Source organism: Podarcis cretensis (genome assembly GCF_951804945.1).
Source record: "Podarcis cretensis genome assembly, chromosome: 5".
Lineage (NCBI taxonomy): Eukaryota > Metazoa > Chordata > Lepidosauria > Squamata > Lacertidae > Podarcis > Podarcis cretensis.
Genome location: NC_137174.1, coordinates 95,810,694 through 95,954,310, shown reverse-complemented (window position 1 = coordinate 95,954,310; position 143,617 = coordinate 95,810,694). Strand labels below are relative to the sequence as shown.

At 44.6% G+C, this 143,617-nt stretch overlaps 5 protein-coding genes across 11 annotated transcripts in view; 2 read left to right on the top strand and 3 right to left on the bottom strand.

Moving 5' to 3' along the window:
• LOC307217061 (cytochrome P450 2J5-like) overlaps nucleotides 1–5,555 on the bottom strand; it is a 12,946-nt gene extending 7,391 nt beyond the window's left edge. Inside the window, exons 1-4 of one of the 5 annotated variants that reach the window (XM_079978103.1) lie at nucleotides 5,288–5,555; nucleotides 1,926–1,995; nucleotides 436–585; nucleotides 1–70 (exon numbers count right to left, since the gene is read on the bottom strand). The exon at nucleotides 1–70 is cut by the window's left edge and continues 91 nt beyond it. In XM_079978103.1, the coding sequence (XP_079834229.1) occupies nucleotides 1–70; nucleotides 436–585; nucleotides 1,926–1,995; nucleotides 5,288–5,461 (464 nt within the window). In that variant the 5' untranslated portion in view covers nucleotides 5,462–5,555. The other 4 variants (XM_079978106.1, XM_079978105.1, XM_079978104.1 and 1 more) reach the window with 4 other exon arrangements.
• Nucleotides 5,556–44,243: 38,688 nt separating this feature from the next.
• LOC307217040 (cytochrome P450 2J4-like) lies at nucleotides 44,244–62,844 on the top strand. Of its 2 annotated transcripts, XM_079978052.1 has the most exons (9): nucleotides 44,244–44,873; nucleotides 51,003–51,165; nucleotides 52,965–53,114; nucleotides 53,949–54,109; nucleotides 54,636–54,809; nucleotides 56,682–56,823; nucleotides 59,962–60,149; nucleotides 60,596–60,737; nucleotides 62,591–62,844. In XM_079978052.1, the coding sequence occupies exons 1-9, from the start codon at nucleotides 44,703–44,705 to the stop codon at nucleotides 62,788–62,790; spliced, it is 1,491 nt and encodes a 496-aa protein (XP_079834178.1). In that variant the 5' UTR covers nucleotides 44,244–44,702; the 3' UTR covers nucleotides 62,791–62,844. The 2 variants fall into 2 exon arrangements, with proteins under 2 accessions (XP_079834178.1, XP_079834179.1); XM_079978053.1 differs by lacking the exon at nucleotides 51,003–51,165 and having other exon boundaries at nucleotides 44,743–44,873.
• Nucleotides 62,845–67,647: 4,803 nt separating this feature from the next.
• LOC307217047 (cytochrome P450 2J3-like) lies at nucleotides 67,648–86,250 on the top strand. The gene is made up of 9 exons (XM_079978060.1): nucleotides 67,648–71,015; nucleotides 74,125–74,287; nucleotides 79,270–79,419; nucleotides 79,624–79,784; nucleotides 80,171–80,347; nucleotides 80,643–80,784; nucleotides 81,412–81,599; nucleotides 82,146–82,287; nucleotides 84,863–86,250. Exons 1-9 carry the CDS (start codon nucleotides 70,848–70,850, stop codon nucleotides 85,048–85,050), a joined length of 1,479 nt encoding a protein of 492 aa, XP_079834186.1. The 5' UTR covers nucleotides 67,648–70,847; the 3' UTR covers nucleotides 85,051–86,250.
• A 3,133-nt stretch (nucleotides 86,251–89,383) lies between these two features.
• On the bottom strand, nucleotides 89,384–105,106 carry LOC307217013 (cytochrome P450 2J4-like). Of its 2 annotated transcripts, XM_079977999.1 has the most exons (9): nucleotides 104,806–105,106; nucleotides 100,530–100,692; nucleotides 99,133–99,282; nucleotides 98,612–98,772; nucleotides 96,343–96,516; nucleotides 95,146–95,287; nucleotides 92,846–93,033; nucleotides 91,914–92,055; nucleotides 89,384–89,721 (listed from the first exon to the last, which is right to left on the bottom strand). In XM_079977999.1, exons 1-9 carry the CDS (start codon nucleotides 105,094–105,096, stop codon nucleotides 89,522–89,524), a joined length of 1,611 nt encoding a protein of 536 aa, XP_079834125.1. In that variant the 5' UTR covers nucleotides 105,097–105,106; the 3' UTR covers nucleotides 89,384–89,521. The 2 variants fall into 2 exon arrangements, with proteins under 2 accessions (XP_079834125.1, XP_079834126.1); XM_079978000.1 differs by lacking the exon at nucleotides 91,914–92,055 and having other exon boundaries at nucleotides 89,468–89,721.
• Nucleotides 105,107–119,197: 14,091 nt separating this feature from the next.
• Nucleotides 119,198–135,701, bottom strand: LOC307217014 (cytochrome P450 2J4-like). The gene is made up of 9 exons (XM_079978001.1): nucleotides 135,401–135,701; nucleotides 131,145–131,307; nucleotides 129,747–129,896; nucleotides 129,225–129,385; nucleotides 127,007–127,180; nucleotides 125,807–125,948; nucleotides 123,407–123,594; nucleotides 122,475–122,616; nucleotides 119,198–120,663 (listed from the first exon to the last, which is right to left on the bottom strand). Exons 1-9 carry the CDS (start codon nucleotides 135,689–135,691, stop codon nucleotides 120,464–120,466), a joined length of 1,611 nt encoding a protein of 536 aa, XP_079834127.1. The 5' UTR covers nucleotides 135,692–135,701; the 3' UTR covers nucleotides 119,198–120,463.
• Between the last annotated feature and the right edge of the window lie 7,916 nt (nucleotides 135,702–143,617).

Here is a 143,617-nt window from a genome sequence, read left to right as displayed (position 1 = left end):
CCAAAAGCCATAGCGCATACCACATTGCACACTGAATTAGTGATGGGTAGCAAAGGGTCAAATGGCTGCCCTGAAAGTGAAGATTTTTGCAGCTATATGAAGTGAAGACATCAATCCTGTTCTCACGATAATACTAAGAGTAAAATTTCATAGTGGGACTAAAGAAGCAATTTTCTTAACATATTAAAAAGCAACTAAAATGCATCAAATTCTGCTCCAAAATATGCATAGATTGCAAAGGAAACAAAGCAAAACCTGGAGACTAAGATATCTGCCAGCATAATCATTTTTATGATTATTATAATCATGCTAGTCATTTTAATGGTGCTTTTAATGGTTTTATATTGCTGTACACTGCTCTGACACTTTTTGTGAGGGTGGTGTTAATATAAATACTCATATGAACAAATAAAATCATCTAGTAGTCTCACATACCTTTTACAAGGGAAAAAGTACCCACAAGCTGATGAGCCTCCTCTTTTATATAGTGCTCCAACCCTTGCTTCCTCATCGCCAGCTTCTTCATAACAGACTGCCCAATTTGTCTCTGTTGCTTCCAGATGCGTTCATTGGAAAATACAAGATCTGAACCATTAAAAGTATTGTTTGAAATGCCTCTTAGAGATACTATATTCAAGCCAACTACCGGTTATTCACGGAATATAAAGACCCAAAACTCTCTGTCATTTGTGGAGACTATGGTTAGCAAAGTTTATGGCATAAGGACTAGCTGTTCTAAACAAAGTAGATACAGTACTCAGCTGCACCTTTGAACACTTGGTTTCTGCTGTCAATGTCTACCACCAAGGCTATAACATTCACCTGTGGGGATTCACCTGGCTTTCGTTTTGAAATTATAATTTGGAAAGCATGCATCTGGTGATGACTGTGGCGTCACTTGCAGGATTCTCACCCTAGCTGGACTTGACTTGCAAGTTACGAAAGTAACTATTGGACCTTGTCTCGTCACTGGAAACCCAAGGATCTCAGGGGGCACAGTGTCTTCCCCCAGCCCTGGTTTGTTTGGCAGCTATAGATGTTCCTCAAACAAGACTAGCCACAGAAATGCATGCTCTGATAACCTCCTGTTTGGATCATTGCAGTGAGATCTGCTTGGAAATTGCAGCTACTGAAATAGGCAGCTTGGCTATGAGGCACTATATTAATAATTTTTTATAAATTATAATAAACTAGTCAGAGCCATGTTACATCTGTTGTGAAAGAATTGCATCGGCTACCAAAACATATCTGATCCAAAAACCAGGTGTTACGAATAATCTAGAAAGCATTGAATAATCTAGAGACCTTTCTCTGTATAGTCCTGCCCTTGAATTAAGACCTCCTGGGGAGCCATCCTCAGCATTCCACCCAAAGTTACGATACCTTTGGAAATAAGGCATGGGTGGGCTTTCTGTGTGTTGGCGCTCGAGATCCTCAGCTCCCTAGCCCATGAAATTCAACTCCCTTTTGTGTTGCTCTCACTCAGTAGAAAACATGGCTTTTTGTAAAGGCTTTTGGTAACTAATATTCAGCTGAGAAATGTTCGCGATTTTGGGCTGGGTGTTATTATTTTTGTTGTTTAATTGATATTGTAGCTGATTGTGACCTGCCCTGAGATCTTCTGATTATGGGTGGGATATAAACAAAACCAAAAAAAACCCTTCAGTTGTTAGGGATTCTATCACAGGACTGGCTTAAGGAAGCATTTCCCAACTTGTAGGTCATGACCCACTTTTGTATTTGGGTCATGCCCTTTACAAATGAACCCCAAATAATTACTTTACTTATACCTTGCAATTAAACCTCTTACAACCTTCAACAGAACACCAGAAAGGCTCAGGTATTACATTTTAACACTTGGGAACTGCTCTCTTAAGATGTCTCTGGAGAGAAGACCAGTAGACTTCTTCCTTGGAACAACTTACCCTTTTCATTTGCTACAGCTCTAAGGAAAGGCATCACAGGTCGCTCTGTGTTTCCATTTTGTTTTGTCCGCTGCCATTTGGAAAAAAGAGAGCAGAGACATTAGTCACACAGTTCTTTCAGGTTAATTTGTGAACTTCAGGTTCTCTCACCTAGTCTGTGTCTTCTGGTTATATCCAGTTCTCTTTATTCATGGCACCAAAGTAGGATACATAATGGTAATCTGATTTTTGATACCGTGCATATCCATGCATGCTTGTAGGCCTGTTCCATCATATGCTTGCAAGGTTATTGTCAGTTTCTGCATGGCTTTATTCAAAAAGCAAAGGCTCTTCCATGGACAACTGCCCCAAGTTTTCATATCCTTATTGTGTCTGCTAACCTGCTGGTCTGTTAAAGTGGGCTGCGTGTTTTTAACTGGAAGGCAGAATAAGATGGCACGATGGGAAAATTCATGTTTGGTGGTGGTTGTTTTTAACAAATTCAGATCATACCTTTCTAAAGCAGATTTGCCGCAAAGGTCAAAATATATGGCAACCATTTGTATTTGTTTAATTTGCACAAGTAGGCAAATAGTAGATTGGGAAGTGGAAATCAAATCAAATCAAACTGTGACCCAATCTAAATCTGGCACACTCCTATTAGTTTTAACAACAACAACAACACACTGATGATCCCAGTTCTGGATGTCCTGCCATCTCATCCAATGGAAATGGAAATAAAACCAGAAGGAAGAATGATTGCAGCAACATTCTGTTGGAAAACTTGCCCCTCGGAAGAGGCTGGCCCCCTCTCCCCGGCTCCCGGGGCTTGTTTACCGGTGATCTACCCTGGCTGGCTTCCCCGCAGTCCAGGAACATCTTGATAGGCAACATCTCCCTGCGTGGAAGATGCACACCCCTTTGATCCTTGCATACCAGCAGGAGAAAGAAGAAAGTCAGAAAGTCTGTTTCATCTACGGTTTATTTCTGTCTGTACAACTGTACAATTGTACAAAACATGAGTTCAGTCTCCTCCGAGCAACTGAGAGAGACTTCCTTCACAAAAACAACAGGAAGGTCTCATATTACACAAAGAACAAATCCCTGTGAACCGCCCTGTGAACTGCCTGGTACATCCTTTCCCAGGGCTAGCCACATCATGTGATGTAAACATCAAGCTGCTTGTTTGCAGCTGCGTAGTACTCATATTCCAACACATTCAGGGTTACAGCAAATTACAAGCTATTCCAGTTGGAGCTGCTCGCAAAGAATGTAGTTGCTCCCATAGCATTAAAAGACACAGCAAAATGAAGGGATATACCAGTAATCAATTCACTTCAGTTGTGCCCGGGCTTGAAATCTAACTTGGAATATGAGCATTGTCGCACTTGGCATGGAGTATCACCTCCAACTTCTCAATTCAGCTTCAGTCTGTTTGACCTCATCCCTTCACCCAGGGCTTCCAGAGATTGTTTGAGAACGAGGCAGCCACACCTAAGTGCTTCAAATCTGAAGGCAACATAGACAGCCACTCTTCTTTTTGCCTGGCCCCACTGGCCCCACTTTTGCCTGATCCATCCAGCCACTCCTATCACTACCTGTATACCTGGACTGCTAGTAAGCCGTGAAGTTGTCTGGCTGCTCTTTAAATAATTTGAATTTCCCCTCCATCCCTAATCATCACGTTCCCCTACTTTTGCTAACAAGACATTCCTCTGTGGGCTGCTGGCCATTTCCCCACATTTCCCCCTTCAAACCACTGTTTTGTACAAGCCTGGTATATCAGAAAACTATCTCAGGGGGGGGGCTGTCTGTGTACACACAGGTGAACAAATCCATGTGTACATGCCCACAATGGACCTCAGGTTTCCAGAACTGAAGGAGGGTGGGCTACTGGTGGGGCCAAGCAAGACACACACTGCTTTTTAGCATACTGTTTTGCGCAAGTCTGATATATCAGAAAACTTGCATCTCCTGCCCCCCCTTCATAAAAAAGGTCTGTGCACAGGTAATCAGCTACCTGCATACATGCCTAAAAGGGACCTCAGGTTTCTAGAATTCAGGGAGGGTGGGGAAGTACTAACTGAGGGGAGGGAACAACAACATACAGTGTGAATATATTCATTAAGAAGAGCTGGTGAGCTGTGCCAGAGGATCTGCTGAAAGGAGAAGTATGAAGACTTGGTTTGATGGCATAGCAGCATCTAGGGTATACTTTATCATGCATAAAGTGATGTTGCGAACAGATGGGACAGCACCCAGAGATGCCTCTGCTCTTTTTTTTATGCCACCTACTTTGGTAACACATTTGATGTTTCAGCCAGCTGTGTGGTAGGTTTCTAATGGGTGTGCCTGGTAACATCACTAACTGTTAATCCATCTCCCTTTGGGGCCAACTGCTAGCAGCTGCTTGAGTAATGCTGGTGCAGCAACATTTTGAAACAGATAAATGCATCAGCACATGTGTTTATGAGCTTATATGCCTCTTAGCTGGAAATTAAAGGGAACACATTGTTGTGGCTCCACTGGATATGCTTCTGAGTTGAAACAAACACACTGATCACTAGCTCCTGATAAATTGCTTAGCTTTTTTCTTCCCTCTTCTGAGTTTTCTGAGCCACTCTCATTGTACAACCTCATGTTTCAATCCTAGCATGCCTACATAGCTAACCTTTCCTGTACCTTTAAATTTTTTGAACAAGAGGGGGTTTGCCCATTTGGCATTGGTCATTCATACTGTGAATCGGATTTTAAAGTACCGGTATTTGCGCATTTCACTTTTTATCTGGGCAGCTGAAAAAAGAAGAAGCCTATTTATTCTCCAGTCTGAACTAAGCTATCAGATTTTCTGTCCCTGAATCTACCCACAAGTGTGTGAGAGTGCACTGGCCTCTGAAGACACTTCAGAGGTCTTTCTGTAACTCAAAGATGCTAACAAGAAGTCAGTTCTTGAGTGTGCCAGACACTTTCAAAATGCCTTTCAGGTTAAATTCGTTAGAGTACCCAGCCCTGGCGAGATGCTTTTCTTTGATGACTTTCCAATGGGCAGAGTGTTGGACTGGGATTGGGGAGAAGCAGGTAGAAAGCACAATTCTGCCCCAAAGCTCACTGAGTGACCTTGGGCTAGTCTCTAGCTCTCAGCCCAACGGCAGGGTTGGTGTGAAAATAACATGAGTGCTTAAACTAACTGCCTTTGAACATCCGCCACGTCCTGGAAGACTGCACTCTTAGTCTCCTAGATATTACATACTGATTTCCCATGCACAATTCATGCCAGAAGATTTCACAAAGACCATAGTTAACCACAGTTACTACGAGAAGAAAATAATTCATGCTTCGCTTCATGAATTCTCCTTCCCAGCCAGTTATTTAGAAAGAAGTACCTTAGTGAATGTCTCTTGATAGAGCCTGATCGCAGTCCGCCACATGCTTCCAATGGCAGGAAGTGGAAGGGGTCCTGGAGGGAAGCGTCTGCGTGACCACCAGAGCTGTTTCAGGAAGTACAGAATCAAAAGACCCACCAGCAGAGCAATCAAAAATAATCGTATGCCCAACATTTCCCTGCCTTCTCTCTCTCACTCTGGCACTTGTCTCCGTCTAGCACTTCTGGCTGTGTAGGATGCTCCTTCTCTGTTGGCTTTTAATTTACATAGACATATACTTGCAACACCCTTTTATACAGGACAATAAGGCTAATGGTCTGAGACCATATAATAATAGTGTTGGAATTAAGCCTTCCAGGAATTAATTCAATGTGAACCATTTATTTTTATTGCACCACCAGTATGGTTAATTATAGTATGTGGAACTGTAATAATTGAAGGGAAGAGAATAACATGAAAGGCTGTCATCAGCCAACTGTGGTCTATCACAGGGCCAAATTTGTGCAGGAATATTCTGAAATTTTTATTATGTTTATAAAGTATACATGATGTTTCTATAAAGTATATATGAGGTCTTTGCATTCAACGTTATAAACTATATTCCAACTCACAGGTGTAAATTTCAGGGGGGGCTGCAAATCCACCCTTGAATTTCCCTCAGGGAGCTCAGCCCCACCCCCAGGCAGCAGCTACTAAGAAGCATACTACTAAGTGTGCACGAAAGCTCATACCAATAACAAACTTAGTTGGTTTCTCAGGTGCTACTGGAAGGAATTTTTTTATTTTGTTAAGAAGCATATTGTTAGACTCGCATAATGAACTTGGTTAGAACAGCGGCTGCAGCAGCACAGTACTAACCCATCTCTCTGTTGTGTTATACTACAATTTCCATGGTCATCCAGGGACACTGATCCTGCTTTCCAGTATTTGTTTATCTGTTTGTTTATTAAGAATTTATACTCTGCCTCACAAGATGGCTTGGCCCTTAAACTTGGCTCCAGGCCTGGCCCACCAATGAGGCAGAGTGGTGACACCGTCTTGGGCGTCGGAAGTCCCAGAGGCAAGGCAGTGTCCCCCTGCCCACCCTGCTGCCTCAATCACTGGTGAAGTGGCGGAAGCATTGGTGCTGATTTCTGGTGAGATCTCATGAGATTTTGTCAAGATGTTGCTGGAAATCTGCACCAATGCTGGCACTGCTTCTTCACCAGCAGGGGAGGCAGGTCAGGTGGTAAAGTGGCGACAGGGTGGGGCAGCTCGATCTGTTATGCCTCAAGCGGCAAAACCAGGTGTGCCAGCTCTGCCTGACTCCATCCCCTTTATGTGGAGAAACAGACTGCAAGGCCTCAGTAGGGCACAACAGACTGAAAACTGAAAAGCAGTCTGAACTAGGTAAGTCAAGAGCCTCCATAATATTATAGAATCATAGAATCTTAGAATTGGAAGGGACCCAAGGGCCACCCAGTCCAATCCCCTGTAATGCAGGAATGTCAACTACAGCATCCATGACAGATGGCCACCCAACCTCTGCTTAAAAAATACTTACCCGGCAGGGGAGACACCTTGATCATGAAGGAGGTTTTCCCAGGGTGAGGATCATCCATTGCACTGCGGGTGTGCTGACCCCTGCGATTTCCCCAAATGCGGGAAACGCGACTGCATAATTTGTGGTAGTGGGGGACTGCGTTCGCGCTTTCCCCTACACCAAATTTTTTTTTTAAAAAAAAAAAACCTCCAAGGAAGGAGAGCCCACAACCTCCCAAGGGAGTCTGTTCCACTGTCGAACAACTCTTACTATCAGAAACGTCTTCCTGATGTTTAGTCAGAATCTTCTTTCTTGTAACTTGAATCCATTAGTTTGAGTCCTACCCTCCAGAGCAGGAGAGAAAAAAGCTTGTTCCCTCTTCGATGTGACAGCCCTCAAGATATTTGAAGATAGCTATCATATCTGTTCTCACATTTTAAATATAAACAAAATATTTAACTTATTTCACAGGGACGATAACAATTTTATTACAGTTGAGGGCGTGGGTGTGTCTCAATCACTATGAAAAAAGCAGAGACTCTGTGATTTTAATAAAAAGATAAAAAAAATCCTTCCAGTAGCACCTTAAAGACCAACTAAGTTAGTTCTTGGTATGAGCTTTCGTGTGCATGCACACTTCTTCAGTGCATGCACATGAAAGCTCATACCAAGAACTAACTTAGTTGGTCTTTAAGGTGCTACTGGAAGGATTTTTTTTATTTTTTTTTTACTATGGCAGACCAACACGGCTACCTATCTGTAACTGTGATTTTAATGACTGTTTATATTACTAGAGTGGGGAGGGGTATTACTCAGAAGGGTGGTGGGAATGGGTGATTAGCTGATAGGTGTGGCAAACCTGTTGACCACTGTTAATGATTGCAATTTGGTCTAACAAGAAAAAGCAAGGGGTGAGATGGCTAAAAATAGCTTTATCATGTATAATGAGATAAGAATCCAATGTCACTATTCAGACCAGGTCTCTCCATGGTTTTAAGTTTGGTAAGAAGTCGCAATTCAGCAACTTCTCTTTCCAGTCTATTTCTGTTTTGGGGTTATTCATTTTAGTAATACGCCATGTTGAAGCTAAGCTCTTTTGAGCTTGTTCTTAGTGGCTTTAAGCTCTGTAATTGAACCTGACTCATGCATCTGAGGAAGTAGGTTCTGGATTATGAAAACTTTTACTTTAAAAAAGAAAAAAAGAATAAATACAGTTTGCCTTTAGAAGTGACACAGATTCCTTGTTTGTTTGTTTTCCTGATACCATGGACTAGGAATAATATTTGTTAGACTGATGCTTTCACTGGTGAAAGTACACCCACAACATCCTGCAGCAGAGACCTGAATGCAGACCTGAATGCAGCGCTAGGGGAAATCTGCTCACCTTATCTGGTAGGCAGTGTTGTGGCCCTACCACGGGCCCAGCAGTGATCCGGCAAATGGCAAGGGTTGCATGGCCTGCCTGCTTGCGACTGGACAGTGCCAGCAGGTTTTGGATGGGCTATCCCAGGGGTGGGCCCAGGCAGCCAATCAGCACCATCTGGGGGGTTAAATTGCAGCCAAGCCGGGCTCTCCTCACTATGCCTTCTTTCACCAGATCTCCCACCCTTTAATTTTGCTTCAGTTTACACTTTGACCTTGCTGTGGACCACATCGGCTGCCATATTCAGGGCCAGGCAGGAATTTTTCCACTTGGCAAATTGGCACTGGCCATTTAGTTTTCGCCTACCTTATAGCAATCATCACAACTTTGTGAGGTTAGGCATTGGGTAAGCCTTGGTCTTGGGTGGAGGGGAGGTTGTAGCCTCTGCCTGCTCCTCCAAGGTTAAAGGTATCCTCTTAAAGGGATCTGTGAGCGGGAGCTTCTATCTGACATCCAGGTGGGGGCTAGGGCCATACCATTCCTTCAGTGAGGACCCTTTGGGGGGTACCTCTGTTTGATGTAGGTCATAGGAGGCCCCTGTGTTGGTTTACCCTTAGATGTGTGGGATGTAAAACTTACAGCAGTCAAGTACAACATTCCTGCAGTGGACATGTTAGGAGATGCTTTGTACCTCTCAGGAAAAAACTTCCTGTTTCCTCCTGAGCTGGGACAGACTTCCACTAAATATGACTTGAAGAGGGAGTGGTCTGTTGTACTAGCATGGAGGAGCACACAACCTCCATGTTCTGATCAGTGTGTGTTCTCCATTTTGTATGTTGCTGTGTGTTTGGAGAAGACTAACTTCTTTATGGAATAGTTCTACTTGGTATGTAACCTAAGTGTTAAGTTGTGGGTTGACATAGCAGACGACACAGCGATTTCTCCAAGTAGCTCTTTATTTTGTAAGCTGGAATAGAACTGACTGCAAACAGCTCAGCCGGCCTGCTTTTATAGGCAGCCGGCTGTCAACATTGTAGCAACAACAGCCCAGCGTTTCCCGCCTAAAATTACTGACGTGGACCTGAGTGAAAACTATCTACAGACCTGAGTGAAAACTATATACAGTATCCCCCTGCTGGCCCAGGGTGAAACTTCACTACATAACACCCCTCCCCACCGAGATAAGGCGTTAGTTACAATCGTAATGGTTTCCTTATATACAGCACTACGCGTAATGGTTCAATTAGGCACAAAAGCATATCGGTTACATTTCCCATACTTAGACCAACAGTGATACATGTCCAACAACATAGTCCTTTAAATAAGTTGGGCGCTTGTAAACTCTGCCAGACCGCCGGGGACTGGTAGCCAAGTCCAGAGAGCCACACAGTTCTTGCTGAGGCTGTGGTGCGACCCTAGGTGGCGTTGGAACCAACTCCCCTGGATCCGCTGCTGTGGGTGGAGCCTCCGCAAGTGGAGTGGTCTGAGTCTGTGGTAAGTCTGGCAGACCCTCTGAAGCGGCTTGGTTCGGCTCCACGCTGGCAGTTTGCAAGGGAGGTGTAGGTGGGGCCTCGCCATCTGTACGTGTCTCTTCTTGAGCCGCAAGCGCAGTTGGGGCCACCACGGTAGTGTCCAAGTCCCCAACCCTGCGCCTAAGCTGGTCTATGTGCCGTCGCCACAAGCGTCCGTCTTCGAGTGCCACCTGGTACGAGCGAGGTCCAGTGACTCCCACTATTGTGGCTGGCACCCAAGGAATGTCCCCCACATAGTTCCGGGCAAAGACCTGGTTTCCTGGGACAAATGACCTGGCGCGTTGGCACAGCCTGGGGGTTCAGCCACGGCAAAGTCCGGGTGCAGCCGGTCGAGCGGTGACCTGAGGCGGCGGCCCATAAGCAGTTCAGCAGGACTCCGCCCTGTGGCCGCATGAGGGGTGATGTGTTGCACGAACAAGTATTCGGCGACCCGCTCATGCCAGTCTCCCCGGTCCAGGCGCGCCAGTGCCTCTTTTGCCGAGCGCACCATTCTCTCCGCTTGCCCGTTGCTGGATGGATGAAAGGGTGCCGTTAGGGCATGGCGGATGCCCAGTCCCAAAAGATACCGCTCAAACATGCCTGACGTGAACTGCAGTCCGTTGTCAGAGACAAGGACATCAGGACACCCATGCGTTGCAAACAGGCCTCGCAGCACCCGGATGACGGCTTCGGTAGTGGTGGAGGGCATCAGGGCGACCTCCAGCCATTTGGAATAGGCGTCCACCACTACCATAAAGGTCCGGCCGTGAAAGGGGCCAGCCAGATCGATGTGCACCCTCGACCAGGGTGTCTTTGGTGTCTCCCAGGTGTGTCCCTTAGCTGCCGGTGGTGCAGGCCTCGACTCTTGGCACGCTTGACAGGCGGACACCCAGGCAGTGATGGCATCGTCCATATTAGGCCACCAGACGTAACACCGAGCCAACGCCTTCATTTTGACAATTCCCGGGTGGCCAACGTGCAGAGCCTCCAGGACGCGCTGACGGAGTCCCTGGGGAATCACGACGCGGTCTCCCCACAGCAGACAGCCGCGATGAGCTGAGAGTTCATGTTGTCTGGTTGCGAAGGGCTGGAACTCCAATGCAAAAGGCCCTTGTGGCCACCCCCTCCACACCCAGTTGAGCACCCGGCTGATGGTGCGATCCTGGGCAGACGCGGAGGCCACAGTGGCAGCCAATACAGGCGCTGCCGGAAGATCCTCAATTAGAAGGAGCGATGAAGCTGGAGCCGGGTCTTCTACAAATGCTGGAAGAGGGCAACGGCTGAGGGCGTCGGCATGGCCCATCGATTTCCCGGGGCGATGGATGAGCCGGTAGTGGTAGGCAGCCAGGAAAACAGTCCATCGCAGCATGTGTGGCGAGAGGACCGGTGGAGTTGGACGATCACCGGCGAGGAGGCCCAGGAGTGGCTTGTGGTCAGTGATGAGGTCAAAAGTCCTGCCATAGAGGTATTCATGGAACCTCTTCACTCCAGCCACAAGTGCCAGTGCCACCTTGTCGAGCTGGCTGTAATTCCGTTCCGTCGGAGATAGCGTCCTGGAAAAGTAGGCGAGCGGTGCTTCTCTTCCGTCTGGAAAACGGTGACTAAGGACAGCACCGATGCCAAAAGGTGAGGCGTCGCAGGCAAGGACCAGCGGCCTGGATTCACTGTACTGTACCAGCACACTGTCTGATGAAAGGAGAGCCTTGACCGCGTTGAAGGCCGCCGTCTCCCGATGACCCCAGGCCCAAGGCGTCTTTGTGCTAAGGAGTCGGTGAAGAGGCTCAGCCACTGTGGCTTTGTGGGGCAGGAACATGTTATAAAAGTTCAGCAGCCCCAGGAACGCCTGCAACTCCGTCTTGTTCTTTGGGGTGGGGGCCTGCTGGATAGCGCGGATCTTGGATGTGGTCGGGTGAAGGCTGGAGGCGTCGATAAGATAGCCCAGGAACTCTACCTGTGGAACGGCGATCTGGCACTTTTCCCTCTTTACCTTGAGCCCAGCCTCTTGGAACCTGGTCAGCACGGCACGGAGGCGCTCGAACAGCTGCTGGTGTGAGTCTGCAGACACCAAGACGTCATCAAAATATGGTACCACGCCCGGAAGCCCTTGCAGGAGATGCTCCATAAGGCTTTGGAAGATGCCAGGAGCCACACTCACCCCGAACTGCAACCGGCGGCAACGGAATGCCCCCCGGTGGGTGACGATCGTCTGGGCTTCAGCAGTGGCATCATCGACGGGCAGTTGTTGATAGGCTTGGGCAAGGTCCAGCTTAGCGAAGACCTTACCCTCACCCAGGGAATGCAGCAGGTGTTGGACAACAGGAACCGGATAAGCGTGCTGCTGAAGTGCCTTGTTGATCGTGCACTTGTAGTCAGCGCAGATTCTCACTGACCCATCTGGCTTGACAGGCGTGACGATGGGGGTTTCCCACTTGGCGTGGTCAACCGGCTCCAAAACTCCTTGGGCGATCAGTTTGTCCAGTTGTTCGTCCACCTTCGTCTTGAGAGCAAAGGGAACCCGGCGTGGCTTTAGCTTGATGGGAGCGACTTATGGATCAAGGCTAAAGGAGATGGGCGTACCTGTATATTGCCCCAAGGTGCCGTCGAAAACCTCGGCAAAGTCTTTGACCAGACCCTCAGTCTCTGCGTTAGAGATGCAGTTGATGGCGGTGACTTCCAGGCTGAGGGCATCAAACCAGTCTAGCCCTAGGAGGCTTGGCCGCTGACCTTCGACCACCACCAACCGGAGCAGGCCCGAAAAATCCTTGAAGGCAATCCGGAACCGGCCAACGCCTACCACGGGAATGTCGTTTCCCTGGTAGTCTCTCAGGTGTACGCGGTGAGAGTCGAGTTGCCTTTTGGACACTCTGGGTACCAGTCTTTTGATGGTGCTCCATGACACGATGGACAGGGCAGACCCGGTGTCGGTCTCCATGTCACATGGAGCTCCTTCAATGAGCACCGTGACGTTCAGCTTGCGTCGCGTAGGCGAGTCGGTTTGGCCAATCGTGGTTCCAGACGGGCAGCGGCAGTTGGTGAGAGCAAAACAACTTTCCTTGGCAGACTGGAGTGAAGACTTGGAATTGCGAGTCGATGAAGGGGGGGTGTCAGACGGAGCCGATCGGCAGACCTTAGCGATGTGGCCCCTTCTGGAACACTTCCTACAGATGGCATCTCTGAATCGACACTTGGCACGGGAATGGTTGCCTCCGCAGCCGGCACATTCTGGTTGGCCCTTGGACTTCTGTTGGAACTTCCTGCGCTCCCGCTTTGTCTGGTGCACGTCATCGTCTTCACTGGAGGATGCCTCATCACTGCTGGCTTCTTCATGATGCACCGGAACTGGCTCCCTAGCAAGACGCGGACTGCTGGACTTGCGGATCTCCTGGGCGGAGCGTTCAGCAGCTTCTGAGGCCACAGCCTCCTCAATGGCTTTTTGTAGTGTGAGGTCTGGCTTGGCGAGGAGACGCCGTTGCAGATGGATGTCCCGGACCCCGCAGACGATTCGATCCATCAGGGCATCGTCTAAGTCTCGGAACTCACAGTGCATTGCAGCCTGTCGCAGGGCGGTGGTGTAGTTGTTGATTGACTCCCCCTCTGCCTGGTTCCGGTGGTAGAACGCATGGCGGGCAGCAATCTTGGACGGCTTTGGTGCGTAGTGGAGCTTCTCTTGGATCGTGTCCCATGGTGTTGCCTGGACTGCTTCAGGCGCAACCAATGCTCGGGCCGTCTCAAACACCTCAGGCCCACAGAGGCTGAGGAATAGGCCCCGCTTCCGATCCTTTGATACTGCTGTCAGCTCGTTGGCTTGGAGGTAGCAGTCGAACCGAGCGAGGTAGGAGTCCCATGATTCAGAGGCTGGCGCAAACGGCGGTAGAGGCACAAGTGAAGCCATGATTCCGATGCCGGCGTGAAGGGCAATGGATGGAACACAGTGCTCTTAGCCAGAACAGTCAGCTCTGAACTGGTTCTGTCCAGTGATTTCGCTCTGTGATTTCGCTCTGTGATTCAGCTCAGTGATTCAGCTCAGTTCAGAGGCTGGCCGCATCTGGCTGTGCTCTGATGTCCATCGATCCCACCTTCGTCGCCAGTGTTAAGTTGTGGGTTGACATAGCAGACGACACAGCGATTTCTCCAAGTAGCTCTTTATGTTGTAAGCTGGAATAGAACTGACTGCAAACAGCTCAGCCGGCCTGCTTTTATAGGCAGCCGGCTGTCAACATTGTAGCAACAACAGCCCAGCGTTTCCCACCTAAAATAACTGACGTGGACCTGAGTGAAAACTATCTACAGACCTGAGTGAAAACTATATACAGTATCCCCCTGCTGGCCCAGGGTGAAACTTCACTACATAACACTAAGCCTGCCTTCAGGGCTATGTCTGTGAACCTGAATGAATCTGTGAGTAAGCTACTTTTATATTAACGTTAATCAGATTCTTGTGTTTATTCTTTTGAAGAGGGATTAGAAGGGGTTTTACCAGGAAGGAATCTTTAATAGTAAGCCTAACATGAGTCAGCAACAAGCTGATCGCAGCGTAATTTTAAAAGGGGGGTGTTTGGAACTCTGCTAGAATATGGAACTTGCTAGCACAAGTTAGGAAAGATATCATTAAATATATCCTCTCTTGCCTCCCTAATCATCCTCACAAGATGTGGTGAAATCCCCACAAGCAGATGTGGTGAAATAATTTGGCTTCACCCAATGCCAATGTCAAACCATTCACATCTGTAACCAATAAAAGTTGTGGCCTATTCAAACCCACAAACCTATAGTTCATGCTGCGTGTCTTGTGTAATTATTCACTCCATAGGGAACTGCTGGGTCATGGGTTCTTGGCATGCAAATCTCTACTACTTATTCCATGGCAGGAAACTTAGCAAAGGGAGAGGGGGAGTCTTCAAAAACTATGGCTCCTGATGTGAAGGGAAAACCAGGACAACAGTACCAAGATATTTGTGGGGAAAGCTGTAAGTGGATCTTTAGTAATTTGGTAACAAAGCATACAGTGACATCTTTTGGTCTGCAGCAAATAGCATCTTCAAAACACTTCAAGAGACAAGGATGCATGCAAAACATATGTTCAAAATAGACATAAACAGATCTCTCAGAAAAATGATCTTAATGTTATAGCTAATGACCTTATTCAGAGAGCACCAATGAGAAAAAAAATCATTCAATGCAGAAGAAGTATATAAATATCTGTAAACTGGAAACATACTGGGTTTTGCAAACCCCGTGTGGCTTGTTTGCATTGTTACATTATACAGCGATCATGCATAACACAAGGTGAGTCAACGTAGTGAAATTACAGGTTTGCCACTAATCATGCAAATGAATGCTGCTTCTGGTGGAGGCGAGGTTAAGGGAAATTGGGAGGGATATGGGGAGGGGGGGGCAGATACAGATTTTTTCTGGATATGAGCGAGGAGGTGCTTGCAGGAGGAGAGGAAGGGGAAAGATAGGCTTGTTTGACAGTTTTTTGAGAATTTTCAAAAAAAATCGTTAGTGTTAATTAAAAGTGAACGGTTGTATTTCAGCTGCCTGTGTATCATTCATTAAAGCCAAATGTGTTTTACAAGTTGAATGTACACAGCAGAAACAAACACCACTGAGTTTGATTGTATTTACTTCCAGGTAACCATAAATGCCCATTCATGGTTGGGGAGCCCTAAGCGCAGAAGCAAAACATGTCTCTCCCCAAGCTCTCTCAGCATTTCTCCCTTCTGCCTGACAAGCATCTCCCCAGCCCACCTTGTCACCTGGGTGCAGCTAATTGCAACCTACCTCATCCCTTTGAAGTGATGCAACACAGCAAAGTGGCCATCTGATCATCATCAAGAACTCATCTGACTGGTGCCCCAACCTACCCCAAACTCATAACTGTGGAATGGGTTTTAATAGGCAAGAGAGAATAATTGCAATTTATCCCTCCAGGCACCCACCTGTGTGAGTTGAACAGAGTTTCAAAATCCCATTATTGGCAGCAAATTTTAAAGCATAGTCTGTGAGCCTTTGTTTTGAGCAGCTCCAGCTATGAAGTAAGTTGGCTCCCCTTTCTTACCCCACTTATTATTATTTTTTAAATTTCTTTTTTATTGATTTTAATTAGACAAACCAAAAACAAAGACAAACATAAATAAACAACATAAAATAATATAAATTTCCATTGCAATCCTTCTTTAGTTACATCATCTTGTTGATATCACCCCTACAAACGCATATTGACCTCCCTCCCTTCCGGTTTCGGGCTTCTTGATATATCTTCCTTTTTGCAGTTTCGTTGTTAATAATCTACACGTCGCAAGATTTATGTTAAACCTACTGTGGTTCTTAAACTTCTAAAATTTCCTTCAATATATGTTATAAATTTACTCCAATCACTAATAAACTTTGTACCTTTTTGGTATCTATTTTTTTGTGTCATTTTTGCTAGTTCCACATATTCAAATAATTTTATTTGCCAGCCTTTAACAGTTGGAATGTCTGGAGTCTTCCATTTTTGTGGTATCAATACCCTGGCAGCCGCTGTCGCATATTGAAATACTGTCTGGTCCTCTTTTTTAATTTCATCTCCAATTAATCCCAGTAAGAAGGCTTCTGGTTTTTTAGAAAAAGTATATCTAAATTTTTTTTTAATTCATTGTATATAAGTTCCCAGAACTTTTTGATTTCCTCACAAGTCCACCACATATGGTAGAAATTCCCTTCCTTGGTCTTACATTTCCAGCAAGCTTTATTTCCAGTTTTATACATTTTTTCCAATTTCACCGGTGTAATGTACCATTGGTACATCATTTTTTCCAAATTTTCTCTGAGTGTAACTCAGGCCATGAATTTCATTCCTTTGTTCCGTAGCTTCACCCACTTGTTGTATTCTATATTATATCCGAAATCCATTGCCCATTTTACCATTACCTCTTTTATCTCTTCATCTTTGGTATCCCATTCTAACAAAAGATTATACATTTTAGATAGGAGTTTAGTTTTACCTTCTAAGATTTCTGTCTGATATTTAGACTTTTTTTCATTCATCCCTATCTTTTTATCTTTGTTCCATAATGCGTTTATTTGGTGAAATTGCAGCCAGCCTGTTAATCTATCTTTTAGTTCTTCATATGTTCTAATTTTCCATCCTTTTTCTGTTCTTAACAGTAGATCTTCATAAGTCATTCTTTTCCCTTCCATATTTATTTTTTTAGTTTTTAAAATATCGATCGGTGATAACCACCAGGGGGTGTTTCGTTCCAAAAGTTTTTTATTTTTCTCCCAAACCTCGTACAACGGTCCTCTGATAATATGGTTCGAAAAACCTTTATGCACCTTTTCTTTGTTGAGCCACAGGTATGCGTGCCATCCAAATCTATTGTTAAAGCCTTCTAAATCCAGCAAGTCTGTGTTCTTTAAATTAATCCACTCCTTAATCCAACAAAGACAAAAGGCTTCAAAATATAATCTCAGATTTGGCACAGAGAATCCTCCCCTTTCTTTCCGGTCCGTAAGTAGTTTAAATTTGATTCTCGGCCTTTTCCCCTTTTGAAAGAATTTTTTGCCACTCCTTGAATATTGAGGTTCCCCTAATCACTGGAATATTTTGAAACAAGAACATTTTCATCTTAATTGCCACCATTCTTCCCGACCATGAAAGTTCTACCCTATTCCACGTGTCTAAATCCTTTTTTATCTCTTTCCAAGTTGTAATATAGTTATCACCAATTAAATTTATATTTTTCATAGTTAACCAAATTCCCAGATATTTTACCTTTTTTACCACTTTAATTCCATTTTGTAACTCTAATTGCTCTCTTATATTTTTCCCCATATTTTTAGTCATCATTTTGGTCTTTATTTTAACTTGAAACCAGATACTTTACCAAATTCCTCTAATAGTTCCAGGGCTTTACCAACACTTTTTTGCGGTTCTTCTAGCAATAACACCAAGTCTTCTGCGTACGCTTTCAGTTTGTATTCCTTAATACCAATTTTAATTCCTCGTATCTCTGATGTTGTTCTTATTTTATTTGCAATTACCTCCAACACCATTATAAATAGAAGAGAAGATAGAGGGCACCCCTGTCTCATTCCCTTCAATATTTTAAATGAGTCCATTAAATTATTGTTGATAATCAATTTGGCTGTTTGGTTCGAGTAAATCGCTCTTATTCCCTCCATAAATGTGCCCTCTAGCCCCGCCATCTCCATACATTTTAATAAAAACTGCCATGATACATTATCGAATGCTTTTTCAGCATCGATAAAAATTAGCGCCGCAGGTATTTCATTCTTAAGTTCCAGATACTCAATAATATTTATAATATGCCTTACGTTATCCTTAAGTTGTCTATTCGGGAGAAATCCTGCTTGATTGCTGTGTATAAGATTTGTTAAACATTTTTAAGTCTATTTGCCAATACTTCTGCAAAAATTTTGTAATCATTGTTTAGTAATGATATGGGTCTGTAATTTTTTATATTCAATCTATCAGTGTCGGGTTTGGGAATCATCGTAATATGTGCCTCCTTCCAAGTGTCTGGTATCTTCCCTCCTCGCAGAATGCTGTTCATAACCTCACACAACACCGGAGTTAGTTGCTCTTCTAAAATTTTATAATACTTGGCTGATAATCCGTCTGGTCCTGGGGATTTCCCTGGTTTCATATTCTTTATCGCCTCCTGAATCTCTTCTATCCTTATAGGTTTATTTAATTGGGTTCTTTCTTCCTCTGTTATGCGTTTCCCTCTGCAGTCTTCTAGATATTTTTCTATTTTAATTGTCTCTTCATTTTCTTTTTTGTATAATTTTTCATAAAATTTGAGAAAAAAATTCTTTATTTCTTTCGGGTCTTCTATCAGCCACTCTTCTATTTTTATCTTATTAATTACATTTTGTTTTTGTCTTCTTCGTAATTGCCACACCAGTAATTTTCCTGTTTTGTTGGGTGATTCAAAAATTTTTTGTTTCATTAACTTGATTCTCCATTCCACTTCTTGATTTACTAATATTGAATGCTGTGTTTGTAGCATTTTGGTTACTTGTTTGTTCTGTTCATCTTTAGGATTTGTCATTGATTTTTTCTCACATTCTCTTAATTGAGTAAGAATTTCCTCTTTCTTCTGTTCTCTCACTTTTTTCCTGTAACTATTTTGCTGAATTAAAAAACCTCTTAGAACCACCTTGCTGGCATCCCAAACTATATCAATACTTGTTTCTTTATTAAGGTTCAAACTAAAATAATCTTTCACAGTGACTTTAGCCTTTTCAATAACCTCTGCATTCTCAAATTCATTCATTCTCCATCTGTACACACCTTGTAATTCACATTTTATTTCAAAAACTATCGAGTTATGATCAGAGAAGGTTCTGGGTTGTATTTCACACTTCGAAGCTCTTGTGGTTAATTCTCTTGAAACCCAGATTTGATCTATCCTCCCCCAGCTCTGGTGTGGTTCCGAGAAAAAAGTGAATTGTTTTGTCATTGGGTATTTATGTCTCCAAATATCTATTAAATCTAAATTTTCCTCCAGGTTATTAAAAGATCTTGGTAATTTCCCTTGGTTAAGTTCCCTCGTTTTTGCATATCTATCTACTTCTGGTACCGGCACGCCATTAAAATCTCCCAATAGTATCATCTTGTGGTTCTCTAAATCTAACAATCTTTGTTCCAGTTTCTTGAAAAACTCTGCTTTATTTGTGTTTGGGGCATAGATAGTTACCACGTTAAATTTCCCCCCTGGTAGTTGATTTGTACCCCCCAATATTCTTCCTTCATCATCTTTACAGATTAGTTTGGGTTCCCATTTAGTTTGGGTTCCCATTGGGTTCTTACCCCACTTATTAAAGTAGCAGGCAACAACTTGGAAAGTAAGTTTTAAAGTATAATTGACGTATAATCTTGCACTGGTTCACAGCAATTGAGAACAGGCGGGGGTGGGACTGGCACGCACTCTGGGGGCATGGTGCGCCGCCCACAGGGTGTGGCATGAGTCCTGGGGGCATGGTGCACCACCTGTGGGGGTGTGGCGCCCAGCGCGGGGGGGGGGGTGAGGCTGCCATGGCACCCCACCAGGATCACGCTGCCAGGGGCAGTGCGCTCCCCCTGCACTCCTTCCTCCACTGGGTCTTCCAGTGGACCCAGGGCAGGGCTTGGCAGATTTTGTAAGGACTGCTGCTGCTGCTTTTTAAATTCTTTTTTTTAGTGTTTCAACTGTTTTTAACTGGGTTGTAAGGGCATTTGGTGGGATGTGCCTGGGAGGAGAGGACTGGGGGAGAGCCGGGGGAGGCCTAATTACAGTGGTTCTGGGTAGGGGGAGGGATGGCGTGGGAGGAGTGGCAGGCTGGGTAAGGGGCACACGGCACAGGCATTTAGTGACTGTGCCATATGCCAGCCCTTCCTCCAACCTGGGGAATTGTGGTTGTCATACCAGCCAGACCTCGGGTTTGGGGCTGTTGTTGTTGAATGCCAGGTCGGCCCAGAATGAAATCTCCCTCATCCATGACCTGATTATGAACGAGGGGGTGATCTGGGTGAACAGGGTGGAGTTGGTCTCACCCAGCTGTGCCCACCTGGGTACGCAGTGCAACATCAGACCAGACTCAAGAGTCGGGGAGGGGGAGTTGCTGTGGTCTATAGAGATTCACTATCTCCAGGCTCTCTGTTCCGTTGGGGGGGGGTGTTAGAAATTGGTCTTGATACCCTCAAAATAAAATCTGAACAAAATTGGTGAAGTAGCAAAGAGTTTATTAGTTACAAAATGTTCTTGCAAGACCAGGTGTATTAAGTAGGCACACCCAAAATTGACAAAGCATAACTTTATATTCCCTGTAACCGGAGCACAGGTTCCCTCCTTTGTCTCCCCATTGGCTGGGTACTACAAGGTTTACAGCCTATCACGACTGCCTAATTACTCTACTAACATTCCTGCCCCTGTTGACATCTCCCAGTACTCCGATTTTGATGCCCACCCCTCTTGTTTACCTTCGTCCTTATTTGGTCTATGTTCCTATGCATTTACATACTGAAGCAAGAGACAGAGTCACATCCTGACCACTAGTTGTCTCAGTTACAGGTGTAAACAAGTTCTATACCTGCTGAAGCCTATGAATAACCCATATTCCAGCTGCAAGCTGTCTTATTTATGAGCATCCTAACCACAAGCTGTTCTTACTGTGAGTGTAAGCAAGTCTATTTTTAAAAAAATAATATTTATTACTTTTAAAGCTTACAAAAAAGAAAAGGAAGAAAGAAGACAAAAGGAAAAAAAGAACAAAAAAGAGAAAAAACAATACAATACATAAACAATACAAAACACAACCTTAACACATTAAACTAACACTATAAACTAAACCAAACAAAACAAAAACAATTTAAAAACATACATCACCTTTTCCATATTCTATCTTTCATTCCCTTGTATCATTGACCTCCTCTCACCTCCCTCTTTGTATTCCACTTCCATTAATTGTTTCAGCAATTCCTTTCCATCTTTCTCTATTTTCTATCATATAAATGTCTTAACATATTTTTAATCTTATTTCCATTAAAATTAGTATACTTATTTAAGCTTAACTCCTTATAGTATTTCAGCTAAAGCCATAAAATACAGTCTTGGACTCTGCCAGCCACTTCCGTCAACTCCATAGGTAAAGGTAAAGGTAAAGGTACCCCTGCCCGTACGGGCCAGTCTTGACAGACTCTGGGGTTGTGCGCCCATCTCACTTAAGAGGCCAGGGGCCAGCGCTGTCCTGAGACACTTCCGGGTCACGTGGCCAGCGTGACATCGCTGCTCTGGCGAGCCAGAGCCGCACACGGAAACGCCGTTTACCTTCCCGCTGGTAAGCGGTCCCTATTTATCTACTTGCACCCGGAGGTGCTTTCGAACTGCTAGGTTGGCAGGCGCTGGGACCGAGCAGCGGGAGCGCACCCCGCCGCAGGGATTCGAACCGCCGACCTTTCGATCAGCAAGTCCTAGGCGCTGAGGCTTTAACCCACAGCGCCACCTGCGTCCCATACAGTCCACTAACCTGGAAATCTTATGTCCGAGGCTCTTAACTCTTTCCCACATCCCTTCTGCCAGTCTTCTTCATATTCTTTGATAGTAAAGAGCAGATCTTGGGGAAACTCCAATCCAACAATACTTTTATTCCTTCTCGACAGGTCAGCCAGATTTCCATAATTAAAGCTAGGATACATAAAGTATTTCAGGGCATGTTTCAAAATTCCTCCAAATCCAAAGGCCCCCAGAACTCCAATCTCCTCCTGACCCAAGTCCATATTCCAAAAGTCAGTTAATCCCTGCATAGAGGGATCTTTCCAACTTTCCTTTTCTAGTCCAGGCCAGGCTCCGATCTTCAAAATCTGACTTTTTCTAGTCTCAATCATAAAGGGCCTCAATTTGTAGTCCTCAATTTGCCTCTGTAAGGCTAAAGCTCCCCCTTGTGTTACTTTAGGTTTGACAACAGCAACTTTCTCCTTCTCCTTTTCAGCAATTTGTCCTGTTGAAATAGATTCCTGTGCCAAATCCTGAATAATTTCTGTATTGGTGCTCACTTTTGGTTCCAAAATGTCAATTTTAGTAGTCATAGCATCCATCTTTTTATGAAGCTGTTCCAACAGGTGGCTTATCTTAGAAAATGCAGTCCATAAGGCTTCTCCTGTCAACATTCTTGAATATCCAAGGTCAATGTCTAGTTCTCACAGTTCTTATCAAGCAGCTGGAGATTTCCCAGCTCCACTCTTGTAACAGTTTCAAAAGCTCCCTCTAGAGGGGAACAGTCTCCACTTGTATCAATCTTTTCCAACACAGATCAAAAAGTAAAGATAGTTTCAATTTTCAGATACTTTTCCTCCCTTTTAAACACAGAAGCGGACAATGGAAACAATATATTGTTGGGATTCAGAACTTACAGGGTTAAGTTGTTCTGAGTAGTGCCTCCCATTCTGACGTTTGGAAGGAGGGAGGAGCTCTACTTGTTGTTCTCTCTTTGTCTCTGAAGGAGACGGACGCCATGAATGCTAGCAGTCCAGGAGAATCTGAGAAATGCTGAGCTGTAAATATTTGCTGCAATAAAGAACTGATGAATTTGGACACACAGGTGCTTGGTGTGTTTGTCTGGATCTGAAGCAGACTGCAACGGTTTTTGTTCCGCTGTGTTTTTACTCTGCAAGGCGAAACCGGAGAGAAGCAGGTCTGCGCAGCTTGCTCTGCTGGGAAGTGTGCCGGACCGCAGTAAACTGAGGCTAATTGGGGCTATAAAGTAATTAGCCAACAGATCTTATCACAGGTTATGGGAGACCTAATTACCGCTTATAAAACTGTTGCTGAAAGTCTGCCGGTGCTTTGAAGTCAGCTTGAACAGCTGGGAAGACGCTACCGAAGCGGAGCGGAGGTCTGCGTTCTGTGTTTTGCCTGCTGCTAAGAGGCAAGAGTTGCTGAGAGCTGAGAGCTGAGAAAGCAGCTGAAGAATCGGGTGCCGGAGAGCTGACTGGTGATACGTGAGTACAGCAGCTGGGGCCCCGGGGAAGAGGAGAGAATGGCAGACAGCCAGGTCCTTGAGGACGTTCCGCTTGAAAAGCTCACTTTAAGAAGTTGGGCAACCTGGTCCAGAAGAGTAAGGGGTTGGTTTCTGGTTACTGGGCTTTGGGATGTAAGCCAGAAAGAGCCACTTCCCCTGAATCCAGGTCCTGAAGGGACAGACATTGCAGGCTTTGAGGCTGTGTTGCCTGAAGATAGCCAGCAGAGAATGCAAAGAGAGCTTGCTATGCTGAAAGCATGCGTACACGCATCACTCTTGCCCAGTTTGGAAGGCGTAAAGTCAGCAAGGGCTGCCTGGGAGGTGCTGAGAAGTTTGTGTGAAACTTCAGCAGGAGGCCAGGGCCCTGGAGAAGTCATGAAGAGCCTAGAAATGGCTGTAGCCCCAGTCCCTGAGGTGCAAGTCGGGGGGGCTGAGAATTCCAAAGGCAAGTTTCAAAAGTTTTCCACTGTGAGTGCTGAAGTGAAACGCAGTTTCAGCGAGGGCAGGGCTGGCACAGAGGGCTCTTCCGGAAGAAGGGGGGCCAGGCCAGCTGAAAGGAGCCCTGGGCAGTATTTTTCCACTGGGGATAGTCGTCAGCTAAAGTCTGGGAAGCGGCGGAGAGCTAGACGCTTCAAGGTCGGCCACCTGGACAAAGTGAAGATAAGGCCTAAAGAGTCGCGTGGGAACGCAGAGACCAGTCCGGTCTCCAAGGCAACGGAGGAGGCTACTTCTACGGTAGCTGCCAAGGTCCTGAGCAAGGGGGAGTTGGTTGCCAAGACAACCAGAGAGAACAGCTGCAGAAGCCCAAAGAGAGGGGGCAGCGAGACGTTTGTTGCCATGGCGTTGTTTGAGGACAGCTCTGAGAGAGGCACTGACTTTCGCTTTCTAATCGACTCAGGAGCTAACTGCAACCTGATTCCAGAGACCCCTGCAGTCGAGATGTGGAATTGCACGGCAATTCCGGCTGGGAAAACTGTTCAGTTTGCAAATGGGAAAAAGAAAAATGTGACTAATGTTGCAAATATATTTTTTTCTGTTTTGCAGGAGCAGATGGAAGTTTGCATTGTGCCAGGAGTGCAACACTGTATTTTATCTGTGCCTTATTTGTTGAAAAAGGGGTTTAAGGTTTGCTTTGAACACGATTTTTGTACAATCTCCAAAGGAGGGAAGCAACTGGTAAGAGTTGCAAAGGGGCAGAATGATCTCTTCATTCTTAAAACGTCTTTGGAGGGTGAGGGGAAGGTTGAGAAAGCACAAGCCCTGCGTGCTACAGTTCCCACTCATGTTTCATGTTCTTGTGCGTGGCATAAGAAGACAGCACATGCTTGTCTTGAAGAACTACAGGTGCTACCTGAGGTTAGCAAAGGCTGTAAAATTGAGGAATGTGCAAGAGTCCTAGATTGTCAGGCTTGCAGACAGGCAAAGGTAAGAGGGTGCAGTTACCCCAGGGTGGACAGGGTAACCACAAAACCTTTTGATCTTGTGCACATAGATCTGTTGGGTCCCATGAAGGAACCAAGTTTGGGAGGGGCCAGGTTTCTGCTGACGCTGCAGGATGATTTTTCGCAGAACACCTGGACACATGGTCTCAAATCCAAGGAAGATGCAGCACAGCTGATTAGTCGTTGGATTGAGGAGGTGGAACTAAGGTTCTCCACGAAAGTGCAGGAAATTGCTAGTGACAGAGGTTCACAGTTTACTGAGTCTGCTTTGCAGAAGTTCTTTCACAAGAAAGGGATAAGTCACACAGTGACTTCTCCTCAACAGAGGGGGGTGGCAGAGCTAAGAAGTGAGGCTCTGGTTAAGGCTGCACAGGTGATGCTGTCAGATTCTGGGTTATCTCCAAGGTTTTGGATGGAGTCAATTAAATATGTGAGCTTCACCTGGAATCGGTCCTACAATTCAGTGGTAGGAGACACACCGTTTTTCATGCTTCACGGGAGGAAACCTCAGGTTCACTTCCTCCGTGCGTTTGGATCAACGGCCTCGGTGCCGGTGCCTGAAGCTTTGCGAGGGCCAGGTGGACCCAAGTTCCAGAAAATGATCTTCTGTGGGTATGAGCCAGCGGCTCGTGCATGGAGGTTTGCGTACCCGTCAGGTGATCAGAGTAAGCTGCTGATCAGTAAACACGCTGAGTTCTATAAGCAGGAGGAAAGGTCAAAGGCCCCTGCCAGACGTGACATTCTTTCAGAATGTCTTTCTGATTCAGAGCAGGAAGGTTCTGATGAGGAGGAAGGAGAGCCAGGGGCTGAGTCTGCTGATGACGATCAGCTCACTGACCAAAGTCAGGAGCAGGATGGGGCATCTCCACAAGTTGTAAAAAGAGAGCCCAAGAGTGAGCCTAGTTCTCCTGTGAGGGTAACGCAAAGGATTCGAAGACGCGTTAAGTCAGAGGGGGAATCCCGGGATGCAGAGGACACACCTGCTGACCGCAGTGAGTCAGAGGAAGTGCCTGAGTTTGTGCCCAGGCGGTCCAGTCGCACAACGAAGGGAATTCCACCTGAGAGGTATCAGGCCACAGGTGCGTGGGTAAGTTTCGCACAGTGCGAATCTGAGAGTTGTGAGGATGTTCCACAGATGCCTGACAGGAACGCCAGGAGAGGGCGCAAGGCATTAGGGAAGGGATTGATCTCACAGAGGTCTGCAAAGGTACATCCACAGGTCTTGTCAGAATACTCGGCAAGAGGGGGTGTTGGGATTCAGAACTTACAGGGTTAAGTTGTTCTGAGTAGTGCCTCCCATTCTGACGTTTGGAAGGAGGGAGGAGCTCTACTTGTTGTTCTCTCTTTGTCTCTGAAGGAGACGGACGCCATGAATGCTAGCAGTCCAGGAGAATCTGAGAAATGCTGAGCTGTAAATATTTGCTGCAATAAAGAACTGATGAATTTGGACACACAGGTGCTTGGTGTGTTTGTCTGGATCTGAAGCAGACTGCAACGGTTTTTGTTCCGCTGTGTTTTTACTCTGCAAGGCGAAACCGGAGAGAAGCAGGTCTGCGCAGCTTGCTCTGCTGGGAAGTGTGCCGGACCGCAGTAAACTGAGGCTAATTGGGGCTATAAAGTAATTAGCCAACAGATCTTATCACATATATTTCTCTTATTTAACTGACTGTCAACATCCGTTCTCTTCGCTGTCAGTGAACTCTCCTGAAACGTCAATCACTGGGAGCCCGTTCCCAGGTTCAGAGCAGTGGTAATTTAATTTTACTCACTCTCTCCTGCAGGATACACAGTCCAAAATTTCCCCCCTCTTCTCCTGCTTCCAAGGGGGTCTAATAATTTCAATCGATGGAAGTTTAATCCTTTACATAAGACTTTCCAAGACCTTAACTTGTAAGCTCTTCGCTTCAGTCTATTTACAAAAGGGGAAGGCAGACTTCCTGTTTTGAACCTTCCCCGTTCGATGCCAAATTAAGATATTTAAAAATCCAATTTTCCTTTTTACTCACGGGTTGTTGTTTAAAATCCAATTGTCCACAAGAAAAAGTCAGCACTCTCCGGCAACAGCAATGCGGCTTCACTCCGTGAAAGAAGCGGTCGATTCAAAGCACCGCTTCGCTCACCCCATGTCGCTCCGGATCACCAAAACAGAGTTTCCCCGCGAGTAGGGGAGGCGCAAAAGGTGCCAGCCGAATCCCAGGTTCACAAGCTTCTTCCGCCTGTGATTTCAATGGGTCTCCACCTTCACTGTGGCGGTTCAGACCCAACTTTCCACGGAGCAAGTTCCTCCCGAACGGAGGAGCCCCGCCATTGCCGGAGGCACCAACCCGGAAGTCCATCAAGTGTAAGCAAGTCTAGACTGCAGCATTATTGCTTATGTGAAAAAGCAACATTATAATTTCTCACAGGAGGGAATCTAGAGTGTGTGTTCCTGGTGTGGCGTTCCCAAAGCAAAGGAAGCATTAGACTGATAATGAAAATACACACACAGGCTTGAACCAGCAAGACTCTGGGAGGAGTGCATATAATAATAATTCCTGTCCACCCTCCGGCCCAGGTTGTTTTATTCACAAAATAACTTTTTACACCGTGTTCGTAAGAACCAGTCAGATTTCCTCTGAGCATTTCAACAAACCCTACATGGGGACAAAGTTAAACTACAAAACCTAATTAAGCATGCATACTTCTGGAGTAAATAAAACAGAACTACAAAGGAGTGCATTTGGCAACCCCAGGAGGTGATAAACAAGCAATATACATGATAAGAAGGATGGCCAGGAGGACAGTGATCATTATCGCCTTCATGTGAAAATCTGTTTCCTGGCCCTAAGATTAACATCCTAAGATTAACATATCAGAAAAGCTACATCAAATAATAATTATAATAATAATAATAATAATTTATTATTTGTACCCCGCCCATCTGGCTGGGTTTCCCCAGCCACTCTGGGCAGCTTCCATAGAAACCAAAAATACACTAAAATATCACAGATTAAAAACTTCCCTGAACAGGGCTGCCTTAAGATGTCTTCTGAATGTCAGGTAGTTATTTATCGCTTTGACATCTGATGGGAGGGCGTTCCACAGGGCAGGCGCCGCTACCAAGAAGGCCCTCTGCCTGGTTCCCTGTAGCTTTGCTTCTCGCAATGAGGGAACCGCCAGAAGGCCCTCAGCGCTGGACCTCAGCGTCCGGGCAGAACGATGGAGGTGGAGACGCTCCTTCGGGTATACTGGGCCGAGGCCGTTTAGGGCTTTAAAGGTCAACACCAGCACTTTGAATTGTGCTCGGAAACGTACTGGGAGCCAATGTAGATCTTTCAAGACCGGTGTTATGTGGTCTCGGTGGCCGCCCCCAGTCACCAGTCAGGCTGCCGCATTCTGGATTAGTTGTAGTTTCCGAGTCACCTTCAAAGGTAGCACCATGTAGAGTGCATTGCAGTAGTCCAAGCGGGAGATAACTAGAGCATGCACCACTCTGGCAAGACAGTCCGCAGGCAGGTAGGGTCTCAGCCTGCGTACCAGGTGGAGTTGGTAAACAGCTGCCCTGGATACAGAATTGACCTGCGCCTCCATGGACAGCTGTGAGTCCAAAATGACTCCCAGGCTGCGCACCTGTTACCCTATTCAGTTACCCTATTCAGGACCAGGGAGTCCTCCACACCAGCCCACCCCCTGTCCCCCAAAAACAGTACTTCTGTCTTGTCAGGATTCAGCCTCAATCCATTAGCCGCCATCCATCCTCCAACCACCTCCAGACACTCACACAGGACCTTCACCGCCTTCACTGGTTCTGATTTGAAAGAGAGGTAGAGCTGGGTATCATCTGCATATTGATGGACACCCAGTCCAAACCCCCTGATGATCTCTCCCAGCGGCTTCATATAGATGTTAAAAAGCATGGGGGAGAGGACGGAACCCTGAGGCACCCCACAAGTGAGGGCCCAGGGGTCTGAACACTCATCCCCCACCACCACTTTCTGAACATGGCCCAGGAGGAAGGAGCGGAACCACTGTATAACAGTGCCCCCAGCTCCCAGCCCCTCTAGACGGTCCAGAAGGATGTTATGGTCAATTGTATCAAAGGCCGCTGAGAGATCCAGCAGAACTAGGAAACAACTCTCACCTTTGTCCCTAGCTCGCCGGAGATCGTCAACCAGCGCGACCAAGGCAGTTTCAGTCCCATGATGAGGCCTGAATCCCGATTGGAAGGGATCCAAATGGTCCGCATCCTTCAGGCGTGCCTGGAGTTGTTCAGCAACCACGCGCTCAATCACCTTGCCCAAGAATGGAAGATTTGAGACTGGGCAATAGTTGGCCATACTGGCCGGGTCTAAAGATGTTTTTTTAAGAAGCGGTTTAATGACCGCCTCTTTCAGCGGATCTGGGAATGTTCCCTCACAGAAGGAAGCATTCACCACCCCACAGAGCCCATTGCCCAGCTCTTCCCGGCTTGCTTTTATTAGCCAGGATGGGCAAGGATCAAGGAGACAGGTGGTTGGTTTCATGCGTCCAAGCAGCCTGTCCACATCCTCGGGGGTAACGGATTGAAATTGATTCCATGCAACTTGACCAGACAGAGCTCTAGCACTCTCCCGCCCCAACCCTGCTCCCACGGTGGAGTCTACTTCTTCCCGAATCTGAGCGATTTTATCTGCAAAAAACTTTGCAAAATCATTGCAGGAGATCTTGGGGTCTTTACAAGGCCCCGGTGGTAAAGGTGGTTCCGTTAAATTGCGAACCACCTGAAAGAGTCTCCTGCTACTATTTTCTGCAGATGCAATAGAGGCGGTGAAGAAAGTCTTCTTCACCGTCGCTATTGCCACTTGGTAGGCTCGACGTTGAGCTCTAACCTGTGTCCAGTCAGATTCGGAGTGAGTTTTTTGCCACCGACGCTCTAGCCATCTCAGCAATTGTTTCATCGCCCTCAGCTCCGAAGAAAACCACAGGGCTGTCCGGGCTCCATGCAATCGGAGAGGGCGCTTCGGAGCCAGACAGTCGATAGCATTCCAGCGGGCCACCAGGGAATCAGCTGAAAGGCCATCAACATGGGATAAAGCATCCCCTACCACTCTCTGGAAACCATTTGGATCCATTAAGTGGCAGGGGCGGACCATCCGAATTGGTCCCACCTCCCTGCAGAGGGGAAGGGTCGCGGAGAAGTCCAGTTGCACCAGGAAGTGATCTGACCATGGCACTTCTTTTGTTTCACTTTTACTTAGTGTCAGATCACCCACGTCACTAGAGGTGAATACCAGGTCTAAGGCATGTCCATGACTATGAGTTGGGCCAAACTTATTCAGGGACAGCCCCATGGAGGCCATGCTTTCCACGAAGTCCCGAGCGGCCCCTTGTAAGGTCGTGTCGGCATGGATGTTAAAATCCCCTAGGACAACCAAACTAGGTGTCTCCAGGAGAAAATCTGCCACAACCTGAAGCAGCTCAGACAGGGAATCCTTGGTGCAGTAGGGAGGTCGGTACACCAAAAGTAATCCTGTACTGCCCCTATTGCCCAACTTCCAGAACATGCACTCAGAAAACTAGATCTTCCCAGTAGGACACCTGGTGCAAGCTAGTGACTTCCTAAAAATCACTGCAACCCCCCCTCCCCGCCCACATGACCTGGGTTGCTGTGCGTAAGAGAAACCTGGTGGGCAAGCAGCGGCAAAGACAGGCCCATCTGCTTCCTCCAACCAGGTCTCTGTCACACATGCCAGGTCAAATCCTCCATCCACAATCAGGTCGTGGATGGCAGTGGTTTTATTCATCATTGACCTGGCATTACACAGCAACACCTTCAGGTCATGTAGGTTTCCCCTGTTGATTCCAGTATCCATCCGATCAAGGCCAGACCCGGAGGCAGGGATAGTCTTCAAACAACGACTAAACCTGCCTCCTCGGTAATGACATGGTCTGGTCTTAGCGTAACTGCGCCTCCTGCCCATGATCACCGAGATCGGATGTCCCAGTGCTTCCCCCCCTGTGGAACTTGTCCCAGCCATCGTGTTGGCTGGGGCCCCACTCCCAGGCAGCCCTGATCCCACCCCTTAAAAACAAAACACAAACTATACAGAACCAATAAAACAACAACAACAACAAAAAGGAACAGAACAATTATACTAAAATTAATCCCCAACCAAATATCCATCCCACCCACCCCCAACAAAGGAAAAAAGGAAAAAAAGAAACAAAAATTTAAATTGCCACCGACTGCTTGAGGACATTTTAAAGCACATTAACCACCTAGAACAGGGAAGCAATGGCAGAACACTTCCCACACTTCCCCAAGAGTTTGTTCCAAAAGTTTGTTCCTGGGCCACACACCCTGGGCCAGTTGGAGAAGGCAGTGGAAGGGAGCAGGCCCTGCAGTCCTCACCCAGCCAATGGTCCGAGGCCTCACTGCAGCAGGAGTCCCTTTATAGCTGGGAGAGAGGGCCTGGGCCACACCCCCTAGGCCAGTTGGAAAAGGCCCTGCAGTCCTCCCCACAGCCGATGGTCTGTCTGCTATCTTTTATGGCCCAAGATGCCTGCTATCTTTTATGGCCCAGGATGCATGCCTGGCGAAGCAACTGGCAACTGGGCTGTGTACGTGACTTGACAAACAAGAGAAATGGGCAGTAGAGGGAAAATGCCATAAATGTAGAAGTTTATGGGATTTAATCAGAAATTATTGTCAATACATCAGACCCAGTCAACACCATGCATTCATCGTGGACACAATGGCTTGATGTATATTTTATAATTCCTCATGGTAATCCCATCTGATCCCCACACTCTGGATATTTGCACTCCTACACCTGGCATTGAGCAATCGGACTTCACGGCCGGCATGACTACCATGGGGCTGTCCCAACATGTCACTGGCCCAGCACACATGGCAGGCCACACTCTGGACCTTGTTTTCTTGACTGGGCAGGAAGAGGGTGATTTGAAGGTAGGGGGCATTGACATCAGTCCCTTGTCATGGTCAGATCACTTCCTGTTGAGATTTAGGCTGTCAGCACCCTTTCCCTTCTGCAGAGGCAGGGGACCTATTAGGAAGGCTGATGGATCCAGTGGGATTCCAAATGGCTGATATGACTGGCGCCCCTGTTGAAGCCCGGGCCAATCTCTGGAACATCCAAATGGTTCTGGCTATTGAGGCGATCACCCCTGAGCACCCTCTCCCACTTTGTGGACCCTGATTGGCCTCCTGGTATACTCCAGAGCTTAGGGCAAGGAAACAAACTGGGAGACAGCTTGAACACAAGTAGAGGAAAGGTCCGAATGAATGCTACCAAACACTGACAAGGGCTCATTATTGAGCCTACCTAGTGGCAGTGAAGGCATCAAAAAAGGCATTCATTGCTGCCTTCTGTGATGGCCTGGGAAATAATAATAATAATAATAATAATAATAATAATAATAATAATAAATTTTATTTATATCCCGCCCTCCCCAGCCGAAGCCGGGCTCAGGGCGGCTAACAACATTAAAACAGTATGACATTATAAAACATTATAAAAATGAATTAAAATCAAAATTGATGGCAACCATAAACTAAAGCTTTGAAAAGATTGCCAGAGGAGGGGGTCAGGCTGCGCCCTGACCAAATGCCAGGTGGAACAGCTCTGTCTTGCAGGCCCTGCGGAAAGATGTCAAGTCCTGCAGGGCCCTTGTCTCTTGTGACAGAGCGTTCCACCAGGTTGGAGCCGCAGCTGAAAAAGCCCTGGCTCTAGTTGAGGCCAGCCTAACCTCTCTGAGGCCTGGGACCCTCAAGGTGTTTTTATTTGAAGATCGTAAGTTCCTCTGTGGGGCATACCAGGAGAGGCGGTCCCGTAGGTACGAGGGCCCTAGGCCGTATAGGGCTTTGAAGGTTAAAACCAGCACCTTAAACCTGATCCTGTACTCCACCGGGAGCCAGTGCAGCTGGTATAGCACCGGATGAATGTGATCTCTAAGCGAAGACCCCGTAAGGAGTCTCGCTGCGGCATTCTGCACCCGCTGGAGTTTCTGGGTCAGTCTCAAGGGCAGCCCCACGTAGAGCGAGTTACAATAATCCAGTCTGGAGGTGACCGTCGCGTGGATCACAGTGGCTAGGTCAGGGCGAGAGAGGTAAGGAGACAACTGCTTAGCTTGGCGGAGATGAAAAAATGCCGCCTTTGTTGTAGCTGCAATCTGCGCCTCCATGGAGAGGGAGGTATCGAAGATTACACCCAAACTCTTAACGGACGGTGCTGGCACTAATTGCACCCCCGCAAGAGATGGGAGTTGCCCCCTCAGTCCCATGTCGTCCCGTCCCAGCCAGAGGACCTCTGTCTTTGAAGGATTTAACTTCAGCCGGCTCCCACGTAACCATCCAGCCACAGCCTCCAAGCATCTGATCAGTGTGTCTGGGGCCGAGTCCGGGTGGCCGTCCATCAACAAATAGAGTTGGGTGTCATCAGCATACTGATGGCAGCCCAGCCCAGAACTCCGGACAAGCTGGGCGAGGGGGCGCATAAAGATGTTAAAAAGCATCGGGGAGAGTATTGCACCCTGAGGCACACCACACACCAAGGAGTGGCGGGATGACAATTCCCCCCCAAGCGCCACCCTCTGTCCCCGACCAGAGAGAAACGAGCGCAGCCATTGAAGGACTGTGCCCTGGATCCCCACGTCGGCAAGGCGGTGGTCCAGGAGTTCGTGATCGACCATGTCGAAGGCTGCTGACAGGTCTAGAAGAATCAGCAGCCCCGACCCGCCTCGATCCAGCTGCTTGCGGAGATCATCTGTTAGGGCGACCAGAGCCGTCTCGGTCCCATGACCAGCGCGGAAGCCGGACTGGAATGGATCCAGAGCTGATGTTTCATCCAGAAACCTACCAAGCTGTTCAGCAACCGCTCTCTCAATCACCTTACCCAGGAATGGAAGATTCGAAACCGGGCGGTAATTGGATAGATCTAAGGGATCTAATGATGTTTTCTTTAAGAGCGGGCGCACCACTGCCTCCTTCAGTTCCCCTGGGAATGTCCCGGTGCCAAGGGACAGATTGATGATATCCCCCAGGGGGCCCCGCACCTCTTCTGGACACGCTCTAATCAGCCAGGACGGGCACGGGTCGAGAGGACAGGTGGTGGGCTTTCCAGCTCGGAGGAATCTGTCTACATCAGCTGGGGATATCCAGTCAAAGTGGTCCAATACTGAACCCGAGGACAGTCGAGGGGCCTCCAGTTCCTTTATTGTATCCAAATTGGCAGGGAGGTCATGGCGGAGCAACAAGACCTTCTCCGCAAAAAAGCTCGCAAATGCCTCACAGCTATGTGTCAAATTGTTATTTAAATTTGGCTGTCCTTCGAGGGACGTTAAAGACCGAATTATACTAAATAATTGCGCCGGGCGAGAGCTAGCGGATGCAATGGAGGCCGAGAAGTAGGACTTTTTAGCGGCCTTCACTGCCATCTCATAGGTTTTCATAAAAACCCTATAAGATGTTCTTGAGGCTCCGTCACAGGCACCCCGCCATACTCGCTCTAGCTGTCTGAGGTCCCGCTTCATTTTCCGGAGCTCCTCGGTAAACCAGGGAGCCCGGTTTCTGCGGGGTCGCAGAGGGCGCTTAGGTGCGATCTCATTGATGGCTGCCAGGAGCTGGGTATTCCAGGCCTCAACAAGCTCAGTCAATGAGTCGCCAGGGGGAGAAAGGTCCCGCAAGGCTTGACGGAATCTATCAGGGTCCATCAGCCTCTGCGGGCGAGCCCAAATTGGCTCGCCACCCAAGCAGGGTGGGGGTGGAACGTCAATCCTGGCTTTCAGAGCATAGTGATCAGACCATGGCACCTTCATCGAAGGAAACATGATCACATCTATACCGACGCCAAAGATCAAATCTAGCGTGTGGCCTGCTTGATGTGTGGGGCCCGAAACAAACTGGGAGAGCCCTAGTGTCGCCATGGAAGACACCAGGTCCAGAGCCTGTGAGGAGGGAGTGGCATCAGCATGGATGTTGAAGTCCCCCAATACCAATAGGTTAGGGAACTCCAAGGCCCAGCCGGCCACCGCCTCCAGCAGGCCTGACAGGGTGGGTGCTGGTGCGCTAGGTGGCCGGTACACCAGCCAGACAGCCAAGCTCACCTCGGAGCCCCACACTAGGCCAACACATTCAATGCCGGGGATCGATGGCGATGGTAGAGCCCTGAAAGAACAATCTTCCCGGATTAATAACGCCACCCCTCCCCCCCGGCCCACAGTCCGCGACTGGTGAAGGACGGAGAAACCCGGGGGCGCCATCTCTCATAGGGTAACAGTATCCCCTTCGCGCACCCAGGTCTCAGTCACACATGCCAGGTCAACCCCCTGCGAGGTGAAGAAATCTCGCAGGGTGGCGGTTTTGTTGCCTATAGACCTGGCATTGCACAACACCAGTGACGGAGGTGAGTAATCCTTGCTCACCCTACCCTCGTCTCTCGGGATGGGGCGCAGATTGGAAGGGGTACGAGCATATCCGTATCTCGATCCCCTTCGCCTATGACATCTGCCCCCAACGCCATACCTCCCTCGCCCCTCCACAGTAGGAATCCCAAGCCTCATACTTGCCTCCATTTACAGAATATAAAAGCAAACAAACAAAAACAATTACATGAAAACAAAACCAGTCCCCACCCCACTCCCCAACCACCCCACCCCAACCCAAAATAAATCAAAACACAATAAAAGTACATGGATAAAAACCACCGCTTATGGTGGTACAACAAAGCAAAAAATAAAAACAGTTTAAAACATATAAGAACACTTCCAACAACCGCTGCAGCAGCACCAGTGTCCCCGAGGCTGCGTCGGTGGTGAGCGTGGGCCCCGCCCCCTGGCCTGGTGGAGAGTGGGCCTGCAGGGGGAAGAGCCCTCCCCACAAACGCACGGCAGAGTGGCAGCAGCGATGTTTCGAGGCCTCTGTGGAGCCTTATATGCTGAGGTGGAGTCTGGGGCCCGCCCCCAGGCCCAAGGTGGAGAATGGGCTTGCAGGGGGAGCGGTCCTCCCCAAGACTCACCGGCAAAGTGGCAGCAGCAGTGTCCCGGGCCTCCTTGGAGTCCTTCACGCTGAGGTGGAGTATGGGCCCGTCCCCAAGCCCAAGATGGAGAATGGGCTAGCAGGGGGAAGAGCCCTCCCCACAAACGCACGGCAAAACGGCAGCAGCGATGTTCCGAGGCCTCCGTGGAGCCTTATATGCTGAGGTGGAGTCTGGGGCCCGCCCCCAGGCCCAAGGTGGAGAATGGGCTTGCAGGGGGAGCGGTCCTCCCCAAGACTCACCGGCAAAGCGGCAGCAGCAGTGTCCCGGGCCTCCTTGGAGTCCTTCACGCTGAGGTGGAGTATGGGCCCGTCCCCAAGCCCAAGATGGAGAATGGGCTAGCAGGGGAAAGAGCCCTCCCCACAAACGCATGGCAAAGCGGCAGCAGCGATGTTCCGAGGCCTCCGTGGAGCCTTATATGCTGAGGTGGAGTCTGGGGCCCGCCCCCAGGCCCAAGGTGGAGAATGGGCTTGCAGGGGGAGCGGTCCTCCCCAAGACTCACCAGCAAAGCGGCAGCAGCAGTGTCCCGGGCCTCCTTGGAGTCCTTCACGCTGAGGTGGAGTCAGAGGCTGAACCGGAGGAATCCCAGCCTGCACAGGAGTCCCCACCTCCAGGGCCAGCAGAGCTGGGACAGGGCCTTGATTCTGAAGCGCCTGCACCTGTGCCGGATCCTCAGGAGCAGGCACCAGGTGAATCCACTCTGGCTCTGGAGGCGATTGAGGACACATTGCCTACAGGTGTGCCTCTCCCAGCCCTGTCAGGGGAAAGTGAGTCTCCCCCTGGGTCCAGTAACCCACCGGCCTCTCCTGAGCTGCAGAGGCTCAGGGCAGAGAGGCGGAGGGAACTGGTTTCTCCCAGGAGGAGTGCTCAAGGCAGAGAGGCAGGTCACCTGGGGGCCGGGACTGCCCCTGGCCTCAGAGAAGATAAAGGCCAGTCAGCCTGGTCCCAGGTTGTGGGAGCAACGTCGTTGAAGAGCTGTTTCGGCCAGCACCCAGTCCTGTTCCCCCAGAGTTCCTGTCCTTGCCCGGCTTCTTGCTGTGGACCCCGCTTCGCCTGTGGAGGACTGTCTGCCGACCCTCGACTCAGGTCCTGGACCTCGCCCCACGGTAACCTTCCCCCTGGACCAGCACAGTTTGCTCCCACCACACCCGCACTCCCCCTTCGTTGGGGTGTGTTCGGGAAGAGCCAGAGGCCATGGCTGACCAGGCAGCTGTGCTGGTGGCATTGGCCCAGGAGAACCAGGCCTTGACCCACACCGTTCAGCAGCTAAGCAATGTGGTTACGGCGCTTCAGCAGCTGTTGGACGCCCTACCAGCTCCTGGGGCCGACGCCCCAGCTCCAGGCAAGTACCCAGTCGCCTTGCCAGAGAAATTTGATGGGGACCTGGCCAGCTTTCCCATGTTCCTCGCCCAGGCCAAGTTGTATATTCAGGGGTGAGCCCGAAACTTCCCTGATGACCGCACCATGGTGCAACTTTTGGTCAGTTTGTTAAAGGACCAGGCGGCCAAGTGGGCTTTGCCACTGCTTCGGCAAGACTCTCCTTTGCTAACAGACTATGTGGGGTTTTGTAACCACTTATAGACTGCGTTTGGCAACCCTCTGAAGAGAGCCAAGCCAATCGGGCAATTCGTCGGTTGAGACAGGACAAGTCCACAGCCACCGCCTACGCCACAGAATTTCGGCTGTTGCCACAGGACTTGTCTTGGAATGACGCTGCACTTCGGGACCAGTATCTTGAGGGACTGTCGGACGAGATACTGGATCAGTTGGCCACGATGGATCATCCCACCATGCTGGACGCCCTCATTCAGCGGAGCCTGCAGATAGACGATCGGTTGGAGGACCGTCGCCAGGCCCGGGACCGCCAGCACTCCCGGCTCCTGGCTCCAGTCGTTCCCAGCAGGTCCACGGCCACAGCCGAGTTGCCGGACGAACTAACGCAGCTTGGGGCTGCGCGACCTCGCCTCTCCCCCTCGGAGAAGACTGTCAGAATTCAGGGTCGGTCAGAGGTATGTGCCTATCTCTCCAGGCACCGGCTGAATTCTTTCGACCTCCCTCCGGCGACTCCCGGTAGGAAAAACACACGAGGTCCGTTCCGGCGATTTTCCTCAGGCTGTGAGAAAAACACACCAACTGCTCTCCTCCTCCCTGCTCTCCAGCATATCCCCAGGGAGGGGAATCAGACTCAGACAGAAATGTATCTACATGTTTTATTCCTGTCTTCAGCAGTCAAACAGTAAAAGAGAAAACATGTCTGCTCTCTTCAACAAACAGAGAGAAACTCCAAACTCCACCCATGTACATCCTGTACAGGTCATATGACACACACACACACTGAGCTAACATCCGGTGCTCAGTACAGAATGGACTGCCCCTTTGTTTCCATGGCAACAGTCACATACTCCCTGTTTGGCTTTCCAGCCACAAGCAGCAGACTTGGCTGCTATAGCCTTTGCTTGCTGCTGCATTGCTGCTTTAGAATAACATACTCCCCCTAAAGTATCAATGCGTGCAGCGAGCAAAGCGTCATCCAGAGAAGAAAACAAACAGTTGTTATACTTATAACACTCCCCTGTTGTTTCAGTTCCACCCTTGGAACTACCCGCCACTGGTTTTACCAATGTACCTCTCTGGTTGTGTGACTTCCAAGGAATGAGTGCATCTGCATTACCTTGGTTAGCAACTCTCTGTTGTGCCTTTGTCTCTGACTCAGACACAGCTTCAATTTGACCTTGGTCATTTACAACAGCAACACATGCAATAGCTTGGTTGGCAAACTCTTTTGAATACCTCTTGGGTGGTACACCCTTCGTTGCTCTCTCAGACCTACGTAAGAGGTGCTGCTCTCCTCTGCTTTCTGGTTCAGCCTCTGAGCTCTCTGGAGAACCAGTACTAAGCTTAATCAGTGGTTCATCCTCCTCTTCTGAGGGTCTAGTCATTGTGTGAGATTTCCTCTCAATGACTGTGACAACTGAGCTGTCTGAGCTATCGCTGTCATCATCAGTACTACTGAACTCAATAAGATCAAACTCATCATCATCATCATCATCAGAATCATCATCATCTCCTGTGGGAAATGTGTGAACAACCACTCGCTCCTGTTCAGGAGCACTCTCTAGGAATTTTGTGAGAATCACCTGACCAGATTCAGACAAAATTACTCTGTAGAGACCCTTTTCATAACCCACAAAAATGCCTCTGGCATTCTTTACTCCACCTGGAGCTTCTGTCCTCACATGAGACCCAAAAACCTTGAAATGGGCAACAGAAGGTTTTCTGTGGAACAGTTTCTCAAAAGGAGAACTTCCCAATTCATTTGAAACCTTTCTCAACCACGTGTAACAAAATGACATTAGCGACTCAGCCCAGTACTCATGTGGCAGATGTGAACTAAGCAATTGCGCATGCATTCCCTTTTGCAATTCTTTGTTCACTCTAACACAGACACATCTGTTCCAAGCTTCTTCGGAAGCTGCAATTTTGTGTCTTATCCCTTTCTTCTTCAGGAACCTCTGGAAATCCTGTAAGAGAAAAATTGGCTTCTCATCTGTGCAAAGACAATCTATGTCAGCATCATGCATATTTTTAACCTTATCACAAAGCTCTTTAAACCTTTCTAAGGCTTCTTTCGGTCTCTCCAAAAAATAAATCCAGACAAAACCTGTAAAAGAATCAACACATATTAGGTAATACTTTGCATTGCCTCTAGATGGTGCTAAAGGACCAATCACATCAGCATACACCCGCTGAAATGCCTTGTCGACCCTCGAGGTGACCTGCTTGGTGTTCTTCTCGGCTACACCTGCAAAAGAAATCATGTTAGAATCACAAGAATTACATTCCATGTAATCACTTTGATCAAAAGTCAACAAATACAGTCCATCTTTCTCTTTGGCAGAAAGATACAACTCTCCATCTTTGTAGATCTCGCAGTGTTGATCATCATAGGACAGTTTTAGTCCCTTCTTGGCAATCTGCGAAACGCTGAGCAGATTGTACTTCAACTCTGGAACCAAATAAACATCGTTTATAGTCAAGTTCAGACTTTTAAGATACACAGTCCCAATTCCGGTGGCTTCCAGCTCTTGACCGTTGGCTTGTTGTACAACGAAGCTTTGCTTCTTAAACGACGAAAACAAATCCCTGCGATGGGTCATGTGAACCGTCGCTCCCGTGTCTAAAATGAAGGAATTCCCCACTTGTGGTGTGGCTTTTAGGGACATCAAAGCCTTTGCAGGCTTTGCCTGTGACTTGGCATGACTTCTGCCTGACGCCTCAGACTTCGTGGAGCTTCCCTTGGCTCCTTTGTTCTGACGTGGCTTCTTGCAGTACCGCTGAAGATGCCCAGTCTGTGCACAATTGTGGCATCGGACAACGTTCAAAGCTACAGCGTCTCCTCCAGTAGCTACAGCAGTGGGGGTGTCTGAACTCCGTTCTTGTCTCCCCCTGTCCTTTACTTCCAGGGCGGCAAGTCTGTCATGTTCGTTCAGAACCACGGCAAAGACCCTGTCCGCCGTTAGATCTTGCGCTGGGAGGGACCCCAGCTGACTGGCAACCGTTTTGTAAGTCCGATTCAGGCTGTTTATCACCATGAAGCAAAACACTTCCTCATCCAGACGGAAATTGCGTTCCACCATCTGCTGACGCAGAAATTTCATTTCCGTCAGGTGCGCTTGAACATCTCCATCAGGCGCAAGCCTCAGGTTAGTCAGCTTTTCAAAATACAGCAACGCTGAAGAACCTGCATCTCTCTGATGTGTCCTTCTCAGCGTGTCCCAAACATCTTTCGCGTGCTCTAAATCTTGTATATGAACAAGCTGAGAGTCTGACACGCACAGAATTATAGCGGTTCTGGCCTTCATATCCTGTGACTCCCAAAGACGCGTTGGTGCTGCAGGGATGGGGTTCTCAATCACCCCAAACAGTCTCTGATTCTGCAGCAAGGCCTTCATCTTAATAGACCAAGATGCATAATTGTCACTGGTCAAGAAGGGTGGAGAAGGCAGACCTCCCTTCTTGACATCCATTTTGAGTCCTTGCATTGACTCTCAAACACAAGCCTCTAAAATCCAATAGCTGGCTTGTTTACGCTCTGTGCACCTGGCAGCAATAACACTGGCTGCTTGGAAAGTCCCTTTCCAACAGTTCCTTTGTAAAGCCTAGTCAAAACACGACTTCCAGCCCTTATCTTGAAACTGGCCTGCGTTGCTAAGCAACCACATTCCTTTCCTTGGACAGGAAAAACCACAGGAATGTTTGGAATGCAGACTCTTCTCTCTCGGAGCTGTTTTTCCCAAACGTTGCTCCCATGAAGCAGAGAATTAATCAATCTGCATTCACACTTTTAAGCCCGAAAATCTCATACCTGGGCTCCGTAGCTTGGCTTTCAGCTTCTTCTGGTCAGCTTCTAGCTGCAGAGAATCAGCTTCCATCTCAGGCTTCCATGGAGAGGGATGAATACAGTCCCCTTGATGCAGACTCCCATGGATCGTAGCAACCGTCAACTGCTACCAATGTCAGAATTCAGGGTCGGTCAGAGGTATGTGCCTATCTCTCCAGGCACCGGCTGAATTCTTTCGACCTCCCTCCGGCGACTCCCGGTAGGAAAAACACACGAGGTCCGTTCCGGCGATTTTCCTCAGGCTGTGAGAAAAACACACCAACTGCTCTCCTCCTCCCTGCTCTCCAGCATATCCCCAGGGAGGGGAATCAGACTCAGACAGAAATGTATCTACATGTTTTATTCCTGTCTTCAGCAGTCAAACAGTAAAAGAGAAAACATGTCTGCTCTCTTCAACAAACAGAGAGAAACTCCAAACTCCACCCATGTACATCCTGTACAGGTCATATGACACACACACACACTGAGCTAACATCCGGTGCTCAGTACAGAATGGACTGCCCCTTTGTTTCCATGGCAACAGTCACATACTCCCTGTTTGGCTTTCCAGCCACAAGCAGCAGACTTGGCTGCTATAGCCTTTGCTTGCTGCTGCATTGCTGCTTTAGAATAACAAAGACATGGCGTCGGGAGGGGAACCTGTGTCTGTACTGTGGTGGGAGTGGACATTACACCCGGTCCAGTCCCGAGAAGATGCCAACCGCAGGGAAACCACCAACCTCGGTAGCTGAAGGGTCTGGCAACCTGGGGTCCCAAACCATGCAAGGGGCCCACACCAGTGGAATTGCGACATCTCATGGTTCTGGTGTGTCTTTACCCTCCAGGTGGGCCCTGGATTCTTACCCACGCTCTGGTAGATTCGGGGGCAACCCGCTCCTATGGACGCTGCCTTTGCTGCTCATCATCAGGTGCCACTTCAGAACAAGCTAGAACCGGTACAGGTAGAGGCAATTGATGGATGGCTCTTGCGTTCGGGTGCCGTCACTCGGGAGACCCAGCCCTTGGTCTTGTGTCTCCAGCAGCACAGGGAGGTACGAACTCTGGACATTGCCTCCATGCCCCGGTTCCCACTGGTGCTTGGGATGGACTGGCTGGAGGCTCACAATGTTCAGATTGACTGGGTCAATTGGACTGTGCATTTCCCAGACCCATGTCCCCATGCTCGGTCCGAGATGCTAGCAGCCGCGCCCACTGAGGAGGCTGCATCAACGCTCCCCACTGAGTACCAGGACTACCAAGACGTGTTCGAGGAACGGGGGCAGACCAGCTGCCGCTGCATCGGTCTTTTGACTGCAGAATAGACCTCCAGCCTGGAGCACCCCTGCCGGTGAGTCGCTTATACTCTCTTACGGAGCCAGAGCGCAAAGCGTTGCAGGACTTCCTGCGCAAGAACCTGGAGCATGGTTTCATTCGGCCTTCTACCTCGCCTACCACTGCGCTAGTGCTCTTTGTTAAGAAGAATTGTGTGGACCTTTGCCATGATTACCGGGCCCTGAACAAAATTACCATCCCAGACTGGTACCCCTTGCCCTTATTTTGGAGTTGCTGGAGTGGGTGCAAGGGGCGCAGGTGTTCACCAAGCTAGACCTCCGGGGGGCCTACAATTTAATTCGGATCCGAGCCGGGGATGAGTGGAAGACAGCATTTGGGATCCGGTATGGGCAGTTCGAATACCTGGTTATGCCCTTCGGATTGTGCAACGCGCCCGCGGTGTTCCAACGGTACATCAACCACGTGTTCCAGGACTTGCTAGACAAGTACGTGGTGGTGTACTTGGGTGACATTCTGGTTTTCTCCCGTGACCTGGCTCGCCACGAGGGTCATGTCCGGACCGTGCTGCACTGGCTACAAATTAGTTTCTGGGCCCAATTTTGACCCATAAAGCCTTAAATGGCTCAGGACCGCAATACCTCAAGGACCTCCTTTTTCCATATGACTCTACCCGGACCCTGAGATCATCTTTTTGAGGCCCTTCTTCGTGTGCCTCCTCCTCAAGAGGTCTCGAAGGCGGCAACACGAGAATGGGTCTTTTCTGCAGTGGCTCCCCATCTGTGGAATGCTCTCCCCAGGGAAATTCGCCTGGCGCCTTCATTATACAGGTTTAGGCGCCAGACAAAAACGTTCCTTTTTAACCAGGCCTTTGGTTGATTTGATTGACATCCTATGCCCTTTTAAAATGTGGTAATGTGGTTCTTTTTTCTTTCTTTTTTTTTTTTGAGGGGGGGTGTTAGTGGGTGGTTGTTTTTATTTTGATTATATATATTTTGCTTTTATATTTTGCTTTTGTTCTGTGAACTGCCAAGACCTCCAGGTATAGGGCGGTATATAAATTCAATAAATTAATAATAATAATAATAATAATAATAATAATAATAATAACAACAACAATAATAATAATAATAATATTTTTTAAAAGGAAGAATTTTCTGGTAGCAAGAGCTGTTCGACAGTAGAAAAGTCTTCCCCAGAAGGTGGTAGGCTCTGCTTCCTTGGATTTTAAAGCAGAAGTTAGATGGTCATCTGTCACGGATGCTTTGTTTGAGATTCTGCATTACAGGGGGATCTTTCCCAGCTCTACAGTTCTATGATTGCCTGCCTGCTTCTAGCCCAGCTCACACAACTAAGCTGTGGCTTTCATCTTTCTTAATAACCAGCCCATTCATTTGCCCTCTGGCTCAGAGCAGCGTCCTTTGACAGACTAACAACCACACTTGGTGGTAGCTATGACCATTCTCTCACAAAGGAATTTGCCTGGACAATTCAACAATGGAATCCTCCAATAGATTTTAACCTTTGCTGGATCCAGGACCACAGGGATTAGAAGGGACTCAGGCATTATGCAGACTAAACCCCACAAACTGACAACAACAATCATAGTCAATGTGCATATAAGGCTCAGATGAATTTCCTGTTTGTCAAAAGACGAACCTATCCAGACATGTAAGCCTACTCAGACATGTAAAAGCTGACATGAGTTTTTACTTCTTTTTAACTCATTGTTGAAAAGGCAACAACAAAGCGGCTGGACTGCCCTTGAGTCCCTGGAGCAAATGAAACAGAGTCGGGAGGATCCCAGTCTAGGGTGAGGTTTGTCTCAGACTCAGTGTTGGGAAAGCCCCAAGCTGTGGTGGTGCGGAGTTCCTGGAATGTGAGGTGCTGTGGGACTATGGTGTATGGGGTGGGGCAGGGAGATATTCCAGACAGGGGAGCCTTGATGCCAGTGCACTGGTTCTTTCCATGTCTGAGTGCAAATGAGGTTGTCATTGCAACAAGGAGGCACTGGCAGTGTTGGTATGGAAGCTGCTCCCCCCGCCTTGTAGCTCTGGGCTGGGTAAGGGTAGGGCATTGGCTTGGCATATTTATGCCTGCTGGGTAACTGGTGTGCAGGATTACTTTGAGCAAACAGGCTTTTCAACTATTTGGTTAAAATGTTATCAGGCTTAACTATCTTGACAGCAAACTATCACTAATTGAAGATGCTTCAATTAAATCTTGTCGCTTGCATCATTGGCTGAGGAGTATATAACATGCTGTTGATGAAGAAATAGCCGCATTTGGCAGCCGTCTCAAAAAGAAGCAACAAATCACAGGAGAAATCACAGTTAACTGACAGCTGTACGAGGAGGATACAAAGACAGAAAGAAGAAGCAAAGAAATGGCAGGGATCTGGGAACTTTTTATTGTTCTGTCCGCGAGTCTTCTGATTCTGCACTTCCTGAAACAGGTCTGGTCACGAAGACACTACCCTCCTGGTCCTCTTTCACTTCCTATCATTGGTGGTCTCTGGCGGATCGGGATCATGGCTACTCAAGAAACGCTCATTCAGGTACCTTTTCCTAATAATTAATCAGCTGGGTAAGAAGCTTAGCAAGAAGAACGGCAAATTATTTTCTTCCTATGGAACTGGGGATAAAAGTGTTTTGTTGGCAAAACCTTGTTTCTATATTAATCAATCCAGGGATTTTGGCTTGCTAACGATTCCACCCAATATTCTCTTCTTCTTGTTGACTTCTCCACGAAAAGTAATTTCAAAACCAAATCCTTTGAGGGGTGGTTGAAAGAATTGTGAAAGTATAGCCTGGAGAAGAGAAGATTAAGGGTGTGACATGACAAAAGTCTTCAAATAACTGAATGGCTATTATCCAGAAGATTGGAGCAGACTTGTTCTCTGTTGCTCAAGAGGGAAGGACTAGAACGGATGAATAGAAATGGCAAGAAAGTAAAAAAGGTAAAAGGTAAAGGTACCCCTGCCCGTACGGGCCAGTCTTGACAGACTCTGGGGTTGTGCGCCCATCTCACTTAAGAGGCCAGGGGCCAGCGCTGTCCGGAGACACTTCCGGGTCACGTGGCCAGCGTGACATCGCTGCTCTGGCCAGAGCCAGAGCCAGAGCCAGAGCCGCACATGGAAACGCCGTTTACCTTCCCGCTGGTAAGCGGTCCCTATTTATCTACTTGCACCCGGAGGTGCTTTCGAACTGCTAGGTTGGCAGGCGCTGGGACCGAGCAGCGGGAGCGCACCCCGCCGCAGGGATTCGAACCGCTGACCTTTCGATCGGCAAGCCCTAGGCGCTGTGTGACAAATGGCTTAAGAGAAACTTCAGAATTGTAAGAGCTGTTGAGTAATAGAACTGACTTCCTTAGGAGGTAGCGAGCTTTATAGTCTTATGCTAGGGATATTGTAGTAGTCAGTGCTATTATTCTAGAAAAAGAGGAGCACTCCATGAGCTTCTCCTGTGTTCTTTTAGAATGGCAATGGTGCCCACCTTAGAGGTCTCAGAGCTCGGCTCCTGTGAACTGGTGTGTGGGAAGCCCTGGTAGTAGTTGTAGCCTGCATTGCAGATCCTGTGCTGAGCAAATGTTAGAGCAGATCAGACACGTAAAACCGGTCGACTGCAATTAATAGGCTGATCATCGGGTAGTTCCTTATCAATCATGGTCGATCTGCATTCCCCGCCCCTGTCTGTATTTTCCTCCACCTCTGGCTGAAATCCCAAGGAATGCCTCCTGTCTTAGTGTTTCATTATGCATCATGATGTAGCCCCCTAAAAAAAGAAAGCAACTCTTGCAACTCCCCCTAAAAAAAGCTCAACAACCCTGGCAACTCTCCCCCCCCAAAAAAAAAAAAAATCTCAACAACTCTGGCAACTCTCCCCTAAAAGAAAGTTCATCAACTTTTGGCAATTCTCCCTAAAAATAGTTCAACGACTTTGGGCAATTCTACCCCCACCCCACCCCCTGCTTCCAGTTAGCCATCACCTTCCACCCACCCATCCCATACATGCTCCTCCTCCCTCCAATAACAATGGGTAGATCACTGCCAGTTTTTTTTTATACTGGGAGTAGTCTCTTGGGAGTTGGACGTGCCTGGAGTAGATTATCTTCAAGGCTCTCGCATGCCCTTCTGGCTTGCACTCTTTATAAATACTTGAGGAATGAGATTATCACCCCTCTTTTATTGTCCATTCCGGGTCACCCAACCACTGCCCCTGTGTCCTTTCTTTTGCAGATCAAGATGAGCAGGTGACAGCAAAGGTTGCAAGGTTTTTAGCTGGGGCAATCAGAATAAGATCCACTATTTGATTATTGATTCAAAACCCTAAAATGTATTTTATATAATTACTTTTTATTTCTATCTGTCAGATGCTGTGTGGTGGTTGCTCATAAGTAACCGGGCAGGACTCCGACCTGTCTTTTGCAGGTTTTATCGTGCAAACTATTTACAGTACAGATACACAAAGTTCATGTCCGTCGTAGTCACTTGCAGAATCCGGGAGAGGCCCCTTCCAGCTTCTCCCCCAACATAAGAAGTTCGGCACCCCAAGCCTCCGCCTCCCCTCCTTGCGTTTCACCCCTCTTCGCAAGGTGGGCGACGGAAGTGGCGTCCTGGCCAGCCTGGCTAGGTGAGGTGCTGGGGCTCTCAGCAGCATCCTCAAGCCCTTCCATCGCTTGGCTGGCCCCTTCCCTCTCTTCTCCACTGGAGGTGTGGCTTTCCCCACCGCTGGAAGAGGAACTGCTCCTCAGGATTTTCGGGGGCTCCCTGTATCCCAACGGCCCCCTTGCCTCCCTCCCCTGTTCCGATGGCAGTCCCCTGACACTATTCTTTCCATATTGTATTGTTGTTTTATTGCTATGGCCGATGGCTGACACAAATAAAGATTCATTCATTCATTCAAGCCTCTTTGCAATTCCATCACATGATGTTGTCTCCTATTGTACTAAAGTCCCACTTGTGATTTAATTTGGCACCTTCTAGCAAGCATCCTGCTTCTTGGGGAAAAGTCTCAAGCAATATGTGTCACACTGATGGAACAGGTTCTTCTGCATATGGTTACTTCTTGCCAACTGCTTTGAGGGTTTTTGACAATTAAGCTGTGTATACATTTTATAAAACTAAATGACTGTAAGAAAAAAACCTCAAAGCAGTTTACAAAAATATAAAACAGAAAAATGAAGAATCATTCACAACCCTGCTTTAAAACATACAAAAATTAAAAGATAAAAAAAATTAAAATCTTTGAGTTGGGGCATTGTTTAGCTGGTTTTGGTTTTGCTAGTATTGCTCCAATTGTCTAAAATGATTTAACTGTTCTTAACTTGTATGTTTTTAAATTTGGTGGTTTTGTGGTATGTGCCTGGGAAGAGAGGGTTGTCCCAGCATGTCACCAGCCCAACACATGTGGCAAGTTATACCCTGGACCTTGTTTTCTCAACTGGGCAGGAAGGGTGGTGATCTGAAAGTGGGAAATATTGAAATCAGCCCCTTGTCATAGTCAGATCACCTCCTGCTGAGATTTAGGCTTTCACCTTTTCCCTTGTGTGGATGGCCCGCCCTCGGAGGCTGATGCATCCAATGGGTTTCTAGACAGCTTTGGGGGATTTTCTGACTGATTTGACTGGTGCTCCTGACAAAGCCCTGGTCAGCCTCTGGAACATACAAGTGGCTCAGGCCACTGACACAATCGCTCCCTCTGAAGGAACAGGCATGCGGCTTAGGGGTACTTCTGAATCCTTTGCTGTCACTTGAGGCTCAGGTGGCCTCAGTGGCACAGAGTGCCTTTCATCAGTTTTGACTGGCAGCCCAGCTGCACCCCTATCTGGAACAAAATTATAAACGCAAACAAAAAAGCGGGGTCCCCAGCCAGTTTAGCCCTCTGAGGCTCAGGGCAAATATACCCAGCTGCCTCCCTTCCTCTGCATGGGTCTGGACTGAAGTGGTCAGTTTTCTGAAGTGCCAAACCAGGATCTGAACAGTTTTGTGGTCAGTGCACACCTCTACTAGTACACACACACACAAGGGTTTCAACTGCAAAATGATGTTGAAAACGAAATATCCAATGGAGATCTAACTTGCAATCTTCCCAAGTAATGACCAGTTAATAACCTGTTCCCCATAACTTCTGGTAGTGCTGATTTGGCATTTGGTTGCTGATTTGGCATTTCCCACGTAATCTAACAGATTACGCAAAAAGTTGTCTCAGAAGACCTTCTCAGTAGTGGCACCCACCCTGTGGAACACCTTCCTGTCAGATGTAAGACAAATAAACAACTATTTGACTTTTAGAAGACATCTGAAGGCAGATCTGTTCAGTGAAGTTTTTAATGGCTGATGTTTTGTTATATTTTTAATACTTTGTCGGGAGCCGCCTAGAGTAGTGACTCAGTCAGATAGGTGGCATATGAATAATACATTGTTGTTGTTGTTGTTGTTGTTGTTGTTGTTGTTGTTGTTACTACTATTGTAAACCTGGATTCTCATTAAGGAAGAAACTATATTGAAAACAATACGGCTTACCAAATGTTGTGGCCATTTACTTATGAAACACAATTCCACGCATAACTGCATTCTAATTGTAAGATGGAGATGTTGAAAGCAAAAGACCCAGTTCACAATCCACAAGTAGCTAAACATGCCCAAGGAAACATGTCTGGGGCTGTGTTATGCCAGAGGCGAAGCTAGCTGCTCTGGGACCCGGATCGGCTCACGGGGGCAGGGCTAGCCACCCACGGGGGTGCACCGGTGCGCATTTCAGGGGGTTGCACCAGTGGTGGGAGTGTCCCGGTTGGTGCCGCCCATGATGAGGTCAACCCCCTAGGGACGGCACCGCTCCCACCTTTCTCCACTACTATGTTATGCTCGCTCCACTTCTCCCAACAATGAGGATTCCCAGGGGTACACTGCTTATCAGGATCCAGTTTCTTTACGCCAGAGACTTATGTCATTTTGTAATATATGGATAGGTGTAAACAGTCAAATCCACTGATCCCATGCCAAATTTCCATCTAAATGTTGTTAGCTTACAGAGTGCAATGTCTGCTCTCTTCCTGTGCCTTTGGTCACACCCACACTAAATAATCCTTCCTTCCAAAGAATCCTGGGAACTTTTGAGAGTGCTGGAAATTATAGCTGTGGTTGACGCCTGCAAGAAGACAGGTGTTAGCTTTGGGCATTGACTCTACACTAGCATGTTAACGTTTGTATGAATGGGATTGCAGGATCATGAATGAACCATTGTGGAATAATGTTTGTGTTTTGTGTGATTTTGTGAACAGTTTCCATAGCATAGTAGACCCAGTAGGTGATAATGTGGTGGTGTTTTAGCACAGACCAACCGATACAGTTGCACTTACATTGACAGTACCAGGAACATTTTCATAACCTTAACAATACGTAACACTGCATTTATACAGAAAGATACGCTTAAAGAAGAAACATATACTTATAGACTGAAACAAAACATACGTATAGGAGAAACTTATATATTGAAACAACATACATTTGATACATTTTCAAAGAAGATTACATAGAATCAGTATTGAGAAGTAGTATTGAGATAGGTGTTTTCCTGAAATATCACAATGGTGTGCAGCTTTATTAATATAGTGGTGCCTCGCAAGACGAAATTAATTCGTTCCGCGAGTCTCTCCGTCTTGCGGTTTTTTCGTCTTGCAAAGCACGGCTATTAGCGGCTTAGCGGCTTAGCGCTATTAGTGGCTTAGCGGCTATTAGCAGTTTAGCAGCTTAGAAAAGGGGGGAGGGAAGGAAAAAAACTCGCAAGAACTCGCAAGACATTTCGTCTTGTGAAGCAAGCCCATAGGGAAATTCGTCTTGCGAAGCACCTCAAAAGACGGAAAACTCTTTCGTCTAGCGAGTTTTTCGTCTTGAGAGGCATTCGTCTTGCGGGGCACCACTGTACAAGAAATCATTTCTCATAACAAGAGCTATGTGGAGAGTTCCTGGGATTCTTTAAATGCAGAGAGTGGGGGTGAGCTAGAAAATGTAATCTACTATTCTACACTCCCAATATCTTACCCCTTTTCCACAGGCTAGTGGATGGTAATCAGGACAAGACATTTTCCCCAATAATCTCATAGCTTTCTTAAACTATTAACTTACTGTATTTACTCAAGCCTAATGCACCATCGAATCTAAGGTGCACCTTATTTTTTGCAGTGGTAATTTGGCCAAAAAGGGTGAGCATTAGATTCGAGTAAATAAGGTAGTTTCCGAAACAAAGGGTGTGTGGGGCTGCTCTGCCTATCAAGGAACATTTGCGATCATTCTGCTCCCATTAACCATCTCCTAGCTAAACTCCCAATTTCACTAATGGACTGTTTGTCACTTAATGCACTGTTTTTCTGGTTGTGAAGAACCTTGTCAATACCTCCTCCCCCCCCCCCACACACACCTGTACTGTTCTAATTCTATGCAAGAGCAAGGCAGGCAGGGACAGGAAGGGGGTGTTTGCTTCAAATGGGTGTTTGGAAGATGGAATGACCCAGAAGAACAAAGGGAAGGTGATAAGGCAAGCAATAGGAATCTGACAGGAAGAGAAAACTAGAGGAAAGCTGTGCACAGCCAGAAGCTGGAGTAGTGAGGAAGGCTGTAGTCAATGCATTAACTTGAACTGATCTGCTTGGTTTGAATGTGATATTTCTCTTTTGATCCAAATGGCAGATAGCAAAGCAATATGGAAATGTGTACTGTATATGGGCAGCATATGTACCAGCAGTAGTACTATCTGGATACCAAGCAGTGAAAGAAGGCCTTACAAACCATTTCGATGACCTGTTCGACCGACCAGTAACCCCATTCCTGAAAACTGCACTTAAAAAGAAGGGTAAGTTTTTGTGAAGAGTGATGGGTTTGAAAGACCTTTTCTCCAGAGAGATCACCAAGCAAAAGAGAATAATGCTCTGAATGTTTCCATCATCTGGAGTTTTCTCCAGCACATGAGTTCTTGAAAGTAACCATTGCACCACATTTGTCAGCAATGTCTTTAGGCACTGAGATTACCACATCATCCTTAGTTTATATAGTCTCTTACATAAAAGCCAGAAGTCTACAAAAGTGATGCAAATGTGGAAGACACAGATTATCAGGAGGTGCTCAAAGAGGAAGTTTTGCTTGCTTGAAAGGAAGAAGTGACTGATAAGGAGCAGAGTAATTGAATGTACATGAATCTGGGGGAAAACCTAAAAGAATCCAGAGTAGGTGGTTGTAAGGAGGATAAACGAATGGGACTTGTAACTTAAGTTATCCTTTGGGAAATGACTGTGGAACACTGAGTTCTTGAACCTGGCAAAGCCCTATAGTAAAATCTGCATACATCCTGAACAGTGTTGATCTGCCTGTTTGCCAACTTGGCAAGCCATCAAAGAAAACTGATGACGTTTGGGCCAAGTTGCCTCAAAATGTCAGCCAAAAGGTGCAGCTAGGAGCCTTGAGCTGAGTGACATCCATGTGCTCCTAAAACATGTGGCTCCTGGTACTTTTGGATAGAATCTATGGATGATAGGTCAAGTCCAGCTTGAAAACATGTTGATGGAGAAACACCTGTTGCCTTCAGTGGCCATGGCATGTGCTGCTAATTTAGAACAGAGGCACAAGATGTGCACAGGTCAACCCACTGATGGCTCTCTCTCCAGAACATATAAGGTTGTAGTCAATATTAGGCATACTCAGAGTAGACCCACTGAAATAAATGGGTGTGATGAACTTGGGTCTATTAATTTTAATGGGTCTGCTCTGAGAAACTGGATACAGCCAGTGTTTTTTCCCCCTGGAAAATTGCCAAGGTTGCAGGTTCGATCCTGCATGGGACAGCTGCATATTCCTGCATTGCAAGGGGTTGGACTAGACGATCCTCAAGATCCCTTCCAACTCTACAACTCTGTGATTCTGTGATGTCCATGAACAAGTGAAGGCAGTGGCCCAAGCAAACTGGAGTTAGTAGGCCCAGGGTCTTGGATGGCAGGCCAAGAGAACCAAGGTGCAGATGCAGGGCCACATTAACAACAACAACAACAATAATAATAATATTTCTACCCCGGCCATCTGGCTGGGTTTCCCCAGCCACTCTGGGTGGTTTCCAGAAAAGATTAAAAATACATGAAAACAAAAAAATACATGTAGACTATACAAATTGCTTCAGAGAAGCCTTTGAGCAACTGGTAGAACTTTCTTGTCAAGATGGGTGCCCTACCCCCTCAGTGCTGCATCTGGACAGCTATAAGGCTGCACCTCAGCATTAATAATAATAATAATAATAATAATAATAATAATAATAATAATAATAATGCTGCATTTATTATTAATACCCCGGCCATCTTGTTGCAGTCCCAGCCCACATAAAGCCCACATAAAGCATGTTTAGTTGCTGGCCTCACCTTAGTGTTGCTGGACCTGTCCCCAATGAGCATACATCAGGGGTAGGTCAGATGTCAATTACATATGTAGCAGTCCTTGTCAGTACAAACAGGAGGCCCAGAGTTCTGCTCAGCCCTGTCAGTGAGCAGCCCTCCAGTTCCTGCTAGGCAGCCGGCAGGGGTTAGGGGGACATGAGAGAGCAATGCCAGACAAAACACTTCTTTGTAACACTGTAAGTAATATTTTCTCATTGATTCTTGATTGTCTTAGGCATGGTATTTTCAAATGGTCACACCTGGAAGCAGCACAGACGTTTTGGCGTGATTACTATGCGGAAGCTGGGGCTGGGGAAGAAAGGTATGGAGCACCAAATAGAAGAGGAGGCCATTGAGCTTGTGAAGATCTTTGCGCAGGCAAAGGGTATGTGATACTGGATAATGACACTGGATAATGGTGATGGATTTTGTAAGAATCAAGCTTGATACCAAGCTCTGCCCTGTTTGCATGTTTATGAATGTTTGCAAGGTGATCAGCAATATTTAGCAGTACAGAATTTTTTTGCAGCAGACAAAAAATAGCAAACCAAATGACAAATTTTCAAACATCCATTAATTCTACAACTCAGCTCCTTGTCAGCTCTGAATTGTTTTATTGAGGTGCTAAGGGTGTCCATTAACATTCAGTGGAATTATTGGGGTGGGGGGTTGGTAGCTTCCCTTTTTCTTTCAGTAGCTGCTATCAGCTAGAAGGTAGAGAACAATAGATGGGAAGTTGAGGTGATGTTTGTAGGGGGGAAACTAAGTCTAAGCAGAACTGGTGTGTGCTATCACTAGTGGGGAGGGGAATAAGATGTGGGAGAATCACCTGAGGAAGGTTAAAGGGAAGGAGGAAACTGAGCAGCTACTATTAAGCTCCAGGTATGGTGGTGAGAAAGGGCTTTCAAAGACTCAGCAACAACCACCTCCAAGTCTTGCCAGCAGAGTCCCATACACATTTACTCAAAAGTAAGTTCAATTAGCCTTATTTCCAGATAAATTTGCACAGTATTGCACCCCAAGCACATTTTGGATAAGAGGCTAGCTGTTTCTTTTTTTCTTTTTTCTTTTTCTTTTTGCAAAATGCAAGAGCAAGCTGAGTTAATTAGCATTTTACAAGCTTCGTACAAAATGAGTTCATGCAAGGGCATTTCAAGAAAAAGAAAATGTGTGAATTAATGCAAGCCTCATTAATATCTGTAAATAACTTCATTTTCAGGACAGCCACTTGATCCATCACTGCCCATCACAAATGCAGTTTCCAATTTAATATGTGTTTTGGCTTTTGGGTACCGATTTTCCCTCGAAGACGAAAAGTTCCAAAAAATGATGGAAGCTGTTGATTTTTGCTTAAAACATGGAGGTTCCATAATTCATTGTGTGAGTATTTTTTTCCCCCTGATGGGTGTCAGAGAGGCCTTCACCGCCATAAGTATTCACAGAACTATTCTGGCACTACTCTTAGAGTAGTATGTCATAAAGGGATTCAAAGCAGACTTGCTAAGCACTGGACTAATAACCTCAATGCACACACTAGAAAAACACGCGTAAATAAGGAAAGTAGTGCGTATTAAGGGAAGTAGAAGTTAGTAGTTGCAGAAGCCTACTAAATAAGATTAACCAATTGATATGTTTGCCTTGGACTTCATCAGATTTTGCAATGTGGACCTAGGTAGGCAGGGAAAAAAATTCCCTGGCCCATTTTAGAGAGTTTGGCTTAGGACAATGGAGTGTTTTAATCTGTGCTCACTATCACACAAGTGTACCTACTTCTCAGGGTTGTTTTGAAAATAAAGTGGGCGAGGGAGATATATCACACTGAACCCCTTGGAGAAAATGTGAGATTAAAATGTATTGCTAGACCAAATCATGAGAGTGACAGGTTTTGTTTTCTTCTTCCCTGCAGCTGTATGAACTCTTCCCATGGTTGATGAAACATCTCCCAGGACCTCACAATAAGGCATTTTCTTCCATAGGGCTAGTGCATTCATTTGCAAAGGAAGAGGTAGAAAGGCATAGAAAGCAGCAAAAGGATGAGCCTCAGGATTTCATTGATTTCTATCTACTTCAAATTGAGAAAGTAAGTATCCAATAATAGCTCAAGACACTTTAGTGTATGAAACGAAGCAAGCTCAGGTGGATTTAGCAGAAGTCCAACACCTGGAACCGTCTTGCTGCACCATTTAGACACACATTCCTGGTCTCATCTATGAATTCTGAAGGCAGAATCAGAATTCAAAATGACCTTAACAGATTGAAAAACTGGACCCAAATTTGTTAGTTTCTGTTCTTATCACTGTGCAGCTGCGTGGAGTCACAGGACTCTGTTTACATTCCAGAGACCTTGCAGTCTCACGGGAAAGGGATACGGGATGTGACGTTAGTGGCTTCCTGTTTCCTTTGTTCCTTTGTTCAGTTGCTCTCTGCTTTCATAGAGAGAGGATGTCTTTTCTGTTCTGAGTAGTTTAGAAATAAAACTCTTTACAATGTAGCCAAACCTCTCCTCTCTTCCCTGTCCTGGGAACCCTGCTGGATAGAATGTGCTTGAGGCCTTATCAAAGGCTCAGGCGATTTCAAAGGCTCGGCTCGGAGGAAGATGAGGCCCTATCGGCTTGGCCGAGCGGAGCTCCAACAAAATTAACAAAGTGAATTTTAATAGGGACAAATGTAAGGTTCTGTGTGCTATGTGATCATGATTATGAAGCCCAGCTCCCATACGTCTGATGATTAGTGGCTATTCCATGCATGATTTTGTCCTACAACAATGGAAAAAGATATGTTACATGCCACCACAATCTCCACAGCAGTGCGAGAGTCCAGGGGTCTGGGACTTTACCCAGGGTCTGTGCATCCTTTGGAAATGTGGCACAGTGGAGACGGTGGTATCTTTATGATATATGGTTTACACATATATACAGCCTGAGCCTGCCTTGGAGAGGTTCAGAGCATTCACACCCTAAGAAGGCCTTGCTTCTCCCATAGATACAGTTCTGGATTCAAACAGAAATCAAACATGCTCCAAAACATCACTCTGCCCCCCTCTATAGCTTGCTGACTACCCAAGATTTTCCTCCCTCACATATCAGGCAAACTGCAGTCCTAAAAACTACCAGCAGCCTTTTGTCTTACTAACTAAAACCAGGGCCTAGAGAGAGGCTTTACCCATTTGAATTTCTGGCAGTGATTCTCCTAATGATCTCTCTACTTTTTCTTCAGTTCACAACTCACAACAGGCTTTGTTCCCCTAATGACCCACTATCACAAGGCAGGGGTTCAATGCATAGCACAGTTTAACCCCCAAATTGTGGTTAATTCAAACTTTTATTGGACCCAGGAATTTAGGATGTCTCGCACCCCACAAACTCATATCAGATCTATCTATCTATCATTTATATGCTGCCATGTAACATTATGTTCTTGGGGCAGAACTTAAAAGCAAGTCCTATCAAAATGAAAGATCCCCCCATCCCCACCCTTCACCCCATCACCTCTCATGCTGTGAGTGCTTCCCCAATCAGTTTGATTCCATTTTGGGGGTAGGAGAAGACTGGCTGATGTATGATTTTCGGACAACTGAGCTGCAGAGCTATTCAGAAGTGTAGGAAGTCCCAGATCTGCTTTGAGAAATGTTGTTAGTGGGGTGATTTGATTTGGAAACATGATAACTTTTCCCAGATCACCCCAGTTCACCTTGTAATTCTGGGTTTTCTTTTTATTACCTCTTATGGTACATGTCTTCAGAAGACACGATCATTTCCTGTACCTTTTACACTGTAATACTGTTTAAGATTACTACTCCAGTCCATGACTGTACAGATATCTCCCAGCACATTCACCTGCAAAACATATTATTAGGTGTTGCGATAGGAAGACACGCCCCCCCAAGGTCAGATAGATTTTGTGTGGCCTGTAATTAATTTCAACATTTCACCTTTTCCATTATCGTCAATAGAGCAAGGATGACCCCAACTCTACCTTTGATGAAGACAACCTGGCAGAGTGTGTTCTTGACCTCTTCATCGCAGGGACAGAGACGACTGCTGCTACTCTGCAATGGGGACTGCTGCTCATGGTGTCTTATCCAGATGTTCAAGGTGAGAGAGAACTTTGCAATGGAAGCAAGCACCTCTCTGGATCCCTGTAGGGAAGAGCTTAGATTTATTTGCTTTTTTAGTAGCAGGTTGTGATTCTTCCAAGGTTTCATAATGGGTGGATGACAAATATTCATTCATATCTAACAATCAACTAAAATGTATATATATGTATTTTTAGGTAAAGGTAAAGGTACCCCTGCCCGTTCGGGCCAGTCTTGCCAGACTCTAGGGTTGTGCGCTCATCTCACTCTATAGGCCGGGAGCCAGCGCTGTCTGCAGACACTTCCGGGTCACGTGGCCAGCGTGACAAGCTGCATCTGGCGAGCCAGCGCAGCACACGGAACGCCGTTTACCTTCCCGCTGGTAAGCGGTCCCTATTTATCTACTTGCACCCAGAGGTGCTTTCGAACTGCTAGGTTGGCAGGCGCTGGGACCGAACAACGGGAGCACACCCCACCGCGGGGATTCGAACCGCCGACCATGCGATCGGCAAGTCCTAGGCGCTGAGGTTTTACCCACACAAAACACTTCAGGCCTAATAACCTATCTTTGAAGTTTAAAAGTGGGACATGTTCCAAGGAAAAATTTTATGGCTGTTTTGGAAAGGCTCAGTGAACTGAACTGAAAATGTTTGATCTATATCTGATACGCAAATGTAGTTTCTCCTACACTTGGCTGTACATTAGAAGCGATCATCAAAGGCCTTCTCAACTGCAACAGCTTGGTACATTAAAATCAAATAGATAGAAGTTCAGTCTCCCCCTGGGCATCTAGCACTTTGAGGTATTTCTGCCTACTCCTCATTTATTTATGTGTTTATTTATTTATTTTATAACCCATCACTGACTGAACCAGTCCATACTTCACCCGTCATACCAATTTCCACTGAATGAATCAATTTGGGAAGCCGGAGTGGGAAAGGTGAGCCAGATGGATTTGGCAAAAATGGTGCTTGTTGTGTGTCAAGTAAGCTATGTGGGTGTATAATATGTATATTTAGCTGGCTGCAGATTAATACTACCTATTACAATACAGTGATACCTCAGGTTACATACGCTTCAGGTTACAGACTCCGCTAACCCAGAAATAGTGCTTCAGGTTAAGAACTTTGCTTCAGGATGAGAACAGAAATTGTACTCTTGCGGCACAGCGGCAGCAGGAGGCCCCATTAGCTAAAGTAGTGCTTCAGGTTAAGAATAGTTTCAGGTTAAGTACGGACCTCCAGAACGAATTAAGTACTTAACCAGAGGTTCCACTGTATATGGGAACAGAGATTCTATTCTGACTTGTCAACTGTACTAGATTAGTCTGCTGGGATAATCTTATTGCTTCTATGCAGAATGCTCAAAAAGGTGCTAAAATGCGTCACCACTTGGATAATGAACAACTCTCAGAGGAAATACACAGAGAAGGGCTTCAGGTGGCAAACTTAGAGCGTGAGTAGGTTTTATGGAGAAAGGCAGCCCCCAATGTACTGGGGTCCTGAGCCAAAGAAGTCTTGGTCTGTGTTCTAATGTCGGCTATTGTCATCAACAATGTAATTTTGTCAATATCCCCCCCCCCAGTTCATCGGATGGCTCACAGCTGCCACTCTGCCCTTTTTCCATTCTTGAACCTCATAAGGGAAAAGGAGGGGAGTTCTATGATCAGGATGGGGAAAGCACAGAGCTCTCACCACTGCCATTTTACCTTTTTACATGGAAAAAGGAGGGATAGCTGCTAAGGATAGGCCTCAGTCCTGCTGTTAGGCTGTTAGCCATCCTTTTCCCCTTTCCTGCCCTGTCTCTCTGAAGCACTGAGAGGAGTTACCAGGCCGCTGCTGGCAAAATTCCTGAGGTAAAAAAAAATGAGGAGAGGCCCCAGGGGACTCTGTGGGGCACCTTCACTCCTCCTTTAGTATCTGTGGGCTCTAAAAAGGTAAAGGTAAAGGTACCCCTGCCCGTACGGGCCAGTCTTGACAGACTCTGGGGTTGTGCGCCCATCTCACTTAAGAGGCCAGGGGCCAGCGCTGTCCGGAGACACTTCCGGGTCACGTGGCCAGCGTGACATCGCTGCTCTGGCAAGCCAGAGCTGCACACGGAAACGCCGTTTACCTTCCCGCTGGTAAGCGGTCCCTATTTATCTACTTGCACCCGGAGGTGCTTTCGAACTGCTAGGTTGGCAGGCGCTGGGACCAAGCAGCGGGAGCGCACCCCGCCGCAGGGATTCGAACCGCCGACCTTCCGATCGGCAAGCCCTAGGCGCTGAGGCTTTTGCCCACAGCGCCACCCGCGTCTGTGGGCTCTAGTTGTGGCCAAATGCCATTTTGCTGCTGCGGCAAGCTGCTTAATCCCTGCTACTCCTGCCACCTCCTTGGGTTTCTTTACATGGCGTCCCAAGATGGCAGCCGCAGGAGGGTTGGTTGGCCCTCAATGCGACTCAGGAGCGTCATCGCCAGCTCTCCTCCTCTGCAACGCGCTTGTGCCTGCTTTGCAGATTTCACCACAGAAGCATTCGCTGCAGCAGAAGGCCTTGGGGCATGGCTGAGCAGGGCACGGTGTGGGTCGCCACAGTGGCCAAGCAACCACTTTGCCCTACTCCTGGCCAGGAAGAAGACAGGGGGGAATGGGCAGCCATATAATTGTGCCAACTAGCCCCTTTTGTTTCCATGCCCTGGCTGCAATCCTGACTGACAGCAGCTCTCCAGGGTTTCAGAGAAGGAACACTCCCAGCCATTGATGTAGCCAGGATTTTTGTTAGTGGGGGCAGGCCTTTTGTTAGGAGGGGGCAGAACCTCAATTAGCTATTTATTTTTATTGCTATAGGGGGGCATCTGCCCCTCCCTGGTCCCCCTCCCTGGCCCCCCTTGGCTATGCCCATCCTCCCATCCCTGACTGGAGATACTGGGAACTGAAGCTGGCACCTTCTGCATACAAAGCAGATGTTCTACCTCAGAGCAATAGACCTTTTCCACATGCACCAGCATTTACTTAATTGTTAACTTCTTATTTTCAGGATGCTGCCAGCATATATCAATGAGCTTCACTTAATATATCAGGGTCTTTTCATCCCACCCTACACAGCTTGATTGTCAGAAGTTTCTCAGATTTAAACCAGGGTATTTTAAAATAAAGCTTCATTTCCCACTTTTTCCTGCAGATAAAGTCTACAAGGAGATGGAAGATGTTTTTGGTTCCTCCCTTCCCATATGTTATGAAGATCGAAAGAAACTGCCTTACACCAATGCAGTGATGCATGAAATTTTGCGTGCAAAATATCCCTTATTAGTTGGGATTCCCAGACGAAGTGCAAAGGATATGAAGATGCGTGGTTTTCACATTCCAAAGGTAGGAAACATCTGTATATTTTGAGAGAAAAGAGCATCTGATGGTGACACTTTGAATTAAGCTCCACATGTGCAATGCAGAGTCTGAGGAACTAGGGAAAAAAACCCTGAAGGTTAATAAACTGTTACGATATTTATAAGCCAGAGACTGATTGACGATATTTATAAGCCAGAGACTGTATCTGGATGAAGCCCAGATACTTAAGACATAACCAACTTTATCAAGATTAATAACTTCCCTTCACTAAATGATGACTTCAGAATCCAGTTTAATTATCTTTTTCAACTGAGTCCTGGTTGATATCACTGTGTTGCCTGGGGACAATGACGATACAGTCTTCCCATAAATCTACTTCGTGTGCCAGCCTGCCAGCTCCTAATTTTTCAAAACCATTCTGAAGTGTGCTGGTCCAGATGCATTCTGAGCCAACTGTTTCTTCTTTTTAGGGGACATTTGTTATTACAGATCTGAATTCTGTTCTTGTTGATCCCACACGATGGGAAACACCTGAAGAGTTCAACCCACACCACTTTTTGGACAAGGATGGAAATTTCAGGTCTAGAGAAGAATATCTCCCATTTGGAGCAGGTATGCACAGAAATTATTTACAGTTATATTTAGTAGCTTGCTTCAAAGAAACTGATGGTCAAATGTGTGTGAACAAATAAAAATATGCAGGCACCATTCTAACTAGTTGCTTTGTGGGTAATGAATCTGCTCCCACTTTTCACTATTTTTAGCTAAAGACTACTAGAGGGCCAGTGTACCTGCAGGAGCATCTCCACCCCTATCATTTAGCCTGAACACTGAGATCCAGCGCCAAGGGTCTTCTGGCGGTTCCCTCACTGTGAGAAGTGAGATTACAGGGAACCAGGCAGAGGGTCTTTTCGGTAGTGGCGCCCGCCCTGTGGAACGCCCTCCCATCGGATGTCAATGAAAAAAACCACTATCTGACTTAGCAGACATCTGAAGGCAGCTATGTATTGGGAAGTTTTTAATGTTTTATGTTTTATTTTGTTTTTAGTGTTCTGTTGAGAGCTGCCCAGAGTGGCTGGGTAAACCCAGCCAGATGTGCAGTGTATAAATATTATTATTATTAATAAAAATAATTAAATTTAGACAAACACACACAGAGTGGGATAGGCACCAAACAAAAACATTCCTCTTTACCCAGGCCTTTGGCCACTATAATGTATGGCCTGTTAAATGTGGGTGAGGGGAACTGATGTTATGATTATTTTATCATTTTGCTGTATATTATTTTGTTGTGTGTTGCGGTTTTTATTATGCTGCATAAATTATGTTCTTAATGTTATACACCAGTTTGCGATCTTAGGATAAAAGGTGGTATATAAATTGAATCTTGTTGTTGTTCTTTGATTAAACAGTGAGAGGGCCATGGAAGGATCGCATGTGGTTTAAAAATCAGGCTGGGGTCACAGTGCTGAGAGTGTGGGGATTTAACACTTTTCTTCCATGTCACTTTTCCAATGTGAATTCCCCTTCAAAACACTTTTTATGCCTTAGAGCAGGGATGGCCCTCCAGATGTTGGACTACAGTGTCCATCATCCATGACTCTTGGCCATGCTGCCTAGAGCTGGATAGTTCAAGAACCAGACGGAACCACATTGACTATCCCTCCCATGGAGCAACTGTCATCTCTTGAAGAGAAATTCAGTTTGGGGAAATGGTTTAGAAGTAAAGGGGTTAAATCCTCAGCTCCACCAGCCACACAGCTGCAGTAAGAATTGGGGCATTTGGTTCCTGTGCTTGGTTGTTTTATTTATTGGCAAAACAATATAGAAAAAAGAATGGATCAGTTAGAAACCGTAGCTCTGCTGTAAATTGCATGCACTTCCATGTACAGAATATTTTTCTCTGCATGGCTACTGCAGGAGCTGAGCCCAGAACAAATAGCTGCTCCAGCCTCTTTCTCTCTTTCCATCTCTTCATTTCTTCTTTTTGTTGTAGCTTCTGTTACCTCCATCACTGTTGGACTTGGTAGCTGCCACTATTGGCCACCAGGTGTCAGCTCTGAGATTCACACACAGGCAATGTGTGATTTAAATGCACTTTGATTTATTCCTTCTCTTATGTCCCTCTGGCAGTAGTTAGACCTGCTTTCCCAAAGTACTACATATAGTGATGCAACCATGACCTGTATGCTCCATATCCAAATTCTCACTCTGCTTTCAAGCTTAGTCTTCCTTTGGGAACTGCAGCCACTCAAGGTCAGCTTCCAGTATTTCTTGGAGCAAAGCCAGGATCCTTAGGATGTCAACCCAGAGGATTCAAGGGAGGTACTTTGGGAGTAGCTGTTTTCCAGCTTTTTGTTGCTGTTGTTATGGCTAAAACTACTGGCTGAGCAAACCAGATGAACTGAAGAATAGATGGAGTTGGTTATGTCTCACTTGCTGCTTCCCCCTTCTTTCCTCTGCAGGGGCTCGAGCCTGTGTGGGAGAGCAGATGGCCAGGATGGAGATATTCCTCTTCCTAACCACCCTGTTGAGGGCATTCCGCTTCCAGCTGCCAGAAGGAGTGAAAGAACTCAATAAAAAGCCTGTTTTGGGGCTGACATTGCATCCCCACCCTCACAAACTCTGTGCTATTCCCCGCTGCAGTGCATCAGGAAGCATATAAAAATAATTACCATGGTTTGTTTATTTATTGCCATAGATTTCTCCATTATTATTATTTTCCACTTTGACTAACATCCGTCCTTGGTTTACTTAGTTCTATTATCATTGGACCAATTAAAATATCCCTCATTTGCAGCAGGGGCAGAGTTTGGTAATCTTTGATAATATGGCATTCATATTATGCCAAAATTTGGCACCCCCAAACAGATCTTCTCAATGATGTGTCTAAAATATTCCACAAACAGGGTGCCACTGCAGAAAAGGCCTGTTCTCATGCTGCTGCACACTGGACTTGTACTGATTTGTATTTGAATTGGTATTGCTATTTGGTATTGGCAGTCACGAAATTAAAAGACGCCTGCTTCTTGGGAGAAATGCGATAATAAACCTAGACAGCATCTTAAAAAGCAGAGACATCACCTTGCTGACAGAGGTCCGTATAGTTAAAGCTATGGTTTTCCCAGTAGTGATGTATGGAAGTGAGAGCTGGACCATAAAGAACTTTTGAATTCTGGTGCTGGAGGAGACCCTTGAGAGTCTCATGAACTGCAAGAAGATCAAACCTCTCCATTCTGAAGGAAATCAGCCCTGAGTGCTCACTGGAAGGACAGATCCTGAAGCTGAGGCTCCAAGACTTTGGCCACCTCCTGAGAAGAGAAGACTCCCTGGAAAAGACCCTGATGTTGGGAAAGATGGAGGGCACAAGGAGAAGAGGACGACAGAGGACCAGGTGGTGGGACTCAGGTGGAAAAATCAAAATTGGAAACAGAATTGTTAGATCCTAAAACTAAGAATTTATCAAGAATGTATAACGTGCTGTTGAAATGGAATACACAAGATGAAACGGTTAAATCTGTTATGATTAAATGGGCACAAGATTTTGGACATAACATTATGATGGCTGACTGGGAAAAGTTATGGACCACAGGTATTAAGTTTACGGCTTGTAATGCCTTAAGAGAGAATTTAATGAAAATGATTTACAGGTGGTACCTAACCCCAGTCAAGCTGGCAAAAATTTACCATCTGCCCAATAATAAATGTTGGAAATGCAAAGAGATTGAGGGCACATTCTTTCACCTTTGGTGGACGTGTCCTAGGATTAAGGCCTTCTGGGAGATGATTTATAATGAAATGAAAAAGGTATTTAAATATACCTTCCAGAAGAAACCAGAGGCCTTTCTCCTGGGCATGGTCGGCCAATTGGTGCGAAGGGAGGATAGAACTTTTTTTATGTACGCTACAACAGCAGCAAGAATACTCATCGCAAAGTATTGGAAGACACAAGAATTACCCACCCGAGAAGAATGGCAGACGAAAGTGATGGACTATATGGAATTGGCTGAGATGACTGGCAGAATCCGGGACCAAGGAGAAGAGTCGGTGGAAGAAGATTGGAAAAAATTTAAAGTATATCTTCAAAAATATTGTAAAATTAAGGACTGTTAGAAAGATGTTGGAAAAAGAAAATTAGGTGGTTTTGGTTGAAATGACATAAAGGACTAAGTAAAGATGAGTTGATGAAATTGACGAAAGAGAGGACGTTAAATTGTAATATATTATATTAAATTACTTAAATGAAAATAAGGTTGGAAGGATTTGCTGAAAACGATTTGAATTAGAATACAAAATTGGGAGGTGAGAGGAGGTCAAGGAAATAAGTAAAGGAAGAAAGTTATTTAAAGGTTTAATCAGTTCTTTTTATTTTTTAAGTGGATGTATTTTTTCTTTTTTGGTGTTGTTATTTCTTTTTGTATTTTGTATTTTGTATTTTTCTTTTCTTCTTTTTGTTATTCTTAAATTTTGAATAAATATTTTATATATATATATATATATATATATATATATATATATATATATAAACAAGATGGTGGGACAGTGTTCTCGAAGAGACGAACATGAGGTTGACCAAACTGCAGCAGGCAGTGGATGACAGGAGTGCCAGACGTGCTCTGGTCCATAGGGTCACGAAGAGTCGGACACAACTAAAACACTAAACATGGTGTATATTGGACTTTTGTAATTGAAAATTAATTTAAAAATTATTTAACAATTATCTCAGGGTCCAGGTCAGTTCATATGGAGAGAGACAGTCCTTCATGTGTTGCGGTCCTGAGCCAATTATAGGTATAGCCAACATTTTGAATTGGGCCCAGAAACTAATCTGCAGCCAGTACAGTTGGGTCAGGATTGGCATTACAGTGGTACCTTTGGATACAAACGGGATTCATTCCAGAGCCCTGTTCGCATCCTGAAGTAAACGCAACCCGCTTCTGCGCATATGGCGATTCACTGCTTCCGCACATACGTGTGACGTCAATTTGACCATCTGCACATGCCTGAGCAGCGAAACCTGGAAGTAATGCGTTTCGCTACTTCCGGGTCGCCACGGAGCGCAACCCGAAAGTGCTCAACCTGAAGCAACTTCAATTCAAGGTATGACTGTATATGCTTGAACCGTCTTGCCCCGGTGTGCAACCTGGCTGCTGAATTCTGCACCAGCTGAAGTTTCTGAACAGTCTTCAGAGGCAGCTCCACTTATAACACATTGCAACAATCTAACCTACAGGTTACCAAAGCATAGATGACGGAAGTTAGGCTATTCTTGTCTTGATAGGTGTGCAGGTGGGCCACCAGCCAAAACTGGTGGGAGGCCCTGTGTGGCACTGAAGCCACCTGATCCTCAAGCAACAGCAATAGATCCAGAATTACCCTATTAACTTGTGTAGGAAAATTTTTAGGCGGGTTGTTTATACTTCTAGGATGTAAGAGTACAAATATATTGCCACAATAAATGCTGAGCCTTATAATTACTATCATTTAATTTGTTCTAACAGTTAACCTCCCATCCTTTATTCTTCACTTTCAACTGAGCCAAAAGTTATACAACCATAATAATATCAAAGCAATTATAAGAAAATATAGGTTAACTGTTAGAACAAATTAAATGATAGTAATTATAAGGCTCAGCATTTATTGTGGCAATATATTTGTACTCTTACATCCTAGAAGTATAAACAATCCGCCTAAAAAATTTCCTACACGAGTTAATAGCCCCAGACCAGACTGGCTTTGTCCCTGGTCGCAATATAACAGACCCCATCAGGAAACTACTGAACCTGATTGAACACAGCAAGGCAACCAAACTTCCATTGACAATTATGTCCCTAGACATCCTCAAAGCTTTTGATTGCTTAGAGTGGAAATACCTATTAGCAGTACTAACTAACATGAAGTTTGGCCCCGACATCCTACAAATCCTCAAACATATATACTCCCAATAACTCATAACCCACCTACTCTCAGCAACCAGAAACATCTTAGCCAGAGACCTGTCAAGAGTAAGCATGGACCAATGGTACCAAATAGTATGAGAAACAGCCCTACTAGAAAAATTAACCGATAAACTGAAACTGACACGGGACAAATAGAAGACGATACCTTCACCCCGGTATGGCTCCCCTTCATCACATTCACAGCCCAACAAGACAACGACAAGAATCCACCAACAGCATATGAATCAATATGGCTAACCTGATTCAAAAACACACACTCACCCCACTCACACACGAAAACAAAGTTCAACACAGCCAATCACAAACAAGCAACCACACCCTAAGCCAACCACGATTTTTCTCACCACCAAAGGAACACAAGCGAATAGCAAAGAGAACCTGCACAAATGACGCTGACACAAAAAACCCACACATACATTAAGCAAAATAGAAATATCGCCTCCCGACCCCACCCCCACTCACCATGGCCACCTCTTCTCCCCTTTTTTCTTCCTAATGTAACCCTAATGTCTCAACAAATGAAAATGATCTATGGAAAATGTCACTTGAAAAAAGAGACATTGCGCATACCTTTGTAAACCAAGAAAACTTTAATAAAATATTATTTTTTTAAAAGGAGGGGGTAGTATAAACAATGCAAACAATTAAGGGCCCTAAAGCGAGAGAAAGTTAGTTGTGCTTAAATTACATTAAAATCAATGGGACATGTCTTAACATAATTATTTTGAAACAACATACAATTCACATTTGTCATGATAATACCCAAATGTGTTACTTTTTTCCTCAAATTGAAACCCTATTTTCTCCTTCAAAAGCTTTTGATCTTCCATTGTCATATTCTTTATTATCATTATCATTTTCTGGTGATTAATCTTAAAACCGCCTAATGTACAAAAATAATTTAATTTATTCATACGAGTCCCTGCTCTCTGTAGTGAATTTTCCAAAACTATCATCCAATCATCAGCAAAGGCATGTAACTTGTAAGTTTCTTTTTTTAAATCTTTACCGCCAGAATTATTTCATCTTGTCTATTGTCTCTAAGCAAACCTAAGACCAAAATAAAAAGTAGCAGGGACAATGGACATCCTCCTCAGCAACAGATTGTTGACAATGTGTCACATCAGTTAAGGGTATTCAAGGACAGCACTGTAATGAACTTTGCAGTAAGAGGAGTGGTTTTAAAGGCCGAAATGCAAGGCACCTGAAATTAAATTCAGGTCAGTATGGAACACCCTTTGGTTTATGGCTCATTTGCCTGGGTTAGCAACATTCACCTTGTTTATTCCAGGATGCCTCCTTGACCTGCTGTGCCTTTAACAATTTTATACTGGTGCACTAGTTGCAATCCTAGTTTGGCCTGCGTGATTCATGCCTGGGAAACAGATGAATGCAATTCATAGTGCTTCCTTTGAAGATTTGGTACTGGCTCTCAGTAGTTTTCTGGGCCCAATTTAAACTATAAAAGTGTTACCTGATAGAACACTTTCTCATATATTAAGATCCTTTACAGAGGCTGTGTTTCATATGAACCAGCTAAGCTTTCAAAACGGACATTGTCCCCCTGTTCACTTACATCAGGCAAACTGCAATCCTAAACAGAAACTACTAATCTTTTGTTTTACGGGCTATCTTCCAGCCAGTATCTGACGCAGCCTTAGCTTCACTGATGGCCAATCTTAATAGGTTATTACTGCCTCCAGGCGATTCCCTGGCCAGGAAAACAAGTTTAGCCTGTATTTTTACACTGCCACATTAAATGACTGGCTCCTTTTCTTAAGTATTGGTTAAATTCTAACATTTGCTAAATCGAGGGAGTACCTTGCACCCACAAACTCTGGCACCCAAAACCTATAACAGTGATTTTCTTACCTGGTTACCTAGTTTCTTCTGAACAGCCTCAGGCACTCTCTGTTATTTTAATATTGCATTTTACTTGTTTCATAAGCCACACAGGAAACAGCTGTTTATAAATTCAGGAGTTCGGCCTACACTCGAGTAGGAGACTGGCAGAGACACAGGCCCGACTGGCATGTTCCCTCCCTCCTGCTCGATCGTTCGGGAGCTTCATAAGCTTTCTTCTGCCCAAACATCACAGTGACCGATGCCAACCAACACCGGCACACTTAGGGATCCGCAGAGTTTGCGCATCATGCGTGTGACAGACCTCAGCAACTCAGCATTTTGGCTAATCTACTTTATTTACATATAAACATACACGGAGCACTGCAACATGGCTCCCTCTCTCTCTAGCATCAGACAGCAAAGAGAAAAAACAAAACAAAGGACAATAGTCCTACTTCACAGAACACAGTAACACAAATATCCTGTCTTTGTCATTTTCCACTCTGTGGAGTCAAAACATAATACCGTCATGTGAAAGACAACCATCCCATGACTGCAATCAGAGATCAGGAATTTTAACATAAATATGGTAATAAAATAATAAGATGGTTTAAACAGCAATTAGTCCAAAAGACAGCTGTAAGGTTGTTAACCAGGACTTGGCACTGATGCCCTATTATCCCAGCATTTTGCTAACTGCTCTGGCGTCATGTCTTCTTTTGGACTCAATTCAAAATGCAGGTTTCACCTCTCATTCTCCTGGCTTGAGACCAAGGACTTTTAGACAGACTTATTCCTTTGTCACAGCACAGGTGGATACATAATGCCATGATGCAATTTTCCTGGCCTCTCACTACAGAGACAGCCTGAATTTGTGGATGTGAAGTTCCATGTTATTCTAGGGTTGCCATTTTTTCAAAAAGTAAAAACCAGGACACCCCTAAGCTTTTCTTTGATTGATCCAGGATGAATTCCCCTCCCCCCTCCAGATATCAATTCCCCCTTCAAAATTCCAGTAATATCCAGGAAAATCTGGACGTTCGGCAGCCCTATGTTATTCAGAAGACCAGGGAATACTATCTGACTCCTCACATCCATGAACCAGCCCCAAAGCAGACTGCAGATGTTCTATTTCCTGCCTCCCTCTCAAATATTTTATTGGGGGGAAGGCGGCGGCAGGACCTTAGTCCCTAGGAGTTGGCTCCTATGTTGTAGAGGAAGAATATGCTCTTCACAGCTTAGGACAGCCTTTTTCAACCTTTGGTCCCCAAATGTTGGACTACAACTCCAGTCATCCCCAGCCAGCAGAACCTGTGTTCAGGGAAGATGGGAGTTGTAGTCCAACAGCACCCTGGGACGAAAGGCTGATTTAGGGATAACCTGGATTTCTTGGGTGACAGGTTATCTTTTGTTTCTCGCCCTTTGGCTTATGCCTCTAGGTGGTTGCTCCCAACTAAATACCTGACAGGTAAGAAGGACAAACAAAAGCTCAGGATAATCCTCCTAGACTAATGTGTAAATCATAAGACAATTATCCTTCTGATTTCACACTTCTTTAACTTTGCATTGTTGTTTTCAGCTCAAAAATAAACTGATATAAGTATTCTGAAATGTATTTAAGAATAAAGTAACTTTAGAAATGTTACCCCTTGCTTTTTCCTGTAATTCCAATTGCAGTCGTTAACAGTCGTCAACAGGTTTACCACACCTATCAGCCAATCACCCATTCCCACCACCCTTTTGAGTAATACCCCTCTCCACACTCTCACTATATATAAGGGTCAGGTGACTTCTGATTCCGTGTATCTGAAGAAGTGTACATGCACACGAAAGCTCATGCCAAGAACAAACTTAGTTGGTCTCTAAGGTGCTACTGGAAGGAATTTTTTATTTTAGAAATGTGAACATTGAGAGGAAAATATGTTCAAATACATGCATTTTAACAATATGAATTTCCGCTCAGACTTCCTTTTTTAAAAAAATGTAGTGGGACAGAAGACTTATCCTGAGCACATATGAAAAGAAGTGATATAGACAGAAAGTAGATTGACCCATTCACCAAGCAGGGCATAAAAATGGAATCTACACTATGAAACAACAATCAGTGTTATACATACATTTGCAAACTGAAGGTTTCAATATGGATGCCATGTGCAAAAATACACATCAGTTTTCGTGGAGTTTTCAGTGAGGAATCAAGTACCCATTCATAGAAGTTAGTTGGCAAAGCCAGAATATCCAACATACTTTGTGGAATTTTCATCATCACAGAGACTGTGGGGAGGCAAAGCCAAAGATTGTGTAAAAATAAAAGGACAGCTTTTGTGTACGTATATTTAATGAAGAGTTGTTAAGTTTGTATTCAGAATAAATGTGGTCACCACCATTATCTATATCACCTGGTTGGCTTGGATTATATTAGACTTTGATATGGAAATCTCTTTCCAACAGAAGCAACTAAGAACATTTCCAGATTGTCGCTTATTTGTGAGAGAAATTTGGTTCATTTTTTCTTTCTTTTTCACTTTTTCTTTTTGCAGTAATAACAGTGACATGAAAAGGTACTAAAAAGAGTGGGAGACCAGTTCTTTCCTATGTTATATTATAACCTCCCCACAAACTTTGCACAAACAAATCAAGGTGACTACAGTAATTAATAAATAGGTCTAGAAGTAACCACACGTGCTGAAATAATACTGTACATGCCTATCTGATCCCATTCTGAAACTTATTAGATGTTCAAGAGGCCTTGCTGCTTACTAATATGTTAATTATAGTATTTAAAAGACAGTGAGAAGAGAAACGAAGACAGAATGCAACATCTCTGAGAGAGCCAAAAAGCCACAGGAGAAAAGAGCATTCACCCCTCACAGGTGTGCTGGACAGATACAAAGATACAGAAAGAAAAGGCAGGAGGATGTTGGAAACAATGAGAGACTGGATTAAGAAGATTCCATGCCCAGTTCTGACCTATCTGAGACAGCTCTGGTCACTTAGATGCTATCCTCCAGGGCCTCTTCCACTTCCTCTCATTGGAAGCCTGTGGCGGTTTGGGATCAGACTTTCTTCAGATGCTTTCATTGAGGTACATCTTTCTAATTAATTGATCTGCTTGATTAATTAATAAAACCCACAATGTGAATTGTGAATTGTTTTCTTCCACTGGTAACTGGAAGAAATTATCCAGTGATAAATCATTTCAAGGTGTGAAATCTAAAATAAGTAGGAATGTAATGCAACAATTGCCAGATGGGGAGCTATGTTAGCCCATTTGCAGCTAAAATAACACGGAGATTTGTGGAGCCTTTAAACACTCACAACTTCATTAAGCTTATGCTGAGGGCCTCCTTGGTAGTTGCACCCGCCCTGTGGAACACCCTCCCACCAGATGTCAAGGACATAAAAACTATCTGACTTTTAGAAGACATCTGAAGGCAGCCCTGTTTAGGGAAGTTTTTCATGTGTGACGTTTTACTGTGGTTTTATAATTTGCTGGAAGCTGCTCAGAGTGGCTGGGGCAACCCAGAAAAATATACATAAATTATTATTATTATTATTATTATTATTATTATTATTATTATTAATGTGTTGACAGTTTAAGATGTCAAAAGACTCTTGGCTATAAGATTGTATGCTTAGGAGAAAAAAAACTTAGTGACTTGTTTAGTCTACTGTTCAATAAAAGTACTGATAGTTTTTATTGATTTTATGTATCTTATAGTAAATTTATATGCACAATTATTATTGGTCAGTTTTCATATCATTTACTCAATAAACAAAAATCTTCTGCTTGCCTATAACTCCAACAGTAATGATTATTTTTATTTTACAATCATAAAATGACTAACTCAGCTCCAGTTTGCCTGTGAGCATAGTAGCAAAGGAGACCCTTAACTTTACACAGAGCCAGCCCTGGAAGGCGGGGTTTTCTGTATGACAGAGGTTTGAAAACTGTGGCTCTCCCAGCTCAGCTGGGATAGCTGGATGGTAAGTACCAATAAGGCATCAGCCCATATCAGTTTATCAGTCTCTAATACTGAAACTGCTTCAACTACAAAATTCTCCAAAATCTCCAGCAAGTTGACCTAAAATCCCCAGTCAATAAACAATATGCCACTGAACCAGCATTTCCAAATCAGTCATCAAGGAGCACAACAAGCAGTGACTCAGAAGGTGTATAGACTCTACGAGTCACAGCTTTTTATCAAAGACATGCATCTCACACCTCTTTAAAGGCGGTGTGCCTTTGGAGCTAAAGTTAAACTGTTGAAAGGTTGCAACACCTGCTGTGGCTGTAGAGGCCGATATGGGAGAGACATGTTTTGTTGCAGCTGGGGCAGATGAAGGTGTGCTGCTGCAGATGCACCATGGCGTTTCATCTCTCTGCATTCCTCCCAGAGGTCATTCTTCCTCTGGTCACTGCTGTGGATACACAACCTATTTGATCGTTTCCTGGCACTGTGGTCATCTGCAAGGGATTTCCACATGGCAGGGTTGATGTTTCCAGCCTTCATGTCAGGTCTGCAGACATCTTACTAGTACAGTGTTGGTCTGCCCCTGGGCCTGGTACATAAGCCAGCTCTCCGCAGAGCATGTACTTGGGGATCTTGCCATCTTCCATTCTGTAGACATGACCAAGCCAGTGTAGACACTGCTGAGACAGGAGTGTTCTGCACCAAGTTTCTGAGCCATGTACAAAGTGCAAAGTAATGGCAACCTTCTTTTCACTTCAGACTCAACCAAGTATCTTGTTATGAGCTGGGCGGCAGGGAGTAGGCTGTATGCAACAGACCCTTCTAATCCCTGGATCAAGGAAGTATTAAAATATAAGCAAGGATTAAAATTCCTGGTGAGGTGATAGCCATTAAGGGAACAAAGGAAGTGGCTCCACACCAGTGGGAAATGCGTGAGCCTCCCTCACTGACTGAGAGTGGAGTGATGTGAGCTAGAAGCTAGAAGCAGCAGGCTGGGAAGCCAGAGAGACAGAGTGATGCTTGATTTCTGTTTGAATACAAGGCTGTGGCTATGGGGGGGGGAGCAAGGCCCTTTTGGGGTGTTAATGCTGTGAGCCCCTCCATCGTAGGCTCAAGCTGTATATATGTGTAAATAAACTATATATCCTAAAGCAGTGGGGTCAAAAAGGGCCAGATTTGATGAAGTGAAGGGCTGTGTGGGCCGACCAAAGTTGTTGCACTTTTTTTAGGATTCAAGATGTTGAGGTTTTTTAGGATTTTACCCAAGCAAATAAACTGCCACAGGGGCTGGATTAAACTGACCGGAGGGCCGGATTAAGCGCCCAAAGCGGACTTTGGACATGCCTGTCCTAAAGACTCCATACATTAGGGGTCTCTAAGGGACAGGAAGATTCTGGTCATTTTTACTCAGTATGCTGGGATTTTATTTCATATATTATAGTTTCAGATTTACAAGTATCTATCCCGTATCTAGAGAAATATGGATGTTTTGATCTTAGATTGGGTGGTATCATTTAATATGTTTAGGCTTTGTATGCCCTGCATTTAGCTGGATACAGTATAATTTTTTGTTTTGTTTTGTTACTGTTCATCTCTCTTTGTGGTTCTAAAGTAATTTGAAAAACAATTTAAAAACCTTTTAAAAAAAACCTAACAGTTCTATGTTGCTTTGGGGGGCAAAGCCCACCCACAGCAGCGCACATGAAAAAAGGCTACAATTATACAAAGTAAATATTTTTTTAAAAAATCCAAAATAATACATTCTACCCCAGCTCCAGTCCAGCAAACAGGACACAAACTAGTCAAGGGAAGGCCAGATAAAACAAATGGGTGTTTAGTAGCCCTCCCAAACTGTGGACTTAAGACTGTAACCCTCTTTCCATATTATATCTCTCTTATCTTGCAATATGCTTTGTCCTTCACTTTCTCAGAGGTTCCCCCTCTCCCCCCGCCATAACAGAGACTTCCCTTTTTTCCATGGCATGGTAAGGCATTAGTAAGATACAGGTGCTCTTGTTAACAAAGTTGTGTATGCTTGGTTATTACATGATTATTGAATGAAGAAATGTAAGTGGTTACTTTAAAATAGTAGCTTATGTTTAAAAGGGAGTGGAGAGCTCCACCCTGCCAGAAGCTGAAGAAGGGTGTAGGTCACATACTAACTTGAAATCGCCTCCTCCATATGATTGCTTCTCGCCTCCACTTTGATCCCAATGGCAGATGGCAAAGCAATATGGAAACGTTTACACTATACGAATAGGACTTCTACCTGTCGTAGTACTGTCTGGCTTCGAAGCTGTGAAAGAAGCCCTGATCAACCATGAGGAAGATTTTGTTGACCGACCGGTGACCCCTTTCCTTAGAACAACATTAAAAGGAAGGGGTAAGTTGTGGATAATAAGGTGTTTTACTTGTCTTCCCCCCAGGGAACTCATAAGAGTTGGAAGATTGAGGGCAGACAAACAAAAGTACTTCACACAGTGCAAAAATTAAACTATTGAATTCAATTACTGAAGGCAAGTTGGAGAGCTGTGGAAGATGCTTAGATATGGTTGCCATATTTCACAAAGTAAAAACCAAGACACTCTGAAAGATCCCCCAAATTAGGAACACCCCAAAATTGTTGAGCTTCGGGGGTGGTGTTTTTTTTTTACAAAAACACAAATCTTCAGTTAACTTACCAAAGATCCAGGACTAACCACCGCCTTTCCCCCTGGATGTCACTTCCACCTTTAAAATCCCAGTATGGCAGCCCTCGCCTAGACAACTTTCAGGGAGGATAAAGCTATTCATGGCCACTAGCCACCATGGTGAAGCTCTTTCCCCACAATCAGAGGAAGTATGCTTCTGAATTCCAATTGCTGGAAACAAGAGAAGGAGAACGTAGTGTTGAACTCAGGTCCTATTTGTGAGCTTCCAGCGAGCATCTTGTTGGCCACTATGACAGGAGGATGAGCCAGCAGGCTCTTGTTACTGTAGAGTGCAACCATTATGGAGCTAAATTTAGAACCTATTATCATCAGGAGCTGCAGCAATAATCCACTATTAGACTTTTTTGCCCCCTTCAGTCCCTTTATACTCTAACATTAAACACTTTAACTGAGCATTAGTATTAAAAAGAAAGTGGGAAATGGTGTATAAAGTCGACCACTTAACAACATTTAAGTAATATTTAAAAATGTTAGAATTTAAGGGAGCTGGTACAATGAGCATGAAGGTACCCCATGTTAAGAAGTCACAATTCTAATAACTACCGGTAATCAACAAAACCCAATCTTCTACGGATTTATCTGTAACCCTTCTATAATGAATAATTACCAATTACTTAAAAATAATAGCAAAGAGCGTCAACTGCTACAGCTGGACACCTTGGGTGATGACTAAGTGCCTCTTACACACCAGACAGAAGAGTACTTGAAATTAGTTCTGATACGGTGTCCTCTTTCTCTGTATGCCCAGTCAAATAAGATGCTATAATACATGGGTAGGCAAACTAAGGCCTGGGGGCCAAATCTGGCCCAATAGTCGTCTAAATCCAGCCTGTGGACAGTCCAGGAATCAGCATGTTTTTACATGAGTAGAATGTGTCCTTTTATTTAAAATGCATCTCTGGGTTATTTGTGGGGCATAGGAATTCGTTCATTTTGTTGTTGTTTAGTCGTTTAGTCGTGTCCGACTCTTCGTGACCCCATGAACCAGAGAACGCCAGGCACTCCTGTCCTCCACTGCCCCCCGCAGCTTGGTCAGACTCATGCTGGTAACCTCGAAAACACTATCCAACCATCTCGTCCTCTGTCGCCCCCTTCTCCTTGTGCCCTCCATCTTTCCCAACATCAGGGTCTTCTCCAGGGAGTCTTCTCTTCTCATGAGGTGGCCAAAGTACTGGAGCCTCAGCTTCACAATCTGTCCTTCCAGTGAGCACTCAGGGCTGATTTCCTTCAGAATGGAGAGGTTTGATCTTCTTGCAGTCCATGGGACTCTCAAGAGTCTCCTCCAGCACCATAATTCAAAAGCATCAATTCTTCGGCGATCAGCCTTCTTTATGGTCCAGCTCTCACTTCCATACATCACTACTGGGAAAACCATAGCTTTAACTATACGGACCTTTGTTGGCAAGGTGATGTCTCTACTTCTCAAGATGCTGTCTAGGCCTGTCATTGCCCTTCGCCCAAGAAGCAGGCGTCTTTTAATTTCGTGGCTGCTGTCACCATCTGCAGTGATCATGGAGCCCAAGAAAGTAAAATCTCTCACTGCCTCCATTTCTTCCCCTTCTATTTGCCAGGAGGTGATGGGACCAGTAGCCATGATCTTCGTTTTTTTGATGTTGAGCTTCAGACCATATTTTGCACTCTCCTCTTTCACCCTCAATAAAAGGTTCTTTAATTCCTCATCACTTTCTGCCATCAAGGTTGTGTCATCTGCATATCTGAGGTTGTTGATATTTCTTCCGGCAATCTTAATTCCGGCTAGGGATTCATCCAGCCCAGCCTTTCGCATGATGAATTCTGCATATAAGTTAAATAAGCAGGGAGACAAAATGCAGCCTTGTCGTACTCCTTTCCCAATTTGGAACCAGTCAGTTGTTCCATATCCAGTTCTAACTGTAGCTTCTTGTCCCACATAGAGATTTCTCAGGAGACAGATGAGGTGATCAGGCACACCCATTTCTTTAAGAACTTGCCATAGTTTGCCATGGTCGACACAGTCAAAGGCTTTTGCATAGTCAATGAAGCAGAAGTAAATGTCTTTCTGGAACTCTCTAGCTTTCTCCATAATCCAGCGCATGTTTGCAATTTGGTCTCTGGTTCCTCTGCCTCTTCTAAATCCAGCTTGCACTTCTGGGAGTTCTCGGTCCACATACTGCTTGAGCCTTCCTTGTAGAATTTTAAGCATAACCTTGCTAGCGTGAGAAATTAGTGCAATTGTGCGATAGTTGGAGCATTCTTTGGTACTGCCCTTCTTTGGGATTGGGATGTAGACTGATCTTCTCCAATCCTCTGGCCACTGCTGAGTTTTCCAAACTAGCTGGCATATTGAGTGTAGCACCTTAACAGCATCATCTTTTAAAATTTTAAATAGTTCAGCTGGAATACCATCACTTCCACTGGCCTTGTTATTTGCAGTGCTTTCTAAGGCCCATTTGACTTCACTCTCCAGGATGTCTGGCTCAAGGTCAGCAACCACACTACCTGGGGTATATGAGACATCCGTTTCTTTCTGGTATAATTCCTCTGTGTATTCTTGCCACCTCTTCTTGATGTCTTCTGCTTCTGTTAGGTCCTTTCCACTTTTGTCCTTTATTATGGAAATCTTTGTACGAAATATTCCTTTCATATCTCCAATTTTCTTGAACAGATCTCTGGTTCTTCCCATTCTATTGCTTTCCTCTATTTCTTTGCATTGCTTGTTTAAGAAGGTCTTCTTGTCTCTCCTTGCTATTCTTTGGAAATCTGCATTCAATTTCCTGTATGTTTCACGATCTCCCTTGCATTTTGCTTGCCTTCTCTCCCCCGCTATTTGTAAGGCCTCATTGGACAGCCACTTTGCTTTCTTGCATTTCCTTTTCATTGGGATGGTTTTCGTTGCTGCCTCCTGTATAATGTTACGAGCCTCCATCCATAGTTCTTCAGGCACTCTGTCCACCAAATCTAAATCCTTAAACCTGTTCCTCACTTCCACTGTGTATTCATAAGGGATTTGACTTAGATTGTATCTTACCGGCCCAGTGGTTTTTCCTACTTTCTTCAGTTTAAGCTTGAATTTTGCTATAAGAAGCTGATGATCTGAGCCACAGTCAGCTCCAGGTCTTGTTTTTGCTGACTGTATAGAGCTTCTCCATCTTTGGCTGCAGAGAATATAATCAATCTGATTTCGATGCTGCCCATCTGGTGATGTCCATGTGTAGAGTCGTCTCTTGTGTTGTTGGAAAAGCGTGTTTGTGATGACCAGCTTGTTCTCTTGACAGAACTCTATTAGCCTTTGCCCTGCTTCGTTTTGATCTCCAAGGCCAAACTTGCCAGTTGTTCCTTTTATCTCTTGACTCCCTACTTTAGCATTCCAATCCCCTATAATGAGAAGAACATCCTTCTTTGGTGTCACTTCTATAAGGTGTTGTAAGTCTTCATAGAATTGGTCAATTTCAGTTTCTTCAGCACCAGTAGTTGGTGCATAAACTTGGATTACTGTGATGTTAAAAGGTCTGCCTTGGATTCGTATCGAGATCATTCTATCATTTTTGAGATTGCATCCCAGTACAGCTTTTGCCACTCTTTTGTTGACTATGAGGGCCACTCCATTTCTTTTACGAGTTTCTTGCCCACAGTAGTAGATATGATGGTCATCCGAACTGAATTCACCCATTCCCGTCCATTTTAGTTCACTGATGCCCAGGATGTCAATATTTATTCTTGCCATCTCATTTTTGACCACCTCCAACTTACCCATGTTCATGGTTCTTACATTCCAGGTTCCTATGCAATATTTTTCTTTACAGCATTGGACTTTCCTTTCGCTTCCAGGCATATCCGCAACTGAGCGTCCTTTCGGCTTTGGCCCAGCCGCTTCATCAGCTCTGGATCTACTTGTACTTGCCCTCCGCTCTTCCCCAGTAGCATGTTGGACGCCTTCTGACCTGAGGGGCTCATCTTCCAGCGTCATAACTTTTATATGCCTGTTGTCTTTGTCCATGGAGTTTTCTTGGCAGGGATACTGGAGTGGCTTGCCGGTTCCTCCTCCAGGTGGATCACGTTTGGTCAAAACTCTCCACTATGACCTGTTCATCTTGGGTGCCCTGCTCGGCATAGTTCATAGCTTCTCTGAGTTCTTCAAGCCCCTTCGCCACGGCAAGGCAGTGATCCATGAAGGGGCAGTTTAGCTTAACAACATACAAAAGGAGCACTGTAACTTAGCTTGAGTAGCAGATGTTATATTTTACCTTGTTGACAGAAACTGTCAAAGTCGGCTCCACTTTAGCTTCTATTTCTTCTGGTGTACAATAACAAAGGAGTTTGCCACCTCTCAGTACACAGTATAGTTTCCTCCATCCAGTCACATTCCCTATCTTTTGCTGTTATTTCCCCCAAAAATATAGTCCAATCCCCCACAAGGTCTGAGGGACAGTGGACCGCCCCCCTGCTGAAAAAGTTTGCTGACCCCAGCAATAATAGTTCCTAGTTTTACTAGACATAAGGGCAAGGAGGTAATTATAAGGCATCTTGTCTAGTTTTGCTGTGGTTCAGCACCAGCCTTGCATTTCTTGCATGCATAAGCACTTAATTTGGCCTCTTCTAAGCTGGCAACCAACCCAACAATCTTTCGGGCATGAGTATTTGTGACCAATAATTTGTCGTTTCTTGATGGCTTCAGGCATTGTATTTTCAAATGGTCACACGTGGAGGCAGCAGAGGCGGTTTGGTATAGCTACTATGCGGAAGCTGGGGCTGGGGAAGAAAGGCATGGAGCACCAAATAGAAGAGGCAGCCCATCGTCTTGTGGAGGTCTTTGCAAATTCAAAGGGTATGTGATACAAGGGTGATAATGCTGGCACATTCCAGTCTGCTGAAACCTTTATTTGATCTATCTATGTTGGGGTGGAATGACATGCATTTTGCTTGTTTTCTTCTGGAACAAATTATTGCTGGAGATTCCAGTATCCTTCCAACCCTAATGTGAAATTTATCAGCTTGACAGTAATATGACAGTAAATAACTTCTTTTGCAGGACAGCCATTTGATCCATCGGTACCAATCACTAAGTCAATCTCCAGTGTAATATGTGCTTTGACATTTGGAAACCAGTTATCTACAGATGATGAAAACTTTAAGAGACTGCTGGAGATACTTGAAATGAGCTTACAATTTGGAGGCAGCTTTTTCCATGCTGTGAGTTCTTCCCCCCCCCTTCCTTATTGAGCCAGACAGATCTCCCCAATGCCCTAACCCATGGCCAGTAGCACTCAGAAAACCGTTTTGGTCGTGGATAGAGTGTTGGGCATAGATGGAGAAGGCCTGGCTTTAAATACCTGTTTGGTCCCTCTTTCTCAGCCTAACCTTCCTCACAAGGGTTGTTGTAAGGGTTAAAGACGGGGAGTGGGTGGGAATATTCTTCTGTTTTTCAAGGTCCTCAGATCTTGGGTGACATTTCTTTTCTCTCCCCCAGTATTTTCCATAAGTTGTTCTTTTTGCAGTCATGGACAGATAGTACCTCTGATATTTAGTACTATTCTTTTCGAGTTATAAATAAACATTTGGATTTTGCTTCCCTTTAGCTTTATGAAATGTTCCCATGGATCATGCAATATCTCCCAGGAACTCATAAAAAGATATTTTCTGCCTATGATAAGGCAATTTCCATTGTGCTGAAGGAGATAGAGAAACATAGGGAGCAACATTCCCTGACTGAGCCACAGGACTACATTGATTTCTATCTACTTCAGCTTGAGAAAGTAGGTACAATATCCTCACTGTATGTGAAATCTGTTCATCACAAAAATGCAAACCCTTGGCTAAAGTAGGCAAATATATGCAAATCTTAGTTAAAACAACACACAAAATTGCTTGATATTAGAAGAAATTGCTTTGCCAAGCTGTGTATACTAGGTTAGGCAATATTGAATACAAAAATGTGTATATTAAGAGAAAATTGCACAAAAATACTGAAGAATTTTCATGAACACCAAAAAGTGAAATGCTTTAAGTCTGTTGTAAAATAAATTTAATGTTTATTATTATCCTTAACAGACCCAGAATGATCCTTATACTACATATGATGAAGATAATCTGGCTGAGTGCATTCTGGATTTTTTTGGTGCAGGGACAGAGACAACTGCTTCTACTCTGAAATGGGCAATGCTCCTTATTGCAATTCATCCAGAAGTCCAAGGTAAGAGCAGTGCCGGATTTAGGGCAGTGTGGGCAGTTCCCCACACAGGGTGCCAAGGCAAGGGTGGAGAAACTGTGACACAGAGCACTGGACAACATGCACAGAACAGAAAGCAAGAGGGAAGCGGGCACCGGAATTTGTCCTTGTTTAGGGCACCCTATTACCAAAGTCTGAGCCCAGGGTAAGAGAGACCTGTTCAGTGACAGCAACAGCCCATCCTGATCCAGGAATGAAATGGTCTGTATTCTGTCCTGAGACTTCTCTCTCAATCTGGAAAATACTTCCTTTCTATTGGCTCTGCCCAGAGCAGGAAGAAACCTCCCTTCCTCCTTTGCAATCTAATTTCAGTCTAATTCTTCAAGCCTAGAAAGAAGGGTGAACTCACTCGTTCTTACTATTCCTTCCTGAGACTTCTCTCTCAATCTGGATAGTATTCAATAAAAGTCCACAAAGCTCTCATACATAGATTTATTGAAGAGAATCAAGGTGCATGTAGAAATATTACTCACATTCCAATAGTCCGTTGTTTAGCTCTGAATGAAGATGGTTAGAAAGCTTTATATGAAATTCTCTTTGGAGTTTGTGGAGTTATGTAAGAACAAGTGAGTAAATATTCTTTTCCCTCAGATAAAGTCTACAAGGAGATGGAAGATGTTTTTGGTTCCTCTCACTCAATCTCCTATCAAGATCGTAATAAACTACCTTATACCAATGCAGTGATTCATGAGATCCAGCGTGCTAAATATATATTGCTTTTTGGGCCACCTAGGCAGAGTGTGAAGGATGTAAACATACTTGGTTATCCCATTCCCAAGGTACAGACTCTGCTTTCTCTGCTTCATAGCCATTTGGGTCCACTGTGCACATTCTCTCCACATCTCTTCTCTATATATTATGTGGACTGAAGATAACATGAGCCTGGTGAAGTTGATTTCTATATTAAGAGATTTATTGTTTATTTATTAAATTTATACACCATCCTCCATCCAAGGATCACAGCAGTTTACAGTGTAAAAACACAAAAATACATAACATAATAACAAACAAAACAATAACCCAGCCATGCCTCCAGGTGCAATTCTGTTAAATCAGAATTGTGCAAAAGTATTTTTTAAAAAGAAAAATGAACAAGAAATCTGAGGTTTAATCTTGTAAACTACTTGGGAATGGGGGAGGGAGGGATAAAAATACATACTGTGGATATTTCCTGCTAGCCTTCAACCAGTGGTGTAGGCAGCAAGCAGCAAAATGGCAATGAGCCTGTGCCAACTGAGTATGCAGAAAAATTGGGTCTCAACAACCCGTTTGCAAGATAATGCCCTGCCTGGATGTAGGCTGAGTCATTTGTTTCTTCCTTGCAGGGAACCTTTGTTATTCCAGATCTGCGCTCTGTTCTTTACGATCCGAAACAATGGGAGAATCCTAGAGAGTTCAATCCAAATCATTTTTTGGACAAGGATGGAAATTTTGTGGCTAGAGAAGAATTTCTGGCATTCGGAGCAGGTAAATGATTAAGTGATTCATAACCATGTTTACTGGGTTGCTTCAGTGAGGTCAAGCTTTGATCAGGAAGGGGTGATAGGGTACAAAATATAGGTGGCATTGCACTACCAGGCACACAGCCAACAGAAATGAACTTTCATCTCGTAGAATGGATGCTATGAAGCAAACACTACAAGCAGCAGTTAAAACAATTGCTCTGTGAGATACGATCCTACTCCCACATTGCAGTGTTTTTAGCCAATGAGTGAATGCGGTTGGGTATTGGAAAGAGGAGAGATCTCAGGGCAGGCAGAAAGAATAAATAACTGCTGTGTAGCAGGCAGATATTCAATAGGTTAATCTTTTTCTAGTATAGATATACAAATATGGGAAAGCTTCACCTGCTGGCATTTTGTCTTTTATTACCTGTGTGTGACTCATTCATTATTACTGAGTCCTTTGTCCACCCCACCTGTGAAAGAGAATACAACTTTTCATATGGAATAAAGTGTATGCATATTTAATCCAAATTTGTGTCTTCTTCTGTAAGTACGTGGGACGCGGGTGGCGCTGTGGTCTAAACCACAGAGCCTAGGGCTTGCTGATCAAAGGTCGGTGTTTCAAATCCCTGCAACGGAGTGAGCTCCCATTACTCGGTCCCAGATCCTGCCAACCTAGCAGTTCAAAAGCACGTTAAAGTGCAAGTAGATAAATAGGTACCACTCAGGCAGGAAGGTAAACGGCATTTTGGTGTGCTGCTCTGGTTTGCCAGAAGCAGCTTAGTCATGCTGGCCACATGGCCCAGAAGCTGTCTGCGGACAAACGCAGTCTCCCTTGGCCAGTAAAGCAAGATGAGCGCCGCAACCACAGAGTCGGTCACGACTGGACCTAATGGTCAGGGGTCCCTTTACCTTTACCTGCAAGTACGTAGAGACTCTGAAACAGGTCACAGTAGCCTTCTCAACCCAAGGGAAAACATGGGGGGGAGGGTTGAGTCACATACTTCTAAGCAACCTCTGTTGCCAGTTAACTGGCAAGCTATCTATACATTAATGGTAACTCTAGACAGCATGTTGTGAAACCTACTGAAAACAGTAAGATGCTCAAAGACCGCCTTGAAATTTGAGAACAGTGGCAAGCCATGTAAAGAAAAGTCATAGAACATGGCTTCAAATGAATTGTTTAGGATACATTTTCACTTTTGAAGCATTACTGTCAGCTGTCAAAACTCTGGGGAGAATGCAAATAATTAGCTGCTGAATCTAGGCTGTAATCCAAGAAGACTGTTAATGCTATTCTTCAGCAGCAGGAAAGAGATGAACAGAACTCTTCTCCCTGCATATATCTGGGACAGGTGATTTCATCTTCTTCCTTTTCCTGGTTAGTGAGTCAATTGATGGAGTGTGTCACACTGAGCTATCAGACTTTCATCATCAGCCTCCCAGCAAAGCCTGAGAATAGTCACAGGACCTCGAGCTCCAGCTCTGGTAGAAGATGGGAGGTTTCTGAAGAGGCTGTCAGCACTTTCCCATTCAATTTAAGCAAACAGCAGAAAGAGCAGTCCCCATCTATAGCTTATGCCTGCTCCATAGAGATGATTGGTGCACAGCTTAAAGGTCTTATCTTAAAGGTGTTTCTCGATGCAAAGGTCTGCAGGATGGCTCTTCTGCCAGGGGATCTCTTAGGACAAAAAATCTGGTTTGACCAGTATTTTTGACATTGCTATATTCAGCGTCTGGAACCTTCTCTTAACACTCCAAGTATTGATTAAATTCTAACATTTACTAAACCTAGAAATTATGAGGAGGATCAGGCTCTCCATGAGGTAGAGCTTACTACAATGATCCAAAGTTTAGGGGATCCTTCTGCCCCCAAACTTATAGCTCAGTTGATGAGACTGTGGTGCTGATAACACCAAGGTTGCAGGTTTGGTCCCTGTATGGGTCAGCTGCATATTTCTGCATTGCAGGGGGTTGGACGAGATGATCCTCAGGGTCCCTTCCAACTCTAGAATTAATGATTCTATGATTTTATATATTTGAGGGAAAACAGACTAAGAAGAAGATCAACAATGGAGAGCCTATGCATTTTTTAATAATAATAATTTAAAAGGAAACTGCTAATTCCGGGAGGCAGAACTCACTACAATGATCCCATTTTTAATGCCATCTTTCCCAAACCAAGTTCTTCTATGACAGAGAATCCCTATACTTGGTTGTCTCTAAGGAAGAATACCTGAAGTTCCATTAGCCTCATGAGAAATGGGGGGGGGGGATCTTATGCTCTCCCAAAATATTATGTATAGTATTACTGAATTTGTTTTCAGGATGCAGAACATGTGGATAGCTATACTTTTGCAACTGTCTAAATTTGGTGAAAGTTATTGGTGGCACTTGAATCATATGACAGTTAAAATTAAAGTTACTGCTAAAGTTGGGTTTATAGCAGTGGGGTTTTCCATGAGACCACTTTTGGTGGTAGGTAGGAAACTTGGCCCACCCAGATTCCTTACTGAGATTTTAAACTAGTTGCTGAGAGATGGATTTGGTGGGAAATGTTTTGCTCACTTCCCACTTTCTCCTTATTTCCTCTTCAGGAGCCCGTGCGTGTATTGGAGAGCAGATGGCGAGGATTGAGCTGTTCATCTTTTCCACCAGCCTGCTGAGGGCATTCAGCTTCCACATACCAGAAGCAAAGAAACTCAACAAAGAACCTGTAACAGCATTGACAATGCATCCCCGTCCTTATAAACTCTGTGCTGTTCCCCGTAGCAGTTCATCGTAAAGCATATACTGTAAAAAATAATACTTCCAGCGTCTTATATCTTGCTGTAAATTTCTACATCGTTCTTGTTCTCTTCATCCAACATGTATTGCAGGAAGTTGGACTAGATCCCTTTCAACTCCAATTCTTGAATTCTCGAATTCTGTGGCTTTCCCTTGGTTGCTCAGGTGCTACTTTAATTATGTGGTTTGTAGCTACATCTGAGTTTTTAAAATACTCTTTGGGCAAGATATGGAAGGGATGCTACAAACAAATCAGCTGTTCTGCAGAGGATCGGGACATTGAAGGTTTTCTTTGGAATTTAAACAATATGAAAGGACAATGCCTGCTGTTGACTGGAATTAAGGGGAGTGGGGCAGATTCTTTTATGTTTTATTACCATAGATAATTTGCTATGATGTGCTTGAGAACAGGGGCTCAATACTGCACAATCTAAAAAACAAGTTATAAACTTTTTTTATTATCATATATGCACCAAGGGATTTCATGGGGAAGAAGCCTCCAGTTTGAGGAACTACTGAGTGAGATCCCATGGTCAGAAGCACTCAAGGAGACAGGGGTCCATGATGGATGGGAGTTTCCTAAAGGTGAAATATTGAAGGCCCAAATGCAGACAATTCCAACAAAAAAGAAAATTGGGAGGCATCTAAAGAAACTGGTTTGGCTGCATAAGGAGCTTACAGATCAGCTGAAATTTCAGAAGGGTGTGTACAGGCAACCCTCGATTTGCATAGGAGTTGCATTCTGGGTCATTGTGTGCAACAGTGGAATGCATGTAAGCCCTGCTAAGTATAATAATTTAATTGACACTGAAATGGAGAAATTCCACTTGAGTGTACTAAGCTAGAAACAGCTCTCTCTGAGTGCCTAGATGAGTTTATCATTAACTATTGTTCTTGTCCTCTGCTACCTAACGCATGAGTGTTTAACCTTAGATCACATAAGAGGCATTGAATTAAAACTTCGCCATCTTGGAAAGGTGGTGGCTGAGTCGTTCTTATGCTCTGTGAGAGTAAGATGCACAGCCTCAGGCAAACTGGAAGCTGTAGGAAGAGAGAGGCCTCAGCTTTTAGGTCTGTTTGGAATTATCTTTTATTTCTAAGATGCCGAGCCTGTGCTGGACGGCACAAGATATTATATGGAATTATTTGGTTGAATCATTTACTGCTTTTTGTTCCACAATTAAAGTTTTGAATCAAACAGATGGGTCTAGACAATTTTTATCCATCCAGTCAATTCAAGCTGTGCAATATTAAAATCTGAAATAAGCCCACCCCGTTACACCCACCCCACCCCCTTTTACTGCTACTTCCAGGTTGTGGTAAAGCACATGTGCAATGATCATTGCCTATATAAGAAATGGAAAAAATGGGAAATCACAAAGGAGGAGCATAAACAGGTAGCTAACAGATGCAGGGTGAATGTCAGGCAAGCTAATGCTCAGAATGAGTTGAGTATTGCAAGAGAGGTTAAAAATAATTTTAAAAGCTTTCTTCAGCTATGTTTCAAGCAGAAGAACAGGTGAGGTTCCTACAGACTGGAGGTGAGCAAAAAAGGAATACCCAGGTAACTACCAACCAGTGAGCTTGACATCGATACCAGAGAAGGTCCTAGAACAGATAATTCAACAGTTGGTCTGTGAGCACTTAGAAAAGAATGCTATGATTACTAAGACCCAGCATGGGTTTCTCAAAAGTAAGTCATGTCAGATGAATCTCAATTCTTTTTGATGGAGTTATAAGCTTGGTGGGTCAGGTGAATGATGTGAATATTGTGTATTTTTATTTCAGTAAGGCTTTTGACAAAGACCCCCATGATATTCTCGCAAGGAAGCTGGTAAAATGTTGGTTGAACTAGGTAATTGTTAGGTGGATTTGTAGCTGGCTGACTGATGGAACCCAAAGAGTAGCCATTAATGGTTCCTCATCATCCTGGGAAAAAGTGACAAGTGGGGTGCTGCACAGTTCTGTCCTGGGCCCATTGTTGTTTTAAAATGACTTGAATGAAGCAATTGATGAGATGCTCATCAAATCTGCAGATGACACCAAACAGGGAGGGCTGGGAGAAGACAGAATCAGAATTCAAAATGACCGTAACAGATTGGAGAACTGGGCGCAAGCTAACAAAATGAATTTCAATAGGGACAAATGTAAGGTTCTGCACTTAAGCAGGAAGAACCAGATGCATAAATATAGGATGGGGGACACCTTGTGGGAAATAGCAGATCTTCAGCCAGAAGTTTATGGAAGTGAGGCACACCTTAGCTTCCACTCTAACCAACGCAATCTCCAGTCATAACATGACGTCTGATACACTTCTAGGGACTTGTACCACCATTCTTAGGAATTATGAATGAACTTGCTCTAAACAGAAGAAAAGGGAAGGTGGTGGTCCTAAAATGGTTCCATATAACAGTTGGGCCAAAACTTTAGCCTGGTATAGTTTTGGAGCTGCGTGAGTGTAGTGGCCACCCCTAGTCTGGAGAAATTTGAGGAAGTTATGCACAGATTTATTTATTTATTACCATTGTTGGTTACTTGAATGTTATGGGCTTTCCTTGAGCCAGAAGCCTGGAAAATTACACCTAGATATTAAAGGTCAGCACATCTTCGATTTTATGGCCTCCAATGGCAGGGGCGTAGGAAGGGGGGCGGTGGGGGCACTCCGCCCCGGGTGCCATCCTTGAGGAGGGTGGCAAAAAGGCTTGAGCTGCCAACGCTACAGCACACAACGGCTCGCCCCGGCACCGCAGCGCAGAAGAAAGAGACAGTCAGTAGCTACACAGTACTTTATTTACAGACTCACCCACCCTCCCTTTCTTTAAGGGATGTATGTATGTACTGAGAAGAGGTTTTGCTCAGTGCAAGATTATCAGCAGAGAAGCTGAAGATTACATGCTGTAAGGTTCAGTATAGCATGGTGAGCTAGCATGGTAAAGTGCTAGTGGATCTCTCTGTACACTTGTATCATTGCAAGGTTTACCGTACTTTTAAGTAAACAGACACTGTCTTTATTGTATTTTTGGCACCTGTTGAAGAATTTCCTCTTCAAACATGCCTTCTAAGTGATTACTTTTATCGCAGTCAGTACCTGAATTTAGCTGAAATTGTTTTTATATATCCAATGGTATTAACTCTTTTCACAAATGCAGTTGTTTTGCATATGGCTTTTACTGTACCGTGAAATCACTTTGAGATGCTTAATCAGAAGCATTTAGTAAAAGAAATAAACATGGTTCCTCTCCCCAACACTGCACAAACACACACGTTTGTGGCAAGGAAGAAACCATTCACAGCTGAAAATGGCAGGTTCACCATGATTGTGTGGGTGCATTGTGTGAATGCTTTTTAGAGGGCACCCACACAATGCCAGCACCCAATCATGGTGAACTTTATTTCCCCCTCAGTTCTTCCATCTTCTCAGACCTCATAAACTACCCCTACCCGAAACAGAAAAGTAGCACAACCTGCACAGTTGTAGATGCCTTTAGCACTATTATTCTGCCTTTTGAAAAGGTGGGGTTTTGTTGTGGGCAGAGACAGCAACATAGAAGGCTACCTTACCATTCGTCTATTCAGCTCAGTATTGTCAGCACCAACTGCCAGCATGTCTCCAGCTTTCAAAGAGGAAATATTTCCTAGCCCTACCTAGAGTTATCCTACAGTGTGTCCATTTGAAAACCGATATGCACTATCCCAGCAATGGTGGCACAGAAAGTATCTACACCTGACCAATGGGCTGGGTGCATAGCATGATCACAACCACCATTTCCTTGATTCATCTGGGGCATGTGCATGGTGGAAAAGGCATAGAAAACATAATAATGAGGAGCGCTTTCACATATCAAGTAGCCACCCCTAGGCAGGATCTAGAATCAGTCTACAATGAAAGCAGTATGTTGAGGACAAGAATGAACGATTCTGGATCGAAAAAAGCTACATTTTTGTACTACAAATAGGTTAGTATATCAACACAGCACAAAACTCCACTACTGACCCATCTCAGCATGCAATTCTCCATTTTAAATGTCCAATTCAACACATAACAAAGAAAATACAATGACTCCATAAGCTGAAAAAGAGCAGATTCAACAAATGAGCCTCCTTTTCACCTTTCAGTGGCATAGCGTAAAAAATACCTAAGTTCAGATACAGAATTCAGTCCTGAGCACAGAAGCTGCAAAGAGCGAGGGGGGGGGTTTCCCCTCCACTGGGCACTGAGCTGAGGGGGCACAAAACTGAGAAGACACATAATTGAGAAGATCTGTTTAGGGGTGCCAAATTTTGGCCTAGCTCTGAACGCCATATTATCAAAGATTACCAAACTCTGCCCCTGCAACAAATGAGGGATATTTTAATTGGTCCAATGATAGTAGAACTGAGAAAGCCAAGGACAGAATGTCAGTCAAAGTGAAAAATAATAATAATGGAGAAATTTATGGCAATAAATAAATAAACCACGGTAATTATTTTTATATGCTTCCTGATGCACTGCAGCGGGGAATAGCACAGAGTTTGTGAGGGTGGGGATGCAATGTCAGCCCCAAAACAGGCTTTTTATTGAGTTCTTTCACTCCTTCTGGCAGCTGGAAGCGGAATGCCCTCAACAGGGTGGTTAGGAAGAGGAATATCTCCATCTTGGCCATCTGCTCTCCCACACAGGCTCGAGCCCCTGCAGAGGAAAGAAGGGGGAAGCAGCAAGTGAGACATAACCAACTCCATCTATTCTCCAATTCATCTGGTTTGCTCAGCCAGTAGTTTTAGCCACAACAACAACAACAATAAAAAGCTGGAAAACAGCTACTCCCAAAGTAGTAAAGGTAAAGGTAAAGGTACCCCTGCCCGTACGGGCCAGTCTTGACAGACTCTGGGGTTGTGCGCCCATCTCACTTAAGAGGCCAGGGGCCAGCGCTGTCCGGAGACACTTCCGGGTCACGTGGCCAGGGTGACATCGCTGCTCTGGTGAGCCAGAGCCGCACACGGAAACGCCGTTTACCTTCCCGCTGGTAAGCGGTCCCTATTTATCTACTTGCACCCGGAGGTGCTTTCGAACTGCTAGGTTGGCAGGCGCTGGGACCGAGTAGCGGGAGCGCACCCCGCCGCAGGGATTCGAACCGCCGACCTTTCGATCGGCAAGTCCTAGGCGCTGAGGCTTTAACCCACAGCGCCACCTGCGTCCCACCACTCCCAAAGTACCTCCCTTTAATTCTCTGGGCTGACATCCTGAGGGTCCTGGCTTTGCTCCAGGAAATACTGGAAACTGACCTTGAGTGGCTGCAGTTCCCAAAGGAAGACTAAGCTTGAAAGAAGAGTGAGAATTTGGATATGGAGCATACAGGTCATGGCTGTATCACTATATGTAGTACTTTGGGAAAGCAGGTCTAACTACTGCCAGAACAGCTTAAGGCAGGGGTCATAAAGACCATTTTACCATCCTACGAGCCGCCCCTGAACCAAGCCATCCGCTCAATGAGTCCCCCACGCACTGCACTTAACCAGTGCAGCGCGGCACGGGGACACGCCGAGCGGCACCAGAAATTGTGTCTGTGCATGTGCAGATACTGGAAATTGCATCTGCGCATGTCCAGATGCCGAAAATTGCTTCTGCGCAGGTGCGATTTTTGGCGTCTGGGCATGCGCAGACGCGATTTCCGGCGTCGTGCTGCACCAGTCCGGCCCACAGACGATCTCCGTGGGAGTGATCTGGCTCATGGCCGGTAAACCTTGCCGACCCCTGGCTTAAGGGAAGGAATATTCAAAGTGCACACATTGCCTGTGGGTGAATCCCCAACATCTCAGAGGAGACACCTGGTGGCCAATAGAGGCAGCTGCCACAGTGATAGAAGAAGAAAAAGAAGAAGAAGAGGAGGAGTTTGGATTTGATATCCCACCTTTCACTCCCCTTCAGGAGTCTCAAAGCGGCTAACAATCTCCTTTCCCTTCCTCCCCCACAACAAACACTCTGTGAGGTGAGTGGGGCTGAGAGACTTCAAAGAAGTGTGACTGGCCCAAGGTCACCCAGCAGCTGCATGTGGAGGAGCAGAGACGTGAACCCAGTTCCCCAGATTACGTGACTACCGCTCTTAACCACTACACCACACTGGATCTCATGATGGAGATCCGGTCAAAGGCGACTATGGGGTGCGATGCTCCTTACAACAAAAAGAAGAAATGGAGAGAGAGAGATGGAAAAAGAGTGAGAAGAGGCTGGAGCAGCTGGTTGTTCTGGGCTCACCTTCTGCAGCAGCCATAGAGAAAAAAATATTTTGTACATGGAAGTGGATGCAGTTTACAACAGAGTTACAGTTTATAACTAATTCATCATTTTATGTTAATAATTTTTGGAATTTTATGAAAATTTCAGTATATAATTTTGTAAATAAAAAAGGAAGGAAACTGCAATAAATAAATATATATAGCCACTGGATCCCCCAATTCTGATTGGGGCTTTAATTCTAGGAGAGTGAAGATTTTAACCCTTCCCCTCTTAAACCATTTCCCTAAACTAAATTGCTCTTCCAGAGATGCTGTTTGTGCCAAAGCAGGGATAGCCAATGTGTTACCCTCCAAGTGCCACTACAATTCCTATCAGCTCCAGCCAGCATGGGCAAGAGTCATGGATGATGGACGTTGTAGCCCAACAACATCTGGAGAGATACCCCTATTCTATGGAGGGAGAATTCAGATTGGAAAATGATGTGGAAGAAGAATGTTAAATTCATTGCTCTCTCAACACTATCACTCCAACCTGATTTTTAAACCACAGGGGATCCATTCATGGCCCTCCCTCTCTTTAATCACCTTTGACCATTCGCTTGTTTGAAACAAGCTACTAAACGTGACCATGATTATTTCTACGTTTACCTGCTCCAAATGGCAGGTATTCTTCTCTAGACCTAAAATTTCCATCCGTGTCCAAAAAATGGTGTGGGTTGAACTCTTCAGGTGTTTCCCATCGCGTGGGATCAATAAGAACAGAATTCAGATCTGTAATAACAAGTGTCCTCTGAAAAAGAAGAAACAGTTGGCTCAGAATGCATCTGGACCAGCACAAAACAGTTTTGCCAATTCACTGCCCCAGTAATCAATCTTAACACATTTCTCACATACAAAGGTACAGTCTATATTTATGGTGTACAATAATCACAATATTGGATTCTAATTCTGATTTGGTGCATCAGAATATAGTGTGTGTCAGCCCAAGGCACATCAGAGGCTGCTGAGTTCAACACAGGGCGTGTTTGAGGCTGCTCTCCTGCTTCAATTTGTTGTTGGGAATTATATAACTTTTCTTTCCCTTTTGACAGAAGTGAATGAGATTGGCATGCATGCTAATCACTCACAGGTGGAAAAAGCCTGCCAAATTATAGGAAAGCAGGTCCAGGGATTCTTGTACTGGATACTTTCCTTGCAAGTTTTTATGCCTTTGGAGGTTAGATGACCATCTGTTATGGATGTTGTAGTTGAGATTCCTGTATTGCAAGGAGTTGGACTAGATGACCCTCAGCGTCCCTTCCAACTCTACAATTCTGTGATTATATGTATCTTGATAAAACTTGTTATGTGTTTGGGTTTCATCCTCTCATTCCAGATCACTTATGCAATAGTCTGTTCCTTGTATTTGTCATAATAGAATTTTTTAACTTTCAGGTTATTAATCTTCAGATATTTTTTTCGAGATAGAGGGGAGATCCTTCTCCCTCAGATTTTGTGCTACATGTGTGCATTTAAAGTGCCACTATCAGGTGCTCTTTGCTTTCAAAATATACAGCTGTTGCCTTATCTATATCCTGTACCTTTGGAATGTGAAAACCATGCATTTCCATATCCTTTGCACTTCGCCTGGGAATCCCAATTAATAAGGGATATTTTGCACGCAAAATTTCATGCATCACCGCATTGGTGTAAGGCAGTTTCTTTCGATCTTCATAGCAAATGGGAAGGGAGGAACCTAAAACATCTTCCATCTCCTTGTAGACTTTATCTGCAGGAAAAAGTGGGAAATTAAGCTTTACCATATTTTAAAATCCACTAGTTTTAATCTGAGAAACACACAGCAACTAGACTGTAGAGGGTGGGATGAAAAGACCCCAGTATATTAAGTGAGGCTCATTGGTATATGCTGGCAGCACCCTGAAAATAAGAAGTTAACAATTAAATACCGTGAATGCAGCTGCACGTGGAAAAGGTCTATTGCTCTGTGGTAGAACATCTGCTTTGCATGCAGAAGGTCCGTGATTCAATTCCCAGAATCTCCAGGTAGGGCTGGGAATGTTCCTTCCCTGAAATCCCGGAGAGCTGATGGCAGCCAGTGTAGGCAATACTGAGCTGGATGGACCCTGGCCCTGACTCAGCAGCAGCCAGTTTCTCATGTTTCCACAAATTCAGAGGGGAGTTCCTTACTCTCTGGGAAGACTATTTCACCAGGAGCCAGATCAAATGTTTCTTTCACCCACTCAGTTCTGCCCTTACTGAAACTCAGTGCCTGGCTTCTATCCCACACAGAACAGGATTGCAGCCAGTGCATGGAGGCTAGTTAGCACAATTCTATGGCTGCCCATTTCCCCCTGTCTTCCTCCTGGCAAAGTGGTTGCTTGGCCACAGTGGCGACCCACACTGTGCCCTGCTCAGCCATACCCTAAGGCAAATACCTGTGGCTGCCGTTGGAAGATTCAGAACAGGGTAAGGAAAGTACTTCTTCATATAAGGTAAAGGGACCCTTGACCATTAGGTCCAGCCGTGGCCGACTCTGGGGTTGCGGCGCTCATCTCGCTTTATTGACCAAGGGACCCGGCGTACAGCTTCCGGGTCATGTGGCCAGCATGACTAAGCTGCTTCTGGCAAACCAGAGCAGCGCATGGAAACACGGTTTACCTTCCCGCTGGAGCGGTACCTATTTATCTACTTGCACTTTGACGTGCTTTTGAACTGCTGGGTTGACATGAGCAGGGACCGAGCAACGGTAGCTCATCCCGTTGCGGGGATTCGAACCGCCGACCTTCTGAACAGCAAGTCCTAGGTTCTGTGGTTTAACCCACAGCGCCACCCGCATCCCAGGTCTTCTTCCTATAGCACAGAGTTAAATTCTGGAATTTATTCCCACAAGATGTGATGCCCACTCACTTGAATGGCTTTAGAATCGGATTTGATGATTTTTTAGAGGATAAGGCTATCAATGACTGATAAACATGATGGATATGTTCTCCCTCATCCCTCCAGTGTAAAAAGTAGTACCGTATTTTACACCCTATAGGACGCACTTTTTCCCCACCAAAAATGAAGGGGAAATGTGTGTGCGTCCTATGGGGCGAATGCAGGCTTTAGCTGAAGCCTGGAGAGCGAGAGGGGTCGGTGCGCACTGACCCCTCTCGCTCCCCAGGCTTCAGGAAGCTCTCCGCAAGCCTTGGGAGCCCGCGGGAGTTCCTGTTGGGCTCCCTAGGCTTGCGGATAGCAGCCTGCATCTCAAAGCCTGGGGCGCGCTGCACAGCGCGCCCCGGGCTTCAGTTCCCATCCCGCTGTTCCCCGACCTGGTTTGGGCTTCAGGCAGATATCCGCAAGGCGTGGGAGCCCGGTGGGAGCCCCCTGTTCTGGGGGCTGGGGTTGGGGGAAGCTCGGGCTTCCCCCACACCAGCCCCGCGCCTGGAGGGAAAATAAAAATTATTTTCTTTATTCCCCCCCCCCAAAAAAAAAACACTAGGTGCGTCCTATGAGCCAGTGCGCCCTATGGGGCGAAAAATACGGTATGTCTGTAAATACCAGTTCGTGGGAATCACAAGTACAGAGAATACTGTTCCAATCTGGTCCTGTTCACAAGCTTCCCATACGCACCTGGTTGGCCACTGTGGGAACTTTGTGATTTGGTGGATAATTTGTTGCATTTTTACTGGGGAGAACTGGGTACAGATTCTTCCAAGCTGATCATGGGGCATTCTGGTTGCTCTTGAGAAAATAATTGTGCTTTGAACATATATTTGTCATCCAGCCATTATGACACCTTGGATAAATCACAACCTGCTACTAAAAAAACAATAAATCTAAGCTCTTCCCTACAGGGATCCAGAGAGGTGCTTGCTTCCATTGCAAAGTTCTCCCTCACCTTGAACATCTGGATAAGACACCATGAGGAGCAGTGCCCATTGCAGAGTAGCAGCAGTCGTCTCTGTCCCTGCGATAAAGAGGTCAAGAACACACTCTGCCAGGTTGTCTTCATCAAAGGTAGAGTTGGGGTCATCCTTGCTCTGTTGATGATAATGGAAAAAGTGAAATGTTGGAATTATTTAGAGGCCACACAAAATCTATCTGACCTTGGGGTGGGGGGTGTCTTCCTATCGCAACACCTAATAATATGTTTTACAGCTGAGTGTGCAGGAAGATACTTGGACAGTCATAGACTGGAGTAAGAAAGGATCTCTCCAACACCCTTCTGAAGACATGCAGAATAAGAGATAATAAAAAGAAACCACAGCCCTTTCCAAGTCATCTTTCCAAACAAAAATTGGGTTGATGGTGCAAAAACAGTGGCATCATCTGCACAAATCCAGTGCAAGTTTATGGGTATGCTCTCCCAAACTTATTTAATAGTGGTTTGCATTGTCTGTTTGTGTACCTGAAATTACAAGGTGAACTGGGGTGATCTTGGAAATGTTTTTCTGAATCAGATCACACCACTAACAAGGCATCTCAGAGCAGATCAGGGACTTTCTACACTTCTGAATGGTTCTGTGGCTTTGTTGTCTGACCACCCCACCCCACCCCAAAATGAAATCAAGCTGGCTGGAGTAGAAAAGGAGGCTGAAAGGACATCATCATCATCATCATCATATATTATTTATACCCCGCACACTCTGAGCAGCAAAAAGTGATTATTGATCCACCCAACCAAAACCACCATAATAAATCATCTATTACCCCAAATGAAGCGATTTTAAGTCCAATTTCCCCCAATACAGTTGTACCTTATTTGTCGAACGCCTTGTGACTCAAATGTCTTGGCTCCCAAATGCTGCAAATCTGGAAGTTCCTGCAGCCAGTCAGAAGCTGCACCTTGGTTTTCAAACGTTTTGGAAGTCGAATAGACTTCCGGAATGGATTCCCTTTGGGAACCAAGGTACAACTGTATATTGAATTATCCCTGTATTAGGTACACCCAAATTTACAGAGGGAAAGAATCAAGACAGGTGCTGTTTGAGGGTAACTTCATCTGGACTACACAAAGTAAGTGGGAACTCAGACACAAACACACATTGTAGTGTGGACAGGCCCCAAGTGCCTGGAGTTGACAGTGGATGCTTACTTTCTCCATCTGAAGTAGATAGAAATCAATGAAATCCTGCGGCTCATCCTTTCGTTGCTCTTTATGCCTTTCTAACTCCTCCTTTGCAAATGAAAGTATCAAGTCTGCGGAGGCAAATAACTTCTTATGAGGCCCTGGGAAATGTTTCATGAGCCATGGGAAGACTTCATACAGCTGCAGAGGAGGAGAAAGCAAAAACCACAAGTCACTACCACAAAATGGTTTGGTAACAAGGTCTAGAGGAGGAGAAAGCAAAAACCACAAGTCACTACCACAAAATGGTTTGGTAACAAGGTCTAGAGGAGGAGAAAGCAAAAACCACAAGCCACTACCACAAAATGGTTTGGTAATAAGGTCTAAAGGAGCAGAAAGCAAAAACCACAAGCCACTACCACAAATTGGTTTGGTAACAAGGTCTATCAACAAACTCATTTGGACTGGCACTTCAGCATCATGGCCTGGATTATTATTGAGGCTGTGGCTAAATGTCTGTGGGCGCTCTCTGACCCAGAGTTACTCCTGGGTGGCAGGTGGCAGAGTGCTTTTACATCACTTCAGCTGGCAGTGAATTGGGCATACTAAATAGGACCGCACTAGAAGACAGGTTGGGATGTTTAACCAGTACAAAAATGCAGCTGCCAGCAGTCAGTTCATATAACATTCATTTTACACCATTCTTACGTATTTTTAAGCCCTTCATGACCCAGGACCAGGGTCCCTAAAGCTGTATTCTCCTTTCAGAACCACAACTTCAGTCTCTGAGCTGCTCTGGGTCCCATCACCATTAGAAATATAGCAGCTGGCAGAATTCTTGGAGAATTTTCCATAGTGGCAGCAAAAACATGAAATACCCTTTCTAGGATGTTCCTCCTAAACTTTTCTGTTTAGGTGAATAAACATGGTTCTGAAGATGATCTGTTGATGGATAGATGCTGTGTTCTGAAATTAACTAACCTGTCTGTTCTGATTCTGCTACATATTATTTTAATAAGTTTTAAAAAGGTGTTGCAGTTATGATTATATTGCTTCTGAAGCTTTGTGGTTTTTTGTTCATTCCTGGTTTCTCTTTAGCCTCTTTGAATACTTCAGAGAAAAGTGAGGTAGATATGTATTAAATTTATGTGAACTGTCAAAGCTTAAGGACACAGTGCTAAGGTGAATTATTCTCACATTTTGGCTCATTTTTGTTGCAAAGAATTTAGTACAGCATTCATTCATTCAGCAGTTGGTCTGTGAGCAGTAGGATGCTGTGATTACTAAGACTCAGCATGGTTTTCTCAAAAGTAAGTCATGCCAGATTAATCTCATTTCTCTTTTTGATGGAGTTACAAGCTTGGTGGATCAGGGGAATGCTGTGGTTATAGTGTATCTTGATTTCAGTAAGGCTTTTGACAAAGTCACCCATGATATTCTTGCAAAATAACTCATAAAATATGGGTTGAATGAGGTAACAGGTGGATTTGTAGCTGTCACAAAGAAAATGGAGCTAGCTTGTTTTCTCTAATAATAATAATAATAATAATAATGATGATGATGATGATGGCTTCTTTTTCAGCTGAAACTCACTAGAACTCAGTTCCGTCACCTCTCAGCTTGGCACCATTGCCATTATAAGAGAACAAGGGAGGCGTTAATGGTGAGTTGTGGCACCTTTTTTCCTAGAAAAATAGTGCTAATTATTATCATTATCATTAGCAATCATTATTATTATACCCTGCTGGGTATAATAATAGGGTAGGACTTGAATCAATGGCTTCAATTTTCAAGAAAGGAGATTCTGACTGAATATCATCAAGAACTTTCTGACAGCAAGAGCTGTTTGACAGTGGAATGGACGCCCTCAGGAGGTTGTGGACTCTCCTTCCTTGGTATCAGCTTGGCTGCAGAAGTTGCTGGAAGGAGGCATACAAGACAGGCCATCCAACCCGTGGGTTTAAATCCACATATCCCTGCAATGAATCGAGTACTCTGAGGGCTCATGCATACTTCTGCTTGTGCCCTGCTTTCTAGACACGGATCCAAACGGTTTTTCATTTTCCTGCCACTTTCCCCAGGAAAACCCACTGTTTATCACTGAATTGGAACATCAACTCACAGAAGAAGCAACTGACATTTGTTCCAATTCAGTGGCGAACAGCAGGTTTTCCAGGGGGAGAAACCTGCAGGACAAATGGAAGTGTAGATGAGCCCTAAGATTTAGGAGTACTGCCATAATGTTCTGTGAATGCTTATTTGAGTTAGGGCCTCTGGGAATCAAAAGTCTACTCACCATGTGAAGCATGTTATTTGAATCTTTCAAGATGCAATCAATGGCATCGATCAATTTTTGGAATTTTTCATCTTCAAGAGGAAATCGGTATCCAAAAGCCAAAACACATATCAAGCTGGACACTGCATTAGTGATGGGGAGTGAAAAATCATGTGGCTGCCCTGCAAATGAAATCATTTACATTTATATCTCGGAAAGCTGCTAGGATCAATTGCTATTTTAAAAATATTTGAATAAAAGTGAAAATGTATGAAATTCCATTCCAAAATGTGCAGAGATTGTGCATAAAGATCTCTGCAAACTGGGATAGGTATCAGCATCATTACTTACCATATTTACGTGAATGTAATGTGCACCTTTTTTGGGCCAAATTACATTGTGAAAATTAGGGTGCACATTAGATTTGATGGCACATTTGCATTCACCAGCAAATACTTTGTTGGTTTCAAGGTTTTGAAAACTGAGGTGTTCATTAGATTGGAGGGTGATTTGATTCATGTAAATACGGTAATATCACATACCTTTTGCATGTGCAAAGACCTGCACAAGACGATGGGCTTCCTCTTGTATTTGGAACTCCATGCCTTTCTTCCCCAGACCCAGCTTCCGCATAGTAATGACACTGAACCGTCTCTGCTGCTTCCAGGTGTGACCATTTGAAAAGACCAAACCTAAAACAGGAAGGAATCGATGTGAAAACATTACTCACAAAAATGCCATATTTTTAAAATTGTCAGTCAACCAAGATGAGACCAAATTTAGTGCAGATAATGCCTGTGCATTTCAGAGATGCCATTCTTTCACAACCTAAGAACTGCAAGACTGGCACAGAATCTGTCTAGTACAGTGATATTCACCAGCACTGTACGCTTCAGAAAATGCCTATGAGGCCATCACTCTATCTTGCCTTCAAGCACTGGAACTTATTTCAGTATAGCACACAGGATCCTTCCAGATATCCTTTTAATGGTGCATTCATGATTATTTGTGATTGTTATGTTATTGAGGTGGTCACACTGCTTCATTTCCTTTTCTTTTAATAGAGTTTTTTTAAAAAAAGTTTTAACATATTAAGCAATAAAATCCAAACTCTTTTATAGAAAGATAAGAAAAGGCAACATATCAAGAAAAGAATACCGAGAGTTGATTCCCCCCATCTCCCACCTGGGAGGTCTCCCCGTTCCTTAGCCTCACACCCTGAGAAAACCCTCTCTGATTTGTCTTCCACAGATCCCTTCTTTTTCTAATCCCCAGTTCTCTGTAAATGTCCTCCTTTATCACAGATATATATGTTCAAATATTAATTCCTGCATATAAGTAATACTTATAGAAAACTATCAAAAAATAAGGTTCATAAAAAGCCAAATCAATAAAGAAAAGAACCTAAACATAAAAAGAAGAGACTGCTTCATTTCCAATAAGTGTATATCCTATAACTTTCTGCTGAAATCCTATAATTTTTTCTTCTAGTTTATTTTGGTTCCACTTTTTTGCACTTTAGTCCCTCTGGACAGCAGTCATGTAGCATTGAGGAGGCATCACAGGATTAATGAAATCAGAATATATTCACCACTAATTCCTTCACTCTACTTCTCATGCACGGAAGAGTCACTTCTTCCTTTCAAATCAGCAAGACTTCCTCTTTCAATACCTTCCCAAGACTCCCACAAAAAGTGTTATCATAAGTTCATATCACCTTTGTTGACTTCTGAGTTTTGCACAAGAGCCTAGCCTATGAACCAGATTTTGTGGCAATCTTAGTGCCTAATGACCAAGCTGGTAAATGCAGTGCAATGACTTCTTTGAAGACCTCTGCTGTTGGAAAGAGCTTCGGTTGATGGGCATAGTCAAAGTTTGATTTTATACTCTTCTCTGGAGATAGGGCCAGCAAAACCCATCAGCCTTCTCAACAACTTACCCTTTTTTTTAAGTGCAGCTTTCAGAAAAGGGGTCACCGGTCGTTCAGACAAGACTTCTGGTGAGTTTGTAAGGCCTTCTTTCACCGTTTGGAATCCAGACAGTACTACCATAGGATAATGTCCGAGCCATACATTGTAAATGTCTCCATATTGCTTAGCCAGCTGCCATTAGCATCAAAGTAGAAAAGAGAACCGTCATGTTAAAATATAGCAGATTATTACAAGCTTTTGTGACTATAGCCCATTGCCACAGGCATTCAGTGAGCTGGCAAAGGCTTCTTCTTCACCACAACAGAGTGTATTTCAAGGCTGTCCAGTTGTTGTGAGACTGAGGAGTTACCCACACTAAATCTTGTTCTGCTGCCCCCCCCCCCCCGCAAGGAAAACCACTCTTTAGTGCTCAGTCAGAACAAACAGAAGTTCAGATTTTATTCAGATTGACATTTGCTCCGATTTAGCACTAAAGAATGAGTCTTCCATGGGAAAGGAGTGGGGCAAAGGAAAACCGTTCAGAGAGGCAATGGGTACCAAGTGGGGATTTGATCAGGTTGAGGTTTCTATAATCCAAGCAAGGTTTCAGCTCCACTAAAGGGACACAGTTGGTGCTGTGGTCTAAACCACTGAGTATCTTGGGCTTCCTGATTGGAAGGTTGGCGATGAGCTCCCATTGCTTTGTCCCAGCTTCTGCCAATTTAGCAGTTTGAAAGCACACCAGTACAAGTAGATAAATAGATACCACTGTGACGGGAAGGTAAACGGTGTTTCCGTGCTCTCTGGCTTCCATCACGGCTCCCTCGAAAAGCGAGATGAGCGCCGCAACCCCATAGTCGCCTTTGGCCAGACTCAACTGTCCAGGGATCCTTTACCCTTTTTTACCTTCAGCTCCACCGCCCACTTCTTCTTGACAAACACTACTGGGGCACCATCCAGCACCTTCAATGACTGCAAGAAGCCTGTTGCCAAATCATTATCCAGGAACTACTACAGAACTGTAAGCTCAGCCTCAGACGTTGGGTAGAGGCAGCTCCAAGGGAAGAGCGCCCCCAGGAATAGCTCAATCACACAGCAATATAGTTGGTGCCATGGCAACTTTGCTGGCTCCTTCTTGCAGAACACATCCCTGAAGGAGTGATACTCAGGCAGGAGTTGACCCTCCTCCCCTGTGGTAGGTCCTGCTCACAAGCACCAGGTGAGGTGGTGGTGGCTGCAGCATCTCACAGGTGCTTTTCTGTGCAGCAGTGGCCCTGGCAGTGCTCGGACTCAAAACTGGCTAATAGTTGCTTAGATTTTCTCAATCCAGGGTGGGTTTCTTATAGCCCTTATAATTCTTTATATTGTTAAAAGGTTGGGGGCCACCTCCAATCTCTGCCAAGCTGCTGTGGCAAGATGCCAAGGAGGTTCCAGGCACTCCCACAGGGTCTGTGCTACTTTGAGAATCAGGATGTAGTGGAAACTGTTGTAGCTTTAAGAAAAATGATTTATTCGCATATTTGCAGCTGAATTTGAATTGTGGGAGTCCAGCTCTTACAGGATGGTCATCTCTGGGGTGGCTTGTTCCCCGCAGCAGTGTAGCACTATAGTCCAAGGCTCTCGTCCAGGGTACTGTCTTTGTTCTCCTTCTTCCTAACACACCTTTGCTCCAAGCAACTCCTCCCCATCCATCTGCTATCCCAAGCCTAGTTTTTTAGAGCAACATTTCTCCTGTGAGGTCAGCCTGTGAGCACAGACCTGAGAACCTTCCTTTGATGTGCTAATCACAAGCCATCCACACCTTTGTCTATTAATGTTTTTGTTCTTAACTAGCCCTGGTCAAGCTGGTTCCCATAAGCCAGCCCAGGGATTCCTTGTGTGGCACAGTTCTGCAGATTGTATTTTGCATTCATATCCCCAATATTAGCTAGATTCTGACATTCATCAATTTCTTGGGTTTAATGGAAGATCTCCCCACTCTGCTTATAACAATATATTAGTTAATAGAAATCATTTTGTTTTATGGGAGACATTTACATATACATACAGTATGTGCACCTCAATTTTCAAAACCTTGAAACCAAAAAAGTATTTGCTGGTGAATGTAAATGTGCCATCAAATCTAATGCGCACCCTAATTTTCATGACGTAATTTGGCCAAAAAAAGGTATGCATTACAATCGAGTAAATACAGTGTATAGAATATACATATACATATATAGAATATTAAATTTATAGTCAAATATAAAGTCATCCCATATGTAAAAAAGTAATTCACAAACGTATTTTAGAATATTGCAGCTAATATAATGTATACAAAAAGTTTTTCTTTTCTTATATATCCCTGAATAATGTATATGGATTTGCTCCCCCAAAATCAAATACAGGGTAATCATACAGCCAATCAATCTACTTTATCGGCTGCGTCGCATAGATTCGCATTTGTTAGAGCCAGATTTAATGTGTTCCCCTCAAATGTTCTGAGCAATAGATTTTCTAACGGTAAAACCTCTGTTTTATGCGCATGTGACAACAAATCAATAGAATCCCTCTATCATATCTTGTTTAATTGCCCCTTATACATTGTTCCCCGATCAAGGATCCTGAGTTCAATCATTCTGGAAATTGCTGCTAAACCACCTGAATTACATCTAGCTTATCTACTCCAGGACATTGACTCTTATAGAACATTACAGGTTGCTAGATTCCTGATTTCAGTTCTTTCATATAAAAGACTTCATGGAATGCTGCATGACTATTAAAAATCCAGTAAACTCTATGCACCATCTTGATCTTCAAGGCCATAACACGGTACATCTAGAGATTGTAAATAATGTGAAAGAGATTATGCGTTGAAATATTTTAGTTGATATTTTAGATTGTAAAATGCTATTTTATCTATTGATTTGTTTTACCTTGTGGGCTTATAGCCGAATAAAGTATTATCTATCTATCTATCTATCTATCTATCTATCTATATCCCTCAACCCCTCCTTTCTGTAATGTATGCATGATGTTTCTGGGGGTGGGCTTGACCTAGAGGATGGGAATTTCAAAAGTTTTTATAAGGTCTTGCACACCATTTTTCTGTGTCTTTCCTCTCACCTGCAAGTGAGGGGAGCACCCTGTTGCAACAGTCAATAAAGGCCAAGCCTACAGGCTGCTGATTTGCTCCAATTTACTCTGGTTGGTGTCTTTACTTTTTGTCCAAGGGAGCCCTCGGATTTTTCCGGTAACAGTTATGATGAGACCTACTTGGCTCCCAGTCCATTTCCCAGCAAAATTCAGTGTGTTGGTGCTGACCTTTAAAGTCCTAAATGGCTTTGGCCCAGTATACCTGAAGGAGCATCTCCACCCCTATCGTTCAGCCTGGACACTGCAGTCAAGCGCCGAGGGCCTTCTGGCGGTTCCCTCACTGTGAGAAGCGGTTATTGTGGAACGCCCTCCCATCAGATGTCAAGGAAATAAATAACTATCTGACTTTTAGAAGACATCTGAAGGCAGCCTTGTTTAGGGAAAGGGTCATTCCACATCAAATCAATGCAAAAAACAAGGGTTTCGTCACCCACCGTCTCGGATTTTGATGAAACTTGGTGTATTCCCTTCCCTTATGTTTGAAAGAAACCCCCTTAAATGTCCCCCCTCTATCTGATATGATCATTGGTTATGGAGGGGAAAAAATAAAATGTACGCCAGGCCAAGGATCTCAAGAGGAACAGAAATGCCGATTTCACGAAACTTTGAAGTGCTATAAAAGTAAAACCGTTTGAGATAGAGGGGGAAAATTTAAGGGGGGTTCTTTCAACCTTAAGGGAAAGGTGTACGCCAAGTTTCATCAAAATGCGAGACAGTGGGTGACATGACGCGTTGAACTGACATGGAATGACCCGAAGTTTTTTATGTCTGATGTTTTAGTGTATTTTTAATATTTTGTTGGAAGCTGCCCAGAGTGACTGGGGAAACCAAGTCAGATTAAGATGAGCAGGGTACAAATAATAAATTATTATTATTATTATTATTATTATTATTATTACTACTACTACTACATTGAAATCCTTAATTGAATTTACTATGTGTACAATTAAAGTTGCTATAGCATGCAGAATACCTGCAGAATACTGTAGTTTTGATGAAGAGAGAAACAATTGTTCCAACTGACAAGTTGCACTACATGTCACACTTCCATTTTCCAGAAGGTTTTACCAACACAACACTTTACTCACCAGTTGCTGTAGAAATAAAATAATCTGCAGTTCTATTAAGCCAGCTTCTTACTCAACTACTAAATGATTTAGAAAGAAGTACCTTCAAGAAAGTATCTGGTGATAATATTTTCCCAATCTGCCACATGCCTCCAATGACAGGAAGTGAGAAAGGTCCAGGAGGGTAGCGTCTGTGTGACCAGAGCTGTCTCAGGAAGCGCAGAATCAGAAGAGCCACCAGCACAAAAATCAAAATTTCCAAGATCCCTGCCATTCTCCTGTTGTTATCTTTCCTCTGTGGATTTCTTTTGCTAGTATAGCTGTGTGCATTGGAACATAGTTTCCCCAAGAGCGTGTTGCTTCCCTTCAAAGATATTGTCACTTGTCTGTTCATTCACCAACTACCTTTTATACAGACCACACTGAAGACAGATGTGGCAAGATTTATTGCATCGTATCTAATTAGTTCTTGGGCTGCATTTCACTTTGCATTAATTCTTTTAGTGCTTATGTCAAGGTTAGATCTGGTACAGTATGTATTTCAGTCAAGAATTGGAGTTGTTCCCACGCCTCTGAAGGAAGGAGTGATCTAATCACAAATTACCAGAGGGGTGGAGTGAACTAGGCCAGCCTAGAAGAAGAAGAGGGAAAGCATGCTTAAAAGCAAAAAACCCAGCTTCCATGCAAACACAAGCGGTGCTTACCTTTCACAGGGATAGTGACATCCCTCATTGCAACTTGGGCACGGGGAGAGCCAATGCAGTGATGTTGAGGTGGACACCCCCAGTAACACCTTGGCCCTCCCTGCACGCAAACAACAATGCTATAGCACCTTCCACTCAGCGAGTTCCCCAGGCACTGTTACAAGACCTGATTGTGCGTTTCACATACCTAACATATATATATCATGGAAAAGCTAATTTGGGGGAATGAGTAATACTGCCCCAGGGATCTTTGCTGGAGAAAACTGCATGCTACAGATAGGATTGCATGCCTGTCCCAACCCCATTACTGAGGCCACTTGTCTCTTCTGTTCTGCAGCTCTGCTTTGCCCCAGTTTACGCCTTCATGCCATCTGCCCATGCCTCGTCCTCCTGTACACAGCCCTCCTTGCACCCAAACCACCTCCACAGTAAAGCTGTGCCCATGGAATGGATATCCCTGCAGAGAGTCCCACCAGTGTATCAAAGCAGCACCAGTATTTCATGCCAGTGGTGTTCCAGTGTGGTGTAGTGGTTAAGAGCGGTAGTCTTGTAATCTGGGGAACCAGGTTCGAGTCTTCACTCCTCCACATGCAGCTGCTGGGTGACCTTGGGCCAGTCACACTTCTTTGAAGTCTCTCAGCCCCACTCACCTCACAGAGTGTTTGTTGTGGGGGAGGAAGGGAAAGGAGAATGTTAGCCGCTTTGAGACTCCTGAAGGGGAGTGAAAGGCGGGATATCAAATCCAAACTCTTCTTCTCTTCTTCTTCCACCAGCACAGTGGGGCTTCCATCATATTTCATAGCGCCTCGGCCAGTTTATCTTGACTATAGAGTTTTATACTAAATACCCAGCGACCAGTGTGATACAGCCTGGGTTAGTGAATATTTTACCACAAATATTCTGAAAAATCTACATATCCATAGTGCTTTCTATTTTGTTTCCACACACTCTGTTAGCCAAGGAAAGTCTTCTGGAATATATTTATTTCTCTTTCTTTTCCAAACATATGTGTATGAAAAAATTCTTCTCCAAGAGAAAGCGCTTCTTAAAGTTAGTGTGTATTGTAGGAGCGAAACCAGTACATATGTAGATATATTGCATGTCTGCACAGAAAGTTGCTGTTTGCAGCACAATTTCCACCCCTTTGTGATTCCTTGCCTTGAGGCGGTGAGAACATGGAAGAATTGTGGAGCCACTAAGAAAGACAAATAATCAAAATAGTAACAATTATTGCACATTTATTAAAAATCAGTTTAGTTTAATTTAAAAACCATTTAGTTTAATTAATTCAACAAAATTGATGAACTTGAAGCAGCGATACCAGCTTTTCAAAGTCTACTAGTAATTTAGCAAGAATCTTAGATACCACATTTCCTAACTATCTCACTGTTCTATAAATTCTTAATGCAATGGATGAGTTTGATGAAGTGATACCAGTTTCAAAATGTCTGATTTGAAGTCACTTAGCAGGAGTCTACCATGTTTAGTGATATGGAAGGGGGGGCGCATGCCTTCCTCTACCCTTCCGTCGATCACCAGGGGGTCCGAGGCGATGACCTCAAGGGCACCCAGCCTTACGTCGACCCCTCAGCCCCCACACCGTTACACAAGCACCACACTCTACCAAAGCCCCATAAATAAAGTGCCTTTCCCTTTCCTACACGGGCGAAATAAGCCCAAATTCTTATGCCTCTTTCCTGCTCTATCTTTACCGTGGGTTGACCGTACGAAGCTGTATTCCCTATTCCTTTCAATGGCTGCGTTCTACCCAATTAGAACCATGCATTCGCTTTGCAGAGCTAGCTCAGCGAGCTCCTGCACGCCTCATTTAACCTCTTGACAGGCTTCTGACAGGCTGGGAGAACAATGGAACCGAAACTTGTGAACTTGTAAAAGTGTCAAATCTTGCTACAATGTATCTATTTTGTTTCCAACTTCAATCACCAATATAAAATGGACTAGAATGGACTAAAAATCCTTGGAAATTCGTATAAAATCAACCACAATTCTGATTTCCTTGCTTTTGGTGCCAATCAGCTCAGTCTCTTCAGGACTCCATGACACCTCCCCTGCCTCCATGATCCCTCGAGCGAGGTGTCACATACTCAGGAAGACCCTAATCCGGTCAAATCGCTCTGCCAAACCTTTCCTCCGGGCAACGCCAGGTGGCAGACTATACATACTTGGACCATTGTCTTCTCATCACCGGTACTCAGGAAGTGCTTATCTGCGCATATCTCCAGCTCTGCATATTCCCCTCCCTCCTCTATAAGTTAATCCGGTGTAACCCAACCTCTCTTTAATGTATTCATGATGTAACTATGATGCATTTTGCACTGCATTCTGGGACATGGAGGGAAGTTTTAAAAGTTCATGTCACCCCTTTCCCGCTGTTCAATCTCGCCTTGAACCTGTTGCGCAATAAACTTGGATCTTCTGCTGCTTGCTCCTGTCTCCGGCTGAGCTCATTTTCCTCCGCAGGGACCCGTGGACTTAGTCCGACGAGCTGGGTGGCAGAGTAGCCCTGCACCCAGATTTTACTGTAACATTTAGTAATCTGGAGTCAAGTTGGAGAGAAGTTGGATGAACACACTAATACCACATTCCACCAAATATGATGTTGGAAATGCAACAAGGAGTTTCTTAACCACTGTCCATAGTGCAGTATAGAGATCAGAAATTTACTTCTATCCAAACCCTTCCAGTTTTGATTCCCCTGTAAGTGGCAGGAAAAAAACACATTCCTTTATCTTCTCACAGAAATTTATTTCTATAACCAAATCTTTTGGTGTGATTTCAGCTCAATGCCATTCTGTTGCTCAGTTGGTTCTTCCTTCACTATCCAACTTCCTAAGTATCTGAAAATGGATTTACCACCCAATCTGGAATTTCCAATGAAAGAAGATCCGCAAGTTGCTCAGGCAAATCCAAATGGACACAAAATAACCTCACAGAACAGCTCAGACAGGCTCAGAAATTGGTATAGCTTGCAATGGCCTAGATCATGTCCTCCATCATTTTAAGAGGCCAAACTGGGACACCAGCCCCCACATCCTGATGATCCCATTGCTTGTCCACTTGCCTACTCCCCCTGCTACCTTTGTCCACTGTCCTCCTCCTCCTCTATGTCTCTACCTCTATTTCTGTGGCACTGGGTGATACTGTGCTGGCTGGCACAGCCAGCACTGCAGGCGTACTTCTGGAAGCCAGCTTCTGGAAGTGCCATGATGGAAGGAGGAAGAAGAGTGGTGGGGGTAAGGAAAGGAAAGGTTCCCCCCCCCCATTTTTTGGTTCTGTGCTCTGGTGTGAGCTGAAATAAAAAAATTAAGGTCTTATATATAATAAATGTTCATAAATGTACCAACCAAGCGCATACATAGATGTGTGGACCACATGTCTGGAGCAGCACAGGAGGACCGCCCTGAAACCATTCTAACTCCCAAACTGACCAAATGTTGTCTCTGCAAGGAGGGGTGGGGGAGCCTTCCCATTGTCTCAGGAATTGGGTAATCACCATCTCAAAGGAATGGGCAGATTACCAGGAAAGGCAATCAGAAAAGGCATTATCAGATAACCTGGCACCCAGGAAAAACAACAACATTCAAATTTCTGTTGTAGACCATTTTTTCTGTGATGCACGTATGATGTTTGTGGGGGGTGGGCTTGGGTTACACCCCTTCTGTGATGTATGTATGATGTATGGAAGGATGGTCTTGAGCTCCAGGGCAGGGAATTTAAAACGTCTATATAAGGACAGGCACACCTTGGTTCTGGGTCCTCCTCCTTTTCCTGCGTGTAAGGGGAGCACCCTGTTGCAACAGATCAATAAAGATCAAGCTTTATAGCTGCTTTGCTTCTCAATATTCTCTGGTTGGCCTCTGTTATTTTCTCTGACCGATGGAGAACCTACAAAGGACTCTATAAGGGCTCTTGTGTCCCCCATAAGGGAATTAGGACAGGTTTTTGTTTATTACAGAGCCAACTGACTTGTGCCACAGCATGAAACCAAAAATACTCACCTTTTGGTCCCACCAGAGTATGGGAGCCAAAACTGAACATCCCAGATTGGTATCAGAAGCTGGGGTGGCTTCTGTCAGTCCGAGATGTCCCATTTAAACCTGGACACTTGGAGAGTATGCTATATTGTGCTTGAATAGAGTTGACTTTGAAATAAACATAGAGGTGACAAGTTTGGCCTCATTTCCTTGCAACTGCAAATTCAATGCACTGAACTTTGCAAATAGTTCCAATAATAAGCAATGTCATGCCTAATCTCTTTTGAGTTCATCAATGAGCAAAGCATTGTGTGTAGGAGTGCAAATATCCGGAGATGTAGTGATCAGGTGGGATTGCTATGATGAATTATAAGAAGTATAGAGTAAGCCATCTGTGTCAGCAATGAAAGCATTGGGTTGACTGGGTTTAAACTATTTTGATATGATTCTTGATCAATCCACACCTCTACATCTCTGGCCATTTTCTCCACTGCCCATTTCTCTTTCGTCACAAGTCACGTACACAGCCCAGTTGCTTCACCAGGCAGGATCCTGGGTCATCAAAGACAGTGGGCGAGTTTCTTTGATGTAGGATGTTAATCTTAGGGCCAGGTAAACAGATCTCACATAAAGGTGATAATGATCGTTGTCCTCCTGGCCGTCCTCCTTATCATGTATATTGCTTGTTTATCACCTCCAGGGTTGCCAAATGCTCTTCTTTGTAGTTCTGTTCTTTGCTCACCCTGTGCTTAATTAGTTATGGTGGTTTAACTTTCTCCCCATGTGGGTTTGTTGAAATGCTCAGAAGAAATCTGATTGGTTCTTTTGAACACTCTGTAAGTCTTGCTGGTTTAAGCCTCTATGTGTATTCTTATTAATCAGAGTTCAATCCTTCCTTTACTTTGGGAACGCCTCAATTGTGTCTTCAAAAAACTCTATAACAGTGTTGAAAAAGCATTTCACACAGTTGCCTTTTTATAGCCAACATACTTCAGTATGACGCAGCAAATGTTCAAAAACGTCGTCATTCGGACTTCCGGCGAGGCAGCATGGCGGCTGCAACAGCAGAAAAGAGCTCCTGAAGCCAGCCAGAGTAAAAGGTTCTGTCTGGCCGACTCCCGGACTCCCAGGACTGCTGCCGCCAGCACTGCCAGCAGAGAGGAATTGGGGGTGCCCGGGGGTCCATCAAAGGAGCCAAAACACCCCCCAGGACTGAGATTGAGCCGGAAAGGCACCCGGAAAGGCACCCGACCACCCCCCCCAACAGCTAAGAGGAGCTCCAAAACCAGGAGGACAGTGCAGCCAACGCAGAGAGGGAGAAAAAGAAGAGAAAAGGGGGAAAGAAGGAGAAAAGGAAAGAAAGAAAAAAGAGCCCCAACTTTACCGCTGCTGCCCCCCGAGAGGTAGGTGAGCACGGCTCCGAAAAAACAGGCTCCAAAAAAACACGTGGCTGAGCCGACAGGAGCCTACCCCTCCGGAAAACAGAGGAAAACCGCATGACAAAGGAGATCGCAGAAAGGAAGAAACTACCCTCTTCCCCCCCCTTTTTTTTAAAAAAAATATATATCCTTTTTTAACCCCTTTTGTTTAAAAAAAAAAAGTCCCTTTTTTTATTCCCCCCCCCCCATATACCTACTTTGATCATTTTTCTTTTTAAAAGAGGGGCCACTGCTGCAGCAGCCACCCTTACTTTTTTCAAACAGAAAATAATAATAATAATTAGGGGGAAATAGGTTTCTTTTTTTATATATATTAAAAAAAACACAATCCCCCCCCCTATTCTATTTCTATTTCTATTCTATTTGTTAGCTTGTTCTTGAGGGGGGGATCTTTCACCCCCATCCACGACCACCACTTTCTTTTTAAACAAAAAATTCCTCCATATCACTGCTATTGCTATTGATACTCCCCCCCGTTTATTTTTCTCTCCCTTTTTTCTCTCCTCTCTCTCTCCCTTCACCCCCTTTATTTTTTCCTTTTATCCCACCTTTCTCCATCCCCAATTTTGTTCTCTATCCCCTTTATCTTTTAAAATCAACATCCCCTTTTTAGCCTGTTCGTCAGCTTGTTTTTGAGGGGGGAGCCCTTTCCCCCCACCCCCTCTTTTAAAATAAGACTTCCCCCCCATACCATTGCCACAGCTCACCCTCCCTCCCCCTCCCTTCTCTCCCCCTCTCTTTTCTTCTCCCTCCTTTTCCCACCCTTCCCCCTCCTCCTCTCCTTTTCTCTTCCTCCTCCCTCTCTCCATCCCCCCCCTTCCCCTAAAGGAAACACATACACACATTCATATCACCATATCCTACTTTGCCCCCCTCATACTACAGCTAAAACTATTGCGGCAATCTAATACCGCCGATATTACTGTACTATCTCTCCTCTCTCTTTCAACTCTCTTTTTGTCTCTCTCTCTCTCTCTTCTCTTTTACTCCAATCTCCCCTCTCCCCCCCCCCGTCTCCCCCCTTCTTCTTTCTTTCTTCTTCTTCCTTTTTCTCCCTCCACCCTTTACATATAGCCTATTTGTCTGTCTCTGTTTCTGAGCGCACCCCCAACCCCAACCTCCACCTTAACCGGACCCCAATACCCTTTTTGGGTATATACAACCCCCTCCTAAACACATATTTTCCCTGGCCCCACCCCTCTAATCTCTTGCATCTCTACCTGCTAACCCCTCCCCCTTATATGAACTGTCTGTCCGTTAGTCTACCCATCTCTACTTACCTGCCCCCCCCCCCCGCTTTGGCGGCAATGCTGAGGCAACCACAGAAACTCTAGACAAGTTCTTAAAACACAGGCTAGAAGTGACACAAATGACCACCTAATCCAAACGCTCTGTAAAAGCCACCGGCAACGCCTGATCAGCCCAGCAACCCAACAATACCCAGGAATCACCACTGCCACAACTCCTAACCACCACACGCCCTACTCCAAGAGGATGCCAAGCCAACCTCAAACCAAAACCATTAGGGAGACTGAGATGACACCAACCAGGGAGATGGCAAACAATGCCAATACCGTAACTCCCCTTCAAGATGACGACCACCCAGTAACGAAACGAGATCTGAGGGAAATGGAAGCAAGATTAGAAGCACGATTAGAAAAAACACTGAAGGCCACAATGGCTCCCATGCAGGCACTAATCAACAATCTAACCTCCAAAGTGGAAGCTCTAGAGAACAAGAACCAAATGCAAGAAAGAATAATAGAGCAATACCGGGAGGAGAACGCACGTGTGAACAAGAAACTGGACGAACTGGTAAACCAAATGGAAGCAGAACACAGAGAGATGAAAATTAAGCAAGCCGACCTTGAAGATCGCAATAGACGCTGTAACATCCGCTTCCGCAACTTTCCTGAAAAAAACAGAGGAGAAAAGCCCAGCAGACCTAATTATACGCTGGCTGAAAAACACAATCCCAGGCCTGAAACTTGAGGCAGATGACTTGGAGAGGGCTCACAGAGCCCTAAAACCCATGCCAAAACCCAGCGCCCCCCCAAGAGACATCATTGTATGCTTCACGCGCTACAAAAAGAAGGAAGAGGTATGGAACAACCTCAGAAACTCAACCAACCTTCGATATGGAGAAACCCCCATTCTGGCCCTACAGGACCTATCCCAGGATACCCTAAACCGGAGGAAAAGCCTGCGCCCATTCACCCAGCGTCTCCAACAAGCCGGGATCAAATACCGATGGGGCTTCCCCTTCCGCCTCATTGTAACAACTAATACAACACAACACACGGCCACCAACATATCTGAGGCCCTACAACTACTAAAGAACCTTGAACTCGACCTCCCACCAGAATGGCAACCGACAAACCCACCAAGTGACAGCCCCAACCACGAGGAAACAACAGCAAACAACTGGACGACGGTAGAGAAGAAGAAAAGGAAACAACAGAAGCGGCACAACAACGCAAACCAATACAGACAAGCATCATGCTCAGAACCACCCCGCCGGCCATACGACACAAGAAACCAGACCAAGATTAACCAAACCAATTCATCACAGATGGACAACCCTACAACAACAACAACCGCAGCTGAATGAAGCCACAAACTGAAGGACCGGTGATTCCCCCCCCCGTTCCCCCTCTCTCCCCCCCCAAAACATAGATATACTTAACACCATCAACATCCCCCCAGCCCCACACCCCCACAGAAATCCCCACCCCAACACCAGCCCAGACGACCTCAACCACATTCCCCACCACCCACACCTTCAACATTCCCATACTCCATACTAAGGAAAAACAACTTCTCCAACCTCAATAACACAACCCACAATCAGGCTAAAATCTGATACCCAACCAGCACTATGGTGGCACCAGAGCGTACCAGCACCCACACCCACACCCCAACACACCAACAATGTTGCTCATAACATTGGCAACATTGCTCATGAACCTTATACTTGACAGCGACGTTACAAAGTCACTTCACACTGTCTCACTGATCTCCCCCTCTCGCAAACAACAGGGGGGACGGCCTGTCCTTGAACACGGCCTTCCACACCAGCTGAGACCTAGGACCAACCGGCTAAATGCCAGATGTCCCAAAATACCCCAAACAAACACCTATATGACTACATATAGGAAACTCTCTACAACTTACCCCCTACTCTTTAACCCAAATCTTACTCTAATCCCATCAGCCCCCCACCCACCACACCCTGGGTCAGCGCAACCCCACTGGTTCTTTAAACAACACGAAGAGAGAGACACAAGACAACCCGAACGGGTTGGCAGGGAATCGCCCCACATAATAGATAAGCAAGATGGCTAACATAAAAGCAATTACATTAAACGTGAGGGGGCTGGGAAACCCCATCAAAAGAAAACGCATCACCTCATACATAAACACCATGAAACCGCACATCACCTTCCTACAAGAAATACACAACCCACCCAAAGGCAGCAAACTCCTGAGCGACCCCCGCTTCAGTCAGCAGTGGGTCGCACGAGGCTCAGGGAAAGCTCGCGGTGTAGCCATAATACTCAGTAGAGACCTGAACTTCACTGCCACAACAGTCCTCAGGGACAAAAAAGGCAGATTCATTTTCGCTAAAGGGACACTAGATGGTAAAATCAAACTGACAATTGGCTCCATATATGCCCCAAACGCGAAACAATTAGAATTCTTCCAGAAGACACTAAACAAATTCCTCTCCTTCTCTGAAGGGGAAGCAATCCTAGGAGGGGACCTCAATCTAAATATGAAAGGTATATCCCTGAAAGATATCCACCCTACAACCCCATGGGCAACCTTCCTCCGAAGGAAACCCCCAACAACTAGGAACTCTTACAAGTTACTAAAAATGCTAAAAAACAGGGGTCTCTACGACATTTGGAGTGAGCAAAACCCGGGAGACATCAGCCATACATTCCAATCGGGACGTCATGATACAGTGTCCAGACTGGACAGCATTCTACTCACACAGGGTCTGATCCCCTCAGTGGAATCAACAAACATCGGTAACATTAAAATCACAGATCACGCCCCAGTAGAAGTCATCGTTAAAATAGGAGAAGGAACACAAACCACCCCATCATGGTCCTTCAGTCCCATCCTAACTACAAACAAACAAATTAGAGAGAGTCTCACAAAAACCCTCCAAAACTACTTCAAGGAAAACGATGTAGACAATATAACAACCCCCCTCCTATGGGACACAATGAAAGCGGTCACCAGAGGAGCTTGCATAAAAGAGAAAACATTCCTTAAAAAACAAACCTCCTCAAAAATTAGCAAAATAGAACAAGACATCACAGCCCTCTCAACACGCTACAAACAAACAGGATCTAAAAAACTCCTCAAACTTATAGAACAAAAAAGGAGAGAACTAGACTCCCTAGAAATTAACAAAACAATGATCAGCATTCTATATTCTAAACAACGTTTCTATGAATATGGAGGGAAAAACTCCAGATTACTAGCAAATAGATGTAGGATAAAAGCACTCAAAACAAGAATACACTGCATCACCAAAAAAGACGGCAACATAACATCCTCCCCTGAAGAAATAACCTCAGAATTTGCAGAATTCTACTCCAACCTATACACCTCCCATAACCCACCAGAGAAGGAAATCAGAACATTTCTAGCAGGACTGACCATGCCTACCCTAACTGATGAGGAACAGGAATTCATGGACAGCCCTATCACCCCAGAGGAAATAGATGTGGTCCTCAAAAACCTGAAACCACACAAAGCCCCAGGCCCAGACGGCTTCACAGCAGAATTCTATAGGAAATTCAAAGAACCCTTGATGCCCTACATGACCCACCTATTCAACGACATCATAAAAGGGGGCCTTTTATGAGACCACTTTTGGTGGTAGGTAGGAAACTTGGCCCACCCAGATTCCTTACTGAGATTTTAAACTAGTTGCTGAGAGATGGATTTGGTGGGAAATGTTTTGCTCACTTCCCACTTTCTCCTTATTTCCTCTTCAGGAGCCCGTGCGTGTATTGGAGAGCAGATGGCGAGGATTGAGCTGTTCATCTTTTCCACCAGCCTGCTGAGGGCATTCAGCTTCCACATACCAGAAGCAAAGAAACTCAACAAAGAACCTGTAACAGCATTGACAATGCATCCCCGTCCTTATAAACTCTGTGCTGTTCCCCGCAGCAGGTCATCGTAAAGCATATACTGTAAAAAATAATACTTCCAGCGTCTTATATCTTGCTGTAAATTTCTACATCGTTCTTGTTCTCTTCATCCAACATGTATTGCAGGAAGTTGGACTAGATCCCTTTCAACTCCAATTCTTGAATTCTCGAATTCTGTGGCTTTCCCTTGGTTGCTCAGGTGCTACTTTAATTATGTGGTTTGTAGCTACATCTGAGTTTTTAAAATACTCTTTGGGCAAGATATGGAAGGGATGCTACAAACAAATCAGCTGTTCTGCAGAGGATCGGGACATTGAAGGTTTTCTTTGGAATTTAAACAATGTGAAAGGACAATGCCTGCTGTTGACTGGAATTAAGGGGAGTGGGGCAGATTCTTTTATGTTTTATTACCATAGATAATTTGCTATGATGTGCTTGAGAACAGGGGCTCAATACTGCACAATCTAAAAAACAAGTTATAAACTTTTTTTATTATTATCATATATGCACCAAGGGATTTCATGGGGAAGAAGCCTCCAGTTTGAGGAACTACTGAGTGAGATCCCATGGTCAGAAGCACTCAAGGAGACAGGGGTCCATGATGGATGGGAGTTTCCTAAAGGTGATATATTGAAGGCCCAAATGCAGACAATTCCAACAAAAAAGAAAATTGGGAGGCATCTAAAGAAACTGGTTTGGCTGCATAAGGAGCTTACAGATCAGCTGAAATTTCAGAAGGGTGTGTACAGGCAACCCTCGATTTGCACAGGAGTTGCATTCTGGGTCATTGTGTGCAACAGTGGAATGCATGTAAGCCCTGCTAAGTATAATAATTTAATTGACACTGAAATGGAGAAATTCCACTTGAGTGTACTAAGCTAGAAACAGCTCTCTCTGAGTGCCTAGATGAGTTTATCATTAACTATTGTTCTTGTCCTCTGCTACCTAACGCATGAGTGTTTAACCTTAGATCACATAAGAGGCATTGAATTAAAACTTCGCCATCTTGGAAAGGTGGTGGCTGAGTCGTTCTTATGCTCTGTGAGAGTAAGATGCACAGCCTCAGGCAAACTGGAAGCTGTAGGAAGAGAGAGGCCTCAGCTTTTAGGTCTGTTTGGAATTATCTTTTATTTCTAAGATGCCGAGCCTGTGCTGGACGGCACAAGATATTATATGGAATTATTTGGTTGAATCATTTACTGCTTTTTGTTCCACAATTAAAGTTTTGAATCAAACAGATGGGTCTAGACAATTTTTATCCATCCAGTCAATTCAAGCTGTGCAATATTAAAATCTGAAATAAGCCCACCCCGTTACACCCACCCCACCCCCTTTTACTGCTACTTCCAGGTTGTGGTAAAGCACATGTGCAATGATCATTGCCTATATAAGAAATGGAAAAAATGGGAAATCACAAAGGAGGAGCATAAACAGGTAGCTAACAGATGCAGGGTGAATGTCAGGCAAGCTAATGCTCAGAATGAGTTGAGTATTGCAAGAGAGGTTAAAAATAATTTTAAAAGCTTTCTTCAGCTATGTTTCAAGCAGAAGAACAGGTGAGGTTCCTACAGACTGGAGGTGAGCAAAAAAGGAATACCCAGGTAACTACCAACCAGTGAGCTTGACATCGATACCAGAGAAGGTCCTAGAACAGATAATTCAACAGTTGGTCTGTGAGCACTTAGAAAAGAATGCTATGATTACTAAGACCCAGCATGGGTTTCTCAAAAGTAAGTCATGTCAGATGAATCTCAATTCTTTTTGATGGAGTTATAAGCTTGGTGGGTCAGGTGAATGATGTGAATATTGTGTATTTTTATTTCAGTAAGGCTTTTGACAAAGACCCCCATGATATTCTCGCAAGGAAGCTGGTAAAATGTTGGTTGAACTAGGTAATTGTTAGGTGGATTTGTAGCTGGCTGACTGATGGAACCCAAAGAGTAGCCATTAATGGTTCCTCATCATCCTGGGAAAAAGTGACAAGTGGGGTGCTGCACAGTTCTGTCCTGGGCCCATTGTTGTTTTAAAATGACTTGAATGAAGCAATTGATGAGATGCTCATCAAATCTGCAGATGACACCAAACAGGGAGGGCTGGGAGAAGACAGAATCAGAATTCAAAATGACCGTAACAGATTGGAGAACTGGGCGCAAGCTAACAAAATGAATTTCAATAGGGACAAATGTAAGGTTCTGCACTTAAGCAGGAAGAACCAGATGCATAAATATAGGATGGGGGACACCTTGTGGGAAATAGCAGATCTTCAGCCAGAAGTTTATGGAAGTGAGGCACACCTTAGCTTCCACTCTGACCAACGCAATCTCCAGTCATAACATGGCGTCTGATACACTTCTAGGGACTTGTACCACCATTCTTAGGAATTATGAATGAACTTGCTCTAAACAGAAGAAAAGGGAAGGTGGTGATCCTAAAATGGTACCATATAACAGTTGGGCCAAAACTTTAGCCTGGCATAGTTTTGGAGCTGCGTGAGTGTAGTGGCCACCCCTAGTCTGGAGAAATTTGAGGAAGTTATGCACAGATTTATTTATTTTTTACCATTGTTGGTTACTTGAATGTTATGGGCTTTCCTTGAGCCAGAAGCCTGGAAAATTACACCTAGATATTAAAGGTCAGCACATCTTCAATTTTATGGCCTCCGATGGCAGGGGCGTAGGAAGGGGGGCGGTGGGGGCACTCCGCCCCGGGTGCCATCCTTGAGGAGGGTGGCAAAAAGGCTTGAGCTGCCAACGCTACAGCACACAACGGCTCGCCCCGGCACCGCAGCGCAGAAGAAAGAGACAGTCAGTAGCTACACAGTACTTTATTTACAGACTCACCCACCCTCCCTTTCTTTAAGGGATGTATGTATGTACTGAGAAGAGGTTTTGCTCAGTGCAAGATTATCAGCAGAGAAGCTGAAGATTACATGCTGTAAGGTTCAGTATAGCATGGTGAGCTAGCATGGTAAAGTGCTAGTGGATCTCTCTGTACACTTGTATCATTGCAAGGTTTACCGTACTTTTAAGTAAACAGACACTGTCTTTATTGTATTTTTGGCACCTGTTGAAGAATTTCCTCTTCAAACATGCCTTCTAAGTGATTACTTTTATCGCAGTCAGTACCTGAATTTAGCTGAAATTGTTTTTATATATCCAATGGTATTAACTCTTTTCACAAATGCAGTTGTTTTGCATATGGCTTTTACTGTACCGTGAAATCACTTTGAGATGCTTAATCAGAAGCATTTAGTAAAAGAAATAAACATGGTTCCTCTCCCCAACACTGCACAAACACACACGTTTGTGGCAAGGAAGAAACCATTCACAGCTGAAAATGGCAGGTTCACCATGATTGTGTGGGTGCATTGTTTGAATGCTTTTTAGAGGGCACCCACACAATGCCAGCACCCAATCATGGTGAACTTTATTTCCCCCTCAGTTCTTCCATCTTCTCAGACCTCATAAACTACCCCTACCCGAAACAGAAAAGTAGCACAACCTGCACAGTTGTAGATGCCTTTAGCACTATTATTCTGCCTTTTGAAAAGGTGGGGTTTTGTTGTGGGCAGAGACAGCAACATAGAAGGCTACCTTACCATTCGTCTATTCAGCTCAGTATTGTCAGCACCAACTGCCAGCATGTCTCCAGCTTTCAAAGAGGAAATCTTTCCTAGCCCTACCTAGAGTTATCCTACAGTGTGTCCATTTGAAAACCGATATGCACTATCCCAGCAATGGTGGCACAGAAAGTATCTACACCTGACCAATGGCATTGTGGGCTGGGTGCATAGCATGATCACAACCACCATTTCCTTGATTCATCTGGGGCATGTGCATGGTGGAAAAGGCGTAGAAAACATAATAATGAGGAGCGCTTTCACATATCAAGTAGCCACCCCTAGGCAGGATCAAGAATCAGTCTACAATGAAAGCAGTATGTTGAGGACAAGAATGAACGATTCTGGATCGAAAAAAGCTACATTTTTGTACTACAAATAGGTTAGTATATCAACACAGCACAAAACTCCACTACTGACCCATCTCAGCATGCAATTCTCCATTTTAAATGTCCAATTCAACACATAACAAAGAAAATACAATGACTCCATAAGCTGAAAAAGAGCAGATTCAACAAATGAGCCTCCTTTTCACCTTTCAGTGGCATAGCGTAAAAAATACCTAAGTTCAGATACAGAATTCAGTCCTGAGCACAAAACTGAGAAGACACATAATTGAGAAGATCTGTTTGGGGGTGCCAAATTTTGGCCTAGCTCTGAACGCCATATTATCAAAGATTACCAAACTCTGCCCCTGCAACAAATGAGGGATATTTTAATTGGTCCAATGATAGTAGAACTGAGAAAGCCAAGGACAGAATGTCAGTCAAAGTGAAAAATAATAATAATGGAGAAATTTATGGCAATAAATAAATAAACCACGGTAATTATTTTTATATGCTTCCTGATGCACTGCAGCGGGGAATAGCACAGAGTTTGTGAGGGTGGGGATGCAATGTCAGCCCCAAAACGGGCTTTTTATTGAGTTCTTTCACTCCTTCTGGCAGCTGGAAGCGGAATGCCCTCAACAGGGTGGTTAGGAAGAGGAATATCTCCATCTTGGCCATCTGCTCTCCCACACAGGCTCGAGCCCCTGCAGAGGAAAGAAGGGGGAAGCAGCAAGTGAGACATAACCAACTCCATCTATTCTCCAGTTCATCTGGTTTGCTCAGCCAGTAGTTTTAGCCACAACAACAACAACAATAAAAAGCTGGAAAACAGCTACTCCCAAAGTACCTCCCTTGAATTCTCTGGGCTGACATCCTGAGGGTCCTGGCTTTGCTCCAGGAAATACTGGAAGCTGACCTTGAGTGGCTGCAGTTCCCAAAGGAAGACTAAGCTTGAAAGCAGAGTGAGAATTTGGATATGGAGCATACCGGTCATGGCTGTATCACTATATGTAGTACTTTGGGAAAGCAGGTCTAACTACTGCCAGAACAGCTTAAGGCAGGGGTCATAAAGACCATTTTACCATCCTACGAGCCGCCCCTGAACCAAGCCATCCGCTCAATGAGTCCCCCACGCACTGCACTAAACCAGTGCAGCGCGGCACGGGGACACGCCGAGCGGCACCAGAAATTGTGTCTGTGCATGTGCAGATACTGGAAATCGCGTCTGCGCATGTCCAGATGCCGAAAATTGCTTCTGCGCAGGTGCGATTTTTGGCGTCTGGGCATGCGCAGACGCGATTTCCGGCGTCGTGCTGCACCAGTCCGGCCCACAGACGATCTCCGTGGGAGTGATCTGGCTCATGCCCGGTAAACCTTGCCGACCCCTGGCTTAAGGGAAGGAATATTCAAAGTGCACACATTGCCTGTGGGTGAATCCCCAACATCTCAGAGGAGACACCTGGTGGCCAATAGAGGCAGCTGCCACAGTGATAGAAGAAGAAAAAGAAGAAGAAGAGGAGGAGTTTGGATTTGATATCCCATCTTTCACTCCCCTTCAGGAGTCTCAAAGCGGCTAACAATCTCCTTTCCCTTCCTCCCCCACAACAAACACTCTGTGAGGTGAGTGGGGCTGAGAGACTTCAAAGAAGTGTGACTGGCCCAAGGTCACCCAGCAGCTGCATGTGGAGGAGCAGAGACGTGAACCCAGTTCCCCAGATTACGTGACTACCGCTCTTAACCACTACACCACACTGGATCTCATGATGGAGATCCGGTCAAAGGCGACTATGGGGTGCGATGCTCCTTACAACAAAAAGAAGAAATGGAGAGAGAGAGATGGAAAAAGAGTGAGAAGAGGCTGGAGCAGCTGGTTGTTCTGGGCTCACCTTCTGCAGCAGCCATAGAGAAAAAAATATTTTGTACATGGAAGTGGATGCAGTTTACAACAGAGTTACAGTTTATAACTAATTCATCATTTTATGTTAATAATTTTTGGAATTTTATGAAAATTTCAGTATATAATTTTGTAAATAAAAAAGGAAGGAAACTGCAATAAATAAATATATATAGCCACTGGATCCCCCAATTCTGATTGGGGCTTTAATTCTAGGAGAGTGAAGATTTTAACCCTTCCCCTCTTAAACCATTTCCCTAAACTAAATTGCTCTTCCAGAGATGCTGTTTGTGCCAAAGCAGGGATAGCCAATGTGTTACCCTCCAAGTGCCACTACAATTCCTATCAGCTCCAGCCAGCATGGGCAAGAGTCATGGATGATGGACGTTGTAGCCCAACAACATCTGGAGAGATACCCCTATTCTATGGAGGGAGAATTCAGATTGGAAAATGATGTGGAAGAAGAATGTTAAATTCATTGCTCTCTCAACACTATCACTCCAACCTGATTTTTAAACCACAGGGGATCCATTCATGGCCCTCCCTCTCTTTAATCACCTTTGACCATTCGCTTGTTTGAAACAAGCTACTAAACGTGACCATGATTATTTCTACGTTTACCTGCTCCAAATGGCAGGTATTCTTCTCTAGACCTAAAATTTCCATCCGTGTCCAAAAAATGGTGCGGGTTGAACTCTTCAGGTGTTTCCCATCGCGTGGGATCAATAAGAACAGAATTCAGATCTGTAATAACAAGTGTCCTCTGAAAAAGAAGAAACAGTTGGCTCAGAATGCATCTGGACCAGCACAAAACAGTTTTGCCAATTCACTGCCCCAGTAATCAATCTTAACACATTTCTCACATACAAAGGTACAGTCTATATTTATGGTGTACAATAATCACAATATTGGATTCTAATTCTGATTTGGTGCATCAGAATATAGTGTGTGTCAGCCCAAGGCACATCAGAGGCTGCTGAATTCAACACAGGGCGTGTTTGAGGCTGCTCTCCTGCTTCAATTTGTTGTTGGGAATTATATAACTTTTCTTTCCCTTTTGACAGAAGTGAATGAGATTGGCATGCATGCTAATCACTCACAGGTGGAAAAAGCCTGTCAAATTATAGGAAAGCAGGTCCAGGGATTCTTGTACTGGATACTTTCCTTGCAAGTTTTTATGCCTTTGGAGGTTAGATGACCATCTGTTATGGATGTTGTAGTTGAGATTCCTGTATTGCAAGGAGTTGGACTAGATGACCCTCAGCGTCCCTTCCAACTCTACAATTCTGTGATTATATGTATCTTGATAAAACTTGTTATGTGTTTGGGTTTCATCCTCTCATTCCAGATCACTTATGCAATAGTCTGTTCCTTGTATTTGTCATAATAGAATTTTTTAACTTTCAGGTTATTAATCTTCAGATATTTTTTTCGAGAGAGAGGGGAGATCCTTCTCCCTCAGATTTTGTGCTACAGGTGTGCATTTAAAGTGCCACTATCAGGTGCTCTTTGCTTTCAAAATATACAGCTGTTGCCTTATCTATATCCTGTACCTTTGGAATGTGAAAACCATGCATTTCCATATCCTTTGCACTTCGCCTGGGAATCCCAATTAATAAGGGATATTTTGCACGCAAAATTTCATGCATCACCGCATTGGTGTAAGGCAGTTTCTTTCGATCTTCATAGCAAATGGGAAGGGAGGAACCTAAAACATCTTCCATCTCCTTGTAGACTTTATCTGCAGGAAAAAGTGGGAAATTAAGCTTTACCATATTTTAAAATCCACTAGTTTTAATCTGAGAAACACACAGCAACTAGACTGTAGAGGGTGGGATGAAAAGACCCCAGTATATTAAGTGAGGCTCATTGGTATATGCTGGCAGCACCCTGAAAATAAGAAGTTAACAATTAAATACCGTGAATGCAGCTGCACGTGGAAAAGGTCTATTGCTCTGTGGTAGAACATCTGCTTTGCATGCAGAAGGTCCGTGATTCAATTCCCAGAATCTCCAGGTAGGGCTGGGAATGTTCCTTCCCTGAAATCCCGGAGAGCTGATGGCAGCCAGTGTAGGCAATACTGAGCTGGATGGACCCTGGCCCTGACTCAGCAGCAGCCGGTTTCTCATGTTTCCACAAATTCAGAGGGGAGTTCCTTACTCTCTGGGAAGACTATTTCACCAGGAGCCAGATCAAATGTTTCTTTCACCCACTCAGTTCTGCCCTTACTGAAACTCAGTGCCTGGCTTCTATCCCACACAGAACAGGATTGCAGCCAGTGCATGGAGGCTAGTTAGCACAATTCTATGGCTGCCCATTTCCCCCTGTCTTCCTCCTGGCAAAGTGGTTGCTTGGCCACAGTGGCGACCCACACTGTGCCCTGCTCAGCCATACCCTAAGGCAAATACCTGTGGCTGCCGTTGGAAGATTCAGAACAGGGTAAGGAAAGTACTTCTTCATATAAGGTAAAGGGACCCTTGACCATTAGGTCCAGCCGTGGCCGACTCTGGGGTTGCGGCGCTCATCTCGCTTTATTGACCAAGGGACCCGGCGTACAGCTTCCGGGTCATGTGGCCAGCATGACTAAGCTGCTTCTGGCAAACCAGAGCAGCGCATGGAAACACGGTTTACCTTCCCGCTGGAGCGGTACCTATTTATCTACTTGCACTTTGACGTGCTTTTGAACTGCTGGTTTGACATGAGCAGGGACCGAGCAACGGGAGCTCATCCCGTTGCGGGGATTCGAACCGCCGACCTTCTGAACAGCAAGTCCTAGGTTCTGTGGTTTAACCCACAGCGCCACCCGCGTCCCAGGTCTTCTTCCTATAGCACAGAGTTAAATTCTGGAATTTATTCCCACAAGATGTGATGCCCACTCACTTGAATGGCTTTAGAATCGGATTTGATGATTTTTTAGAGGATAAGGCTATCAATGACTGATAAACATGATGGATATGTTCTCCATCATCCCTCCAGCGTAAAAAGTAGTACTGTATTTTACACCCTATAGGACGCACTTTTTCCCCACCAAAAATGAAGGGGAAATGTGTGTGTGTCCTATGGGGCGAATGCAGGCTTTAGCTGAAGCCTGGAGAGCGAGAGGGGTCGGTGCGCACTGACCCCTCTCGCTCTCCAGGCTTCAGGAAGCTCTCCGCAAGCCTTGGGAGCCCGCGGGAGTTCCTGTCGGGCTCCCTAGGCTTGCGGATAGCAGCCTGCATCTCAAAGCCCGGGGCGCGCTGCACAGCGCGCCCCGGGCTTCGGTTCCCCGACCTGGTTTGGAGGCTGGCGGTGGGGAAAAGTGCGCTTCTCCCTGCCGCCAGCCCCACAAGCTCAGGGGACAGCGGGGAGGCGGAGCGCCGCCATCCCGCTGTTCCCCGACCTGGTTTGGGCTTCAGGCAGATATCCGCAAGGCGTGGGAGCCCGGTGGGAGCCCCCTGTTCTTGGGGCTGGGGTTGGGGGAAGCTCGGGCTTCCCCCACACCAGCCCCGCGCCTGGAGGGAAAATAAAAATTATTTTCTTTATTCCCCCCCCCAAAAAAAACAAACAAACACTAGGTGCGTCCTATGAGCCGGTGCGCCCTATGGGGCGAAAAATACGGTATGTCTGTAAATACCAGTTCGTGGGAATCACAAGTACAGAGAATACTGTTCCAATCTGGTCCTGTTCACAAGCTTCCCATACGCACCTGGTTGGCCACTGTGGGAACTTTGTGATTTGGTGGATAATTTGTTGCATTTTTACTGGGGAGAACTGGGTACAGATTCTCCCAAGCTGATCATGGGGCATTCTGGTTGCTCTTGAGAAAATAATTGTGCTTTGAACATATATTTGTCATCCACCCATTATGACACCTTGGAAGAATCACAACCTGCTACTAAAAAAGCAATAAATCTAAGCTCTTCCCTACAGGGATCCAGAGAGGTGCTTGCTTCCATTGCAAAGTTCTCCCTCACCTTGAACATCTGGATAAGACACCATGAGGAGCAGTGCCCATTGCAGAGTAGCAGCAGTCGTCTCTGTCCCTGCGATAAAGAGGTCAAGAACACACTCTGCCAGGTTGTCTTCATCAAAGGTAGAGTTGGGGTCATCCTTGCTCTGTTGATGATAATGGAAAAAGTGAAATGTTGGAATTATTTAGAGGCCACACAAAATCTATCTGACCTTGGGGTGGGGGGTGTCTTCCTATCGCAACACCTAATAATATGTTTTACAGCTGAGTGTGCAGGAAGATACTTGGACAGTCATAGACTGGAGTAAGAAAGGATCTCTCCAACACCCTTCTGAAGACATGCAGAATAAAAGATAATAAAAAGAAACCACAGCCCTTTCCAAGTCATCTTTCCAAACAAAAATTGGGTTGATGGTGCAAAAACAGTGGCATCATCTGCACAAATCCAGTGCAAGTTTATGGGTATGCTCTCCCAAACTTATTTAATAGTGGTTTGCATTGTCTGTTTGTGTACCTGAAATTACAAGGTGAACTGGGGTGATCTTGGAAATGTTTTTCTGAATCAGATCACACCACTAACAAGGCATCTCAGAGCACATCAGGGACTTTCTACACTTCTGAATGGTTCTGCGGCTTTGTTGTCTGACCACCCCACCCCACCCCAAAATGAAATCAAGCTGGCTGGAGTAGAAAAGGAGGCTGAAAGGACATCATCATCATCATCATCACCATATATTATTTATACCCCGCCCACTCTGAGCAGCAAAAAGTGATTATTGATCCACCCAACCAAAACCACCACAATAAATCATCTATTACCCCAAATGAAGCGATTTTAAGTCCAATTTCCCCCAATACAGTTGTACCTTATTTGTCGAACGCCTTGTGACTCAAATGTCTTGGCTCCCAAATGCTGCAAATCTGGAAGTTCCTGCAGCCAGTCAGAAGCTGCACCTTGGTTTTCAAACGTTTTGGAAGTCGAATAGACTTCCGGAATGGATTCCCTTTGGGAACCAAGGTACAACTGTATATTGAATTATCCCTGTATTAGGTACACCCAAATTTACAGAGGGAAAGAATCAAGACAGGTGCTGTTTGAGGGTAACTTCATCTGGACTACACAAAGTAAGTGGGAACTCAGACACAAACACACATTGTAGTGTGGACAGGCCCCAAGTGCCTGGAGTTGACAGTGGATGCTTACTTTCTCCATCTGAAGTAGATAGAAATCAATGAAATCCTGCGGCTCATCCTTTCGTTGCTCTTTATGCCTTTCTAACTCCTCCTTTGCAAATGAAAGTATCAAGTCTGCGGAGGCAAATAACTTCTTATGAGGCCCTGGGAAATGTTTCATGAGCCATGGGAAGACTTCATACAGCTGCAGAGGAGGAGAAAGCAAAAACCACAAGTCACTACCACAAAATGGTTTGGTAACAAGGTCTAGAGGAGGAGAAAGCAAAAACCACAAGTCACTACCACAAAATGGTTTGGTAATAAGGTCTAGAGGAGCAGAAAGCAAAAACCACAAGTCACTACCACAAATTGGTTTGGTAACAAGGTCTATCAACAAACTCATTTGGACTGGCACTTCAGCATCATGGCCTGGATTATTATTGAGGCTGTGGCTAAATGTCTGTGGGCGCTCTCTGACCCAGAGTTACTCCTGGGTGGCAGGTGGCAGAGTGCTTTTACATCACTTCAGCTGGCAGTGAATTGGGCATACTAAATAGGACCGCACTAGAAGACAGGTTGGGATGTTTAACCAGTACAAAAATGCAGCTGCCAGCAGTCAGTTCATATAACATTCATTTTACACCATTCTTACGTATTTTTAAGCCCTTCATGACCCAGGACCAGGGTCCCTAAAGCTGTATTCTCCTTTCAGAACCACAACTTCAGTCTCTGAGCTGCTCTGGGTCCCATCACCATTAGAAATATAGCAGCTGGCAGAATTCTTGGAGAATTTTCCATAGTGGCAGCAAAAACATGAAATACCCTTTCTAGGATGTTCCTCCTAAACTTTTCTGTTTAGGTGAATAAACATGGTTCTGAAGATGATCTGTTGATGGATAGATGCTGTGTTCTGAAATTAACTAACCTGTCTGTTCTGATTCTGCTACATATTATTTTAATAAGTTTTAAAAAGGTGTTGCAGTTATGATTATATTGCTTCTGAAGCTTTGTGGTTTTTTGTTCATTCCTGGTTTCTCTTTAGCCTCTTTGAATACTTCAGAGAAAAGTGAGGTAGATATGTATTAAATTTATGTGAACTGTCAAAGCTTAAGGACACAGTGCTAAGGTGAATTATTCTCACATTTTGGCTCATTTTTGTTGCAAAGAATTTAGTACAGCATTCATTCATTCAGCAGTTGGTCTGTGAGCAGTAGGATGCTGTGATTACTAAGACTCAGCATGGGTTTCTCAAAAGTAAGTCATGCCAGATTAATCTCATTTCTCTTTTTGATGGAGTTACAAGCTTGGTGGATCAGGGGAATGCTGTGGTTATAGTGTATCTTGATTTCAGTAAGGCTTTTGACAAAGTCACCCATGATATTCTTGCAAAATAACTCATAAAATAGGGGTTGAATGAGGTAACAGGTGGATTTGTAGCTGTCACAAAGAAAATGGAGCTAGCTTGTTTTCTCCAATAATAATAATAATAATAATAATAATAATAATAATAATAATAATAATGGCTTCTTTTTCAGCTGAAACTCACTAGAACTCAGTTCTGTCACCTCTCAGCTTGGCACCATTGCCATTATAAGAGAACAAGGGAGGCGTTAATGGTGAGTTGTGGCACCTTTTTTCCTAGAAAAATAGTGCTAATTATTATCATTATCATTAGCAATCATTATTATTATACCCTGCTGGGTATAATAATAGGGTAGGACTTGAATCAATGGCTTCAATTTTCAAGAAAGGAGATTCTGACTGAATATCATCAAGAACTTTCTGACAGCAAGAGCTGTTTGACAGTGGAATGGACGCCCTCAGGAGGTTGTGGACTCTCCTTCCCTGGTATCAGCTTGGCTGCAGAAGTTGCTGGAAGGAGGCATACAAGACAGGCCATCCAACCCGTGGGTTTAAATCCACATATCCCTGCAATGAATCAAGTACTCTGAGGGCTCATGCATACTTCTGCTTGTGCCCTGCTTTCTAGACACGGATCCAAACGGTTTTTCATTTTCCTGCCACTTTCCCCAGGAAAACCCACTGTTTATCACTGAATTGGAACATCAACTCACAGAAGAAGCAACTGACATTTGTTCCAATTCAGTGGCGAACAGCAGGTTTTCCAGGGGGAGAAACCTGCAGGACAAATGGAAGTGTAGATGAGCCCTAAGATTTAGGAGTACTGCCATAATGTTCTGTGAATGCTTATTTGAGTTAGGGCCTCTGGGAATCAAAAGTCTACTCACCATGTGAAGCATGTTATTTGAATCTTTCAAGATGCAATCAATGGCAATGATCAATTTTTGGAATTTTTCATCTTCAAGAGGAAATCGGTATCCAAAAGCCAAAACACATATCAAGCTGGACACTGCATTAGTGACGGGGAGTGAAAAATCATGTGGCTGCCCTGCAAATGAAATCATTTACATTTATATCTCGGAAAGCTGCTAGGATCAATTGCTATTTTAAAAAATATTTGAATAAAAGTGAAAATGTATGAAATTCCATTCCAAAATGTGCAGAGATTGTGCATAAAGATCTCTGCAAACTGGGATAGGTATCAGCATCATTACTTACCATATTTACGTGAATGTAATGTGCACCTTTTTGGGGCCAAATTACATTGTGAAAATTAGGGTGCACATTAGATTTGATGGCACATTTGCATTCACCAGCAAATACTTTGTTGGTTTCAAGGTTTTGAAAACTGAGGTGTTCATTAGATTGGAGGGTGATTTGATTCATGTAAATACGGTAATATCACATACCTTTTGCATGTGCAAAGACCTGCACAAGACGATGGGCTTCCTCTTGTATTTGGAACTCCATGCCTTTCTTCCCCAGACCCAGCTTCCGCATAGTAATGACACTGAACCGTCTCTGCTGCTTCCAGGTGTGACCATTTGAAAAGACCAAACCTAAAACAGGAAGGAATCGATGTGAAAACATTACTCACAAAAATGCCATATTTTTAAAATTGTCAGTCAACCAAGATGAGACCAAATTTAGTGCAGATAATGCCTGTGCATTTCAGAGATGCCATTCTTTCACAACCTAAGAACTGCAAGACTGGCACAGAATCTGTCTAGTACAGTGATATTCACCAGCACTGTACGCTTCAGAAAATGCCTATGAGGCCATCACTCTATCTTGCCTTCAAGCACTGGAACTTATTTCAGTATAGCACACAGGATCCTTCCAGATATCCTTTTAATGGTGCATTCATGATTATTTGTGATTGTTATGTTATTGAGGTGGTCACACTGCTTCATTTCCTTTTCTTTTAATAGAGTTTTTTTAAAAAAAAGTTTTAACATATTAAGCAATAAAATCCAAACTCTTTTATAGAAAGATAAGAAAAGGCAACATATCAAGAAAAGAATACCGAGAGTTGATTCCCCCCATCTCCCACCTGGGAGGTCTCCCCGTTCCTTAGCCTCACACCCTGAGAAAACCCTCTCTGATTTGTCTTCCACAGATCCCTTCTTTTTCTAATCCCCTGGTCTCTGTAAATGTCCTCCTTTATCACAGATATATATGTTCAAATATTAATTCCTGCATATAAGTAATACTTATAGAAAACTATCAAAAAATAAGGTTCATAAAAAGCCAAATCAATAAAGAAAAGAACCTAAACATAAAAAGAAGAGACTGCTTCATTTCCAATAAGTGTATATTCTATAACTTTCTGCTGAAATCCTATAATTTTTTCTTCTAGTTTATTTTGGTTCCACTTTTTTGCACTTTAGTCCCTCTGGACAGCAGTCATGTAGCATTGAGGAGGCATCACAGGATTAATGAAATCAGAATATATTCACCACTAATTCCTTCACTCTACTTCTCATGCACGGAAGAGTCACTTCTTCCTTTCAAATCAGCAAGACTTCCTCTTTCAATACCTTCCCAAGACTCCCACAAAAAGTGTTATCATAAGTTCATATCACCTTTGTTGACTTCTGAGTTTTGCACAAGAGCCTAGCCTATGAACCAGATTTTGTGGCAATCTTAGTGCCTAATGACCAAGCTGGTAAATGCAGTGCAATGACTTCTTTGAAGACCTCTGCTGTTGGAAAGAGCTTCGGTTGATGGGCATAGTCAAAGTTTGATTTTATACTCTTCTCTGGAGATAGGGCCAGCAAAACCCATCAGCCTTCTCAACAACTTACCCTTTTTTTTAAGTGCAGCTTTCAGAAAAGGGGTCACCGGTCGTTCAGACAAGACTTCTGGTGAGTTTGTAAGGCCTTCTTTCACCGTTTGGAATCCAGACAGTACTACCATAGGATAATGTCCGAGCCATACATTGTAAATGTCTCCATATTGCTTAGCCAGCTGCCATTAGCATCAAAGTAGAAAAGAGAACCGTCATGTTAAAATATAGCAGATTATTACAAGCTTTTGTGACTATAGCCCATTGCCACAGGCATTCAGTGAGCTGGCAAAGGCTTCTTCTTCACCACAACAGAGTGTATTTCAAGGCTGTCCAGTTGTTGTGAGACTGAGGAGTTACCCACACTAAATCTTGTTCTGCTGCCCCCCTCCCCCCGCAAGGAAAACCACTCTTTAGTGCTCAGTCAGAACAAACAGAAGTTCAGATTTTATTCAGATTGACATTTGCTCCGATTTAGCACTAAAGAATGAGTCTTCCATGGGAAAGGAGTGGGGCAAAGGAAAACCGTTCAGAGAGGCAATGGGTACCAAGTGGGGATTTGATCAGGTTGAGGTTTCTATAATCCAAGCAAGGTTTCAGCTCCACTAAAGGGACACAGTTGGTGCTGTGGTCTAAACCACTGAGTATCTTGGGCTTCCTGATTGGAAGGTTGGCGATGAGCTCCCATTGCTTTGTCCCAGCTTCTGCCAATTTAGCAGTTTGAAAGCACACCAGTACAAGTAGATAAATAGGTACCACTGTGACAGGAAGGTAAACGGTGTTTCCGTGCTCTCTGGCTTCCATCACGGCTCCCTCGAAAAGCGAGATGAGCGCCGCAACCCCATAGTCGCCTTTGACCGGACTCAACTGTCCAGGGATCCTTTACCCTTTTTCACCTTCAGCTCCACCGCCCACTTCTTCTTGACAAACACTACTGGGGCACCATCCAGCACCTTCAATGACTGCAAGAAGCCTGTTGCCAAATCATTATCCAGGAACTACTACAGAACTGTAAGCTCAGCCTCAGACGTTGGGTAGAGGCAGCTCCAAGGGAAGGGCGCCCCCAGGAATAGCTCAATCACACAGCAATATAGTTGGTGCCATGGCAACTTTGCTGGCTCCTTCTTGCAGAACACATCCCTGAAGGAGTGATACTCAGGCAGGAGTTGACCCTCCTCCCCTGTGGTAGGTCCTGCTCACAAGCACCAGGTGAGGTGGTGGTGGCTGCAGCATCTCACAGGTGCTTTTCTGTGCAGCAGTGGCCCTGGCAGTGCTCGGACTCAAAACTGGCTAATAGTTGCTTAGATTTTCTCAATCCAGGGTGGGTTTCTTATAGCCCTTATAATTCTTTATATTGTTAAAAGGTTGGGGGCCACCTCCAATCTCTGCCAAGCTGCTGTGGCAAGATGCCAAGGAGGTTCCAGGCACTCCCACAGGGTCTGTGCTACTTTGAGAATCAGGATGTAGTGGAAACTGTTGTAGCTTTAAGAAAAATGATTTATTCGCATATTTGCAGCTGAATTTGAATTGTGGGAGTCCAGCTCTTACAGGATGGTCATCTCTGGGGTGGCTTGTTCCCCGCAGCAGTGTAGCACTATAGTCCAAGGCTCTCGTCCAGGGTACTGTCTTTGTTCTCCTTCTTCCTAACACACCTTTGCTCCAAGCAACTCCTCCCCATCCATCTGCTATCCCAAGCCTAGTTTTTTAGAGCAACATTTCTCCTGTGAGGTCAGCCTGTGAGCACAGACCTGAGAACCTTCCTTTGATGTGCTAATCACAAGCCATCCACACCTTTGTCTATTAATGTTTTTGTTCTTAACTAGCCCTGGTCAAGCTGGTTCCCATAAGCCAGCCCAGGGATTCCTTGTGTGGCACAGTTCTGCATTCATATCCCCAATATTAGCTAGATTCTGACATTCATCAATTTCTTGGGTTTAATGGAAGATCTCCCCACTCTGCTTATAACAATATATTAGTTAATAGAAATCATTTTGTTTTATGGGAGACATTTACATATACATACAGTATGTGCACCTCAATTTTCAAAACCTTGAAACCAAAAAAGTATTTGCTGGTGAATGTAAATGTGCCATCAAATCTAATGCGCACCCTAATTTTCATGACGTAATTTGGCCAAAAAAAGGTATGGATTACAATCGAGTAAATACAGTGTATAGAATATACATATACATATATAGAATATTAAATTTATAGTCAAATATAAAGTCATCCCATATGTAAAAAAGTAATTCACAAACGTATTTTAGAATATTGCAGCTAATATAATGTATACAAAAAGTTTTTCTTTTCTTATATATCCCTGAATAATGTATATGGATTTGCTCCCCCAAAATCAAACACAGGGTAATCATACAGCCCATCAATCTACTTTATCGGCTGCGTCGCATAGATTCGCATTTGTTAGAGCCAGATTTAATGTGTTCCCCTCAAATGTTCTGAGCAATAGATTTTCTAACGGTAAAACCTCTGTTTTATGCGCATGTGACAACAAATCAATAGAATCCCTCTATCATATCTTGTTTAATTGCCCCTTATACATTGTTCCCCGATCAAGGATCCTGAGTTCAATCATTCTGGAAATTGCTGCTAAACCACCTGAATTACATCTAGCTTATCTACTCCAGGACATTGACTCTTATAGAACATTACAGGTTGCTAGATTCCTGATTTCAGTTCTTTCATATAAAAGACTTCATGGAATGCTGCATGACTATTAAAAATCCAGTAAACTCTATGCACCATCTTGATCTTCAAGGCCATAACACGGTACATCTAGAGATTGTAAATAATGTGAAAGAGATTATGCGTTGAAATATTTTAGTTGATATTTTAGATTGTAAAATGCTATTTTATCTATTGATTTGTTTTACCTTGTGGGCTTATAGCCGAATAAAGTATTATCTATCTATCTATCTATCTATCTATATCCCTCAACCCCTCCTTTCTGTAATGTATGCATGATGTTTCTGGGGGTGGGCTTGACCTAGAGGATGGGAATTTCAAAAGTTTTTATAAGGTCTTGCACACCATTTTTCTGTGTCTTTCCTCTCACCTGCAAGTGAGGGGAGCACCCTGTTGCAACAGTCAATAAAGGCCAAGCCTACAGGCTGCTGATTTGCTCCAATTTACTCTGGTTGGTGTCTTTACTTTTTGTCCAAGGGAGCCCTCGGATTTTTCCGGTAACAGTTATGATGAGACCTACTTGGCTCCCAGTCCATTTCCCAGCAAAATTCAGTGTGTTGGTGCTGACCTTTAAAGTCCTAAATGGCTTTGGCCCAGTATACCTGAAGGAGCATCTCCACCCCTATCGTTCAGCCTGGACACTGCAGTCAAGCGCCGAGGGCCTTCTGGCGGTTCCCTCACTGTGAGAAGCGGTTATTGTGGAACGCCCTCCCATCAGATGTCAAGGAAATAAATAACTATCTGACTTTTAGAAGACATCTGAAGGCAGCCCTGTTTAGGGAAAGGGTCATTCCACATCAAATCAATGCAAAAAACAAGGGTTTTGTCACCCACCGTCTCGGATTTTGATGAAACTTGGTGTATTCCCTTCCCTTATGTTTGAAAGAAACCCCCTTAAATGTCCCCCCTCTATCTGATATGATCATTGGTTATGGAGGGGAAAAAATAAAATGTACGCCAGGCCAAGGATCTCAAGAGGAACAGAAATGCCGATTTCACGAAACTTTGAAGTGCTATAAAAGTAAAACCGTTTGAGATAGAGGGGGAAAATTTAAGGGGGGTTCTTTCAACCTTAAGGGAAAGGTGTATGCCAAGTTTCATCAAAATGCGAGACAGTGGGTGACATGACGCGTTGAACTGATATGGAATGACCCGAAGTTTTTTATGTCTGATGTTTTAGTGTATTTTTAATATTTTGTTGGAAGCTGCCCAGAGTGACTGGGGAAACCAAGTCAGATTAAGATGAGCAGGGTACAAATAATAAATTATTATTATTATTATTATTATTATTATTATTATTACTACTACTACTACATTGAAATCCTTAATTGAATTTACTATGTGTACAATTAAAGTTGCTATAGCTTCAGAATACCTGCAGAATACTGTAGTTTTGATGAAGAGAGAAACAATTGTTCCAACTGACAAGTTGCACTACATGTCACACTTCCATTTTCCAGAAGGTTTTACCAACACAACACTTTACTCACCAGTTGCTGTAGAAATAAAATAATCTGCAGTTCTATTAAGCCAGCTTCTTACTCAACTACTAAATGATTTAGAAAGAAGTACCTTCAAGAAAGTATCTGGTGATAATATTTTCCCAATCTGCCACATGCCTCCAATGACAGGAAGTGAGAAAGGTCCAGGAGGGTAGCGTCTGTGTGACCAGAGCTGTCTCAGGAAGCGCAGAATCAGAAGAGCCACCAGCACAAAAATCAAAATTTCCAAGATCCCTGCCATTCTCCTGTTGTTATCTTTCCTCTGTGGATTTCTTTTGCTAGTATAGCTGTGTGCATTGGAACATAGTTTCCCCAAGAGCGTGTTGCTTCCCTTCAAAGATATTGTCACTTGTCTGTTCATTCACCAACTACTTTTTATACAGACCACACTGAAGACAGATGTGGCAAGATTTATTGCATCGTATCTAATTAGTTCTTGGGCTGCATTTCACTTTGCATTAATTCTTTTAGTGCTTATGTCAAGGTTAGATCTGGTACAGTATGTATTTCAGTCAAGAATTGGAGTTGTTCCCACGCCTCTGAAGGAAGGAGTGATCTAAACACAAATTACCAGAGGGGTGGAGTGAACTAGGCCAGCCTAGAAGAAGAAGAGGGAAAGCATGCTTAAAAGCAAAAAACCCAGCTTCCATGCAAACACAAGCGGTGCTTACCTTTCACAGGGATAGTGACATCCCTCATTGCAACTTGGGCACGGGGAGAGCCAATGCAGTGATGTTGAGGTGGACACCCCCAGTAACACCTTGGCCCTCCCTGCACACAAACAACAATGCTATAGCACCTTCCACTCAGCAAGTTCCCCAGGCACTGTTACAAGACCTGATTGTGCGTTTCACATACCTAACATATATATATCATGGAAAAGCTAATTTGGGGGAATGAGTAATACTGCCCCAGGGATCTTTGCTGGAGAAAACTGCATGCTACAGATAGGATTGCATGCCTGTCCCAACCCCATTACTGAGGCCACTTGTCTCTTCTGTTCTGCAGCTCTGCTTTGCCCCAGTTTACGCCTTCATGCCATCTGCCCATGCCTCGTCCTCCTGTACACAGCCCTCCTTGCACCCAAACCACCTCCACAGTAAAGCTGTGCCCATGGAATGGATATCCCTGCAGAGAGTCCCACCAGTGTATCACAGCAGCACCAGTATTTCATGGCAGTGGTGTTCCACCAGCACAGTGGGGCTTCCATCATATTTCATAGCGCCTCGGCCAGTGCATCTTGACTATAGAGTTTTATACTAAATACCCAGCGACCAGTGTGATACAGCCTGGGTTAGTGAATATTTTACCACAAATATTCTGAAAAATCTACATATCCATAGTGCTTTCTATTTTGTTTCCACACACTCTCTTAGCCAAGGAAAGTCTTCTGGAATATATTTATTTCTCTTTCTTTTCCAAACATATGTGTATGAAAAAATTCTTCTCCAAGAGAAAGCGCTTCTTAAAGTTAGTGTGTATTGTAGGAGCGAAACCAGTACATATGTAGATATATTGCATGTCTGCACAGAAAGTTGCTGTTTGCAGCACAATTTCCACCCCTTTGTGATTCCTTGCCTTGAGGCGGTGAGAACATGGAAGAATTGTGGAGCCACCAAGAAAGACAAATAATCAAAATAGTAACAATTATTGCACATTTATGAAAAATCAGTTTAGTTTAATTTAAAAACCATTTAGTTTAATTAATTCAACAAAATTGATGAACTTGAAGCAGCGATACCAGCTTTTCAAAGTCTACTAGTAATTTAGCAAGAATCTTAGATACCACATTTCCTAACTATCTCACTGTTCTATAAATTCTTAATGCAATGGATGAGTTTGATGAAGTGATACCAGTTTCAAAATGTCTGATTTGAAGTCACTTAGCAGGAGTCTACCATGTTTAGTGATATGGAAGGGGGGGCGCATGCCTTCCTCTACCCTTCCGTCGATCACCAGAGGGTCCGAGGCGATGACCTCAAGGGCACCCAGCCTTACGTCGACCCCTCAGCCCCCACACCGTTACACAAGCACCACACTCTACCAAAGCCCCATAAATAAAGTGCCTTTCCCTTTCCTACACGGGCGAAATAAGCCCAAATTCTTATGCCTCTTTCCTGCTCTATCTTTACCGTGGCTTGACCGTACGAAGCTGTATTCCCTATTCCTTTCAATGGCTGCGTTCTACCCAATCAGAACCATGCATTCGCTTTGCAGAGCTAGCTCAGCGAGCTCCTGCACGCCTCATTTAACCTCTTGACAGGCTTCTGACAGGCTGGGAGAACAATGGAACCGAAACTTGTGAACTCGTAAAAGTGTCAAATCTTGCTACAATGTATCTATTTTGTTTCCAACTTCAATCACCAATATAAAATGGACTAGAATGGTTTCTGTTGTAGACCATTTTTTCTGTGATGCACGTATGATGTTTGTGGGGGGTGGGCTTGGGTTACACCCCTTCTGTGATGTATGTATGATGTATGGAAGGATGGTCTTGAGCTCCAGGGCAGGGAATTTAAAATGTCTATATAAGGACAGGCACACCTTGGTTCTGGGTCCTTCTCCTTCTCCTGCGTGTGAGGGGAGCACCCTGTTGCAACAGTTCAATAAAGATCAAGCTTTATAGCTGCTTTGCTTCTCAATATTCTCTGGTTGGCCTCTGTTATTTTCTCTGACCGATGGAGAACCTACAAAGGACTCTATAAGGGCTCTTGTGTCCCCCATAAGGGAATAAGGACAGGTTTTTGTTTATTACAGAGCCAACTGACTTGTGCCACAGCATGAAACCAAAAATACTCACCTTTTGGTCCCACCAGAGTATGGGAGCCAAAACTGAACATCCCAGATTGGTATCAGAAGCTGGGGTGGCTTCTGTCAGTCCGAGATGTCCCATTTAAACCTGGACACTTGGAGAGTATGCTATATTGTGCTTGAATAGAGTTGACTTTGAAATAAACATAGAGGTGACAAGTTTGGCCTCATTTCCTTGCAACTGCAAATTCAATGCACTGAACTTTGCAAATAGTTCCAATAATAAGCAATGTCATGCCTAATCTCTTTTGAGTTCATCAATGAGCAAAGCATTGTGTGTAGGAGTGCAAATATCCGGAGATGTAGTGATCAGGTGGGATTGCTATGATGAATTATAACGAGTAAGCCATCTGCGTCAGCAATGAAAGCCTTGCGTTGACTGGGTTTAAACTATTTTGATATGATTCTTGATCAATCCACACCTCTGCATCTCTGGCCATTTTCTCCACTGCCCATTTCTCTTTCGTCACAAGTCACGTACACAGCCCAGTTGCTTCGCCAGGCAGGATCCTGGGTCATCAAAGGCAGTGGGCGAGTTTCTTTGATGTAGGATGTTAATCTTAGGGCCAGGTAAACAGATCTCACATAAAGGTGATAATGATCGCTGTCCTCCTGGCCGTCCTCCTTATCATGTATATTGCTTGTTTATCACCTCCAGGGTTGCCAAACACTCTTCTTTGTAGTTCTGTTCTTTGTTCACCCTGTGCTTAATTAGTTATGGTGGTTTAACTTTCTCCCCATGTGGGTTTGTTGAAATGCTCAGAAGAAATCTGATTGGTTCTTTTGAACACTCTGTAAGTCTTGCTGGTTCAAGCCTCTATGTGTATTCTTATTAATCAGAGTTCAATCCTTCCTTTACTTTGGGAACGCCTCAATTGTGTCTTCAAAAAACTCTATAACAGTGTTGAAAAAGCATTTCACACAGTTGCCTTTTTATAGCCAACATACTTCAGTATGACGCAGCAAATGTTCAAAAACGTCGTCATTCGCAACACAGAACTCCCAGAATAGATGATCGCTGAGAGGACGGGCTTTAATTTTATTCACTACAGTAGTGACGTTGTGTAACAATTCTCAAAGTCGTAAAAAGGGAATTACAGGCTGAGAGCGAGGACACTGACCTTGCATGTTGCAAAGTACAATTAAGCTGTAAGAGTGGTTAAATTAAGAGTTGGTAAATAGTAAAATAAAACCATGTGCCTCCCATTAAACTTGAGCCATATTTTCCTAAGGTTAAAAGGCCAAGAGCATCTGGCTGGCAGAAAGGAAGAGAGTATTTTGGGAAGTCTTTTTCTAAAGTTGTTTCTTTCTTAAACTGAGATCCTTTTAAGATTTCTTTTCCTTTTAAAAGGTTATTTATGTTATGTATTAAATATATTGGCTTAAATGTAATTATGCAAAGGATTTAGAAACTAAGAAATGTTAAATCCTTATGCTAGATTCTTATTTCATATAGTTGAAAGAGATCACAGGGGCCATCAGCCCAGCCCCCCTGCCAAGCAGGAAACATCATTAGAGCACACATATGGTTGTCAGGCCTTTGTTTAAAGACCTCCAAAAGAAGGAGATCTTTCAATGATGATGTGAACTCAAGATCCTTGACATCTGTTTAAGATAAAAATTTAAGATTAACCATTTGTTTTGGAGGGCAATAGGGCAAGGAGGGCAAGAGGTGAGCTGGTAATTAAGGTTCCTTGTTGAGACACATGTAAGATATATTACTACTTATTTGTCATTTATAGATAGAAGAATATATAGCTTTTTGTTTCCCATAAAAGGGCAAAAGGAAATGGGTATATCTTTTGTGACTGGTTCTAGCAAACAGCCAATAGGAATTTCAACCAGGCTGATTGGACAGAGGCAGCCACAGGAGCAAGGGGGCTGGGTTAAGGAAATATAAGTGCTGGCCATAATGGCAGGAGGCCAGGCCAGAGCTTGGTAACCATATACCACTGTGCCTCTCATTTATTTGTCTGTCAAATAAATTATTATTTTAATTTCTCTATTGCTGCATTGAATATTTCATTCCAGCTAAGCGTTAACCACAAGCAGGGTGCTACAGTAAAAGGATGAAGGCGGATGTAGCCATGGAGCATACAAGAAGCATCATCTGCAGGCCTGAAAGTTGGCCCTTTTAGGACTCTAGTTTTCAAAAGGGAAGGGATGGAGCCTGGGAGAGCTGGGTTAGAGGCAGACGCTCAAAAGGCCTCAGTCCACCTCTAACCCTCATTGGAGCAAGCTGGTCTTGCTCTGTGGCTGCCTCTGCAATACCAGAACAGGATAAATATCTCCATTAGATTGTATGGGTAGAAGGGAAAGCCCACAGAAATGGCTTGTGGGGGGGATGTCACCTCAAACCTAGAAAGGTTTATTGGGGTAAAAAAATCATTGCTTTGATGAGGCTGATATTTTCCCACCCCAAGCAGTTTCTGGAAATCCAGTCTCTTCTTACAACATATGTAAATTAACTGATGTAAATTACATCAACATATGTAACAACATATGTAAATTAACAACGTGCAAAGATGCAGAGGTGTGCATAAATTCAAACTGAAGGGCCACCTGCTCCCCATATTTGCAGGATAATGACACAGCACATTAAACAAAGGCGATAAAGAGCTCCACATGAGTAGCAGCTGAATTTTAGAAAAACACCATTGTAGCGATGCCTCACAAATTTATTTATCATTCTTTATTAAACTTGTATGCCACCGTTCATCAAAAGACTACAGGACATTTTACAACATAGGACAAAATATATGTAGATAGATAATATAATATCTAAATAATGCAAAAAAAGTTATATAACCTCAATTATGATAATTCCTGAGGCAAAATGGCAAGGTGCTGCCCTTCACACATGCAATACTCCCCCCCCCCCCCCCCGCTTGCCGAAGCTTCTCTTACTGGGTTCACACAGCTTTAGCTTCCAGTGAGATCTTGCAAGAACACGGAGAGATCATGCAGAGGCCACCACCCAAACTCTCAGAGCTCTTGCAAGATCTCACCAGAACCTGGAAGCGGCTGCAGCTGCCTCTCCTTATTTCTCTGGTAAAGGCTCCCCATCAGACAGGGGTGGCAGTAATCTTTTCCAAGCCTTTGAAGAGTATAGACTCTGCTAGTCCATCAATGTGTGACTTCTTAGTTTAAAGGTGAATAAGAGGTGACATGACATAAGTGTGCAAAATTATGCATGGCATGAAGAAAATGAATAGAGAAAATGTTTTTTTCCTTTCTCTAATTCTGAATTTCAGGTCCATCAATGAAGGATGAGAAACATCAAAAAGAACCAAGGTTATTATTCCTTGGAGAGAGAGAAATAGAAAAGAAAGTGACTTGGCAAGAAGCAGGCTATGCACACATTAGGAACTTAAAATGCAATATGTTCATCCCCCAACCTGAGTTTCAAGTTGCATTTGCACATTGCTGGGCACAGCAGAGAGGGTGCAGGGATGCCTTCGCTCGGTGCACATTAACAGTTTGGTTTCCCCACACCCACAGACACCTTAATTCCTATCATTATCATTGTCATTGTAATCCAACTTCTATTCATGAAACTGTCTCTGCTTGTGTGCTATCATCTGTGCCTGGGCAAAAGCTCTCTCAAATGTACACACCTCAGCTAAACAGACAGAAGGTGTTTCAAAGGAAAACGCATCACACAGCAGTATTTCTTAATAAATTACAAGACAGGTATGGGTTGCAGCTAGCATCATGTGTACCCAGCTTCACATGCCAGAAATTAGATGGCACTGGAGCCTAAGCAACAGCCTTCTCATCTTGCCTTTTGGCCTTGGGCAATAGATCTTGGAGTGGTAGAACAGGGAAGCATTGCCTGAGGAGGTCTTGGAATAAGATGTTCGCCTGATATGTGCAGTTAATACAACTCTTGGCACACCTATTGGTAGTTGTAGCCTACTCTCAATAATGCCCAAGATCAGAGTTACAAAACTCTGCTGCCATTCCAACCCACGTCTGTGCTTGTTCTGTTCTTTAGTTATGCAAAGACTCATTCTGCCAACAACAGGGATTTGTCATATTAAGTCATATTAAGTTTGTTCATCCACTTTGATGTCTCTTTTTACCATCAGAGTTGCAGGGTTGGAGGGGATCACAAAAACCCTAATACAGTGAGACCTGGAACATAAAGAAGGCTGATCACCGAATAATTGATGCTTTTGAATTATGGTGCTGGAGGAGACTCTTGAGAGTCCCATGGATGCAAGAAGATCAAACCTATCCATTCTGAAGGAAATCAGCCCTGAGTGCTCACTGGAAAGACAGATCCTGAAGCTGAGGCTCCAATACTTTGGTCACCTACTGAGAAGAGAAGACTCCCTGGAAAAGACCCTGGTGTTGGGAAAGATGGAGGGCCCAAGGAGAAGGGGACGACAGAGGACGAGATGGTTGGATAGTGTTGTCGAAGCTACCAGCATGAGTTTGACCAAACTGCAGGAGGCAGTGTGGAAGACAGGAGTGCCTGGTGTGCTCTGGTCCATAGAGCCATGAAGAGTCGGACATGACTAAACGACTAAACAACAACAATCCTATTACACTAACTATCATTCCTTTTATATGCAAAGTTTGGGAACACTTCCTTTTGCAACCCAAATGGTGGCATTCATGCAAAACAGGGATGTGTCAGCAGGTTTGGAGAAACGAAACAAACTTGATATGGGGTGGGGGGATGGGACCAAAAAACCCAAGAAGCATTAAGCATGCTTAGGATGCCCAGATTGGTGAGTGGTGGAAGAGGAGGGCAAACGAGGCATGAGGGGCGATGAACAGCAAAAAGTAAGAGGTTTATACGGTTGGGGAAAAAACCAGTATGTGAGTGGTGTGAGATTCCAGGAGCTCACCAAGGGTTCATGTTTCATTTTAGAAATGAGGGACAGTGGAGACTGTGGCATCTTTATGACGTTGTCAGCAATATACTGATGCCACACAGCTAGGGCTGCTGGAGACCATAGGAGGAGACAGCGCACCCTTTGATCCACTCCTGCTTCAAGCTGGGAGCTGGACTAGATATGTTCTTTCCCAAGCCCTGCAGACTAGAGTCTGTAGGTTGAAAAGGGAGATGTAGCAAAAAAAAGAGGGGGAGTGGCATGGTTATTTCATTATATTCTGGGAAGAAAAAAATAAATTATAATTTTAAAAGATACAGCAGAAATTAACAAAGGGGGAGGCTGACTCACACAAATGAAGTTTTGATTGTTTACAGTATGGCAGCAGAGGCAGTACCTCACTATTCCTGGAACGCTTCAGGTTACAGATGCTTCAGGTTACAGACTCGACTAACCCAGAAATAGTACCTCAGGTTAAGAACTTTGCTTCAGGATGAGAACAAAAATTGCTTGGCGGCAGCACAGTGGCAGTGGGAGGCCCCATTAGCTAAAGTGGTACCTCAGGTTAAGAACAGTTTCAGGTTAAGAACATAATCCAGAACAAATTAAGTTCTTAACCCAAGGTACCACTG

Coding starts and splice junctions, on each gene's coding strand:
- LOC307217040 (XM_079978052.1), top strand. CDS start 44,703: ATGGCAGGGATCTGGGAACTTTTTATTGTTCTGTCCGCGAGTCTTCTG. Junction 44,874..51,002: donor CTCAAGAAACGCTCATTCAG/GTACCTTTTCCT, acceptor TCCAAATGGCAG/ATAGCAAAGCAATATGGAAA. Junction 56,824..59,961: donor GTCTTATCCAGATGTTCAAG/GTGAGAGAGAAC, acceptor TTTTTCCTGCAG/ATAAAGTCTACAAGGAGATG.
- LOC307217047 (XM_079978060.1), top strand. CDS start 70,848: ATGTTGGAAACAATGAGAGACTGGATTAAGAAGATTCCATGCCCAGTT. Junction 79,785..80,170: donor GAGGCAGCTTTTTCCATGCT/GTGAGTTCTTCC, acceptor GCTTCCCTTTAG/CTTTATGAAATGTTCCCATG. Junction 80,785..81,411: donor AATTCATCCAGAAGTCCAAG/GTAAGAGCAGTG, acceptor CTTTTCCCTCAG/ATAAAGTCTACAAGGAGATG.
- LOC307217013 (XM_079977999.1), bottom strand. CDS start 105,096: ATGAACAGACAAGTGACAATATCTTTGAAGGGAAGCAACACGCTCTTG. Junction 98,773..99,132: donor GGTCTTTGCACATGCAAAAG/GTATGTGATATT, acceptor TTTCATTTGCAG/GGCAGCCACATGATTTTTCA. Junction 92,056..92,845: donor ATGGTTTTCACATTCCAAAG/GTACAGGATATA, acceptor CTTCTTTTTCAG/AGGACACTTGTTATTACAGA.
- LOC307217014 (XM_079978001.1), bottom strand. CDS start 135,691: ATGAACAGACAAGTGACAATATCTTTGAAGGGAAGCAACACGCTCTTG. Junction 131,308..135,400: donor CACCAGATACTTTCTTGAAG/GTACTTCTTTCT, acceptor TGCTAATGGCAG/CTGGCTAAGCAATATGGAGA. Junction 127,181..129,224: donor CAAATAACATGCTTCACATG/GTGAGTAGACTT, acceptor CCTCCTCTGCAG/CTGTATGAAGTCTTCCCATG.